Raw genomic sequence first — 141,680 nt, 5'->3', positions numbered from 1 at the left:
GCTCTAACCTGCTACAACTACTCATAATATTGTTTTGATGTAATAACATCTACCTCCTCCTCTTGCCAAAGCTGCATGAAGCCATAATGCGTGAGGATTCCTCGGAATATGAAGAAGATGTTATCATTGAAGAATACAGGAAGGGTTTCCAACTTGGTGAGAGACTCCTGCGACCGTCGATGGTAAAGGTGTCAGCTGGTCCTGGTCCTGCAAGACCGGAAACTGAAAGGGAAGACAAAGTAACTGGTGAAAATGGTAACATTGAAACCACGGTTGCTGAGGAATAATTGTCCAATTCTAAATCAATTTTGTACCAAAACTACTTCTTTCAAGAAATCGCTCTGTAGGAATTGATTGTGTGAATTGATTGTGTGGTCGTCTTTGGTAATTTATTGGGAGGATAAATTGATACAGATCAAGAGAGAGCAACATTTGCCTTCATGTACCATAACATGGCAATTATTAGAGAGAATTCTAATTTGAGGTTGTATTCGGTTTGAAAAATCATTTGATCTGAGAAATGAACTTATCCTGCTGCATTAGCAGTACGTTCATGCAGTCGAGTTTTACTACCTTTTGCATAAATAAAGTTGGAACTCAAAGACAGTACTTATTTCTAAGTAAACTTCGACAAGCTAGAATATATATAAGTAACTTGGTTAGTCGGCTTTCTGCAACGCTGAAAAGAGCGGCTGGAAATCGAGCACAACCTTTGCTAACATAATCAGCAATGGGATCGAAAATAGTGGAGCAGTGCATCCGACTCCACGATCCAACTTGTCCATCCAAAGTTAATAGCATGTGAGACTCCTTCCTTAATAATCGTCAATTAAGCAAGACGAGGTGATGATAAACACCCAGAGAAACATTTAGCACTGGCAAATGAGATATGACCGAGATGGCCCCTTCCAATCACTCTGATTTGTTCATTTCACATGCAATTGCATCCACATTGATTTTGAAATTCCTAGGAGAAGGAAGATCATGCTCTCTGAATGTTGTGATTCTTCCAGCACAGGCATCCACATTGTTCTTTCTTTCCCCGTGGATCCGTGGGATGTATCAAAATCTGCAATAACACAGCAAAAAACATAAGTCATTTTTGTTGTTGTCACGTTTTAAACGAACTTTTATGTATAAATGAGTCGATCTAATAGATTTTTATATGTCAAAATTTGTGATTGAATTAATTTTTTTAGATATATGTTACTGACAAAATTATGAGACACACACACACACATATATATATATATTTATTTATTTTGTGTAGGACCGAGTGCTTACCGCTTTACCAAAAGCTATAGCTGGTTGTAATGGTGCAACTCAAATCTTTTAAACGGCACAGCAGCTCAAGCACCACGGTTCGATCGTTTTACCAAGCATAGACAATTACTACGCCCAACATTTTGCCTAAAAATTTATAATATATGTAAAAATAATATCACAACTATACGCAATTCACGTTCTCTAACTGTCCACTGCATATAATAAAGTTGGAGAGTATGAATGGTACATGTTTGAATTTGAATTAAATAAATTATTCACAAATGTTTAATGAAAAATGCATGTGGCTCTTAAACTAGATAGATGTGCCAAGATTTGACTCTAAATATAAAATAATAGATGCAACATATTTTATTTAAATGAAATTTTTAAAAAATACCCCACATTTTTATGAGTAAGACATGAAGTAGGTTAATAATTAAAACACGCATTGATCATTTTGAAAATGACGCTAATTTTAATTTTTTTTTTTTGCTTTTCATAGCAAATCAAAGATAGTTTTCATTTAGTTAATAAGCAGTTTTCATTTAATTAATAAGCAGCTGAAATTATTGAAACTTGAAAACTAGTTGATTTTAATTATTTGTTTGATATGGATAGGTTTGAAACATAATTTAGATTGTTTTTGAAAAGACGTATATGAAATCTATAGATTTCGATCATAATTTACAATGCAATATTAAATCTACCTATTGCTTATTTACACGTTACTAAAAATATGATAAATTTTTAATGACATTAATTATTGGATGAACTTGAAATTTATCGTAATTTACAAGAAATATTATATAAACATGTAAGGAGTCGATTTAAAGTTTATGATCTTATATATTTAACAAAAAAAATACATACATTTGAATTGTTGAATATAAATAAATTAATAATACTAAATGAAGAATTAAAACTATTTACGAATCTTCCGACTGCCCAATAAAATAAGTATCAAATGTAGAAAAAAAATACGTCTTCTAGTTCATATATTAAAATAAGAGTCCGATTCCTTTTAAGTTGCCACTTTCCATTATTCTATGTGAGTCGATCAGGACAAGTGAACATGCACCTACCCTGCACGACTTTACATCTAATTATTAACATTATGCAATTTGGATGGAAAATAATGTCGGGACCCAATAATTTAATTTACATTCAGCGTGTTTTTTGCTTGATATATATATTTAAAACATTGTTCGAGTCGGTGGAGTATATATGTGTTTGATTGAGAGTATGTTTCTTGTAAGACGGTCTCACGGATAAACCCTACCGATATTCACAATAAAAAGTAATATTTTTTTATGCATGACCCAAATAAGAGATCTGTTTTACAAATACGACCCGTGAGACCATCTCACGCAAGTTTTTATCTTTGATTAATACTCAATAGTTTGATTTTTCTTGCCAGTATTTTTTTGGATAAGGTAGTTACATAGAGTTTGTCTAATATTATTTACTTGACAGACATGATTTGCATGATATTACGTTAATTCGGAAATTTATTCAATTAAGTTATCATATATATTCAATATCTTTAAAATAAAAAAAAATATAATATATATTAATATTTCAAAAATCTGTATCTTTCATATTTTACTCGATAATATTTTATATATACGGTCGAGAAAAATAAAATTAAATGCAGTTGATTAGGTGCACAGCACGTGCCGTGGAGGTTGGTAAGGGGTTGTCCACAGATATCTATGTTTTAAATAATTAATTAATTAATACCGAATATATAAATCTGAACCGAATAATTAATATTAATAGCTTGATTGGAAATAAACTATGCAGTAAACTAAATTTTTTAGTAATATTTTAATAGTTATAAACAAATTATAACATACTTTACACATTCTGATAAAAACCAATTTTGAAGTATCGCAGGACTCGTCCTAGTGCAATTAAATAAAATATGAGTATGTTTGTTGTGAGACGGTCTCACGAATCTTTGTCTGTGAGACGTGTCAACCATACCGATATTCACAATAACAAGTAATACTCTTAGTATAAAAAGTAATAATTTTTCATGTATGCTCCAAATAAAAGATCTGTCTCACAAAATACGACCCGTAAGACCGTCTTACACAAATTTTTGCCATAAAATATTTGTTGAAATATTTATATATTTTATTTTAATGGTAGTGCATGATAAATAATTTAGTCCCCACAAAACTAATTTGTTTTTTTATTATTATGATTTATTGTGAAGCCGCCTACCTTCTCTTAGCAGCCCAACTTTATCATCTCTTCTCTGTGAGAGGTAGTTTAGTCATTTGTGGCCATTAAATTCAGCTATGCATTTATCTTTGACAACTTCTTATTCTGCATAGTTGAAGCCCGGGTTTAATAATTTATGTTTCTTTGAACCCTGAATTCTTTTGTTGAGTAAGTTTTTATTCAGCATTTTTTTCATGTGTATTTCTTGTGCTCATGTTTTTGGATTTTCTTAGTACAAGTTTCAGATTTCTTTCCCTTCAAATATTTAAGTGTGTGTCTGTGAGTTTTTAGCTCGATCCTTTGTAGTTATGCTATTTTCTTTCGGATTTCTTCCCCTTCAAAAATTTAAGTGTTTGTCTGTGAGTTTTTACTATTTAGCTCGATCCTTTGTAGTTATACTATTTTCTTGATGTTTGCATACTTTTGTTCTTTTAGCATCATTCTTTGCTGAAAATGTTTACTACAATCACGTGGTGTTTTTTTTTAGTAAAATATGTGAAGATGGGTGGGTTTTGGGCCGGGGGTGGTGGCGTTTTTAACAAAAAGAATTGAAAATTTACATCTAATTTTGATTAAAATCGAAGCTTTTTGTTTGATCCCTTCGTGTACTAAGATGTTTGTTTTCCCTTTACAAGGTTTGGCCAAGAATCTGGCTGTCAGATTATATTCCTGAGTTGTTATATTTTCCGATCTTAATTGGCTTCTAAGTTTTCTTAGTAATCAACGAATTCCACAATATTAACATATCGAAATGGTTTAAAAATAGAACAACACTTGCTTGTATCGATGTTTTAACAAGGAAAAAAAGGCAGATCTAAGATTTGTTTAGTTCACAGGAAAGTAACATATTTTCTAGAAACAAATCGAGAAAAAAAATTCAATCTTTGTCACCCACTGGTGCATGTCATTTTATTCACATGCCGCTATTGTGGACCAGCCGTCGCCGTGTACGATGGGCTATTCTGAAGTTTCAATGATGTTATTTTCTAACACAGACCGAGATCAAATGATAAGCCAGCGTGGAAGCCTAACATTATGTACATATTGAACAATACACCTCCAGTACTGATTATTTCACCTGGTGCAGTATCACCTAGTGTAGAAATTATAGTTTCATGTAATATTATCTGCTGCTCATTTTGTTAATTATCTTAACTTGCAGAAACATGGATAATGGTATGCATGAGAGACTCCTAGTTTCTTCGGAAGGAAAGGAGGTGGTTGATTTTAAAAGAAAAGTTTGGGATGAATCCCATAAGATTTGGAGGGTTGCATTGCCTGGTATTTTAGCAAGAGTGGCTTCGTTTGGAACCATAATAGTGACACAGTCGTTTATCGGACATCAAAGTTCCATTGATCTCGCCGGTTACGCTCTCGTTCAGACTTTAACCGTTCGTTTCGTGAATGGAATATTGGTATGAACCTTGATTCTTTTGGTACTAGATTATGTTATTTATTCAGAATTTTAGTTCTAATGCAGCTTGAATATCATTAAATAATATTGTATTTGGAGCTTCATTTTCGTTTGTGTTGTTTTAGATTGGAATGTCGAGTGCAACTGAAACGCTTTGCGGGCAATCCTATGGTGCAAGACAATACCACATGATGGGAATTTATCTGCAACGATCGTGGGTCGTGGATTTTGTAACGTGCACCCTCCTACTTCCACTCTTCATCTTTGGTGCTCCCATGTTTAAACTATTCGGTCAAGAAGAAAACATCTCGAATGCTGCAGGATACGTCTCATTGTGGTTTATTCCTATGGTCTACAGTTTTGTGTTCACATTGACAATGCAAATGTATCTGCAAGCACAGCAAAAGAACAGCATTGTTGCATGGATATCGATCGTTCAGCTCATATTACACTTGCCCTTGTCATGGTTATTTGTCTATGTTTGGCATTGGGGGGTGGATGGTGCAATGGCGGCGTTGTGCATATCTTCTTGGTTCGTTGTGTTTTCAGAACTTGCTTATATCGTCGGGGGTTGGTGCCCTCATACGTGGACTGGATTCAGCACAGCAGCGTTTAAAGATATTTGGCCTGTCATAAAGCTCTCGGTATCATCCGGAATTATGGTTTGGTAAAAAAATCTCTATAGAAGTATTGTATATGTCGTTACCCCTTCCACATTCAATTTTAGGATATTTAGGACAAAAATTATGAGGCTGATGATTTTTTCTTGCAACATGGGCTGGTCAATTTCCTAAATCAAGAACTGATATTTGATCGTTTCTGGCAGAACCAAGTATGCAATTTCTTGTTTGTGTAGGTTCCTGAGCTTGGTAGTGACATATACTTTTTTTTATTGTTTGACTAAATAAAATGCTTATGGATCATTGCCCTCCTTCGGACTGCTTTTTTTTTTTTGCCCATATTTAAACTTTGTTAGTCATTTCCATTACTTGTTTTCGATACTGAATTTTCTAGAATTGTCCCCGATCAAAATCGATTTGCTCCCACTATTCAAATTTACATGCATTTTTTTCAATCTTGTAGCTTGGAGTTGTGGTACAGTTCTGTACTAGTCTTATTAGCAGGTTACATGAGCAATGCAGAGGTTGCCATTTCTGCCTTCTCCATATGGTGAGTTTGTTACAAGTAAACTTTGTATTTCATTTTACTTCTCCAAATATGAAACATCAGAATCTTGATGTTGCAGTCTTAATATCAATGGATGGGAATTCATGATTTGCCTTGGATTTCTTGGCGCCGCATGGTATGTGTTTGCTAAATAATTCAACTCTCTCTCGTTTTTCAACGTTAGATTATACATCCGTCTTATTCGTGTCCATGTAGTGTGCGGATTGCAAATGAGCTCGGAAGAGGAGATGCTAAAGCTACTAAATTTTCTATCAAAGTCCTTGTAACTACCTCATTGGTGATTGGGGTGATATTTACAGTCATTTGCTTGGTATTTGGAAATAGTATTGGATATTCCTTTACCGACGATTCAGAAGTTGCCAACGCTGTGTCGCGTCTCTCTCTTTTGCTGGCCATTTCAGTATTGCTCAACAGCATTTATCCTGTACTTTCTGGTTAGTACCACATTCTTTACTTGATTCTACCTATGTATTTTAATAAATTCTTCTGTCTAAACCGAGTTGTGGTGGGCGAGGGCACCAAAATGCATTCCCTGATTCTTTGGATTTGTCCATACGTTTAATAGATGGGGATGATTCTTGATTACAGGGGTGGCAGTAGGTGCGGGTTTGCAAGGAACTGTTGCAGTAATCAATCTGTGCTGCTATTATTTGATTGGAATACCGCTTGGAGCTATACTCGGATATGTTGCCAATCTTCAAGTTGAGGTAACATGCGAGTTATTTTTACAGTCAAGTAGTTTGTAACAGTCGTATCGATAAACATCAGTTGTTTGAATGATGTTATGCATGTCTTGGCAGGGTATATGGATTGGAATGAACTTGGGAGTTCTAACCCAATCACTTGCACTGACCTACATGGCTTGGAGAACAGACTGGGATTTACAGGTGAAGCTGGCTGCGGATCGCCTCGAAAGATGGAACCTTAAATCTTCCGAAGAGCCAAATCATGATAATGGGTATGCATAATATACAACAATGTTCAAAATGATGAGATTGCGCATACCAGATACCCACAAATTTTTTGGACAATTTTTTGTGTTGAGAGGCATTTGGCATAATTTGAAGCATTTGGTTACCCACTTTTAATTTTGTTACTGCTGAATTGGAAATTTGGGTAATTTGTTCAAATATACTTACGGCTTAAAGTCTGAAATAGAAGAAGCAAACATGTATGGTTTTTTCATTAGATTTGAAATTTGACTTGATACACCCCCAATCTTTATGATCTCAAACATAGTCCGCATCTCGTTGATACAAAGATAAATGATTCAACTCTATGCAACAGATATCGACCTCGTATGTGCAAATGTTTTCTTGGTGTCCTGACAAGAACCACCTGAATGAATATTTTACGTTCGAAACATGCTTATATTATTCAAGAAATGAAAGGGTTGTGTTAGATTAGATGTATCATCGATCTTTTCAATAGATTATATGCCGGCAAGTCTCTTACACCAACCACGTCTTCTAGCGCGAGCTCCCGCTCTAGTTGTGCCCTGGTAGACCTTAGAACATCCTACAACACAGAAGATTGAGATTAGTATTTTAGAAAAAAGATCGATGTTAGTTATACCAGATTCAAAGTAAGAGTGGAAGAACTTTTATTTTGTGAGAAAGTGGGTGTAAATAATTCCATGAGGAGAGAGAAAGTAAATTAACTTGACGTGAACATGTCAAGCTTTGATTTAAATGGGATCGCGAGACTTTGGTTTCAAACTAAACACAGACTAATAACTTATTCATGAACTTAGTTGACACTGAAAATGATGGGAATAAAGGCAGGTACTTTGACTCTGATACAGAAAGAATAAGATAAATAGGGTGGATAAATATGCACTGTGCGTCCAGCATTTTGAAGGCAACACAGAAAAGGTTGTCAAAGGCCATTTCATCTTCACTCAGTAATTCAAGGAAATGGTGTCCGGTCGAGCTGCTTCGACTGAACAGTTTTCCCAAGCCAATGTGCCAATTCGTCGACAAATGCGGTTATCATAGAGGGCCTAACCATATAGGATAGAGATATTAGAAACATGCATGTAGGTGCTTGGCTTCCCTGAAGGAATATCCCATACTTGTAAAGATTTAAGCTTGAACACAAATTGTTAAAATGACAATTTAAAACTTTTTTTTTTTACTGAAGAACAGTAAAACTCTCTTTTGAACTTATGAACCACTCGCATAGATCTGAAATCTTATTTGAGAAAATGCTTTTTCCTTGGCATTTAATAAACTGAAATAGACTTCAACTAAATTGTAGTTAGATACATGCCAAAAGCATTTCTGATTAAATATATTCCAATGAACCGACCCTATTTATTGCAAAATTAACAGTAGGAATAAAATAATATATGACTGATCATATCATACAAAAAAGTTAAATAAAAATGTTTTAATTTTTAAAACAAAAAATTATCTTTTTTTTTTTTAAAAAAAAAAAGCATTAATTATTGTAGAGCAAATATTAAAATAGAAAGTTAAAACTTAGAAATGATAAATAAATTTTTTTTTTCAATTTACATGTTTATTACATTTAGACATTTTATGTTCGCTCGACTTTTTTTTTATATAGTTTCAGAATAATATGTGATTAAATTAATACTGAAATTCTAAACTAAATCTTTATCATTATATATATTAACGACTAACTATCAAAATTTTTATTTATTTTTATTATGTTATCTTGTATTTACAATTTTAAGAGCTAAAAATGAATGTTCTATTGTTATAATGAACATTGAAATAGTGAAATTAGTCTAATTAATATATCATAGTTTACTAATTTATTCTGTTAAAGATTACAAATCGTCGATATATATATATATATATATATATTAAAAAGTTAGCAAATGTAATTAATGTAGTATTATTTTCTGTATAAAATTGGCCTTTAAATAGTTAATGAGAAGCATGCATGGATCTCACTGATTGTTTTTAAATAAAATTTAAAGGATTTATAAATTTATAAAATTCGAGGGGGACGAAATTGAACCGCCCCACTTAGCTCTGCTTCTGTTAACTTGGAATCCTTTGGCTTGCCATTCTTTAATTCTTTCATTAAGCTCAATCTCAGTTCTCGAGCATGTGTGCACTTTGACACCAAATCCTGCCAATTGCTCCACTATGGCATGCCTAATACAAACAATATTGAACTCAACTCTAGAACAATGATAATTATCCAAATAGAACCGTCAAAACGAGCCAAGAGGACGGGTGATAAATTATCAACTCAGCTCATCTATTTTATTTGACGGACGTGCTGATCCGATGAGCCAAAGCTGTTTCGACAGTTGGTAGATTCCAATTCATCTGGGGTCATGTGGTACACATAACACATTTAAGGTATGGGTTCCATAATTCCAAGTACATTGAAAATGTTGGATCCAATGTAAGGCCCTTATATACTTAGATTGAGATTTTATCCTTCAATATATGACTTTTTTTTTAATGACATCAACAATAACGATAACAAGAAAATTAAAGCTCGATAAAAAGTATCATTTTGTAAGATTCAAATAAAATTTACATATCCAGAACTAGAACAAATTTATAAGTATTTTAATCGAGATTGATTTTGGTGGATAGATACAATTAAAGCTAAGGTCTGTCGACTGTTGCGCCTTGTTTAATAGTGGGTTGTGGAAGGTTACGGATAGATCAGCCGGCTATCCCATTTGATATGCCCGTTTGATGGAGCAAAACTATTTGTTAGACGACTCAACCCTACCTTAGTTTGTGTGTTTGGGGCGTGGATCAATTACAAAAACCCTTTTACGGCTCACAAGTGTGTCTCGTTGTCCACGTTACCAGTCCTGGACATCAATCTCTTCAAAATGGATTAGGTTTGTCGACCGCTCCGTCCTGCTTAATAGTGAGTTGTAGTAGGTTACGGATCGACCCATCCACCATCCCATTTGATATGCCCGGTTGATGGCGCAAAACTCTTTGTTTCATAGGTTGATTTGCAACATAAACAACTTGGATTGTAATATCTGTTTAAATGTTCGATGGGATATTTGTGACTGGTGCTTCTCAATTAGCTTAACATGATTGTGGTGGTTTTTCTTCATCCCCCGGATCATGTTCTCCCTTGAAAAAAAGCAAAAATTTGTGTGAGACGGTCTCATGAGTCGTATTTTGTGAGACAGATATCTTATTTGGGTCATCCATGAAAAGTATTACTTTTTATGCTAAGGTACCGTTTAGTTCATGGCATGAGATATATAGTATGGAGATAAGTAATATTTTGTAATAATAAAATAAATAGAAAATGATAGTTAATATAGTGTTTGATTTAATTGATTTGATTGATTAAATTTGAGATAATATGATATTACCATTTTGTCATTGTTGAAAATATTAATAGAATATTAATAATATTATTTATTAAGGATAATATCGTAATTTTATATTATTGATTTGATTGATGTGAGATAAATTATTACGAATTTGATTGATGTGAAATAAATAATTAATAATTTGATTGATCGAGATAAATAATACTTATACAAAACAAGTGATATGATATGACTATTTATATTAGTACTTACAAGTACTTGAACCAAACAGTACTTAAGAGTATTACTTTATTGTGAATATCGGTAGAGTTGATCCGTCTCACAGATAAAGATTCGTTAGACCGTCTCACAAGAGACCTACTCAAAAAAAATAACTCAAGATATGCCAAAGTCTTCATTTGCATGAAAGCCAATGTTTATTAGATATCTCGGTTTTACAGGCATACTTTATTATAGTAAAGTTTTAATCACTAATCACAAGAAAACCTACCCTCCAATTTATTTGCAGGAAATGGAATCCATAATTACACACCTAATGTTAAAACCAAACGGAAGAGAATCAAAGAAAATGGTAGTTAAATTGACTTTTATGTCATAACGCACCATCAACCCATTTAATTTCAAAGAAAAAATAGATGGGAGGATTTGTCAATTTTAGTTGGTGATGAAAATAGACCAAGTCTAAACCCAACCTTATGTTAAACATGTCTTGTAGTGGGGCGGGTCTAAACTGAGGTGAGACGGATCCGAGTTTTGCCAAACCAGCCCCAGACCGCTCTTTTGTCATCCCTAATTTTAGTCGACTTGGAATTTTTGTCGCAATTATTGGTTCAAATTTTTTATGCATGCTCAGCTTTTCCCAAGAAAATGTTGATCATAGGGGTTTAAACGAACTGAATCAAGTCAAATATGGTAAAAAATTAAGTTTTGAATTCTGCTCTGAATAGATATATTCGAGTTCGATTCGAAGCTCGAAAAATGTATATTTTTTTATTCGAGTTCAGTTCAAATCAAGGCTCGGGTTCAAGTTCGGCTTGAGATATTCGAATATGTTCGATAGCTAGTCGAACTATTGATTAAAAATAAATATTAAAAAGGCTAGAAATAAATTTATTTAATATATATTTATATTATCTTATTAAGATAACATGGTTCGCGAACTATTGAGCAATATAATTTCGACTCGCGTTTGGTTCGAAAAAAGTTTGAATATATTCGAATTCGGTTCGAATTCGAAGAATTTGTGTGCGAATCAAATATTTTTCGAGTCTAACTCAAAATGTTAACGAACCAGCTCGATTCGTTTATACCCTCGTAGTCTGACCGGAAAGATCAATTATTATTTGATTAATCCTTGTATATATACAAATATGGTATATATTTACATGAAAATCATATCATTAAGGGTAAAAATAGTAAGAGTATTTGGCAAGTTACACCCTCTATTATACTTATTTTGGCACACTCCGCCATTAAATTATATTTTTAGCAAATTGCACTCTCAAATCAAATTAAAACAATCACTTTGTACCCTTTCATATTTTCGATATAAATATTTCCCCCAAATATTGAAATCAATTAGGAAATTTTGCCAATTAAAATAAATTATTACAAAAATTATTTAATAAAATGTGTGTTCATTGTCTAAATTTTGAAGTAATAGATTTAAAATTGAAGAATGTAAATTTAAAATTTAAGGATGCTTTTTTTATTATTAAATTAATACTAAAATAATTTTAAAATATAATTAAAAACATATAATAATATTAAATTTATTTTCGAACATTAAATCTATAAGAAAAATAAAAAAGGAGAATTACTTTGAATATAATATGAAAACAATATAGAAAAAATATTTCAGAGTATATCTTTCAAATGATGCGAAAATTTTAAATTTATAGTCATTGACCAATGATGAGGCGGCTTTTCCGAAAATTCGAAAAAATCAAATATCAAAATTTAAATTTTTTTCTCGATGTTTCATCTAATATATAAATGAAATTTATGTACTACCAGTCTAACACACATTTGAGTAGGCCTCTTGTGAGACAGTCTCACGAATATTTATACTTCTTGAAGCATTATTCCAGATTGAAATCAGAATCAGTAAAAGAAAAATGATTCAGAACGAAGACTATTCCGTTTGTGAACGTTCAATGAAATCGTTATGATACTGAAGAAACTATTTGAAAAACAAAATCCGAGATGAGATAAAGATTCTAAAATTGTTTTATTGAGGTGAGTTTTCTGTTAGCATTTGTATATATCTCCTTTTTGTATCTGATTTGGTATCTGATATCATTACCTGTGATATACGAGTTGATTACCTGTGATATGATCTGATTGCCTATGATTTCGAGGACAAAATCGAATCTTAGGGGGAGGGGAAATGTAAGGCCCGAGAAATTTATCATGTTAATCTGAAATGATTTAGTGAATAATTGATATGATTATAGATGGAATTGATTAGATCGAAAAGACGGAAGAAAACACGGAATATGTGCGAGGACAGAACACCTCGCGCATATGCGCGACAAGGAGCCGCGCATATGCGCGTGGGTGGCAGAAGACCTCGCGCATATGCGCGAGAAGTGGTCGCGCATATGCGCGAGCTGTGCACAAGATGAAATTCGAGTCCAGAGAAGTTGGCGCATATGCGCCGGATGGAGGCTCGCATATGCGCGAGTTGCATTGCACGAGACAGTAGGTCTCGCGCATATGCGCGACGATGGGGCGCGCATATGCGCGAGCTACCGTGTGAACGACGCGCCGAGACCTATGGTCTCGCGCATATGCGCCGAGACAAGTCGCGCATATGCGCGAGACGTGCAGGCTTAAGAAATGGGCCACGTTTCTTCATCATGCAACGTGTGTTTATATATATATATATACAGGCAATTCTTCTCTCATAAGGAAGAAAGGAAGAGACAAGGGAAGCTTCATATGAGATTTAAGTTACGAGCGATCCGTCCGTCCGAACTTCAATCCGACTTCAGTACCGAGTTCCTAGCGACGACAGCTACAACGGGACGTAAGTTTTATTGAATTCTGATATCGTTTGAAATTATGATATTGGGGGAATTGTGATTTGACTGATATTATGTGTTCTGGATATACTGATCAGTATATAATTGAAGTCAGATCGAAGAACATATTGTTTATGTAATTGTTATGATTTTCTGAAATGATATGACTGAGATTGTACAGATTTGAGATTATAATCTGTTATTGCTGGAATTATGAGTTGTATCGATATCGATTCTGTCTCATGATATTTTATCTGTGATATTGAAATTGACGGGATTATCGAGACTGTATTACTATGCCGTTGAAAAATCAGTAGATTGGTATCGATCAGATTCAATATTGATTATGATTGTATCGTTCGATCGTGACATTGATCAGAATATGTTTTGAGTTGAGTATCGATCAGAACATGTTTTGATTTGAGTTATACATTGATACAGTATATTGATATGTTATTGCCAGATTGATATTGACAGGCAGTGGGTTCGAGACTTCGACAGAGTCAGAGCAACAGAACAAAAGGTATAAATTGATGTTGATGCGGGATTGCACAACTCGAGTTGGATTCGACTTGAGTTTCCCAAAATCACATACTTTATGTTATTGCATTGTTATTTGCAATTGAATATGATTGATATCTTTGGTCTATGGATTTATAGACAATGTATGTGTTGAGTCATAGGCGGATGTGCCTAGTCATACACATTTGATCTCGTGACAGAGGTGCCTGATTGTGATGGAATCGTCACTGGCCCATTGCACATTGTCACCGAGGTTTGGCTATATCGAAGTGGATAGAATTGGAGTTTCTTCTATTACTGATGTTCGATATGGACGCCAGGGTCGATAGGCCCAGTCTGTGGCTGATTTGCCAAGACGCCGGACGTTTGGCTATATCGGAGTGGATAGAATTGGAGTTTCTTCTATTACTGGTGTTCGATATGGAAAGAGCCAAAGTCCGTGAATAAGAACATGCCACCACCCCGATCGGGAGTGTAGGTGGGGGTATGTTCTTATTCCGATCGGGATCCCTAGATTAGGATGGGTCGAGTCAGAGTCCAGGAGTCACTGAGTGTGATTCAGAGTTTGTGTTGATTCATGTGTCGGATTTGATACATGTTATATTCAGAGTTTATATTGATTCATGTTTCTGATTTTGATACATGTTATGAATGTTTATTTCATGCCTTTGTATTGTTTATATGAAATGCATGTATACATGATTTATACTGGGAATATAATTCTCACCGGAGTTATCCGGCTGTTGTCTTGTTTGTATGTGTGCATGACAACAGGTGGGACAGGATCAGGGTCAAGACAAGAAGAGAGAGAGATCATGATTAGAGTGGAGACTATGGACTTGGATTAACGATAGGGTTTGAATACTTGATACTTAAGTTGTTAAACCTTAGTTTTTATTGAATATAGATTGTACAGGACTTGTACTTTATTTTATACGAATATGTATATTAGTTATGTTCCATTACGTTCCGCATTTAAAGAAATTTTTTTTATGACCCAAATTACTTGATTAGTAAATTGATCCTAATGATGATTAAGAATTGGATTAGCGTCCGAGTCCCCACAACAGGTGCTCAAGTAATATTCTAAGCATAAAAAGTAACATTTTTTCATAGATGACCCAAATAAGAGATCTGTCTCACAAAATACGACTCATGAGACTGTCTCACATGAGTTTTTGCCAAAGATAGAAAGGGTGAAAAATGATTGTTTTAATTTGATTTGAGGATACAATCTCTCAAAATTATAATTTAAAGTTGAAGCACTGCAAAAAAGATCAGATACATTGTGCAAGTTGCCGAATATCCAATTAGTAAAGTTCAAAATTTGTGTATATCTAGAAATATAATTGAATTATTCGTAACGGCATATTCACAATACAAACGTGGTGATCAGTTCGACATTTGATTTATTAACGTTTCTTTTTGTTGATTGACCACTTTATTTCTTTAATTCACAGGAGGTCAAATTTGAATTAATGTGTAAGTGATTGAATCGATTTCAGTCTAATTCGATATACGAAGAAACTGAACTGTCAGCATCTACGAATACTCACCTTATGTCGTAATCGACGATTTTGGCCTAGATGACCAGACTTCGTTGTAGGATAAGCCGATGTTTTGAAAATCTTGGGTGACAATTTTTGGGCCCAAGCAGTGACCCAAGTTTTATTGGATCAAGTTATTATTTAAGCTGGGCCTGAAACTAAGAAAAGTGCGAATATTTCGAAATGGGTTCCAGCGTGTATATTTTGTTTTATAAATTTCTGTTGAGTTTACTCCTATAATTTAAGCTTCATATAATTTATTTTCCAAACATAAAGTAAATAAGATTTCGATCTTATTGTATCAGCACAACTCAGGTAACGAAAAAAATTTGATCATTTAATATTTGATTTTTTTTATTTTTATTTCGTCTCTTTACGATTTTTTGTCGTGTATGGTGTCTAAATTTGAATTTTAATCTTGTATCTTCCATTTGTATTTCAATTTTGATAATTTTTTATGACAATGCTGAAATGACATTGGATATGTAAGTTACACATTAATTTCACAAGTAAAATAAGACCGACCCCAAAAAAATTAATTAAAAATATCGAATTAAGACTAAAATTTGACAATATTGATGATCAAAATCATAATTTTTTTAAATAAATATATGTATGAATATTCAATTAAATTCTAAAATTATTTCAAAATAATATTATTTGCACCAAAAATTAATTTGAGCCCAATTAATTGTCTAAGCCCAAAAGTTTAATTTAATAGAGAAAAACAAGAGGCATATTAATGTATTTAAATAAGCAGATAACGTCCAAGCAAGGAGATCGTGGAAAAAGAAGGAGATCGTGGGAGAAAATGAGAGAAAATCGTGAGTCATGAGGGAGTGGAAGAAACCGCACCGCACAGTGAAGAAAAGAGAGGAATCGGCCAACACAGACACACACAAATCTACGCACAAAAATATGCAAAAAAGATATCCGCTAATTTTCAGTCTTCAAGCATTAGTTTTCAAGCTTTCCAGCAATTGTTCTAACATTTTAGGTCTTCTCTTTTTAGGCTTCAACAACAATTTATTATATTTTTTATGTTTTGATGAATTCCTAAAATTCTTGTAAATTCAAAATTTGTGTCAAGGATTTATTTTCATCAATTTCCCATAGTTTTCTTTATTTTGGCATTGTATTTGTTTTAGGAGACTAGAACTAACGGTCGAATTTAAAATTCACGTCGCTCGAATAGTTAGAAGTTAGATTTTATCATTTTCACACAAATCGATGCAACTTCACACCTGGCACGCCCGCAAATATCAATATTGTGCAAACAAATACATATGTTAAGATATATATATCTTATATCGATCGACATGCAATTGACGTGTGTAACTGATGCATAAAATTTATGATTCAATTCGTAAAACTACACACAGAAACACGTACTTGGTTTGAAAGCCTAGTGTTTGGATTCATCACAAAACAAAGTGCGTAGAGAATGGAGCCCAGCGAGAAGCAACTAGGAAATGTGACGTCGTATTCAAGCTATAGTTTCATGCATTATTAATTATGTCCTTTTATAATTCCTCACACTTTATTATAATGCAGTTTAATCACATGAAACCATCCAATTTCTTGGAAATACATGAAATTCATAATTATGCATCTAATGTTAGAATCAAATAGAAGAGAAACAAATAAAAGGGTGGTTAAAATTACTTTTATGTTATCAAGAACCATCAACCAATTTAATTTCAAAGAAAAAGAGATCGAATTTGTCAATTTTAGTCTACTGGATGTTCTTTATATTTTTTTTAGTTTTAGGAAGAGATGATTATTATAATTGAGTTTCGAACTCGAGACCTCATCTCAAACTTGAGACTTTGATGTCAGATGATATACAAGCGATCGACATATTATTTTATAATATAACCTAGAATTCGTTGTGGCAATTATTGCATCAAAATTTTTATGCGTGCTTGGCTTTTGTGTTACAAGCGTTCCCAACCTATATTGCATAAAACTTGAGTAGTCAGAGTCATTATAATCATCCAAATAGCAAATAAACACAATGATCGATCAACCTCTGCTAGTAGTACGTATTTATTTGCCAAGTTTAATATATATATATATATATATATATATATATATAGACACACACACAGAAATATGGTCAGTTTTTTTTTTTTTTTTTTTTAAATAGACATCCGTAGCTACGTGATATTTCTTGCATCGAAAAAGAAGTATATATTTCGACTTAAAAAAGAAGTATATATTTAATTAGAATAAGGCCGGGACTTTATTTTAAAAAAATAAAATAATAGAGTAAGGCCGGGACTTTATTTTAAAAAAATAAAATAATAGAGGAAGGCCGAGATAAAGAAGTCCATATATACCATCCGTGAATGAATAGAAAAACAGGAATTTTGTCCTGAGTACGAGGCACATCATGTTAGCTCTGAGCTAACACACTCCCACCAGCACTTTGGCACAATTCCCAAATCTTGATCAACTTGGAGCCACAAGAACAACACTCATGAAAACCCATGAATAAATAAGTTTTTTAAAAAAACAACAATAAAAAATAAGTCATGATGATACCCGGGAAGACCACTATAGGTCATCATCGGACTCGAACAGGAGGATAGATCGTGACGGTAAGAGAAGTCGAGATAAGAATCAGTGCAAGAAAATGAAATACTTCATAGATCATCTTTGGGTTTACAAAAATCAGGAATCTGACCACGAACAAGCCCGAGCTCTCAGCTTAGACTGAACATTATAAGAAGACTTAGTGAATCGGGAATTCTGTTTGTGTCCTCACATTGAGATCGTTGGTTAAGCACTTCGGAACAGACGTCAATCCTGGGTTCACAGGTATGAAGGACCATACTTCGAACTCGTTGGTATGTCATTTAGTCCACGTAAGGATGATATGACAAACCTCATAACAGAATGTGTTGTCATTAGTAATATTATCAGGAGGACATGTCATGTGCAACCACTTGATCATAAGGAATAATCAGACACTTAAAACAAGATCATGATTATCTTTTCTCCTATAAATACTCAGGTTTATCTTATCATAAAAAAATCAATTCACTCAATATACATTCTCAACATTGAACTTTCTTTTGCAAAAACATTGACTTACTCGATAGTCGGAGTGTACACGTCGTAAAATCTTCTGGCGCCCGTCTAATGTTCTTTGCTCTTAGAGTGTACATGCATGTCATTCAGCCTGGGTATCAGTTGTGTAAAACCCGGGATTTTGTTCAATCGTGATCTTATCAGATTAATAATTTGATTATACAAGGATGATGTAATCTTGGATGTTGATATTATTATTCTGAATATAAGATTTCTTTTGAGGTTATCTAAGCCGTGTAGATAATTTTATCGTGTGCAGAATTTTGAAGCTCAAAATTTAGATGGTATTATTTATCGTGCAACTTTAAATTTTGGGAGGAATAAATCTATCTCCATCCAAGAATTTAATCAAGGAATTTCGAAAATTAGCAGATAAAAGATCTAAGATTTGAGTTGAGATGGAGATACCGGGATAAAAGATCAAGCATGAGATAATAAAATCACTAGAATTCTAATTAATCAATGTACATATATACTATGCAAATTTCGAAATCTTAAGGGATGGAAGATTTGGAATTCGGTTATCACCCAAATCACGGATAGATAGATCACGATTCGAGATAAAAGATTTGAGTCAGATTTCAACGCGATATCACTCGATCCCGATAGCAACCAACTCCTATAAATAGGAGGGTCCTATAGCTCGAAAATTACACCATAATTCTCTCTCAAATTTCGAGATTCTCCTCTAGTGTCCCTAGGATTTTCGAGTACAGCGAAGCGCTGCCGCCGTCCAGCCACCGGAACAGGAATTTCGAAAATTCCAGTGCAGTAAACCCTAGCTGTTCACGTTTATTTTCATCAAGAACTTAAGGTAAGTGGGCTTATTTTAAATTATTGAATTTCGATGCATGTATGTTCGGTTTTTGTAAAAATTCGGGCGAGTACAATTCTTCTTCTACACCCTTCTGGTTACGATGTTTTTGGCATGATGTAAATGTTTTGGCACTGTGAGAATTCAACTCGATATGGGTGGGAATCCCAACCATACGTACCCTTACGCGGTGGGGGAGATAACCGTTATACAGCCTCGTCCCCTTAGAGAAGTAAAAATTAGGGACTGATATCAGTAAACCATTGAAAGTAGATGAATCTCAGTGTCGGGTTAATGATGCGTACGTGGTATGAATTATGTTGCATGGTATGTATATTTTCGAAAATTGCATGTTGTTTTTTGTACTCGAACGGCCCCCACTTGCTGAGTGACGACCATATCACTCACCCCTTACAACCTTTCCCCAGATAAATCCGAAGAACAGGTGGAGGAAGAGGAATCCGAATAATTTTGGGGCTGGTGATTTTATTAATTTCGAGATTGGCTAGTATAGAGATTCTCGAATTTTTAGTAATTTAAATTTCATGTAAGAAGTTTCCGCAGTTTTAATTTATTTCAGTTGTAAAGACTTTGTTTTGAGAAATTATGATTAATAAACTGGCTTTCGGTTTATAGTATGCTACGAGGCTGGTTGTTTTCAATTGTGTGATTGTTAAACGATGTCGGTGTCAAATCCCGAGTATCGGGGCGTAACATTTAAGTTGTATCAGAGCCGCCAAGTTCATAATCCGAGTGGGAGAAACCGATTTTCGAAAAAAAAAACCTAAAAATTTTCGGACGAATTTTTACTCGAGGCCGACGTTGTCCCCTTCGAAACAGCCCAACGAACTAAACCCTAAACCCTAAAGTCGTGAGGTAGGGGTCAAAATCGCGAAATTCCTTCGTTTAGGCCTCCGAAACCCTGTTTTTGCCGTTTTAGGAAAGTTTCGTAACCCCTATAACTTTTCGTAGGAAACTCCGAATTCGATTCCGTCAACTGTCCTGAAATCCTATCGACATATGCTTCAAATCCATATGTCTATCTCAAAACTTTTCATTTTTGGAAATTTTCGAAAATTTTTAATTTTCAGTACCCTACTTTATCCTGATATTTTGTTTTGTCATATTTATGATGTTCTAAACATTTTCTTTTTTTTTAATTTCAGGAAATGGCCCCATCAAGTCCCCCGAGATTCCGTACCCTGCCCAAGCTGTCATCCGTATGAAGCAGCTTGCCATTGACAATCAGTCGCGCTTGATTAAGCGACTTCGAGCCCGATTAGGCGAGAATAGACAAGAAATTCAGACTCTAACCACGGAAAAGGAGGACATAAGGGTCCAACTCAATAAGACGATCTATCAAGGAGAGTTGGTAAGAGGAGATAACATGGATTTGAGAGATGGCATAGAGCATGGCCTGTCTCGAGAGAAAAAGCTGCAAGAAGATATCGACCGGTACCGAAAAGAGTTGGAGGAAGAAAAGCAGCAGAATGCCAGGAGCAAAAAGAGATTGGAAAATTTAAGAGAAGCTGGAAGCTGCATTGCTAAGTTGAACCATCAACTGACTCAACAAGGTGAAACGCTGAAGAACAAGATCAAGCAGAATAAGAGGGAGTACGAACAGCGCCACCAAATGACCATAGATCTGTTGGACGAGGCAGAGGCAGATGTTCAGGGGTGGAAGACACAGGTGGCCCAGCTTAACAGAGAATGCCCAGCTCACTCATATGGTAGACCTACTGCAGGAAGGAGAGCCGGATGAGGAGCTGGAAGCGGAAGAACCTATAGAGATTTAGGAGCCTATCGCAGTCGTCGAAGATGGAGAGATAGATGATTAGATTAGGATGTTTTAGTGATTTTGTTCTAGGAGTTTATCTTTCCATTATTGCTATTTTATTCAGTACGAGTTTTATTTCATTTAGATTGGTCATGTTCATTTATTTTTCTGCTTGAGAAATCAATAAAATATTTTATTTGTTCCACTGATTTCAATTTACTTCTGCACGATCTATTGCATGAATCCTACTCGTACAACAAATTCTTAGAATTTGAAATTGTAGGAAATGGCCGGCAGACCCCTAAGACAGAACCGCAACCCGCGTTATCCTAATACCGACCGTGAAGGCGGACAGGAGAATGGGCAGAGAAATGGACCCCCGCCTGCAGTCAACTTAAGCCGAGCTGATCTTATGGCCATAGCCACCATTGTGGCGACAACACTGCAAGGGTTGGGAAACCCGAACGCCAATCAGCCACCACCACCTCCACCACCGAACGGAGTCAAATTTCATTACGAGTCTCTCCGCAAGAACATGTGTCCGACATTCAGAGGGGACGCCGATCCTGAAGTTGGCCAGAGTTGGCTAAAGAGTGTCGAGACTCAGTTGAGGCTATTGGAAGTTCCCGATGCACTCAAAGTGGATGTGATCCTGCCTTTTCTGAAAGACAGAGCATCTAAATGGTGGGAAGCAGTCTCGCCAGCCATGACCACTGCTGGACCAATTACATGGCGAATCTTCCGAGAGACATTTCTGAAACAGTACTACCCGGCAGAAGTCAGACTACAAAAGTTAAGTGAGTTTGAGAATCTTACTCAGGCTCCAGATATATCAGTCGTGGAGTACACTTCTCAGTTCAATGCCCTTGGGTCGTATGCTCCGGCAATCATGGGGGATGAAGTTTTGAAGCTGCACCGTTTCAAGAAGGGGTTGAACAGCCGAATCCAGTCGGCCTTAGCAGTTTATCAGCCCGCCAATTTTTCAGATCTTATGGGCGCAACTATCCGAGCTGAAACTGATATCCGTCAAAGAGAGGGAGAGAATAAGAACAAGCGTCCTCATATCGGTCAGTCTTCGCAGGGAGGTCAGAAGTTCAGGAAACCCAATCAATCAAGCGGACCTTCTTCAGGGCAACCCTCAGCGGCCAACTACCAAGGACCCAAGCCGTGCCCGACATGCCATTTCAGACACACAGGAGAGTGCCGAAGAAATAGTGGTGTATGCTTCGGATGTGGGAAAGCGGTACACCGAATTGCCGAATGTCTTACTGCTGCCAACCAAGCAGCCGAGCCCAACAAGGGAACTGGGCAAATTACTGGAGCTAACCCCAACAAGCGAAAGGAAGGCAAGCCTAATGCCAGGGTATTTGCTATGACTCAAGAAGAGGCCGACGACGCCAATGAAGTCGTGTCAGGTACCATATTTATTCAGCAAGTGCCTGCTTATGCGTTATTTGATTGTGGTGCTACGCATTCCTTTATGTCTAAGAGACTTGCTAGGAAACTAGGACTTAAGCCCGAGCTACTAGCTGAACCTTTTTGAATAGCCACACCTACATGTAAGGCCATCGAAACTCACGAGATTCACAGGGACTGTTTAATCAGTATCGGTAATCAGACATTCAATGCAGACTTGATACAATTAGTTATGGCCGACTTTGAAATCATTCTAGGAATGGATTGGTTAGCCAGAAACAATGCATTAGTGGACTGTAAAGGGAAAAGAGTGAAGCTCCGAACCCCAAATCAGGAAGAGATCGTGTATCATGGTGAATCCAAGGAACGGAAATCACTTATTTCCGCTTCCCAAGCATGGAAGGCCATGAAGTCCAGAGAAAATATCTACCTAGCAATGGTTAGTGAAGTGGCAAGGAGAAGTTGAACTGAAGATAGAAGACATCCCAGTAGTATGTGAGTTCCCGGATGTTTTTCCAGAAGAACTCCCAGGGATAGTCCCGGACCGTGAGTTGAGTTCGAAATTAATCTGGCTCCTGGTGTAGCACCGATTTCGAAAGCACCTTACAGGATGGCGCCAGCTGAACTCAAAGAGTTAAAGGAACAACTCCAAGAATTGCTGGACAAAAAGCAAGTTCGACCAAGTGTGTCCCCATGGGGAGCACCAGTACTCTTTGTAAAGAAGAAAGATGGGAGTATGAGATTGTGCATCGACTATAGAGAACTGAACAAGATCACTATCAAGAACAAGTACCCTCTCCCGAGAATAGACGACCTGTTCGATCAGCTTAAGGGAGCTGCGGTCTTTTCTAAACTGGATTTGAGGACTGGATACCACCAACTGAATGTCAGGGCTGAAGATATACCCAAAACAGCTTTTCGAACAAGATATGGGCATTATGAGTTCACAGTGATGCCTTTTGGGCTGACCAATGCGCCTGCTGCCTTCATGGACCTTATGAACAGAGTATTCAAACCATTCCTGGACCGATTCATAGTAGTGCTTATTGACGACATCCTCGTCTATTCTTCCAACGAGAAAGAGCATGAAGAACACCTCCGCCTTACACTTCAAACTCTGAGAGAGAAGGAACTCTATGCTAAGTTTAAGAAATGTGAGTTCTGGCTAAAGAGTGTATCCTTTTTAGGACATGTGATCTCTGAAGCAGGAGTATCAGTGGACCCCAAGAAAGTTGAGGCAATTACAGAATGGTCAAAGCCTAAAAACATCACAGATATCAGGAGCTTTCTTGGATTGGCAGGTTATTACAGGAAGTTAGTCGAAGGTTTTTCTTCAATTGTCATACCAATGACAAAACTCACTCAGAAGAATTCTAAGTTCGTCTGGGACGAAGGTTGCGAGAAAAGTTTTCAGACACTAAAAGAAAAGCTCGCATCCGCGCCAGTACTAATCATACCCACTGAGGATAAGGAATTCACCATCTACAGTGACGTTTCTAAGAAAGGTCTGGGATGCGTACTCATGCAAGAGGGAAGATTGATCGCCTACGCATCAAGGCAGTTGAAACCGCATGAGCAGAACTACCCTACGCATGATCAGGAGTTAGCAGCAGTTGTCTTTGCTTTGAAAATTTGGAGGCACTATCTCTATGGTGCCAAGTGTGAGATTTTCACAGATCACCAGAGCCTCAAGTACTTGTTCACCCAAAAAAAACTAAACATGAGGCAAAGGCGGTGGATCGAACTACTGAAGGACTACGACTTGACTATAAGTTACCATCCAGATAAAGCGAACAAAGTGGCCGATGCCCTGAGTAGGAAAAATGGAGGCAAGATCACTCTAGCTTCACTCTCCGCTCGGCCATGTCTGCAGGAGACCGTCAAGTTAAATCAGGATCGGGACCCCAAGATAAAGAAACTTAAGGGACAAGTCGAAAGCGGGAAGTCTCAAGATCTACAAATTGATGACAAGGGAGTCATATGGATGAAAGGACGACTGTGTGTACCAGACAGTGATAACCTTAGCCAAGAAATGCTGTTAGAAGCACACAAATCCAAATTTTCAGTCCATCCAGGGAGTACAAAAATGTACAGAGACTTTAAGAAGAATTTTTGGTGGAATGGAATGAAAAGAGACGTGGCATAATTTGTTGCCAAATGCCATGTGTGTCAACAGGTCAAAGCAGAGCACCAGCGACCTGGAGGATTATTGCAACGTTTGGAGATACCAGAGTGGAAATGGGAACATATCTCCATGGACTTTGTGGTAGGGTTACCAAAGTCGAGGCAAGGTCAAGACGGAATATGGTAATTGTAGATAGACTTACAAAATCTCCACACTTCCTACCCGTCCGTATGAACTACAATCTGGACAAGTTAGCTACATTGTATATGGACAACATTGTACGACTTCATGGAGTACCAGTGAGCATCCTGTCTGACAGAGACCCAAGGTTTGTCTCACGTTTTTGGAAAAGCTTTCAGGGGGCCATGGGAACAAAAGTTACTCTTAGTATGGCCTATCACCCTCAAACCGATGGCCAAACCGAAAGAACAATTCAAACCCTGGAAGACATGTTGCGAGCATGCGCCCTAGAATTCAGTAGCAATTGGAGCAATCTCATCTACCGTTGATCGAGTTTGCTTATAATAACAGCTATCACAGCAGTATTGGGATGACTCCATACGAAGCTCTCTATGGAAGGAAATGCCGATCACCCTTGTATTGGGATGAAGTGGGAGAAAAAGCAATAGTAGGACCCGAGCTCGTACAGATAACAATAGACAAGGTTACAGTAGTCCGAGAGAAACTCAAGGCAGCTCAAGATCGACAAAAGAGTTGGGCAGACCTGAAAAGGAGGCCAGTAGAATTCAACGTTGGCGAGAAGGCCTACGTAAAAGTATCGCCTATGAAGGGAGTTGTCCGATTCAGTAAAGCTGGGAAGCTAAACCCTCGTTATGTGGGACCCTTTGAGATTTTGGAGAAAGTGGGCACGCTAGCATACAGATTGGCACTGCCACCAAGCATGTCTAGAATTCACAACGTATTCCACGTGTCCCAACTAGGGAAATATATCCCGGACCCAAGCCACGTGTTGGAAGCAGAACCGCTCATGATCGAAAGCAACTTGGGAGAAGAGCTAAAATACGAAGAAGTTCCCATTAGAATCGTGGACACCAAGGACCAGGTACTAAGACGACGAATCATTCCCTACGTCAAGGTGCAATGGTCTAACCACACGGAAAGAGAAACCACGTGGAAGCTAGAAGAAAAGATGAGGGACCAATACCCGTACCTCTTCTTAGATCAAGCCAACCCAAGTTTAGAGGACGAAACTTCTCTTAAGGAGGGAGGGATGTAAAACCCGGGATTTTGTTCAATCGTGATCTTATCAGATTAATAATTTGATTATATTAGGATGATGTAATCTTGGATGTTGATATTATTATTCAGAATATAAGATTTCTTTTGAGGTTATCTAAGCCGTGTAGATAATTTTATCGTGTGCAGAATTTTGAAGCTCGAAATTTAGATGGTATTATTTATCGTGCAACTTTAAATTTTGGGAGGAATAAATCTATCTCCATCCAAGAATTTAATCAAGGAATTTCGAAAATTAGCAGATAAAACATCTAAGATTTGAGTTGAGATGGAGATACCGGGATAAAAGATCAAGAATGAGATAATAAAATCACTAGAATTCTAATTAATCAGTGTACATATATACTATGCAAATTTTCAAAATCTTAAGGGATGGAAGATTTGGAATTCGGTTATCACCCAAATCACGGATAGATAGATCACGATTCGAGATAAAAGATTTGAGTCAGATTTCAACGCGATATCACTCGATCCCGATAGCAACCAACTCCTATAAATAGGAGGGTCCTATAGCTCGAAAATTACACCATAATTCTCTCTCAAATTTCGAGATTCTCCTCTAGTGTCCCTAGGATTTTCGAGTACAGCGAAGCGCTGCCGCCGTCCAACCACCGGAACAGGAATTTCGAAAATTCCAGTGCAGTAAACCCTAGCCGTTCACGTATATTTTCATCAAGAATTTAAGATAAGTGGGCTTGTTTTAAATTATTGAATTTCGATGCATGTATGTTCGGTTTTTGTAAAAATTCGGGCGAGTACAATTCTTCTTCTACACCCTTCTGGTTACGATGTTTTTGGCATGATGTAAATATTTTGGCACTGTGAGAATTCAACTCGATATGGGTGGGAATCCCAACCATACGTACCCTTACGCGGTGGGGGAGATAACCGTTATACGGCCTCGTCCCCTTAGATGAGTAAAAATTAGGGACTGATATCAGTAAACCATTGAAAGTAGATGAATCTCAGTGTCGGGTTAATGATGCGTACGTGGTATGAATTATGTTGCATGGTATGTATATTTTCGAAAATTGCATGTTGTTTTTTGTACTCGAACGGCCCCCACTTGCTGAGTGACGACCATATCACTCACCCCTTACAACCTTTCCCCAGATAAATCCGAAGAACAGGTGGAGGAAGAGGAATCCGAATAATTTTGGGGCTGGTGATTTTATTAATTTCGAGATTGGCTAGTATAGAGATTCTCGAATTTTTAGTAATTTAAATTTCATGTAAGACGTTTCCGCAGTTTTAATTTATTTCAGTTGTAAAGACTTTGTTTTGAGAAATTATGATTAATAAACGGGCTTTCGGTTTATACTATGCTACGAGGCTGGTTGTTTTCAATTGTGTGATTGTTAAACGACGCTGGTGTCAAATCTAGAGTTTCGGGGCGTGACAAGTTGCCCGGCCTATAGCATTCTCGAGAAGAAACGCATTTTCGGCCCAAGTAAATAGCCTAATCTACTCGCTCGATTTGCCTGCCATCATCAAATGATTTTTAAAAAACCATTCTTTTCTATATATTGTATCAACATGAAATAAAAAATATGATATACGTATTAATATGTAAGCGCGCGCGCACAGACGCACATATGATTATATCATATGTGAAAATTTATATATATGTCCATATATATATAGAGTATGAAAGGAGCTAGGGGTTGGACCCCCTAGCCTCCAAGTTGAGAATCAGAGTTGAAGAAGCGGAAATGGTAACAGTGGAGAAGCATGGTGGATAGTAGAGAAACCACATGGAATGAGGGGTGGCCATTTGAGTTGGAGACAAAACCAAAATAAAGAAGTATGTCCATTTCGATCGGATGATTTTTATTTATTTTAATAAAGGGAGAAGATAACTTTGGAAAATATTGCAATGATGAATGAAATCATTATCTTTTCTTATTGGCCAACACTTCGTTATGCTGTCCAATAAACAAACAGAAAGTGTCCAAGATTTATATTCATTAATATTATTCAAATTTGTGAGTTCTACTATTTTCAATTACATACAAATTAGCTAGGGATTGGTATCTTTTATCTTTTCCCAAAAAGAATACCACCAAATTATTATAAAATCACAATGGTGTGCTGAATCATGAAGTTTATACATATAAAATGTTGATTTTAAGTCTATTTGAGTTACGAATCGGATGAATTTTTCTTAATTCTATTTGAGTTTAATTAGACTGATGCATGCATGCCAATACACACATCGCCGTATCAAATTAAAATCACCAAATGAAATATATAGAGTAGGTCTCTTGTGAGACGTTCTCACAAATCTTTATCTGTGAGACGGTCAACCCTACCGATACTCTTAGCATAAAAAGTAATATTTTTTCATGAATTATCCAAATAAGAGATCGTCTCACAAAATACGACATGTGAGACTGTTTCACACGAGTTTTTGTTATATATATGTTTTTATATATATGTATGGTTGGTGAAAGAGAACAAAGAGGATTGCTGATATGTCAAAATGTTGACCACAAAAGTTTAATAAAATAACGAACAATTATGTCCCACATATTACTGGCAGAGATTTCTTCATCTGAGCCATTCTACTTAATGCCAGAGTCACCAATTTCACAGAGCATCAGTTTCCTCTCAACTTTTACTATTTATATACTGTGCATTAATTCCCTTTCTAAAAGGTGTGCGTGTGTGTGTGGAATGGAGTCACAAAATTTAGTAAAGAGTTTCAAGTACAATTCACCACAGCAACCAATCTTTAGCGTCATAGAATCTCCTCTCCGGTACAGATCCTTACCCCAAACCAATCCTACACCCTTTAAGGAGATTTTCTTTCCTTCATATATCCAACCCAAAGATCCGAAAAAAGTTTCCCAAGGAAATGAAACAGGTTGCAACATTGATGACTCAGAAATAAGCATTTTCGATGCACAGAAGTATTTCAGCGAAAACAATGAAGCCGAAGACATTAAAAAACCACCACAACAGCAAATCACAGCTCACAATATGCTATCGGTTCCAAGATTGTCATCGGTTTCTTCCGCAGATGGATATGGCAGGAATTATCGGACAAGATCATTTCATACCACGCCCACGGCCTCGTCCGAGGCTAGCTGGAACAGCCAAACAGGCTTGTTGGCAAATCCTCCAGGTTCAATGGCTGTTTCTTTAAGGAATTTGCCTTCTGATATGCGTAGCAAAAAAAGGAATCCCGCTGCCAAGAAATGGAGTTTTTGTCGAAAGTGCTGCTGCAGTGGCAAGAATTCCGTTAAGGTTAAGGAAGCAACCTCGGACTCAGACATCAGGGGACCTGCTGTGATCCACATCGATATGGGTAACTTGGAGAAAACGAGTCACTCGTATGCTAAAAGAGGACAGAGCCGTGACGAGAAAGCGCCAGAAAACATGCCGCAGAAGATTTCAGTTCCTAACGTCGAAATGGCGTTCCAGCAGAAAGCAACGGCTCCGAATTACCCTTTACAGCTCTCTCCGGAGAAAAAATTTTCCCCCACTGATCCGCCCCGCCAGCAACGTGTATCTCCATCAGGAAGGCCGTTTGGTGACGCCAACGCTGCTGCTTTCACCTTCCCTATCCTCAATTCATCAATCCAGACGACCAAGCCAGCAGGTTTCAAGGCCATGATTACAAAATCAGTCATCAATCCCCTGGAAGATCCACCTCGCGACTCGTTGGAAGTTTTCCAACCGGTGCACGATCCCATGTCTATTTCTAGAACACCCGATTTCAATCCAGGAAGCCCCATGGCGCGCCTCTCGAACATGGATGACGATATGTACAGTGACGCGAGCTCTGATTTGTTCGAGATCGAAAGCTTCTCGACACAATCCAATTCTTACCAAATGTATCGTGGGAGGGATTCTCTGGAAGACGAAGCTCCAGCGTTTAGGTTTGCATCCGCCAGATGTATGATCAGCAGCAACAATAATAATCTGCATGGAAGAAGAAGCATGGATGAGCCACCAACGCCGAGTGTTGCGGGAACAGAATGCTACACACCGAGTGAAGTCAGCATCGATTGGAGCGTGACCACCGCAGAAGGCTTTGACAGAGCAAGTGTCACCAATTTCTCCATCTCCGCTTCGGAAATAGGCAAAGTGGCGTTTCTCCACAAGAGGCTGCAAGAGGAAGCTTCTGGAGGCGACGGCGGGAAGAGGAAGGGAAATGGCCTTCTGCTAATGAGCTGTCGGCAAGAGAAGTCGGTCAGCGTGGGGCCGCAGCCGGTGAAATGCTCAGTGCCGGAAGGCCCGCCATTGTTCCCATTGGGTATATCCGGTGGTGCGGGGCATGTGGGTGGTAGGCCACCGAGAGCGAATAAGCTGCCATTGGGGAGCTCTCATTCGGCACGGCTGTCCCTTGCTTTTGCGGCATGATAGCTTTCCGAAAATAATAAAATTTGAAAAATGATAGGCCAATTGTGCAATACAAGTTAAAAAAGGTGGCGGTTAAGATCATGGCTGGTTTTCTTGAATTAGCATCTACGAGTCATCCGTCTATTCTGTTGATGCATTTTCGTTCGTCTTTATTCGTGATTTCTGCAAACAAAGTTCCTAGGATTACTTTTACCTTTTCGAGATTTGTTATGTGTGCTCATTTGTGAATTCATTTGCTTGCAAAATAAAGATTTTGTTTCTTTAATAAACTTTCAAGTTCTGAGTACTATTTATGCCATGTTTTTTCCTGCATGAAGTCTAATCTACTGAGAATTGCACAGAAATACCTTTTTAGGCAACAATCTTTCGTATAAAACAAAGAATCATATCATATCGAACATCTTTTTCCAACGCCAAGTTTTGTTAATCTGTTCCATATAACATAAATCTTCTCCATGAAGAACTTGATCTTTCAATGGATCAAAAGGGATCATACAAACTAGAATACGGATGGACATTCTAACTCTAACATCTACATATATAAAATAGAAAACCAAGCATGATGTAACTTAGAACATAAACATTAAGATTGTTTGCATGAGATTGTATTTAAAGTATAAAGAAAAAGTTAATTTTTTGTTAAATCACAACCGGTATCTAATCCACACATGCAGGCAACGAGATAAGTGATATAACAAAAGAATCTCAGACATCCTTAATGGTAAGCTATATGATCACTCATGTGGATAAGAAACAAAATTCCAGCAGTGGAAAACAAAAGCAACAGTTTATAGAACATGCAATAATGGGCCATAAATTTTTCTTGAACGGACGTAACTAAAAAAGATATGGTAGGTCGGCCCACCACTGTCTAGCCCAAGTGCTATAAAATTAAATATGTTATGTCACGCCGCAAGCCCAGGCCTGCGTGACTGCACATCTATAGCAACTACTTCGTATTCGTCCTCGCTTTACGAAAATGATTAACCCAAGTTGCTATAGAAGATCATTGTAGCCTCTTATAAACTCATTTTTAATTTTTAAGATGTGAGATAAGAGTATCACAATCACCCCTCCTTCAGAACACGACGTCCTCGTGGCGGCCTGACCACTCGATCCACCAGCGTCGTGAATCTAGAGGTGACTTCTATAGGTTCAAGAGATGGCTCCTGTCATGTAGCACTTTGCCCCGCAGGTTCAAGAGGTGGCTTATCATGCACGTAGCAGTTTGCCCCGCATAGCAGTTATTTCCCGATGTTCCTTGCTGGTGACCGACTCTGATACCATCCTGTCACGCCCTGAGCCTGAGCCCGCGTCTGCGTGATTGCACAATGGGCCTCTATAGCAACTAGTTCATATTCGTCATCACTTTACGAAAATGATTAACTCAAGTTGCTATAGAAGTCCATTGTAGCCCATTATAAACTCATTTTAAATCTTTAAATTTTAAGATGTGGGATAAGGATATCACATGTTATATTCTTATTTATAAAAAAATATATATTAATAAAACTAGTATTTGTAAAAAATCGCTAAAATGTAAAGAAAATCGAGGTCAAAATTATTAATCCAATAACCCCCAATTGTATATACATCTAATCATATTACCACAGTTTTTGTTTCTATATTTCTTATTAAAAGTCCAATTATGTGACTGTAAATTAAATAGTAAGGGCGTTGAGTATTTTGTTAACCCCTACTTCAATTCGTCACTATGTTTTGCCAGTATTAACTAATTTTGAAGACACAAAAGTTAAGAAGAAGTTGTAACACTTACATGGTGTAGTGACATAAGCCTCTTCCAATAAAAAGAACATGTGTTCGAATCGACGTTGAAACAAAATCCGCAATATTAATGGTAGCAAATGCACCAAGCTATTGTAGCCCACAAGGAAATGCAAGAAGAAATGCGATGAGAACAACAAGAATTGAAACCGCACATGTTAGCTTTTGCTTAAATCTTTTCTCCAAATGATCCCATGTCCTACAGTTTTCCAGCCCAAATTTAATAACACTCGAGAGAATTTAATGGATAGATTTTTCCTACGTGGGAAAAATATTTGTTTTTTAGGGTTTAACAAACTCTACAGATTTGTTCCACTTGTACAAATTAATATGAAATGTTCATTTATGTTTATTTTGCTGGAAAACACTGACCAAATTCAGCGATGAGGGGAAAGGAAATGTCCAAGAAGAAAGTTCGGCAAATCGACGCCGACGCAGCAAGGGTGGCAAGGGCGTACCTGAAAAGAAAACAAAGCTCGTTCCTCCGGATGTGGAGTCAGGTCCAGCGCCGCCGCTCAAACTTGCGTATGTGATATTCTTTCTTCTGACAGCAACTCTCCTATCTTGGACCATTTCCGTGTTTTTTCTCTTTAAAAGAAGAGAGTCCAAGTGATGTGAGGTTACATACTTTCTTGATAATGGTGACATTCATAGTGTTCGTCTTTCTATCGGCCATGCAAGAACTGAGCCAAAATGCGATCCCCTCATTTACGCGAAAGTAGACGTATTTGATAGGCGAGTTTTGTCAGGCCCCGAGACCGGGGTTAGTCGACACCGGCGTTGTCTCACAATCACATAATTGCAAAACAAGCCTCGTAGTAATTCGCAATAACCAGTCTTTTTCATAACAAGTAATCGTCTTTACAATGCGATGGAAATAAAATGCGGAAGCGAAATACATGATGATAAAATTAAAAGACGGAATAAATTCGACTGGTCTCAAATGGATTTGCTTTATCACCACCCCAAAAAGTAATCTTGCTCTTCATCCTCGATTTGTTCCTCGTTCTTATCTAGGTGGGAATGTAAGGGGTGAGTATTTTGGGAAATACTCAGTAAATGGGGGCCGATCGTGCATAACAAATATCGAGGATATACATACGAATAAATTATCGTAATTTCAATGTTAAGAATGTTGAATCAAATACTAACAAAAATAGGAATATAGCACTGAAAATCCTCTCATTTTCTATGGTTTTACTGATCAGTCCCCTATATGTTACTACTCTAAGGGGCGAGGCCAAAGGAACGGTTATTATAACCCACCGCATCAGGGCCTAAACAAAGCATTTCAAAGTTCGGAATTTCCTTTACCATTTCTAAATCAAATCATTTCAGTGCATTTCAAATAATTCAAACATGCTTTCAAATATTATAACTGATATCGAACAACGAATAATTAAGGGGATTTCATACCAAATGGAAACGAATATATCATGCCGATCGAATTTGCAAAGTCATATTTAATTTATTTTTGATATATATCATGCTCACTTAAAAAGAAAATAAGTGTGCCAAATCTTTTATATAATAATATATATATTCAAAAGTCAACTATAAAAATAATTAAATAAGTGAATCATATTTATTAAAAAGATATAAATATCAAGAGCCACTTAAAATAAACATAAGTGTGCAATTTTATATAATAAATCAAAAACCCACTTACAGATTTTGTTTGGCTTAAAACGCGATATGGGGTATAGGAATTCGAGCGATACTTGGACAACTACCAGTCTCACTCTCGGGTGGCTCCTGGATAAACAATACGCGAGGGAAAAAAAACTTGAAAACTAAGCTTCAAATATTCTTCGGGTGTCAATTAACTACATGCGGGTATTTGAGAAATAAGGAACAAGGCACGGCTTACCACTCCAAGGAAGATAACCGAGAATTGATGAGTTTGTGGGGAGGATTTGGGGCTTCGAATGGCTACTGGTCCAGGGACAGCAACTTGCTGCTGCACAGTTCAAAGATGACAAAGGAAGCTTTGTGAATTTGTTGCAAGAGGGCTCCTATGGAAGCTTCAAATTACAAATGGACAGAGATTGGCTTACTGGAAGGCTTCGGAAGTGGTGGAATCTAGACTTCAAACCGCTGCGGCAAAGCTTCGAACTTGGGGCTGAAATATGGCTTGAGGATTGACGGGAAATGCTAACGGAACAATGGACAACAGCTTGTTCGAACCGCCGCGGAAATCTCGAGATTCTGGATGAAGCTTTGGTCGCTGGAAAACTTTCGAGAAAGGGAAATGAGGTGCTCGGAAATTGCAGGCTCTATATGGTGTGATCTCCTTTCTAGTTGGACACCATATTGAAAGTTCCGTTTCCACAGAGTGAATGTGACGAGGGTGAGTGTTGTGTGTATCAGAATATAAGTGTTGTGCGTAGGTGTTGTAACACCCACGACAACTTGCAGCGAAAATTATAGTTTAACACACTAACACGCAACTTGAATGATAACAATACGAGATACGAGAGATAAATTATGCACAAGTATAAAATACTTGTGCGGTGCCTCAGGGCAAAATAATTCATTAGAAAAACTTGTAAGTTTACAAAAACCAATATTAGTAAAAGAATAAAACAACTCCCTTATTAAGGCGAGTAACAAATTGCATCCTAAACCTCTAACAAACCGTATAACCAAAATACATAGGATGCATCAACTGAGAAGTGAAAAAGTCTTCAAAAATCAACGCACTAATCAAAACAGTGATTAGGTGTTGTCTTCAGATGTTGTCAGCACTTTACAGCAACACTTTATCAACGATTAGCACTGGCGTGGATGCAAGTTTTTCTTTCAATGTCTGAAAACTTTTCTCGCACCCTTCGTCCAGATGAACTTGGAATTCTTCTGCGTGAGCTTAGTCAGTGGTATAGCTATGGAAGAAAAACTTTCGACGAACTTCCTGTAATAACCTGCCAGTCCAAGAAAGCTCCTGATGTCTGTGGCGTTCTTAGGTTTTGGCCACTCTGTAATTGCCTCAACTTTCTTCGGATCCACTGATACTCCTGCTTCCGAGATCACATGTCCTAAAAAGGATACACTCTTAAGCCAGAACTCACATTTCTTAAACTTAGCATATAGCTCTTTCTCCCTCAGTGTCTGTAGTGCAAGGCGGAGGTGCTCTTCATGTTCTTCCTCGTTGGGAGAATAAATGAGGATGTCATCAATAAATACCACTACGAACCGGTCCAGAAATGGTTTGAACACTCTGTTCATTAGGTCCATAAAGGCTGCAGGCGCATTAGTCAACCCAAAAGGCATCACTGTGAACTCATAATGCCCATATCTTGTCCGAAAAGCTGTTTTGGAGATATCTTCAGCCTTGACCTTCAGTTGGTGGTATCCAGTCCTCAGATCCAATTTAGAAAAGATGGCGGCTCCTTTAAGCTGATCAAACAGATCGTTTATCCGAGGTAGAGGGTACCTGTTCTTGATTGTGATCTTGTTCAATTCTCTGTAATCGATGCACAATCTCATACTACCGTCTTTCTTCTTTACGAAGAGTACTGGAGCTCCCCTGTAAGGTGCTTTAGAGATTGGTGCTGCACCAGGAACCAGATTAATTTCGAACTCAACTTCGCGGTCCGGAACTGTCCTTGGGAGTTCTTCTGGGAAAACATCCGGGAACTCACATACTATTGGGATGTCTTCTATCCTCATTTCGACTTCTCCTTGCACTTCGTTGATCATTGCTAGGTAGATGTCTTCTCCGGATTTCATGGCCTTCCATGCCTGGGAAGCGAAAAGGAGTGATTTTCGTTCCTTGGATTTACCATGATACACGATTTCTGCCTGATTTGGGGTTCGGAGCTTAACTCTTTTCCCTTTACAGTCCACTATTGCATGGTTTTTGGCTAACCAGTCCATCCCTAGAATGATGTCAAAATCGACCATAACCAATTGTATCAAGTCGGCACTGAAAGTCTGATTAGCGATACCGATCTTACAATCCTTGTGAATTTCATGAGTTTCTATGGTCTTACTCGTAGGTGTGGCTATCCGAAAAGGTTCAGTTAGAGATTCGGGCTTAAGTCCTACTTTCTTAGCAAACCTTTTAGACACAAGAGAGTGTGTAGCACCACAGTCAAACAATGCATAAGCAGGTACTTTTTGAAGTAAGATGGTACCTGATACGACTTCATTGGCGTCGTCTGCCTCTTCTTGATTCATACCGAACACCCTGGCATTAGGCTTATTCTCAGATAACTGCATGATCACATTCCAGGATTCTTCAATTTTTTTCTTATCCCTCAGCCGGGCTTGACGGGCTTCAGACAGTCTTATGGTGCATCTATCCACTTCCTCCTTAGCTTGCTTGGCTCGACTCATCGTTATTTGTAATGACTCTCTCAGTTCGCAGTTATGTTCTTTAACGAGCTCGAACATTTGGAAGACCTCGTCAATTCTTTTCTCTGCTGTCTCCAGTTTGGTAGTCAGATTTTCCACTTGTTGCCTACTCTCAAGATTACTAGCTCTCAGCCTCCTGATAGTCCTATCCTGGTGTCCTATAGCCAATTCCTTTAAATGTATAACAGCCTGAGCGCGTGTGCGATGCTGGTGGTAATCCAACTGAATAGTCTCCCCATGGGTAATCGGGGTTACTTTCTTACGAGCGGTGACACGGAAACGAGCCATTTCCTGAAAAAATAAAGAAATTAAATGCTCAGAATATCAAAAATAAATATCAAGAACTAATAGAGCAAGGTATCGAAATTTATATGTATTTTTCGAAAATTTCCGAAAATAGGAGGTTAAAGCTGGCGGGTTGACTCGATGATTCGGCCGAGTTGACTCGCTGGGTTGACTCGCCGGAGTACGGTCGGAGCAGAGGCGTATGTCGGCGACGGGGTAGGAGTTACGGAACCGGTGACGGCATGGCCAGAATCGGTCGGAAACTGCCTAATTTGGCCGGAACTCGCTCAAAATCGGTCAACTCCCTTGAAATTGGGCGTTTTTGATTTCTTGATCCGATCCCAAAATTGATTGTTGAAAAACGTTACCCATGGATTGTGTATCGTTTGTGTAAAATTAATTTAAAATCGGAGTAGGATTGGTAGGGTAATTGGACAAAACAATATTCGGCGTTTAGGGTTTACACGCCCTATTTCTTAGATCTGAAATTACGGCTTCACCCTAACACTAAATCAGAAATTGGTCGAGGGCTATTGTTCGTTTCGTCGAGACGATTTCGGAACTGGTCTCTGATCGAACACACGTTACCGGAATCGGTGGAAGAGCTCGGCGGCGCACGTAAGGTGCTGTTTGGCCGAAATCCGAATTTTTTTTTTTTTTTTGAAACTCGATTCTTCCACTCGGATTTTGAAGCTGGCGGCTCTGATACCACTTAAATGTCATGCCCCGAAACTCGGGATTTGACACCGGCGTTGTTCATCAATCACACAATCGAAAAACAACCAGCCTCGTAGCACAGTATAAACCGAAACCAGTTTATTTCATAAATTCGCAAAAACAACCATTGTCTTTACAACTGAATAAATTGAATAAATTGCGGAAGCGTTTACAATTAAAATAAACCTACTAAAATTCTTAAATCCTTGCAGCAAAATTCTCAAAATTTAAATAATTTCACCAGCCCCAAAATTGATCCGACTCTTCTTCCTCGACCTGTTCCTCTGTTTTATCTTCTGATTTATCTGGGAAGGTTGTAAGGGGTGAGTATTTTGGGAAATACTCAGCAAGTGGGGGCCGTTCGAGTACACAACAACATGCATATAAAATTCGAAATACGTACACACACACACACCATGCATAAATTGACTCATACCACATTCGTATCCTTGACCTGACACTGAGATTCCTCTACTTTCAATGGTTTACTGACGTCAGTCCCTAATTTTTATTCCTCTAAGGGGGCGAGGCCGGATCGGTTATATCCCCACCGTATGAGGGTCATATCATAGTTGGGATTCCCTCCCATATCAAGTTGAATCCTCACAGTGTCAACATAAAACTCATGCACAAATCGTAGCCAGAAGGGGTAGAAGAAGAATTGTACTCGACCGAAATTTCGAAAATACGAAAATGCATACACCGAAATTACACATTTAAAACAAGCTCACTTACCTTAGATATCGTAGAAAAAGTGAATAGAGGGAATTCTTGCACTGGAATTTCGAACCCTAGCTTCGTGGTTGGACTGCAGCAGCACTTCGCTTCTTCGCACACTGAGAGAGCAAGCTCTCGAAATCCTAAGAAAACTAGGAGAGAAACTCGAAAAACTGGAGTAGAAAATGGTGTGAATTTTCGAGTTATAGACCCTCCTATTTATAGGGGTTGGCTGCAATCTCGATAGATGTCATCCGTGCGTTTAAACTTGAATCAAATCTCCATCCAAAATCGTGATCAAATCTAAATTTTATTCTTTATCCTAGACCTAAATTTCGAAATTCATGTATGTATCCCAAGGATAAATTTCAAAATTTATGCTTTGCCCAGCCTGCAAAATTTCAACTTTTGTGTCTAATTCCCAATATTCGGTAGACTTTTTATTTCTTAAAATAATAAAAAATTATATTTTTTAAATCCCACAAATTTGCTGACTTAAACCCGAAATTTAGTAGTATTTTTTCCAAATAAGATTTTGATTATTTTCCTAAAATCCTGGTAGTTAAATCTTTCCCAAGCTGCATTTATCGTGTAAACTTTTCCTTTTATCTATGATTTTCGAAAATTCCCTAATATTCTTTCAATATTATTTTCGAAAATCCCATGATAAAATCCTCAAGATTTTTAGTTCCAAGATTGGGTTATCTTCTTGCTTAAATCTTTATCCAGGTATATCAAATCTTAGATCTATATCCGGTAAAATTCTGCATATCTCAAATTCCGAAAAAATATACACGATATTATTTAAATTCTTGAGTTCCAAAAAATGCCACATCACAAATTCCGAAAATCTCGCAAATCTTGGTACAAAATATTATCATGATAAAATCTAAAATCCTGGATTTTACACCTCATCTCCAACACTGCCCAGGAGATTGCAGTAGAATTCTAACACTACACGGCGACAGTAGGGCATAACAGTAGTGACTGTGGATAGCAACCTTCGGTTCTTGAGAAACTCAATCAAATTGTATTTCCCATATGCATTAACATCAATATTTTTCTCCTCAATCAGCTCTCTCTGAACAAACAGCGGCCATAATGCCAAGACATCCTCATAATAAAATTTGGGGGAAAAAGACTTACTTAAATCATAGTCAGCCGAGTCAATGTGGCGCTCGGTGTTGTCAACATCCACCTCAACACCGGCAGCAGTAGCAGCAACATCATCAGAAGACTCACTAGCTTCAGAGCCAATATCCTCAGATTCAGCATCACCATGTTCCTCAGATTCAAAATCAGATGCAGACGATGAAGAGGAAGAAGCTCCAGGTCGGTTTTGCTCAAACTCCTTCATCATTTCTGAATCAGGTTCATCATCCTTAGAAATTTGTTTCTTGGCAGCCTTTTCTTCCTTAAGGTGAGCAAGAAACTCGGCCAGAGATTGTTCATCTTCTACAGGCTCATCAGGAACTCTTTCTTCTGCAACATTTTGAGTATCTGTGATGGGGTTTTGTTTTTGAATACCAGAAGTAGAACCAGGTTCCTTTGCAGCAACAGTTGGTTTGGGGCGAGCCACCAACTCAAAATCATCATCATTGGAGTCGTCTCCAGATGAGAAATCAGGGTCCAGAAGATTTGAGGAGGTAGATGCCCGTGGTTTCTTGGTTGGAACAAAGTCAGGATCGAACCCTGCTTGTCTCTTTGACCTTCGGCGCATACGAGCAGTGGGAAAAGCTTTATTCAAGCCTTCAAAGTCCGGTGGATTCTCGACATTGATCTCGTTCCCAGGTTCACCAGGAGCGATCATTTCCAGCGGAGTTGGTTCTTCTGACACGCCCACAATTTCCATACCCTCAACATTGGTTTCGGCTGTGGGTGTTGTGTCAGGTGATTTTCCACCCATGCTCGCAGCCATTTCACTCCTAATGTCGTGAGGATCGAAGCCAGCCATCTGCGAAATCAAGAACAAAAGAAGTAGATCGGTTCGAAGGACACAGAAAATCGCGAAGAACAGAGATATTTTAAGCAAAAACAATGAATAGTGAGGGCAGGAGAAATTTTAGAATGTGAGGGAAAATACTAAACAGTAAAGTTATTCTTCGTCCATTCCTAATTATTTAAGCACAACTCTCCAACGGTAACATTCTGTTGAGCCGCAACTTCAGCACCTTTTCAACTCAATTTTTACTCTCACCCAACGGTAACTTTCTGAAACAGTGCCATCATTATTTCAAGAAATCAGGCAGGATAAAACACCACGTCGAATTAACCCCACAAACAGTTAGAAATCAAGAAATTTCAAAATTAAGTCGGCTAGGGTTTTCTTCGTATTTCATGAATTAAAAACTGATAGCCCACTGGTCATGATGAATTCACATAACAGCAGTATGAATGACTTAAATTTATGCCTAAAATATGATCAAAAATGAAATGCACACGCATGTGATCAAACTGTGATCAGTCTGTACTTAGGTGTTGGCAACACCTCTTGGCAACACTCACAAGTTGGACTCAAACTTTCTTGAACATTTTTAATTCAGACATGGTAGCTCCCACTCTAGAAGAACGGTCTTCATAGGACTCCTCTAGGTAGCTTTTTCCATCTGTATTTTGAATTAGAAGTGGTAGCTCCCACACTAGAAGAACGGTCTTCATTGGACTCCTCTAGGTAGCTTTTTCCATTTTCTTCTAAACAACAATTTTTTTTTATTTTCTATTTTTCACCTTATTGCTCAAGAATTTTCTAAGTCATTTTCTACATTGGACAAGATCATGTGGTACACGAACATCCTCACAGCTTAATGACTTAGATTGAGCACACTCCATACTTTAGAAAATTTTGATAGAAAGTTTGATTCACAACTGAGAGCACACCATTCAGTACCCTTCACTTGTACAGGCTTCACACAAAACAGGATGTATGCAATACGTCTAGCATCCTAAAAATAAAATGCACATGCATGCCGAGTGTTGTCCACAGGTGTTGTAACACCGAGGACAACATCCGTGAGTTATCATTGTGCACACAAGCTGAGAGACTTCCTAAGATTGGAAAATCTCTCAAAATCCAATGGTTTTGTAAAAATATCAGCCAGTTGGTTCTCAGTTCTAACAAATTCCATTCGAATTGTAACCTTATCAACCAAATCTCGAATAAAATGATGTCTAATGTCTATGTGTTTCGTTCGAGAGTGTTGTACTGGATTTTTTGAAATATCAATTGCACTTGAGTTGTCACAGTATACAATTAACGTGTCACTGTTGAAACCATAGTCTTTAATCATTTGATTCATCCACAAAGTTGTGAACAACAGCTAGCAGCTGCAACATATTCAAATTCAGCAGTGGACAGAGATACACAATTTTGCTTTTTACTATACCATGACACCAAATTATTACCTAGATAAAAACATCCTCCAGTGGTACTCTTCCTATCATCTAGATTTTCAGCCCAGTCAGCATCACTAAACCCCACTAGATTTGTGTTTGTTTCTTTGGTGTACCACAAACCTAAGTTAACTGTCCCGGCTATATATCTCAAAATTCTTTTGACAGCTTTTAAATGAGTGACTTTAGGATCAGCCTGGTACCTAGCGCACAAACATACACTAAACATGATGTCGGGACGACTTGCACTTAAGTAAAGAAGACTGCCTATGATGCTGCGATACTGGGTGTTGTCAACACCTGCAGCAACATCGTCTTTGGACAATTTTTCAGTCGACCCCATTGGTGTTTTCATGTGTTTAGTGTTCTCGGTAGAAAATTTCTTCACCAAATTCTTGGCATACTTGGATTGACACAGAAAGATACCATCATGCATTTGTTTAATTTGCAATCCAATAAAGAAACTTAATTCTCCTACCATGCTCATTTCAAATGTGGTAGACATGCATTTAACAAATTCATCAACATGCTTTTGAGAAGAAGCACCAAAAATGATGTCATCCACATAAATTTGACACACAAGAATATCATGCTTCGATTTTTGAATAAAAAGGGTTTTATCAACCTCACCTCGTTTGAAGCCTAAGTCAAGCAGATATTCAGTAAGCCTACCATACCATGCTCGTGGAGCTTGTTTAAGTCCATAAAGTGCCTTCTTCAACTTGTAGACATGGTTCGGGTGGTTTGGATCTTCGACCCCTTTAGGTTGGCTTACATAAGCTTCTTCATTCAAAATGCCGTTCAAAAAGGCACTTTTCACATCCATTTGATATAGTTTTATGTCTATGTGACAAGCGATAGCAAGTAAAAGTCGGACTGACTCAATCCGGGCAACAGGGGCAAATGTCTCATCAAAATCAATTCCTTCAATTTGAGTATACCCTTGAGCAACTAACCTAGCTTTGTTTCTCACAACAATCCCAGATTCATCAGTGTTGTTTTTAAAAATTCATTTGGTTTCAATAACATTCACATTATCAGGTCTGGGAACCAAATCCCACACATCATTCCTAACAAATTGTTCAAGTTCCTCATGCATCGCATCAACCCAAAATTCATCTTTTAAGGCTTCATTTATATTTTTGGGTTCAATGAGCGAAACAAAACAAGAATGGCTTACTTGAGAGTATACGGAAGTCATGCATACTAGACCCATCATTTTCCGATAATCTACATTCTCCTTTCTTCTAGTTTGCATTCCTCCAAATGCTTCTCCAATGATCTGAGATGATGGATGATTTTTCTGAATCTTACTGGGAATATCAATCCCTTCATTGATTACAACATCATCATTTTCAGTATACTCTCCTGGTTCATCATTTGATTCTGCCAGTGCAGGTGTTGTCTCAGGTGTTACAACACCGGGTGCAACATTTGTGTTAGGCAGTGTCTCACTTATGTTCAGTAGCCCATCAATATCATCCTCGATTGTTTTTCCCGTTAGATCTGCAAGATCGTCAAAAACAACGTTAATAGATTCCATAGTCGTTCTTGTTCTGAGATTATACACGCGATATGCACGACTATTGGATGAATAACCAAGAAATAAACACTTGTCACTTTTAGAGTCAAACTTTGCAAGATGGTCTCGGTCATTCAAAACATAACATACACACCCAAAAACATGAAAGTACTTCAGGTTTGGCCTCTTTCCCATGATGATTTCATAGGATGTCATAGTAGAACCACTCCTTAAGTACACACGATTTGAAATATGACATGCTGTGTTTAAGGCCTCGGCCCAAAATCGTTTTGAAATATTCTTTGAACTCAACATGACCCTAGCCATTTCTTGCAGTGTCCTATTCTTCCTTTCGGCTATTCCATTTTGTTGAGGAGTCTTAGGGGCCGAAAATTCATGAGTTATCTCTCTCTTTTCACAGAATGATATAAAGTGTGAGTTTTCAAATTCTTTACCATGGTCGGTCCTTATCTTACCAACCCTCAAATCATGTAGATTAGTAATCTTAGCATGTAATTTCTTAAAAACAGCAAATGTGTCGGATTTTTCTCTAAGAAAACTTACCCATGTAAAGCGAGAGAAATCATCCACACAAACACATGAATACTTCTTACCTCCAAGGCTTTCCACTTCCATTGGACCCATAAGATCCATGTGCAAGAGTTCAAGACACCGTGTTGTCCCAAAGTGTTGCAACACTTGATGGGGAACATGTGTTTGCTTACCCTTTTGACATGCACCACAAACATAAGGAATTCCAGAGGATAAATTAGGCATACCTCTCACAGCATCGTACTTACCAAGGTTCTTTAATGTCTTGAAGTTTGCATGACCCAATTTTTGATGTCACAAGTTTAGTTCACTCACTTTTGAATGATTGCACACAGGGTCCTCTCCAAGTTGATAACAATTGTCAGCCGACCTTGTACCTGTCCAAATATATGTATTAGTATTATCAAAAACTTCACAATTGTCTTTATCAAACTTAACATATAAACCATCATCACAAAGTTGACTTATGCTTATTAAGTTTGAGTTAAGTCCTTCGACATAAAGCACATTGTGTAGACTAGGCAGTCCATCAACATTCAAGGTCCCTTTGCCAGCTATTCTTCCTTTAGCACCTCCACCATACGTCACATGATCATTCCTTAGTTCAACATAGTCAGTCAAATAGTCTTTAGAACCTGTCATGTGGCGTGAACAGCCACTGTCAAAGTACCATATTCCTGCAATGTTAGTTTTTAACGAAGTATAAATAACAGAACATTGAATATTAGCCTTTGGCACCCAAACCCTTTTTACCGATGGTTTCCTATTGGCAGTGTTACGCCGGGTGTTGTACAACACCTGTGGCAACACCTGTTCAGATTCCCATCTTTTGTAGTCATCTCTCAGTTTAAAACAGTAGGGTTTGATGTGACCAGGTCTAAGGCAATAGTGGCAGATAAAGTGGCGTTTTTTGGACTTGAACTTCATTGTAGATAATTGCCTCTTTGATGAAACACCTTTTTCAGTGTATGTAGCATTCGAGATTTCAGCACTTCCTTTGACAAAGACAGTTGGTTTTCTTTCAGTGCAGGAAGACTCTCCTATTTCAAACTGGTGATTCGTATAACCAAGTCCAGCTTTGTCATTCTTTCCAATCATCAAGAGTGAATCAAGTTTGGATGAACTTGAATTAAGCTTCGCAAGAATTTGAGTTGCTTCTCCAAGCTCTTCCTTAACTTTGCATAATTCCAGATCTTTCTTGCTTAAGATTACTTCAAGTCGTGATACTTGTGACTTCAGCTCAGTGTTCTCTTTGGAGAGAATTGCATTCACTTTATTTCTTTTGATCCAGTCTTCATACAATCCTTCATACATTGTCTGCACACTTTCCAGAGTGACTTCATCATCATCTACTTCTTGGTTTTCAGACTGACTTGATTCACCAAGGGTTGTAGAATTAAGACACACTGAATTTGAAGATATGTTGCGACCAGGTATTGCAACACCTGTGGCAACACCCAAAGGATTGATTTGCATTGAACGCTTCTCCTTGATCACAGCAGACAACGATGTGTGATTTTCAGATTCATTTGATCCTTGATCACATCAGACTCTTCATCACTCAAAGTGACAGCCATGCCTTTGTTTCTCCGAAGTCGATTGGCACACTCATTGGCATAGTGTCCAAATCTAGAACACTCTCTGCATTGTACTGAGTCCAAATTTCTGACATTTGATTGGATTTGCAATTCAGTTTTTGGTCGAAATTGTCCTTTCATAGGAGTAAACTTTTGAGCTTTTGCAGAAGTGGTGATATTGGGCAACACAGATTTTTGTCCAATTTTCTTCTTCTATCTCATTTTCTTCAAGTAATCACCGAATTTTTTAGTAATTAGAGAGATAGAATCTTCACCTAAATCAGATTCATTCACTTCTTTAGATATTTGAAGGATTTCATCATAAGAGTCAGTTGAAACTTCAAGGGCTATTGTCTTCCCTTTATCCTTCTTTTGTAAATCAAGATTCATCTCAAAAGTTCTGAGGGAACTCATTAATTCATCCAGGTGGATTGTTGAAGTGTCTTTAGATTCTTCAATTGCACAAACTTTGACATTAAATTTCTCAGGTAGAGATCTTAAAACTTTGTTCACCAATCTTTCATTGGACATGGGATCTCCAAGACCGTGAGCTTCATTAGAAAGTTGTCTCAACCGGCTATCATACTCAAGAATAGACTCATTGTCCTCCATTCTCAGGCTTTCAAATTTTGATGCCACCATCCTTAGCCTAGTTTTACGCACACTCTCGGATCATTCACAATGTTTCTGACGTATATCCCAAGCTTCTTTGGCACAAACACAATTGGTGATTGAATTAAACATCCTTGTGTCAACAGACGAGAATATAGCATTGAGAGCCTTGGAATTAAAATTTGACGTTTGCACTTCATCGATTGTCCATGTACTTTCAGGTTTGAGCCTAGTGTCTCCATCAGCATCCTCAATCTTTGGTGGACTCCAACCATCAAGTACACGCTGCCAAGCTCTTTCTTCAATTGATTTAATAAAAACCCTCATCTTTACTTTCCATAATGCATAGTTTGATCCATCCAATACGGGAGGTCTAAAAACAGTGTTTGTTGATGCTTCCATGATCCTTTTCCACCTGGAAAACAAAACAAAACAGGATCTCACTTAGTAGCGTCAAGTGGAGGCTCTGATACCAATTGAAAGTTCCGTTTCCACAGAGTGAATGTGACGAGGGTGAGTGTTGTGTGTATCAGAATGTAAGTGTTGTGCGTAGGTGTTGTAACACCCACAAAAACTTGCAGCGAAAATTATAGTTTAACACACTAACACGCAACTTGAATGATAACAATACGAGATACGAGAGATAAATTATGCACAAGTATAAAATACTTGTGCGGTGCCTCAGGGCAAAATAATTCACTAGAAAAACTTGTAAGTTTACAAAAACCAATACTAGTAAAAGAATAAAACAACTCCCTTATTAAGCCGAGTAACAAATTGCATCCTAAACCTCTAACAAACCGTATAACCAAAATACATAGGATGCATCAACTGAGAAGTGAAAAAGTCTTCAAAAATCTGCGCACTAATCAAAACAGTGATTAGGTGTTGTCTTCAGATGTTGTCAGCACTTTACAGCAACACTTTATCAACGACGCGAGATTGCTTCAATCAGAAAATATTTTTTTCGTACAAATGCATCTCTGTCTCTCCGAAAGTTTTATGCTCTATATCGTCCCTCTCTATCGTTTCTTCTTCTTTGAGTCCCATTTAACATAGAAACCCAATTTCATTAGGAAACAAACTCTTTTTAAAACAAGGATAATATCTTAAAGATATTGTGATATCATATCTTAAAGATATTATGATATCATATCTTAAAAAATATTATGAGTCATATCAAATATAGTCTTATATCACATATTGAATTTATACGAGATCATATCATCAATTTCGAGATTATTCTTATGTCTAGAAAGGCAAAATATTAAAGATAAAAAAGGAAAATATATCAAGGAATAAAATTTCTTTCACATATAAATAGGGCTGTGTCACCCGGCTGAAGTGCCCATTCCATAATCCTCCTTCATTAGTTGTTGTGCTTCCTTCCAGCTGAACGTGGACTCTTTTTTGTTTAGGATACAAGTCCGAGAATCTTGGTGTAATGGTGAGTGATTTTGGCTTCTTTAAGTGCAAATGGAGAGTGATTTTTGGGTTGCAAGAATTTCCTCCAAGATTGGTGCCTTCCATATTGCACGGTCTTCACAGTTTATGTTATGAAAGATCTATTTTCAGTTTTTTATTTGTATACACTACAACAAAAACGGCATACGACAACGGATAAAATCCGTTGTCGTAGCCTTTTTAAAACTGTTGTAACTGAGGGTGTTGTTGAAAGTCCGCTCAACGACAACGATTTTTATCCGTTGTGGTAGGTGGAATTTGCGATGGTTTTGTTCCAACCGTCGCTACTTAGCGACGGTTTATTATACCGCCGCTAAAATGAGCTACGGTCAGCATAAAACAACCGTCGCTAACTTTAGCGACGGTTTTTATTCATGTTTTCCGTCGCTAAGTTGTTTCGAAAAATAAAATTTTTTTTTAATAATTTAATAAATATAAAAGAAACTAACAATCGAAACTAAAATCGTGTAAGAGAGAAAAATTTTAATTGTTGTGAAGTAGTAAAATCGTGAAAGAGAGATAAATTTTAAGTGTTATGAAGTAGTAGTGAGAAAAATTTTATGTGTTATGAAGTAGTGAGAAAAATTTTAAGTGTTGTGTAAAGTGATAAAATTATGTAGGAGAGAAAAATTTTAAGTGTTATGAATTAGTGACAAAAATTTTAAGTGTTGTGTGAAGTGAGAAAATTGTGGAAGAGAGAAAAAATTTTAAGTGTTGTGAAGGAAAATGGACCGAAAATGGAGATATTTATAGAAAGTTTGCGCGGTATTTTGTTAAACCGTCCCTAATTTGACATTAGCGACGGTTGTCATAAATGCCTCGCCAAAGGTTGCGACAGTTTTATAAAACCCGTCGCTAAATGTAGCGGCGGTTTTTAAAAACCGTCGCATATTTTGATTATGCGACGGTTTGGATAAAACCCGTCGCTCAATGTAGCGACGGTTAGTACCACACTGTCGCTAAGTGTAGCGACGGAGTTTTAAAAAAGTCGCTAATTTTGAACATGCAACAGTTTCTTTAAACTAAAATCGTCGCTAATTTGAATTTAGCGACGGTAATAAAGAATCCGTCGCTATATTTAGCGACGGATACAGAAAATTCGTCGCTAAATATGACAACAGTTTTGTTGTTTGTCCAAAAACCACGTTAATCGACAACGGTTTTTAAAAAATCGTTGTCGATTGTCTAAAAAAACACGCTAATAGACAATGGTTTTAAACCGTTGTCGTTTGTCAAAAAAACACGCTAATCGACAATGATTTTCAAAAATCGTTGTCGATTGTCCAAAAAAACACGCCAAAAGACAACAGTTCTTTGTCTTTTGCCCTAAAAAAACGCTGAAAGACAACGGTTGTCGTTGACACCCTAAAAGACAACGATTTTTAGAAAATCGTTGTATTTGACCCTTGTAAAAACCGTTGTCAAAACGCAGCTACGACAACGATTTTCACTAAAACCGTTGTTAAAAACTATACAACAACGGTTTTTCAAAAAAACCGTTGTCGTAGCTGCGTTGTCATTGGGCATTTTTCTTGTAGTGATAAAATGATCTACCGATCATTTCATTTGAAAAATTATTATATACAAACATATCAGAAGTAAAACTGTTGCTAGATATATTCCGTAAATGTATTATCCACATGTACTTTGATAGGATCTCAAGATCCATCTGGGAGACAGTAAAAGTGAATGAAAAGTTTGTCATAGACAATCCTCCGGTTTGTTTCAACCTACCCGTGCAAGCAGTACACGGGCAATGAACGGCCCGGATCACTCCACATGAGTGATCCGGGCTCACCTCCCTGTAAAAAAAAAAAAAAAAAAAAAAATTGGCTCGAAAAAATCCATACGTTGGATCGACCCCTGCGAGCAGTGCCCGCAGGGGTAGGGTCGACCGAACCCAATCCTCCTTATAAAACATAGGATCACATGATATCAAAACTCTGTCCAAAACCGGTCCGCCACTTCCTGAGCCCAAGTACTATAAAATTTAATGTTTTTTTTTCTGAAACAGTATAAAATTTAATCTTATGTTATATTCTTATTTATAAAATTAATATTTGTAAAACACCCCTAAAATTATAAAGAAAATCTACTCTATATGTAGTGGGGGCTTAAAAATTGAGGAAAATTTGAAAGTGCTAAAGAAATTTAGCTCAAAATTATTAATCCAACATCCCCCCTTTTAAATAGTCTAATCATATAACAGTTTTGGGGCTTATGTTACTTATTTAAAATTCAATTATGCGACTGTAAATTAAATAGTGAGGGCTTTACATATTTTGATAACCCCTACTTCGACACTATGTTTTGTCGGTATGATCTAATTTTGAAAACAGAAAAGGTACATACACAAAATCAAGGAGAATCGTCAACACCAATATTGTGCAGAAAAATAATATGAGCTCGAATTCGAATTAAAACAAACCCCCCTTATTAATGGCCGAGACAATTATGTTGATACCAAGACTTATTGTAGACGAAGTAATGGTACAAGAAGACGAGGCAGTTTTGATATTCGACCAGGCTGGTCCTTCTTCATCTAGTCAGGCCCTGGATCTCACTCTTTCTCTTACGCCTTCGCCGCCTGGATCTAAAGAGATTCCGAGAATAATGTAGTCTTCAAAGTTGTAAACCTCGACTGAATTAACTAGAGATGATATCTCAATGCAAGTTTGACTTTTATCACCTAAAATTTATCTGCTGTAGGGCATAGTCAGTTAGATTCATATAACATGTTTGATCAATTCAAAGGAAATATCTCTACTCTCCGGAGAGTCTTGGATGTATTCAATCAATAAAGAAAACACGGATTGCAGCAGCTTCCAATCTAGGAATACAAATTTAAAGTAGTAACTTTCAACTAACCTCCGTAATAATTGTTAGTTGTCCCACATCGGTTGGATAATATACACGGGAGTTGCATATATTGACTTGGACAATCTTTCTTTTTTGAGCTAGGTTTTGGGGTTGAGTTAAGTCTAAGTCTCAATCTTAACATGATATCAGAGCTCAGATTCCACCATTTTGTGTTGGACTACCCGTAGTTGTGCCACATGTTCTGCCCATAGTTGGGTCATTTGTAAACTTCACGCTCCAAATGTTCATTCATAGGCGTGTGGAGGTATGTTAGTTGTCCCAAATCGGTTAGATAATATACACGGGACTTACATATATGAATTTGGACAATCCTCTTATTTTTGGGGTTGAGTTGGGTACAAATCTCAATCTTAACAATAACGATGTTAACACTCAATTGACTGCGGTGCTTGATAAGATTGAATCAAGTCATAGGCCGCACTCGAGCATTCACAAATAGCATTAAAAAAGATATTTTTTCCATAATTACTTTACCGGAACTGTTAATTAGTATTTCTTTCGTCATTTCAGTTACATATAAATTCAGCCTTTCAGCTCTCCTCCAAGATTGACTCTACAATTCACGGGCTAAAATCTACTCTACAATAGTTGATAATTACCTAACCCGACTTTTAAAATTATACAAATGCATTAAAAAAAAACAAAAAACAAAATTCTATATATGAACTCGTTTCCCAGCAAAGAGCATGCAAATAAAACAAGGGAATCTTTAATAAATAAAGTAGAATAAATCAAACGTAAATAAAGCAAGGGCATTCTCCAAATTCATCGTGTTGCCCTATATTTTGAATTTGACAACCTCGGTACTTAAACTAACATTAAACAAATCAAAAACTTCGCACACATTTTCCAATTGTTAGAATGTATCTCATTTTAAAGTGGATAAAAATCAAATGTGTTTCTATATTTCATATTTGATTTGAGTGCCATCAAAAGAAATTATTTAATTTGAATGTGAAATAATATAAGATTTATATAATTTCAAAAATAAATTCGGAAGGTCGAATGGTGTCGTGTCGGGTTCGTAAATCATTCATTGAAATAGTCGGGAATAATATGCAACTTTTTCTTTTTTGAAAACGTTGAATTTTGGCATCATCGTCTCATTGAAAAATAACTATTTTTACGGAAAGAGACAAACAGAATCTGTTTTCTGGGTCTCGAAGACCGAGCTAACTTAAATCAAGTAAAGGGAAAGAAAATAATTAAGCAGTTACATTTATATTTAAACAAAAGATTATGTTATATTTATAAGATTATAGTGTATGTCTTTTTGAGACGATGTCACGAATTTTTATCTTTGAGACAAGTCAATCATACCGATATTCACAATAAAAAGTAATATTTTTTCATGAATAATCCAAGTAAGATATTTGTCTCAAAAAATACGACCTGTGAGATCGTCTCACACAAATTTTTGCCAAGATTATATTTTGTTTCTAAACTTATCTTCATATCAATATTTTTTTTAATATAATCATTGCAACTTATTTTCGATAAAATCTCTTAAAATTGCATTGTCAGTTCTCATTAATTTCTATCAATTATTATTAAATTAAACATAAAATTAAGCATGTAATAAAATTTAAAAAATCTTATAATTTTATTGTGTGTGAATAATTTACTAGTGTATGATTAACGTCACAAAACGGATTATAAAATGTATTTGAAAAATACAAAATTATCTTTATATTTTATTTTAAAAATTATTTGAAAAATATATTTAAGTGTGTAATACAAGTAGCATGACCCTTAAATAAATGAGTAGGTCTCTTGTGAGACGGTCTCAAAATCTTTATATGTGAAACGGGTTAACTCTACCGATATTCACAATAAAAATTAATACTCTTAGCATAAAAAGTAATACTTTTTCATGGATGACTCAAATAAGAGATCCGTCTCACAAAATACGATCCGTGAGACCGTCTCACACAAGTTTTTGTCTAAATTAATAAAATATTCCCACACGTACGTTTCTCGATTTCCAGTAACACACGTACGCACACCTCCTCGCAACAAACTAAATACATATTTTTGTGTATAATCATTATGTAGAATATGATAAATTTTTAGAAGTTAGTTATTGGTATATAAAAAAATATTAATAAAACATTCAAAAAATTATAAAGTTTGAAATAAGTACGAAAAATTTAATAACAATACCAACTGGAAAACATTTTCGCTTAGTTCTCTTCTGTTGAAGAATTAAGTTTTCCGGGTTTTCCACCGAGAATGGATCTGGAGAAGTTGATGAATAATGGTGGTACTAACAATGCACGCAATGGGTTTCAAGATTTGACCTTGCTACCCGCACCTGCCAGGGAGGCTCGAGGTGTTGCTGGATATTTGAATGCTCCATTAATGGAGGAAGTAGGGAAGAAAACTCTGCAACCAAAGGTATGTAGCAGAGGCCATTGGAGGCCACAAGAGGATGCTAAGCTCAAAGATCTCGTCGCTCAGTTTGGTCCTCAGAACTGGAATATCATTGCTGAAAAACTTGAAGGAAGATCAGGTCAAGATTAACATGCATTGATTTATTTTCGAATGGGAATTCATTTATTATGTTATTTTTATTCGTGATTTATAGGGAAAAGTTGCAGATTGAGATGGTTCAACCAGCTGGATCCAAGAATTAACAAAAGGGCATTTACAGACGAAGAAGAGGAAAAGCTTTTAGCAGCACACAAAATATATGGCAACAAATGGGCTTTGATTGCCAAATTATTCCCTGCAAGGACTGATAATGCTGTAAAAAATCATTGGCATGTGATCATGGCAAGAAAACAAAGAAGCTCTTCCAATTTACACAGAAGATTCTCTGTCAAAGTGGCACCAAATATTGCATGTAGTGGATCGACAGATTCTGGTGAGAAACATAATACAGATGAGTCCGCTGTTTCCACGCGTGCTCATCTTTCAGTTGCACCATTTTCTGATCTCAAAGCTACTGGCTTTCTTACAAGGTTTAGTCCACTTCATCACCAAAATTTCAACAATGGTACGGGTTTTTCCCCCCCACAAGATGTCTTTTCTCCCTTTTTATGTTTCATACAAAGATTTTTTATACAGAATAATTTATGTCGCACTCATCACTCATCAGTATTCACTAGTTCAAGTCAAGATCACTTCAAAGTTAAATCCTAAGTATAGTTCTCTGCATCACTTGAAGTTTTTTATTTATTTATTTAGGCATTACCACCGGTGCCGAAAAAATTTGGATAATTTCTCAAGTTTTGTCATCCTTGCGCACCCGCGTGCGCATGCTAATCTTCTCTGTGTCGTTCCAATTTATTGTTTATTTTGGTAAGAAGATCAGAAGGATAGCCAATAAATGAGTTTATTACCATAAAAGGAAAAAATAATTTATGGATTCACATGTATTGTTACTGATCAAATCTATCGTTTATTTCGGTAAAGCTTTTAGCTATCTATTTAAAACGTCATTACTTGACCTTCGTGCATTAATGAAGAACATGTAATGAAAAACCTCCAATAGATTTCGAAATGCTAGCTTTGGCCTGAAATCTTATTTCAAATAATACGTAGATCCTGCAATTGTCTGGATGCAGGGTCAGAAGCGGGAGAAAAAGGTTTGGATACACAAATAAGTGAGATCCGGTGTAAAAATGATCCGTGGCAGAGCAAAAAGCTCGTGGTATATTCAGAAAATGTAGATTCAAACTCTGAATCCTCTGCATCTTTAACATCAGTAGCCGACAGCAGGGCCAGTTTATGCATTAACTGCGGGGAAAATGAGAATAAAAACATGGAATTCATTGATTTCCTTGGAGTAGGAGCCATTTAAAATCTGGGAAAAGAATAGCTGAAGAAAACAAAAAAGTCCAAGGACTGTATGAACAGTAAAGAATGAGTAGCAATTATTGAGTATTTATGTGTGTTGTAGAGCATAGTTTACGCAGATAAAACAAATGAGTTCGGCGGAAAATGAGGTCCCTATATTCTACATGCATCAAATCTAAAGATTAAACGAACCAAACTGTTTGTGAGCTATGTGAAGCTCGATTCGATATATAAAAGCTCGTTTGAGTTCGTTTAATGAAGATCGTTAAGATAAACGAACCAAGTTCGAGCTCTACAATATTCGACTCGTTAGCTTGTGAATATGTTCGTTAGTAAATTCATAAGTAATATCTTAGATGAAAAATAATAATTTTGATATTTAATTTATTGATTTAACACATTAATTATGAAATATATAGAAAAATCTATTAAATTTATTTATTATAATAAATTGACAAATTTTAATAAGAATATTATATTTCTTTCTAAATGTATAATTTATTTTTTAATGAATATTTAAATGTACAATTCATATTTATTGAGCTAGTTTAGGTTCGATAAAAGCTTGAATAAATTCGTGAGCCATGAATATATTCATTAAATAAAGCTCGAGCTCGGCTCGATTATAAACAAGTCAAGCTCAAACATTCAAGAGTTCGGCTCGGTTCGACTCGATTACATCCCAAATCAAATCCCATGCGGTAAATTAGATTACTAATCAACCTTATGGATATTCATTGTCTATCTCGTATATTATAAATCACGTTAATCAGATAAATAATATTAAGTACGATTTAAATGTTGATAAGAAAAATCGAAATTGTTATTATATTTGAATTATAAAATAAATATAAGATCGAGATCTTTTACTACCATTTCACTTTCCTCGGTATAGGATTGAATTTCGCTTAGGTTATGTAACTTTGTTGACTGTGCGTGCACGGGAATTATGACTTTAATGCATCCTTTTTCTTTGTGATTAGACGCACATTATTGTCTTTTGTGTGGGTATTTCATAACTCAATTTTACTTTTAACTTAAATTGTTTTTAACTCATTTGATATTATTAAATTCAATCACGTATATAATTTTTTTGTTTTTAAAGTTATTTAATTTATTTTATTGATTAATTGTTTTTCTAAAAAGTTTATATTTATATAAAAATTATATTATGATAAATATATATACAACTAATTTTTTATTATTATATTGATAAAAATATAATAAATCAATATAGCCATTAGAGCTCGAATGTAATGTTTTCGAATGATCGAAGCAAAAGAATCATTAGAGAGTTGTAAATCGTGAATGAGTAAGATTTTTCATGCATTGTAGTATTTTGCTTCAGCAGCCACGCATTATAGTTTTTCCTAAAGATTTGTATTTTCATGAGCTATAACTTTCGCGTTGAACACTTTTTTCTGATTCCAACAAATCAATACCAGATTTTGAAAACCAAAATTGGGACTATTTTTGTTTTGGTCGCATGAAAACAATACTTTCGAGGTGTTGTAACATATATTTATTTATTTTATTTTTATCAATATTTTAAAAAAGTTAATTGTATATTTGAATTTATAATTATTCATAAAGTATAATTTTTAAATAAATTTTTTTTGAAAAAAATTAATCAATAAAATATGCTAAATAATTTCTAAAATAAAATAAAAGTGTGCATCTAATTGAATTTATTAATTATAATTACACTTAAAAAGCAATTTTGCAAGTTAAGAGAAAAATGAACAAACTTGCTGATTTATCAATAGTCTATCTGCTGAAATAGTTTTTCTCTTAAATAAATATCATTCCTCCTTTCAATATATCCAACTCGAAGATGGTAACTAAGCAAATCTATCTTCCAAACTACAAGTGGAAAAGGAAAATCAGACCTCAATTAATCAATGATCAAGCAGACGATGTTTTCTATGTTACTGTGGTCGTGGACATAATAATGCACGTAAAAAAAAGAAGAAACTCACGGAGCACGAAACTGACATTATGGCGTAGAAATCGAGTGCTCCCGTGCAACGAATCTAGCACGAAATCTTTTGTCTTAAAAGTCTACACATTCAGACTTGCTTTAAAACAACATTGTGTATAAAATATGAATATAAATTTTAAAATGAATGTAGCACGATATATTTTGCGAAAAAATATTCTTGGTTTTCGAAATATAATTTATTTATTGAAATAATCTTTTTTTAAAATATTTTTTTATTGATAAGATATCGTGAAATATTTAATTAAGGATTTTGTGGTTTTATATATATGATAATTATGATAAGAATTTTATTATATGATATCATAATTTTAAAATATCCCGTCAGATTTATTTGGAGATAAACACCGGGAGAGGATGATGTTAAAAATATCGCTTTTTGGGTGGCTTCGTATTTTTGCACTTTTACACGACGTGAATTTCAGAGAAAAAAATAATTCACAAGGACGTTGCTATATTGAATAGTGCTATTTTACGTGTTGGCGTGACTGTTTGAGATATCTGTATACAACACGCGTGGAAGAGTTGACTGAAGATCGTGTTTTTATTACTCCAGTTTTTGGCATTGTGTTTTGCTTTTTTGAATACGTTTTAGTTTGATTATTTGTTTTAGAAAATAATTTGTTTTCTCAACGTACTGAAAAATTAGTTTTCGTTAAAATCATTAGTGTTTGTTTTTGTAAACGTAAGTTGTTTTATAGTGATTATTCTGTTGTGAGGTACCGCACAAGTATACTTGCACACAATTATTTTCTGAGTTTTAGTTAAAATTATTTATTTGTGTGTTGTTTTATTTCGGTGCGTGTTGTCACATGTTACAATATCTGAGACTACATTTAAATGTGATACACACAAATTTTTTACAATTTATGTTAAACAGAATCCCCTTACGTGTCTTAAAACTCTAGTTTTTCTATCTTGAGCAATCTTACAAAAATATATTGTCCAATAATTTGTAAACTTTTATTAAAAACTAATAATACCGTTATTATTACATCATTTTCGTATTAAGATGCAATAATTTAGTCCATGGGGGAAGCAATAGAATTTTTTATTGTCTCTTCCTTCATTCAACTCTAGCTTGAAGGAGGAGTTGGATTCTTCGGATCATGGGCCGGATTCGGGCCTGGGTCAGTATAATCCATCATTCTTTTCTCAACATCGATGCTTCTCACATCCTGCAAATATTAAAAATAACACTTATTTAAACCATTTTTGGGTCTGCGAATTTCTCATAGTGAAGGAAAATTAATATTTACATGATCAGAAAGTTTGTCGAACAGAGACGACGTCGTCTTGTTTGATATAAATAGTTCTGAAACAGAAACAAATATAGCACAAATCCATTAAATGTACGTTCGAGCGAACTGAAAGGGAAAAAAGTAGGTAATAAATCAGCATACTTGATTTTGGAATCGATGAAACCGATAGGGCATGAGAAAAGATTAGAAGAGCAGTGAGAATAAGGAGACAAGTCTTTTGTCGGATCTCCATGAGTCAGAACATATGGAAACGAAGAAGGATGATGAATTGGTCCAAAATTACACACACGCAGATATATATTTTAGAAGGAAGTTGGATATATAAATATGGTGACAAAATCAACACACGTTTATATCATGGGATCATGCAGATTGCGTTCGATTTACTCTATTTTAAATTTGCTCACACGTTAATTATATATATATATATATATATATATATATATATAGACACATACGCACCCTAAGAAACTTCTGATCATCCATCAAGCATTGCTCGTCCTCACTCACACGCCCTAAGAAACTTATGGTCACTCATCCCAAAATTGCTCTGTGCTTCACTTTTGAGTTTTTATGTGATGAACTTCCGAAAAAAAGATGCATTTTTTTGATATGATTAGTACATATCAAATCTTTTAAGAACTTTTCACCTGCACAGTCTCATATCCGAACAGATGTGAAATTCCTCACTACAAAAAAGACAGAAGTTAGCGACGGTCAAAACCGTCGCTAAAACAGTCGCTACAAGGGTATGGGGACGGTTTTAACGACGGTTTACATGTCCGTCACGGGAAGTCGCGTCGCCTTGTATAGCGACGGTTTCTCAATAACCGTCGTTACTATGGCGACGATTTCTTTAAGAATACCGTCGCTTAGTGTTGCGACAGTTCACATAAACACCGTCGCTAACAAAAGCGACGGTTATAAACAAACCGTCGCTAAAATAAGCGACGATTTTGTCAAAAGCCGACGCTCTAATAAGCAACGGTTTTGTCAAAAACCGTCGCAAAAATAAGCGACGGTTGTGTTGAAAACCGTCGCTATAATAAGCGATGTTTTTTTTAAAAAAAACGATAGATTCATGAAGCGATGGTATTTAATCCAAATACTACGCAAAATTTCATAAATAAAATACTACGCAAAATAAAATATTAGATTTTCTGTAAAAAAAAAAAAAACGCTTTTAAAAACCTGACGTGCGCGAAGATATACAGATCTACGTAACGTTGAAAGATCACACCGACGAGCAAATCTACAAAGTTAATACGAAAAAATGTTATTACAAAAAAAAAAAGAAACTTGAAAAAAATTGATAGACCTTAAACTCCCAGAGAAAAAAGGCGCAAATCGCTGAAAAAATGTTCGCAAACCTCGGTATATATAGAACCATAGCAACGGTTTTTGCAAAAACCGTGGGTACTAGCGACGGTTAAGATTTAAACTGTCGCTATTGGCGATAATTTTTTGGGAACCGTCGCCGATCTAGATCGACGACGGTTTAAGGCAAAACCGTCGTTATTGGCGACGGTCAAACGAAACCGTCGCTATGAGCGACGGTTAACAAAAACCGTCGCCGAAAGCAGAATAAAACCGTCGCTTTTGTTTTTCTTAAAAAAAATTCCCTTAAATACGTAGTTATATAAAAATATATTTTGTTAAATATAATTGAACATGATGTTCACCGACTGTGGGATGGGACAACTTTGATTTTTTGTCATCGACTCAGCCATGTAGCGCTTCATCTCCACCTGTGATGTTGATAAAAAATAAATCATATCGATTTTTCTTAATGTAACATTAATGTTAATAACGAAATTTCATAAACTTACGTGGTGCAGGTGGGAGCGCCGGTAAGAAAAAATTCGTAGCGACGGTTGTTTGCAAAAAAACGTCGTTAAAAAGCGACGGTTTGTAGTCAAACCGTCGCTAATAGCGACAGTTTTAGACAAATGGTCGCTAACATGGATCGGCGACGGTTATGGTTTAACCGTCGCTATTGGCAACGGATAAAAAATATTGTCGCCTTCTATTGCGATGGTCTCGTTTTAAAAATACTCTCGCCTTATATTGCGACGGTCTCTATTTATACCGTCGCACATGGCAACGGATAAAAAACTCGTCGCCTAATATGGCGACGGACTTAATTACTAACGTCGACAAAAGCGACGGTCAAAAATCCCGTCGCACAAAATGGCGACGGGTTTATTCTAACTGTCGCAAATTAGCGACGGGTTTGCAAAAATTGTCGCTAGTTTAGCGACGGGTTTTGAATAACTGTCGCTATGTTAGCGACGGTTGTTAATAAACCATCGCTTAATTTATTAGACGACGGTTTTGTGTAAAACCGTCGCTAATAAGGCGACGGTTTATCAAAAACCGTCGCGATAGGAGCGGCGGTTTGTGAAAAACCGTCGCTATACCGACCGTTTTTTTGTAGTGCCTCTCGTTCCAGTGTGAGATCGGTTCATTCATGTTCCGTTTGCCTAGAAGCCTGTCACGAGCTGCATATAGTCTGTACAACCTCATGGTATCGACGATCACCACTGATCCTCTTCAAATCCAGGCGTCACAATCATGGAGCTGAATACGTTGGATTTTCTCCAGTTTTCATTATGCTCACACAATTTCATATATTCCTTCATTTGTTGAAAAAATTCAAATCATATCTCTTCCCAATTCATGTATCAATATATTTCTTGATTCATTTATAGGAATAAATACTCTTGATTATCATGGAATTTATTGTTTTACATAAGATCTCTGTAGTCTTCTTCATTCAACATTTTTTCTCACTAGTGGGGTGGGTATCGTCAGTTGGATCTTCATAATACGTTGAAACATGTGAAAACGAAGAAGAATAATGAATATGGTCCGAAGTTACATCCATCTAGGCTCCGTACGTGTGATGAGATAAGTAAATGATTAATAATTAGAGTTATTAAACAATGAGATATATGGATTAATAGTACGGTGGGATAAATAACATGGTGTTTGGTATGATTTTAAAATGATGGATTAATTTTGTAAATTTTATTGCAATGACCAAAATGCCCCAAGTGTTAATTAAATATATAGTCTTAAAATAATTGGATAGATAATTAAATATTTATAATTATAATTTACATTTATTAAAATTAATTTAAATATATTTATTAGAAATAAATTTGTAAATATGCATTTACTTTAATAATTAAAATAACAATAATATTTTGAATGTTAAATAAAATTTAGTAATAATTACAATATTATTGTTTTTTAAAATAATTATAAATATTTTTAAAATAATTTGATAGATAATTAAATATTTATAATTATAATTTATATTTATTAAAATTAATTTAAATATATTTATTAAAAATATATTTGAAAATATTATGGTAATCATTAAACAAAATAAATTAGAATTTAATAAATATTTATTTTCATGAAAGAATTAATTAACAAGATTAGAAATTTATAAAAATTTGTTTTAAGATAGATTTGTATTACAATTTATTTTTTTTAAAATGATTGAAAATAATAAAAATATATGAAATTAATTTATAAAAAAATATAATAAAAATATAAATATTATATTAATTTATCATTATCACTATTCAAGAATTATATATTATCACATCTTTGAGGAGAGATATTTAATCACACAAATAACATAAATAGTGAGGGCTTTCAATCATAATCAAGGGCCTCCATTCTAAATTAAAAATGAATCAAACATGAGATAAGTGATGATTATTTAATAATCATTCCCTTATCATAGCTACCAAACATAGCCCTAGAGTTTAGGAAAGGGATATGTGCTAAAAAAATCAATAATAATAATAACCACTAAAAAAACGGTAATTTTAGTAATAAATATTTGTTTTTCATGTATATTTCAATTTTTGACAATTTTATTCTTTTTCATCGGAAGTGCTGTGACAAACTCATGTAAGCACGGCATAAATGTTGATCAAAGTCACGTCGAAAAAATGATTAAATTTCAAATATAACAACAAATGAATATTAAAATTTGACATAAAAAATTATCAAAATCATATAAAGATAAATCATAATAAGTCAAATAAAGCAATGTTTCCTGAAAAGAATGAGATATATAAAAGCATATATGGCGACAAAATCAAACAAACATTTATTTCATGAGATTATGCAGATTGCGTTGAATTTACTCCATGTTTCAATTTTCCTCGCGTCATTTCATAAACCTTACCGATGTATGTATAAACATGTTTCTTGATTCATTCATAGGAATAAATTAATAATCTTTTTATAAAAAACTTGCATAATTTGTTTGTCTTGATGGAAAATAAACTATCTAACTTTATGAAACATATGTCAATTTAGTTTTAGCTATCGAGCAAACCCAAACCACCATGATGAGGAAAAAAAAAGATGGGTTAAGTTAATGTTTTAACAATTCATTTGAAAATTGTTCAAAATAATTTATCTAATCTAATTGAATTATGGTTTAAGACGAGTTGACCCGTCATTTATGTTATGAGTAGGTCTCTTGTGAGACGGTCTCACGAATCTTTATCTGTGAGACGGGTCAACCCTACTATATTCACAATAAAAAGTAATACTTATAGCATAAGAAAGTAATAATTTTTCATGGATGACCCAAATAAGAGATTCGTATCACAAAATACGACATGTGAGACCGTCTCACACAAGTTTCTGTCATATGTCATTTACTTAGTTCACATATTAGTTTATTGTGATTTTAATGTTTAATTATATTTGTCTTCAGGAATTTTATTGCAAATTCTTTAAATAATACTAATATAAAAACAACTATTTCCGGCCAAGTATCATATGTTCTAGAATTTAATAATGAACAAAAAGAGCAGAAAGATGGAGAATACATTATGAAATAATATAATGGTTGGTGAATCTTGAAGAATTTTATATTATTTATTTAAGTTTTTTAAGACTTTGTTATATTTTAGACGCTCTTAATTAATTTCTTATGTCTATGATATTAATTGTTAAATTACTTGCCTAAATGTAATAAATAATATTATAATATATATATATATATTATAATATATAGATATACTCATTTTTTTTTTAGTTTTTCTTTATTTTTTTGTGGGTTTACTCGCCTAACTCGCATTTCATTGCCCATTGTGGGTGGAGTTGGGGTTTTTCGACCCGCAAAATTGACAGCCCAATCCACCCCGCCCCGTTTGATATGTTGCAAAAGTGGGTTGGATTATTTGTGTCGTTAACCATTTTCAAATCTCTAAAAGAATACTGGAATAATATTAAGTAAATTTTGAGTAAATATATACCGTAAGCAAGTTCTTGAAAAATAATAAAAACTAAAATATTTATACACTTTTATGCAAATCCGGCTCTATTTTTATTATACAGACAAACATCGTTTAATTTTTTTTTAATTAAAGAGAATTAGTTTAATAGTTCTTATCCAAACTTTCATATATATATATATATATATATTATTTATTTATTTATTTATTTTTTCAAATCTTTTAATGATAAAATTTAATCATTTATTGTTAAGAATAATAAATTAATAATAAATAAATAAATATTAAAAATAGTAATATATTAATATTTATGATAATAAATATAATAATGATTAATAAGTATATTGATGATATAAAATAAATAGTAATGATAACATTTATCATTTAGTAATCGTCATAATAACGATAATAATAAATAAATAAAATTAATTATTATTAGACAATAAGAAAATTAATAAATAAATACGGACAACTAAAGTTAAAATAAATAATATAAAAAGTGTTGAAAAATAATATTTAAAATGTGTGTATTGAATATTTGAATGTTGAAAATAAGAGTTGTAAATATTGAAAATTAATGTGTGATGATATAGGTAATGATGTATTTTGTTTTTGAATTATTTGTAAAGAAATTCTATAAATAGCCTCACCATTTGTGAAGAAATTTACAATTGAGTTGAGAGAGAAAAATATTATAAAGTATGTAGTTTTGTAAATTTTGAGAGTTTGAGATTTTTACTTTTTACCGTAAATTTTTATTTTTTCACAACACGTTATCAGCACGAAGCTCTAAAGGTCCTCCATATTTTTTCAAGCTCCAAAACAGAAGAAAAAGATAACAAAAGTAATAATATTTATTTTACTGTTTATTTATTTATTGTAATGTTATTAATATATAATAAAAATAAATTTTTCAAAAACTTGTTATAAATCCTGGGAGGATGTTAAGACGACATCCCACACTCCCGGTAAGGGATACGACAGGTATAAAAGCCTATAAGGTTTTTAAACAAAATAACTTATGACACCGCATTATAATAATGTGATATGATATACATAATTATTTAAACATGACTAATATTATATACATCATATTATTACCATAAAATTATACAAATGCATACATTTATTTTTTGTACACTAACGGTCATAAACGGTAACAAAACGACTAGTTTTTGCCCTATAAATATGATCTCACAAACACATTCAATCACTCCAACTTTCACTTCTTCTCTAAAAATTATTCTTCATCAAATTTTCTAAGAAAAAAGAAGATGGCTTTCTCAAATATATTTTTAATTATTTTGGTTATCATACTCACAAGTCTTGTATTTATTGGAGAATATCCTCATCGTGTGTTTTCTTTATTTTTACGAATGCTTGTACTTGTTGTTTATCCATTACTTTGTATTGCAATAATCATTAACTAATAAAATGTATCGTAATTTTTTTAGTATCACCATGTCAAACTTGACAAAGCTCGAATTCATTGCTCTTGATATTACGGGGAAAAATTATATGCCATGGACTCTCGATGTAGAAATGCATCTTGAGTCATTGGGTCTAAGTGAGACCATAAAAAAAATAGCATATCGACATCACAAGAAAAGAAAAAAGCCATGATATTTTTGCGTCGACATCTCAACGATGGATTGAAATGTGAGTATCTAATTGAAAAAGATCTCATGGCTTTGTGGAAGGGATTAAAAGAAAGATTCGAACATATAAGGGAAGTTATACTTCAAACCGCCCGAGATGAATGGAATACGTTGAGATTCCAAGATTTTAAAAAAGTCAGTGATTACAACTCGGCGATGTATAGAATAATCTCGCAATTGAAATTTTGTGGACATGAGGTTACAGAATCGGAAATGCTTGAAAAAACATTTTCCACTTTTCACGCATCGAATATAACTCTACAACAACAATATAGAGTGCGTGGATTTTCGAAATATTCTGAACTTATCGCCTGTCTCTTGGTGGCGGAAAAGAATAATGAGCTGCTAATGAGAAATCATCAGGCACGACCCACTGGTTCAACGGCATTTCCTGAAGTAAATGTCGTAAACAAAAATGAATTTAAATCTGGAAACCAAAATAAAAGTTATAGACAAGATTTTGGTCGAGGACGAAATCGAGGTCGTGGACGTGGAAGTGGTCGTGGTCGTGGACGCGGTCGTGGTTTTGAAAATAATCGAGATAGTTACTGTTATAACTCATCTCAAAAGAACGTCCCAAACCATCAACAGAAAAGACATCATGAAAATATGAGTATTAATGAGAATCACTCAAAAAGATTTGAAAGTTCTTGTTTCAGATGTGGTACTCCAGGACATTGGTCCCGCATTTGTCGAGCCCCTGAGCACCTTTGTAAACTTTATAAAGAATCAATAAAGGGGAAAGAAAAGAAGACCAACTTCACTGAACAAAGTGAACCTTTGAGTGATTCAACTCATTTTGATGCTGGAGATTTTCTGATTGATTTTTCAGACAATGATCAATTTGCTGGTGGAATAAATATGTAAAATATTTTATGTACCCGTATGATAATATTTTATCGTGTGCTATATTGTTTACATATGTATTGTATTGTATTTTATTGTCAGTAATTATATTTCATTGCATATTTTTTTTGAAGTTCAAACATGGAAAATGCTATGAACAAAGATGAAGTTTGCATACCCGATAGTGGTACAACGCATATTATCCTCCAAAATAAAAGATATTTCTTGGAACTAAAACCAACAAAAACAATGGTGAATACAATATCAGGTCATGTAGACTTGATTAAAGGATGTGGTAAAGCACAATTTTTGTTACCTAATGGTACAAAATTTTTTATCAATGATGCTTTATATTCACCACAATCGAAAAGAAATTTGTTGAGTTTTAATGATATATATTCCCATGGTTATGATACTCAAATAATGAATAAAGGGAATGAGAAATATATGTGTCTTTCACATATAAATCAGGAAAGAAATATGTGATTGAAAAACTAATGAGAAATATATGTGTCTTATCACATATAAATCAGGAAAGAAATATGTGATTGAAAAACTACCAATGCTCCATACTGGATTGCATTATACACATATAAGTCTCATTGAATCAAACATGGTAGTTGATAAATCTTCAATATTAACCAATTGGCATGATCGATTAGGACATCATGGTTCAACAATGATGCGAAGAATTATGGAAAATACACATGGCCATCCGCTGAAAGACCAGAAGATCTTTCAGAATAATAAGTTTCAATGTAAAGCATGTTCTATTGGAAAACTTATTATAAGACGATCACAAGTCAAAATCCAAAATGAATCACCAATGTTTCTTGAACGTATTCAGGGTGATATTTGTGGACCAATTCATCCACCATGTGGACCATTCAGATACTTTATGGTATTGATTTATGCCTCCAGCAGATGGTCACATGTATGTTTATTGTCAACTCGAAATGTTGCATTTGCAAGATTACTTGCTCAAATAATAAAATTGAGGAATCGATTTTCCGTTATACAATCAAGAAAATTAGACTTGATAATGCCGGTGAATTTACTTCCCAGACTTTCAATGATTATTGTATGTCTATGGGAATCATTGTTGAGCATCATGTTGCTCATGTACATACACAGAATGGATTGGCTGAATCGTTGATTAAACGTCTGCAAATGATTGCTAGACCAATGATTATGAAAAAAAAGCTCCCTATTTCTATATGAGGACATGCAATTTTACATGCTGCTTTATTAATTCGCATCAGACCAAGTGCATATCATAAATACTCTCAATCGCAGCTTGCATTTGGTAAAGAACCAGACATTTCTCATCTGAGAATTTTTGGATGTATGGTGTATGTGCCTATTGCACCACCGCAACGAAAGAAAATGGGACCTCAAAGAAAGATTGAAATTTATATCGGTTACGATAGTCAATCAATCATTCGATATCTTGAATCTCAGACAGGCGACATGTTCACAACACGTTTTGTTGATTGTCATTTTAATGAGGAAATCTTCCCAATGTTAGGGGGAGATAAGAAACATAGCGAAAAGAAAATTACATGGTATGTATCATCATTGTTACATCTGGATCCAAGAACAAAACAATGTGAAAAAGATGTACAGCAAATTGTGCACTTGCAAAGAATAGCAAATCAAAATACCAGATGCATTTGCAGACACAAAAGGGGTAACTAAATCATATATACATGCTGCAAATGCCCCTGCTCGAATTGAAATTCCGAAGAAACAAATTGAAGACACTCATGATGTCATTAAACGCCTAAAACGTGGAAGGCCAGTCGGTTCCATTTCAAAGTTAATTTCATCGTTTTATTATATTCTAATGTATCAATCATGACCAAAGTTAAAAGTTATAGGTATGATTGATGAATGGCTTTTGACCGCATAATGATCACGCCTTAAGTGTGAGATTGTGGTCTTGAAACTATCATTGCATGATTTATTTGAATTTATTATAATAAATAATATAAAAAATAATTAATAGTAGCGATAATTATAATAAGTGCAAATAATAATAATAATAATAAACTTTTAAATAAAAAATATTTAATTTTTAATTAAAATGCGATTTGGTTCTTAAAAACATTTTAGTAAGATTGAACATTTGTCGTTTTACCAAAAAAACTATATCTAATGGTAACATTCGGAAGTGTTGGCCAATCCTCCAGGCTATTGAGATGTCACTGGTTTCTCAAATGGAGAATTTTTTAGTACATGACTCTATATCTAAAGCAGAAGATTCAAGTACTCATAACACAAGTGTTAAGTCATGATCACCTTTAGATGGGTCGGAAAAAGAAAAAATTGAATATCTAGATCATTTTATCGAGCCTTCTAGTCAATCTTTCACCTCGGGAATTGAAGAGAGAGAAGTCAATCTTAAACCTCAAACTGATAAGGGAAAATATAATGTGGATACTGATGAGCTTATAGTTTCTCCATTTCATTTATTTTAAAAGAACTGAGAGAAATTAAAGCAAGAACACATATCAACATAGCAAAAATCCGAGTTAATATAGTAGGAAGTATCATAAGATATAGATGAAATTAAATTCATATCCCAATGAGGTAAAAGTATGGTATGAACTTGATGCTCTTGCATCGGTTTATACATCACTTAGCTTCCCAGAAATCTCTGTATTACCAAAATAGATCTGGGAAGTTCTTCATAAAACATGCACACATAATGATTATTTATCGAAAGGAGATATTTCAGAGCTTTATTTTTTTATTGCAGTACTAGAACCAACAGGGAAAGGCTCACATGAAATATTTTATTTCATAAGTTGAGAAAATCAGACATGAACATTCAGAAGTTCATTAAGAGTCATCCAAAGAATGATACACTTTTTGTTTCATCACTCACTGAAGACGATGTATCTACCAGAAAAAAATAGAGATTATAGGTCTGTCTCATAGAGATGGACAAAGTCAAGTTTCCATTTAAGTTTTATCAAAATTCTGTAAATGGATTTTTTTCTGTTAAATATCATGACAAGAAAAACTAAAGGTTTGTAGAAGAAATATCTGAAAAACAAAATAATATTATGCGGAACAGAAAGCTGCCGTAGAGTGAAGAAACTCGTCGGAAATTCTGCAATATAGCTCATGCGGGAAGATGGTCAGAAGGAATCTGCCCAGAATCTCCAAACCAGAAAGAGTCATAATTCGAGAAAGGTTTTTGTCCCATATCTGACCGAACTCATAATATGGAGACAAATCTAAGTAGTGAAGGTTTACATAAATCACGTTTTCTTCGTCGACTATAAAAAAACAAAATATTCTCCAACAAAGGTAAAAAAAAAAGCATGTGATCCAACTACTCCATTAGTGAATGATATACCACTCAACCACCACAACATGAAAGACCACTAACTAGTGGTACACCAATTAAAAAATGTTGTTGGCTACAACGGGCAAAACAATTGACAAGTTTGAAGTCCATGTTTCAAATCTACCAAGACTTCTGTATATAGCAGGATCGAAGGAAGACGAAGACATCTTTCAATCTCTTCAAATTTCTTTCAGAATAAAATTTGTAATATTTTCAGTTTATGTGTGTTGTTAGTAGCTAAACATGTTTCTCCTCGTCTATAGGAGGTTAATATGTAGTAACATGTCGTATGTTTGAATAAAATAATCAAGGCCTACGGTCCTCTCATGTATATATTATTTTCAAAAATAAACTTATTTACTATACATCTTGAGTAGAAAAATGATACAGAGTTGTACTAAGTGCCATTAAAGGGATCTACGTCATGAACTATCTGTTGGACTGCGAGATTAGATTATGAGGAACAGTCCGTAAAATCCGATTAATACAACCCGATGACATTCCGGTCAAAAAGGTAAAATATTTTTTTAATTATACGTAGACATGTCAAAACGGGCTGGCGGGACGGGCCAGTCCGCTATTTTGGCGGGCCTCTAAATGACCAACCTAGTTCAACCCACCTTGGGCTGATAAAAAAAATGCTAATAAATTTAGTATATCATTACATTTAAAATATATAAAAGAAGTATCTTTTATGAGAAAAAACATGTAAGTTCTGTTGAAATATCCAGAACATCTTAATAAATTATTTTTTAAATATAAATTAACATTAATTATTATTATAACAATTAAATTATATTTCATGAAACAACTGATTTATGTTTTAAAAAATTAATGTGCAATCGCAATTTGCAAAAAATTACTTGAAAAATATATCATATTGGTTTAGTTATTATTATTATAGAAAAATAAATCGTGTGTAAAGATTGACAGATACACTTGAAACTAATAAATTAAGCAATATTCATGAGATTGATTATAAACATATTTAAATAACTTAATTCTTAAAAAAAATCTGGAATAGTGTACCGATGCATGTGTATAAAGGGAACATGACTGGTACTTAACTAGCATATAAATAATTTATAGACCGATTTAAATTCTTATAAAAAAACATAAAAAAACGAGCATATAAATAGCGGAATTTTAATATTAAAACTTAAAAATATAAAATCATATCTTAATTTGGCGGGCCCATTTAGGCCCGACCCGTCTTGGCCCGCAACCCAAACGGGCTCAGTCTATTTTATCAATCCAACCCGCTCAATTTTCATGGCGGGGCGGGCCAGCCCAACGGACCTGACCTAATTTGACAAATCTAATTATACGGAAGTACGTCAGAGTTATTAAAAAACTTTAATTCATGGTATATAGGTTAGAAACATTGCGTAGTCTTATGTCTCTGGGCAGACTTGAAGTACAACAACCCCACGTACCAAAACAGGGGGTTCGAGGATGATTTTGCAAAATTGTAAAATATAGTAGAGATCTTAAACTAATTTTCGATGAACGAGAGATTAAATTCTAAACGTAAATAGAGTTTGATGGACCGTTGAAATTCGCCCTATTAACATTTTATTGAATTTTTGGTAAGCTCCATTTTAATACGCCGACTTTGCAGGTCAGTCCTTCACACCGAAACCATGAATACTTGCACCAAAAAAAAAATAAAAATAGTAATATATAAATTGTGGAACTAATTGTGAACTTGAAAGAAAATACACATATCATACTAATAATTTGTATAAAGAAAAATTATTATACAATTTTCTATGTATATTATAGCTCTGCTTAAAGCAATGTAGAACAAACGGGCGACAAAAATGTGTGGAGCAGTAAACAATGTAACGTTCATATTTGCAGTGAAGATCTAGTTCTAAATTAAGAAGTTTCCGACCAACCAACCAACCAACTACATATAATTTGCAAAAGCCAAAAGAGCACAAGGCTATGTACATATCCAGCACGGGACCTACCCATACATTTTGTTCATTAGAGATATTCTATTTTATGACATCAACTGTCGGTTTATTATCAAATTTTTACAGTATATTTTTCGAACTAATTAATTAAATATTTTTAAATAACTATTTGAATAACTTGAAAAAGAAATAAAGAAAAAACAAAACCGAGAGCCCCATAAAAATTTTAAAAAGAAAAAGAAAAAAATGTCGATTGTGTTAAGATCGAGATTTTGACTTAACTCAACCCCGGCCCAAAAGTTAGCATAAGAGGAGAGGGTTGTCAAAGTCCATAATGCAACTCTCAAGAATTTTATACAATCGATGTGAGACAGCTAACACACCCATCATGCCCAAGAATAAATATTTGGAGCGTGAAGTTTTACAAATGACCCAATTATGAGGATAATAGATGGTCCCACTATGGACAATCCAACACATAACGGTGAAACCTGATATCTGATATCATGTTAAGATTGATACTTTGACCTAATTCAAGCTCAAAAGCTAGTTGGGAGAAGATTGTCCAATTTTATATATGCAACTTCTAAGAATTTTATTCAATCGACGTGAGATAACTAATCGACTCCCATGATTGATGAATGGTCTTGATAGCATGCATCACGTGTGAGATTATAGTTATGGGAAGTAATGTTGCATGATTCTCCAAAACCACCAGTGTGACTCATATTTAATTATAGCTTTATTTTTTTATTTTTTTGACAAAAGTTTATGATTTTAGTTTTATATAATAAGCTGAGAAAACAAAAAATAAAAATGTCAGAGAGAGCCGTTCACACACATCCCACGTGGTCTCTACTCAGACAATTACATATATTGTACTTAAATCTTGTTTTAAATAATTAGTTTCTATATTATATTGTTCCCATTTGTGCAAATTGCAGAGAATAATCAATTATCTTGTCCTAATAAATAAATGAATATTTGCCAAACCGTAAATTGATTAACAAGAAGAAAGTCTTTAAACAGCGGTCAAAGTGGTGTCTGAACTTAATCCCGCTCCTCCGTATGTTTTATATCCTCTCTTTTTTTATCTCCTATAAATTACACTAATTTCTCTAGCTACTGTATCTAACTCAGTTCAATTTAATCGCCTTCTCTCTTTCTCTGCTCCATTTCACCATTCGAAAAGAGACTATTTTTTTTTCATATAGAAATAGTCTTGGTTCCCATTTCAAGCAATTTGTAATCAGAGTCGCACTGATGTCCGAGAACAGAAAACTGAGTGTCGAAGTCCAAAATGCCAAGAACTTGATGCCCAAAGACGGACAGGGGACAGCCAGCGCTTATGTCATCGTGGATTTTGATGGCCAACGGCGCCGTACCAAGACCATTTGCAGAGATCTCAACCCATACTGGGATGAAAAGCTCGAATTTTCAGTTCACGATGTTGAGTTCATGGCGGAAAAGATGCTGGAGCTTAACGTTTACAATGATAAGAAGACTGGGAAGAGGAGCACTTTTCTTGGGAAAGTGAAGATCTCTGGGAGCACTTTCGTGAAAGGCGGCGGGGAAGCTTCTTTGGTTTACTATCCGTTGGAGAAAAGGAGTGTGTTTTCTCAGATCAAAGGTGAGATTGGTTTGAAAATTTGGTACGAGGAAGAGGCTCCTCCGACTCCCGAGAAGCCTGATGCTGCAGAAACGGCGGTGGAGGAGAAACCACCGGAGAAGGACAAGGAAGAGGAGAAAAAGGCGGCTGAAGTTAAGGAAGAGAAGAAAGAAGAGGGAAAGGGGGAAGAAGAGGCCAAAAAAGAAGATAAGCCACCGGAGAACACAACGCCACCTCCTGAAACGCCGCCCACTAAGGTAGATGCACCAGAATATCAACAGAAACAAACCCCGAACCCAGAAAATTCTGTACTTCGAGGAAACTTGAAAAATAGAGATACGGAATCGAAATTTTTTACGAAATTCTCTAGTAGAGGTACTGATCGGCGCGTTGCCTTTGATCTTGTCGATCAAATGCCATTTCTCTATGTTCGAGTGGTGAAAGTCAATATCTTGAATCCAGAATCAGAGTCTTCGTTCTGTGCGAAGCTCGTCATCGGGACTCACGCAGTCAAGACCGAATCACAGGCCCCAAACAAAGTGATTGATCAGGTCTTCGCTTTTGAAAAAGAAAGCTTGAATTCAACTTCACTCGACGTCTCCATCATGGCTCAGAAGAAAGGCCCAGAAAGCGAAAGCAAAGTGGAGAGCACCGCCGGCACGGTGTCTTTTGATCTTCTGGAGGTGCCGAGAAGGGTCCCTCCCGACAGCCCATTAGCCCCACAGTGGTACAGCTTGGAAGGAGAAGGGTCGTCGGGAAATGACATCATGTTATCTGTGTGGGTAGGTACTCAGGCGGACGAGGCTTTCCAGGAGGCCTGGCAGTCGGATTCCGGAGGGCTGATCCCCGAGACCCGGGCCAAAGTTTACTTGTCTCCAAAGTTATGGTATTTGAGGGTAACGGTCATCCAAACACAAGATTTGCAGCTTGATTCTGGGTCTGGTGGGACCGAGCCTAAGGTTCGGAATCCGGAGCTATATGTTAAGGCCCAGCTCGGCGCACAACTGTTCAAGACAAGCCGAACAAGCATTGGCTCTTCCAATCCCACGTGGAATGAAGACCTTATTTTTGTTGCAGCCGAACCATTTGAGCCATTTTTCACTATCACAGTTGAAGATTTAACAAATGGTAACACGGTAGGCTACGCTAAAGTGCAGGTAACTACGGTGGATAAGCGCACAGACGACAGATCAGAGCCAAGATCCAGGTGGTTTAACTTAATCCGTGATGATAACAATAAGCCGTACGGTGGGAGGATACACGTTCGTGTTTGTTTGGAAGGTGGATATCATGTGCTTGACGAGGCAGCTCATGTGACCAGCGATGTTCGGCGCACTGCCAAGCAATTGTCAAAGCAGCCAGTTGGTTTGCTAGAAGTAGGCATTAGAGGGGCTACCAATTTGCTCCCCGTGAAGACCAAAGATGGTACGCGTGGGACCACTGATGCCTACGTGGTGGCAAAGTATGGACCAAAGTGGGTTCGGACAAGAACCATTCTTGATCGGTTTAATCCACGATGGAACGAGCAGTATACGTGGGATGTGTACGATCCGTGCACCGTTCTGACCTTAGGGGTGTTTGACAATGGAAGGTATAAGTGCGATGATAAAGTGGAGGTGAAAAATGATGTACGACTTGGGAAGTTACGTGTACGTCTCTCGACACTAGACACAAATCGAGTGTATGTTGGGACTTACTCTTTGATGGTGTTGCTTCCTGGTGGAGCCAAGAGGATGGGGGAAATCGAGATAGCAGTGAGGTTTTCGTGCTCATCGTGGCTTAGCCTGATTCAAGCATACGCTAATCCTATGTTACCGAGGATGCATTATGTGAAACCTTTGGGACCAGCTCAACAAGACGTTTTGAGGCATAATGCTACGAGGATTGTCACGATGAGGTTAGCTCGATCTGAACCGGCACTGGGTCACGAAGTTGTCCAATTCATGTTGGACTCTGATATGCACATTTGGAGTATGAGGAAGAGCAAAGCCAATTGGTTCCGGGTCGTGGGATGCTTGTCGAAAGCAGCCGCATTTGCACGATGGCTCGATGGGATCCAAACATGGGTGAACCCTCCAACCACGATTTTGATCCATGTCCTATTGGTGGCTATCGTGTTATGTCCACAACTAATGTTGCCCACGATGTTCATGTACTCATTCTTGATAATTATGTTGAGGTTTCGGTATCGTCAGCAAGTCTCGGTCACAATGGATCCTAGGTTGTCCCACGTTGAAACAGTGGGTCCAGATGAGCTTGATGAAGAGTTTGATGGATTCCCAACCACACAATCCATGGACCAAGTACGTGTCCGATATGACCGGTTACGTGCCCTGGCAGGACGTGCCCAAACGCTTTTGGGGGATGTTGCAGCTCAAGGTGAAAGACTGGAGGCATTGTTCAACTGGAGGGACCCGAGGGCAACTGGTATATTCGTTGTGTTGTGCCTGTTTGCTTCGTTGCTGTTTTATGTAGTACCTTTTAAGGCATTCATCTTAGCGTTTGGGTTTTACTACCTCCGTCATCCTAGGTTCCGGGACGACATGCCCTCCGTGCTCATGAACTTTTTCCGTAGGTTGCCACCGTTGTCGGATCGAATTATTTAGGCTGATTTTTTTCAAATATAACTTCTTTTGGGCAGTGTGACCAGTTATTAATTGCTAGAGATTTGATGCACTTTCCTAGTGTACTTTTGGTTAATCGTATTTATTTATTTGTTTTCAAACGAGAATGGGACGACTTGAAATACTACTACTGATTTTGCTAAAAGTAGTGACCGTTTGGGGACCCCGATACATTGGATATGATGTGTGTGTATTAAATGTCCAATTTTTAAAAAAATTTGACCGTTGCTTAGGGGGAGGCTAAAGGCACAATTCCTTCATCGAACAAAATATTTGATAAAATGTAATAATATTCAAGTTGGAAGCATTTAGGAAGTTACATATGCCAAATTGAATATGAAAAATGTCTCCATGCATCGCTGTGATGAATTAATGAGCTTCTCATAAATCGCTATATATCATTACATCAAATTGGGACCTGATATAAACTATATTTTTTATATTTTCATATCATACAAACTAAAGATAAAAAAGGGTCGAGTCTAAACTCGTTCTGTATTAGTCCCGCGTGGGGCAGCTTCAGACCCATCATAACAGGTCTACAAGAATGTATGTGGACGGATATCAGGTTTCGTCGGTTCGGTCGACCCTACCCCTGCGGGCACTGCCTGCAGGGGTCGATCCAACGGCTCGGATTTTTTCGAGCCAATTTTTTTTTTTTTTTTACAGGGAGGTGGGCCCGGATCACTCATGTGGAGTGATCCGGGCCGTTCATTGCCCGTGCAGGCAGTGCCTGCACGGGTAGGTTGAAACAAACCGGTTTCGTCGAACCCAGTCCACCAAAATATACATGTATATTTAAAATATAAAATACATATGTATATATTATTAATTATATAATTATATTTTTTACAATAAATAATTTAACTATAATTTTAGTTTATGAATTTTTAGATTGAAATTATTTTATTATATATAATTTTTTTATTGAAGATTATCAATATAAATTTAGACATATAAATTTAATGATTTGTTAATTTTAAATTTTTTATCAAATAAATATAAAATTATATATTTTCGACAATCCAACTCGAATTGGACCCACTTGGCTCGTGGGGCGGGGCATATCTAATGTAAATCTCACACCAGTTTTTTCTTCTTTTCAAGTTTAACTTCAAAAGAAAACGTTTTTCTTCAAGGATTTGGAACAAGCAATGATTAAAATTTCAACAATACACACACACACACACACACACACACACACACACATATATATATATATACATATATGTATATATATATAATTGGAACCATAGTATTTGCTGAGCCGATTAAATTTCCCGATGAATCAATTTAGTATATAGATGTACTCAAAATAAGTAACGAGTAGTTACCAAGATTTATTTTATACAGTAATGATAAATTCAAGTTAATTAAATTATAATTCTAACAATTAATAAAGTATATGACACATTGTTTTAGCTGGTATGTAACATAATTTTAACAATCTTATTACATGTATATAAAATCTTATTTTCACTTTTAAAGTTTGAATATGTATAATTACCAACGTAAAGAAAATATATAATATTTCTCCCTCGAACGTAAAATTCATCATCTACATCTTCTGATCTTGTTCGAATTCCCACCTGAAACCAACCTTTTCAACAGAATCCTCAATCTTTCCGATCCCGCTCCATTCCTCAAAACCCCATAACCCTCAGCCATCAACTCTCTGCAACCATTAGTATCAGAGCACCACCCTCCAAAAGCAAACTGCTTCTTCCCTCTCTTCAACAGCTCACGATCAATCATGTCGAGAACCGGATCGTTTTTCTTGAACTTTCGAGCAAAGGGTCTGTTACTCTGGACCATTTTTCTGTAATCTTTGAGGCCGAGAGATCGAGGATGCTGCTTTGGGGGAGTGTCCCACGTAATGTAATGCAGATCGTGGTTTATGGTGGTGTTTTTGAAGTTGTGGGAGTTGCAGGATAGTGTCTGGAAATAGCCTTCCGGGGAGGAGACAAAGTTGGTGTAGTAGAGGAGTAGGGTTCTTGGAAGATTGTCCCATCCTATTATGCAGTACTCGGCCAAGGATCGTGATAGAATTGTCCATGCCGAACCTGTGTAAATACACCACGTTAACATTAAGATCGGGAAAGCTGCAAATTTTTTTTTTTAATGTATTTAAGAGTTTATTATTTTATGTTCTCAAATTTTAGTATTAATCATTTTTTAGCAGTTTTAATATTTTTTTATCTGGAATGTTGATATAACAATATATGCATCAGTGTGTCAACGTCACATCGTGTCAAGTCAGAAAAAATATTAAAATTACAAAAATACGAACTAAAACTGAAATTAGACAACAAATAATACCAAAATGTGAAGAAGAAAATATGTAAGACCAAAAATGCAACTCGTCCCTTACCATCGAGCAAGCAGAAACTGATAAACTAAAGTCTCTCCCCCTAAATCCCTATTGAGTTTCTCACCTCTTATTGTTTCATTCTCTATGTCTAAATTCTTGAAAGTAAGTTGAGAACGACATATATTAACGAATAAAAAAGCTAAAAATTTCGAGCAATACCATTTCAAAATCGATAATAAGAATTTCGAGAGGAGGGCAGTGGCGGAGCCACGAATCCGATTCTACCCGGGCTAGAATTTTAAACTCTAAAATATTTAATATTTTAAATTAATCTACCCGGACTAATATCAAATTTATCCAAAATTATACAAAAAATTACATATAAATTTATGTAAAATTTTTTGGACCACCCGGGCACACTAGCTCTGCCCTGATAGTTGTCAATAGTCCCCGTAGCACTCGCTATAGCGAATAGCGTGGCGAAGCGACACCACACCGCTACGCGCCATGGACTTTGCAATAGCGCTCGCTATCCTCGCTATTGGCACTATAGCGACAATCGTGATAGCTGAAATAGCGGCGCTATTGCAAAACGAAGCTACATGCTTATTTTTTCTGTCTTTTTTTTTTTTTTTTTTTTTTCTAATTTTGGCTTTTTTGGCATGTACTTACTTATGTTTTTGCTGGAAATTATATTTTTATGCATTTCTTGTTTTATTTTTGTGTCTTCTATGATATTTCAATGAAAAAACTTAAAATAATTTCAAGTTCTAGTATTTTACAATTAAAGTTGATGGAATATTATGTTGAAATTAAGATTTTTGAATTGATGTTACTATATGCTATATATTATAAATTTATATATTTATGGCGCTTTACTTTCAAATAACGCTCGCTACGCTATTCGTTATGCGTTATAGCCACGGGCAATCTTTGCGCTATGGGACGCTATGCGCGATTGACAACTATGGAGGAGGGTCAATATGAAAAATTAGGGACCATAATTTAATGAGTGAAGAAGCATGTGCACAAAATGCCCAACAACATCAAGCAGCCCAATTTCTAGTTTATTATGCTTTGACATCGACATTCAACCATAGAATAATTATTTCTTTAACCACTGAAAGAAGATTGAACGAGCTTTATCTCGAAACCAATCTTTAATTATCTCTGAATTTCATTCAAATCATTTTTATACATATATGTTTGGTGAATTTAATTGGACATTGATTATCTCCCTCTCGCGTGAGCGATCTATACTCGATATATATAAAATAATGTTATAGAAATCCCGAATGTTCATATATAATTAATTAGTACACTTCCATTTGTAAATTCATGAAAAATATATAATTGACAGATCATGCACTAACCAGACAACCTAAATAGAAGTGGAGCAACTTTTTTAAAGGTGCTGGTGTATAGATCAGAATTCCACATGAGCTGTCTATTTGGATGTCACTAAAATTCCACAAACAGAGAGAGCAAAAGAATATAGAATCAAGAAAATTGTAGAGATGAGAAAGTGAAACTAGCCTGTGTAAAGCTTGAAGGCAGTGGGCAAGCTTCTTTGCTTGATAACCCACCAAATCTCTGATTTATTTACACTGTGCAAACCAGGATCCATAATTATCGGCTTCCCTCTTTTATTCCTGCAAATGGTTTTTATTTTTTTTAAACAACAGCGTGTGTTGGTATTGATGCCAGTTGCCGAACTTTGAAGCAAAGCAAATTAAACCAGTAAAATGAGAAAAATTATTCTTACATTTTCCAGCCCAAGTGGCTGCTGTGTTGTATGAAGTTCAGATCTTTTGGCAGATTAGAGAAGGCGTGAATCAGATCTGCAAGCAATTATGGGATAATGAATATTCTCTAAAATAAAAGAGTAAATTAAAACACTGTATGTATGAAATCAAAGCCAAAAAAGTTTATCAGTTGACTACTTCAATATATTCATATTCAATTCTTTTTTAAAAAAAATTCGGAAGATGGTTCACTCACCGTACCATCTTGAGTAACCAATGGATAATCAGAGGCACTGAGATTAATGAACCAATCCCATTTGGCAGTCCTCAAAAGCATCGCCATTGCATGGAGAGTGGTAGCAAGCATGGTCGGGCCTCTGTAAGTCACAAGATTAGCCTTCTCCACGACCCAAACATTCCCAACTTCACCAAAAACACGATTGCTCGACACAAATCTCGCGATTTCTTGATGTTCTTCCTCCGGCGCGCTGGAATCCAAATGGATCAAGTAATGGTTCCCAGGGTGGTAGAGTGCCAGCATGAGACGCTTGAGCTTCATGGTGTCTCCTTCTGAGGCTGAGATCAAGTATGCGAATGAGACTGGATATGGGTTCTCGTGTTTCGGGACGATTAAGGTTTTAGCTGGTCTGAAAATAGTGATGGGGTGTGCTTGTTTGGTGGTCGTGTAGAGGAGGAAGAAGAGAAGGGACGTTAGGGTGAAGGAGACCATCAAGATTTTGGCATCCATCGGAACAGATTGGAGGATGGCTTGATTTCAGAATTAGTATTTAAAAGGTCTTTTAAAACATTTAATAAAATAATAGAAGACGAACCGATAAAAATAATAAAATATATAATTTTATTTCGAGCTAAATAATAATATATATAAGAAAAACTCGCATTTGCTACTCTTAGATGGTAAATCATATTACCCACATAATAACTTTTATCGTATTAATAGGATAAATCAATCTGAATGTGACGAGATCGTTCGAAAAAATATAATATAAAAAACACCAAGGGCTTTGGGCTAAAAAACACGAGTGTGGATGAATATTGGCGTTGCTTTCTTGGAAGGGAAAGTCTCCTCCAACTGCCGCTTTTTATGAGTGATGTGTTATTACGGCAATGGACAGTTGAACTTTCATTTTCAACCACACGATTAAACAACTCTAAGTTAGCCGTTAGATCGATAGGATGTAGTACCATTGACTTGTCGGTGGATTCTACGGATGCACATGAACCTCACCGCTTCAATCGATATTTATTACTTTACTGAAAAAATAAATCGTTTTCATTATAAAATAACAACGATAATAAATTGTGTAACCAGATCTTGTTTTTTAAGGCTTTTTACATGAATAGAACATGGCTACATGTGTCCCAATTAAACAAATTGTGTGAAACGATCTCACATGTCGTGTTTTATAAGACGAATATTACTTTTTATTGCGAATATCGGTAGAGTTGATCCGTCTCACAGATAAAGATTCGTAAGACCATCTCACAATCTATTGAATGTACACGATGAAACTTTATTGATACTCACGGTAGTGGATACTCACCAAAACAAAGCTCATATATATAATATATAATTTTGATATTTTATTACTTTTAAGAATAAAAATGGACACAAAGACCCTCAGATTCGATTCCAAATGGTCTGGAGGGAACTGTTCGAGGGTAAAATGTATGTGGAAGGTGATTCTCTTCGGCCAAAAACACATACTAGCAGAGTATTATAGAAAATACACAGAGTTTGGACAGAAATGGAAATTACACTTGATGGGAAATGAAATACAAAAATACAAACAGGAAGATGAAGGGCCAGCCTTTCCATAGATCAACTCTGTCTATCTCGAACAACTGGGATTTTTTTGTAGCTGCCACATCCCCGATCACAGCTAATAAAAGTGCAAAACAAGAAGCAAACCTTATGCATCAAGCATGTCAAAGATGACCACGACCACCACAATCTGAACACATTGTATTCCCAGTTCCACCACAACCTGCGTCCATAATCGGGTAAAATCAGAGTTTTCAACAATCGCTCACATTCTAAACCACAAATCATACACAAACTTGGAAGTTTTAACCAAATAGAAGAAAAATGGAATATTACTAGTTCAAAGATGTAACAAAGCTACATAACTTCAAAAAATTGCTACAAAATTTCACCTGTTTAAAGCAAATAGACACTCAGAGAAAGATGCTAATTGGCACTGTACTGTAGAAAAAGATCTCTACATCAGACTTTGATCAAAGCATTTTCAATTCTGTGCTCTATCTAAGCTGATGCCCAGGCCAGTGAGAGAAAATCGATTTTTATGCTCAATTTCGCAATAGGTTCATCATATCAGATGCAAAGTTCTAAAATTCGTCTAGGAGGAGACTAGGCGCAGTTAGGCAGATTCCAATGTATCAACATAATAAATCACATAACTCAAACACAATATAATCAAATTTAAAATGCCTTCAAAATTACACAACTAATAGAATATCACAAATTTACTTCACTTCATCTTCTCCATAATTTTCAACAACTTATTCATTATCGTACACAAACTCAATATCATCGTTGTGATCCCCCTCTTCTTCGAATGAAAAATCATCCTCACAAAGTTCTGTCACTTTAGATCACAAACGCAGAAGAAGTTAGGGGTGTTAAGACATACCAACAAATCGTATTTTTTGTTGGACTTTGATTTAGGACCTATAAAAAAATTACCTTTCATTTTTTAAATTAAGCTTTTAAATTAAAAGCACAAAAATTAAAAAAAACAAAACAAAAAAAAAAAAACTAAAAGCCGCCTAAGGCTGCCTAGGCTGGCTGACTGACACTTTTTCGGTGCAATCGACCAACGCCTAGGCCAACTTTTAGAACATTGATCCGATGATAAAATAGAAAAATCCATGGTTTAACAATCCCATCTATATACAATGATTAATTCCCTAAACAAAAAATAGAATGTGTTGTTCAAGGAAACTCGAGGTTTCTTAAGCAAAGAAAGACGTCCTTGTTGAACATAGTTCAACTGCAACAACGCCAGAGAAATAAGAAAGCCAGCGCACAAGTGAAATTGATGAGTTAAGTTTGAGTATTGTAACTTTCTTTTACCAATCTGACAAATCTGAATAATTAGTTCCTGCCTCAATTTCACATGCATCACTAGCTCTGAAAATTAAGTGTATAAGATAATTCTAGCTAAAAATTTTAATGTTATTAACTACTCTAGCATAGCACAAAAAAAAATATGAAAGCCAACTTCAATTTTTCAAAACAGACTTCAACAATCATCAATGTCAACCTTGCATGACAATACAAATCTAAATTAGTCCTATATAAACATTCATAACTACAATCTATACATTGCGAAAAGACCCTCATTTTTTGCATAAGTTTCCATTCCTGGCCAATATTTAAATACATAATCTGCAGATGCAAGTATTTCTTGCTTCATTAAAATTAAAATATCCCAATCCAGAATGTTGAGAAAATAAGGTCGATTGTTACCTAAACAACGAACTTTTACGATGATTCCTTGACTTTCCAAGATAGAGTCCACGTATAAGCCCGATCCCAGACAAGTGGTGCAAAGAACAGCTCCTTTAGCCTCACAAATTGCGCAACGGGGATTATCTCCGATATTTTTCTCAACAATGGATAATCCAATCGGCGTTTCAATTATTTCCTCCGGGATAGGCTTATCATAACAAAAAAGTGACTCAAGATTGCTTCTTTGCCGGTGCACATTCCCAATCGCCCTTGGCACTGTCTGCAAAATCATAATTTTCCAGTTCCAAACAAATATAAGCATAAACATAGAAAAGAGTTTCTCAGCTCCAGGACTCATTAAGTTACAGGTACAGCGATCAAGGTTGAATTTTTTGGTAATAGAACCCATCCAAATGCGTGTATTTGGGAGGTAATTGCTCAGAAAACCAACCATTCGAGTACATAATAATGTCTACAAATATTCCTAGACATCTCATACCTGAATCCGACTAGAAGCAGAGAAAGAGCGCGAAGCGGGGTCGTTCTTGTGTTTTTCGCACACTATTTTTTGAATTAACCTCGAACTCCTTCGATTACCCTGATAATTTGATGAGGAAGCCAATGAACAAATGGAAGAAGGCGCTATATTCAGAGCACAATCCATTTTTCCCAATTTTTCTTTCCTTACAATTACTGTGTATGTATAATTAAAAAGTAGCTTCCTCCGGAATTGAATTTTTCAACGATTTTTCTAGGAGAGGTCCTCGATTTCTCCGAGCTCCTTTTTACCTGTTACCTACGAATGTCTCCGGTTCGTCTTGTTGTCACACCCTAAAGTTTTTACAATGCGAACCATACTCGCGTTCTACCTCCGCAAAGTCGTTTATGCGATTTTTTTTTTTTGAAAAAGATAATTTAAGTTTTTATATATATAAAAAAAAACTTCAATTATATTTTGTATGTTTGGTTAAAACGCATGCAAGAAAATGTAAAAATCATGAAATAGTCTACACATTTATTTAGATAGAAAATGGGGTCTAAACGGATGATTACGTGATCATCTCGTTTAATCTGAAAACTTTTTAAATTTATCTTATATGATGTGATGTCCACAAGCTGATTAAGTGATCATCACGTGTGAAAAATGCACAGCACCAAATGGTGTCTTTTCAACACAGTAGATGAACCAAATCCGTTTAAACGAGGGATAGTTGGTAAAATAGTATTGATCAAATTTTTTAGAAAAAAACCAACATTCTCGAATGTATTTGAATATACTCAAATATACTTAAAAGAGCTGGTGTTGTTTGTGCAAGAAATGAGAAACATATATGGATCTCATTTGTTCATGAATACAGGTAGAATCAGATATTGTCTAGCTGTTGGTATGATTCTACTTTACATTTGAAAATAAATTATTCAATTGAAGGACACTGCAACATGCATAAAATCAGACTGAAATCCTGATTTCCACGACCTGTTTGATGGCAATTCACGAGCCACGACTCAATGCATGCTATCCTCTTCCTCTTGATTTACGTATAGAACCAATGGAACTTAGCGTTTCGATTCTTCTTTTGTACAAACAAACCATGGCCGAATTAGGCAATGACAGGTGTATATACTTGTCATGTTCCGATCCTGTGAATTTGTAATTCCACGACAATCATTTTTTCAGTGATAGAAGAGCTCTCAACCAACGTCAATCTAAACACCTCCACCAAACAATCCTAACCCGCAAAATACCAAAATTCCTCGACTTTATAACGTTGAAATCCTAGTGTATTTGCCTCAGAATTGTAAGTATTCTCCTGTCATACTTGCATTCGAATGGAGTATTTCAAATTAACACCCAAACACAGGAATCCAGCAATTTCTCTCTTCCTCGGCCTGTCTTTCCTCTTTTTGATCTCATTCTTTGTCGTATCAAATTATTCTGATCAATCCAAGAATCCCATTTCTATAGCTTTTCATCACCTTCAGAATCACCAAAAAACGGGTGAAAGCAGTGACAGTTGCACCGGTTTTCAGAGTTTTGCAGATTACAGATCAAAGTGTGCATACGTGAGGACGCACGGTTCTTGTTCTGGTGAAGGGTACTTTAACTACCTTGAAATATTTTACTGTACGTGCAGCGATACGCCTGTTCTTGGATATGCAATTCTTTGCCTGTCTCTCGTCGTTCTGTTCTGTGTTTTGGGGAACACGACAGCTGAATACTTCTGCCCTTCTGTTGAAAACCTTTCAAGATTGCTGAAACTTCCCCCTACCATAGCTGGAACAACTCTTCTCCCACTCGGGAATGGAGCTAATGATGTCTTCTCGAGTATAATTTCTTTTATGCATTCGGGAGCGGGGGAGGTTGGACTGAACGGTGTGTTGGGAGGTGCTTTGTTCGTGTCGTGTTTTGTCGTGGGTGTCCTGAGTATTTTGATTTCTTCACGCCATGTTAAGGTGGACGAAACGAGTTTCGTGAGGGATATTCTCTTCTTTCTTTTTACTCTATGTTGTTTGTTAATGCTCACCATATTTGGAAGGGTTACCTTGTGGTCTGCAGTGTGTTTTGTGTGTATTTATATACTATACATTGCTGTGGTTTCTGCCATGCATTACTTTTATAGTAAGAATACAAGGGTAGTGATCAATCCCCCGGTTCTTGATGAATTTGGTGCAACAGCGACTTCACCCTTACTTGGCTATGTTGATGAAGAAAAGGGCTGCCACGTATCAAAAAAACAAGGTGTTCAATCCGGTGTTCATGTACCAATATTAACAGGAATCTTGAGTAGCAATTCATCACCAACATGTTCTAATTTCTGGAAGTGGGCAGTTTACATCTTGGAACTGCCACTTTTCTTGCCAATGAGGCTGACAATTCCTGTTGTTAGCGAAGAAAAATGGTCTAAACCGTTTGCTGTGTGTTCTGTGACACTAGCACCAATTCTATTAGCAACCATTTGGAACACAACAGAAGTAGCTGCGAGTGCTGAGGCCTGCTTGCCAGTTTGCGTATCAGCGAGTTTGATAGGGATCCTTCTTGGGAATCTTACTTTATTTTTCACAAACAAGTCAGGGCCACCAAAGAGATTCCTATTCCTTTGGCTGGCAGGGGGGTTCTTGATGAGCATCACTTGGGCGTATGTCCTTGCAGAGGAATTAGTTTCTCTGTTGATTTCATTAGCAAGTATCATTGGAATAAGCCCTTCAATCTTGGGGCTCACAGTTCTAGCATGGGGGAACTCAATAGGGGATCTAATAGCAAATCTAACCCTGGCACTGAAAGGCGGGCCGGATGGGGCTCAAATCGCCATCTCCGGTTGCTACGCAGGCCCATTGTTCAACACATTGATCGGTTTGGGATTGTCCCTCGTGTTCGCAGCATGGAGCGAATTCCCGTCTGGTTATGTCATCCCTAAGAGTAGTGATTTGTATGAAACTTTGGGGTTCTTAATGGCAGGATTGCTTTGGGCACTTGTGATACTATCAAAGAACAACATGGAGTTGGAGAAATGTTTGGGTATTGGTCTGTTGGCCATATACTTTTGCTTTCTTTTCCTAAAGTTGGTAATGGGTGTTTGATTTGTTCAAGATTGGTGACTCCTTCTAAGCCCCAATAATTAAGGAAGTCGGCATCTTACCAAACATCATTTTGCTTTTTATCATCTGTGTTTATTACAGTCATTCACATGTGACAATGATGTTTACTACATTGTATATAATTTTAGTATTTAGTACCAAGAGTCTTGATTTACAGGGTCATGTATGATGGATCTAAGGCTAGTGATGCAAACTTTTGGACCCCAAAAAGATATTTAATCAAGCTTATAACCCAATCTTGCAGAGGCTCGTACTCTTTTTAAAAACAAAAAATGAAAATATAATTATATTGTTATAAATCAAAATAGGAAGGTACAAAATACATCTTTTCAGAAATTATTTTCTGTCTATCGCTTTCATAATAACATGTAAGGAAGAACACTGCATGTTTGTGAAAATTGTACAGAAACTGCGAATGGGTGGGTTTGGTCACGGGTTCACTAAAAATGAGAATTTTGCAAAACCAAATATAAATATTCGAAAATATTTTATATAAAAATAATGTAATTTTTTTTAGAATTAATGCCTTGAGATTTCAATTTTTTGTCAAAATTATAAATTTTCTTTTTAAAAACTTTATTATTTGTTCGTATGGATTGATAGTTGTTGTTTTTTTTTTTGGAGTTTAGTAATCTTAATGTCCTAAAGAGCACTAATTCCACACGAGGTTAATTCCTTACCTATTGGTGGGAGAGTCCATCGGATTTTGTTATCTTATATAATCCAAAGCTCTGTAGCTGTCTTCTTTTGAGAGTATCGTGACTTGTCGAAACAGAATTGAAATAAATCAAATGTTTCTGTAGCTTTCATTATTATTATGGAATTTCATTTTCATAATTTTCAATGTGACAAGCCAAGCTTTTATTTTTCAATGTTGGTGAGTTAATTATAATTATTGAATTCATAAATGCAAGTTTATGATGGAGTGAAGTTTTACAACAAAATACCATTTTCTTATCCACGTAGTTTCATTTTTTCAGTATCTTTTTGGGAAGAAGTGGTAAAAAAACAAAGCCATGTCAAATTCTGAAAATGGATCACTTCTACTCTGTAAGTTCTTGCACAATATTCTGCAAGTTTCCACATTGCAGCAAATATCCAGTTTCAATTTGCTGTAACTTCCATGGTACACGGATTCGATTCCATTAGCATTTTCTTGAGTAGCCGAAATCGAATTCAGGAAACGCAAGAGAAAATATCAAAACCTGCTTATACAAGATTAGCTATTTCGAAAAAAATTTGGCACATGAAAAGACATAAGCCCTTCTGCAGGCAAAGTGGTTCTTGTAAACCGCCTGGACTTGTGAATTTCCCTTTTTACAGCGGGAACCTTCCGCAAAAACGCCTGCCATATCATCTGAACAGCATCTTGATCTTGAGATGGGTACCGAAACTCGAAAAACCTTTCAACTTCCTTTAGCCTTTTCCACATTCTAGTCCACTCCTCCCTGCTGATGTTCTTGATGAGGTTTAAGAGGAAGTTTTCTTTGAGGGCATCTGATGTACGTACAAACACACAGAATTCAGAATAGTTAAGAACATCTTCATAAGGAAGCTCAATTTCATCACTTATAACCACTGGGACACAGTGGCTAGCTATGGCATCAAAAAGCCGGTTTGACGAGGGAGTATCGCCTGCTATGTTGAGGCAGAATTTGGAGGAGTGCATGCCCTGGGACGCCTCGTCAACTCCATTCTTTTGGGCACTGCCAAATGAGAAATGCACGTCTTTCTCGTTTTGTAACATATAGAACAACTCCTGCCGGATCATTCCTCCCTGAGAATGACAAAATTGTGAGAACGTCACACATAAATAGATAACAATACTCCTATCCCGCATCAAATCTAAAGAAATGTTCTATAGGCTTTAGCTAAGGAACACAAGTGTAACATAGCTTTCAATTTGATCAAAACAGACAATTTTCATGCTACGCTCAGTGCATTTTCACGTGACTCTCAAAGTTCTGCTGGATCAGCGGCACAGAGTCTTGATCTTGCCAATCAAAGAATTTTATTTGCTAAGAAAAGAAAGCCTCCTTTTCATACATATGTTCACAACTTTCAACAAGAACCCGGTGAACTAAAATGCACAGAATTGTAATGGCTCATAGATTCTATGAACTCCGAAACACCTCAAAAAAGCATACTAGAAATAAATTTAGAATCAAACTTAAGTTGGCGTAGAACGATTAATTATAAAAGTCTAATAAACTTTTCAGAGTTGATTCTCTAATATAAAAAAAAAACTTTCGAATGAAATAACCACGTATGATCAATACTTACTAATTTTTTTTTTTTGAAAAAAGAAGCTAATCACAATCAGAATCACCAAGAACATGCATATACATTTTTAAAGGGACAGAGGTACCTTACATCTTTTCGGTATATAGCTCCCTGGAAATATAGCAAAGTTGGACGACTATCGAAACCAGATGAGTCGTTCACATAGCTTCTGATCATATGTCTGTAAGGTGCAATCACATCCTTCTCAACGTTAGCAACAGTTGAAGGGTACCTTCCGAAATCCGCAAGAATGAACATTGCAGGCCACAGCTTCGTTCTTGCACCCAAAAGACTATTCGGATGGTGGGCAACAATTATGTGATCCTTTCCCCCATACCTCTTCCACTCCTCCTGCTCCGTCAAAAACTGAACCAATTTCTGCTGTAAAAAGTTATTTATACTTTTCTGGCCAGGCTTCAGCTTCGAGTATCGGTTATAGCTTATGGATGAAAAAAAGGGAACAAACACCACATCAGCTTGGCTAGAATTGTGTACTCTTATTGCACTACGGCATCCCAGATTGTCGGCAAATTCTGAGTTCAAGAGATCTAAAGTCAGCCAATACTCTATGCTATGCTGCAAATTTAATCCACCGGGGTACTCAGGGACCCCTGCCCGGATATTCGGCCAGACACTCTTCCGCTTCCTTTTCCAACCCAAGAGGCTAAAATGAAATTCTGAGGGCAAGTCATACATAAAAACCTTGAGAACTTGCCTATTAGAATCACTTTTTCTTGAAATATCATTTTTTGTCTCTTTTTTTTCACCCTTTGAAGCACTAATTAGCGGGGATTTATTATGATGCTCATTCTCCGCCATTGCAAGAAGCTTTGAGTTTGGTAATATACTAAGATCAAAAGAGAGAGGGCGTCCATTCGATCTAAGCACTAAAAGCCTAGATAATACGAGCAATGCGGATGTCATCAAGAACAAAACGAACAGTGATTTATGAGTCAGAACCATTTTTAACTTCATGACAGCCCTCAAAACTACCGGTGTTCAAGATTTTTATTGAACAAAAAATATGATTAGGACAAAATACATAAAGCAATCAATACCCTTTTAGTTTGCAGGATAAAGTAAAGGAATTTAACATGAGGATGTAAAAGGATGAAAGTAAAAGCAAGAAATTGAATCCCAGATTCAAGAATAATGACTTTTTCACCCAACTTCTGCATCAGCCTTGCATGCGTGAGTTAACCCAACACCAATGCACAATCTGATACCGCCAAACCGATCCAGGATTGAAACACAGATTCCGAAAAGAACGGATCCAGCATATATTTGGGAAAAATCGGTTCCTTTGAAACAAATATTAGGAAAATAATTATATCCATATATCAGCTCAACTACGAAATTACAAGTTCTAAGAGAGTGGTGAAGAAACAATGACCATGCAAAGGAAGAACTTACGCAACCCTCTCTTTTGTTTTCTTGAATATAAATAAATTGTTTGTTTTTATGATATTATTTTCTGCCATGTGAAGAGGATGAATCTGAAGAAGCGGACTCCCATTAATTGGTGTCGAAATTTATTCGGCTCGGTTGTTTCCTACAATAAATATGAATTGAATACATGCACATATATCAATATCAAATTATATTTTTTTTAAGTGTCTTGTGATACGATCTCACGAACATTTATCTGTGAGACGGATCAATTTTACCGATATTCACAATAAAAAATAATATTCTTATCATAAAAAATAATATTTTTTCATGGATGACCCAAATAAGATATTCATCCAACCAAAAACATCCCGTGAGACATTCTCAAACAAATTTTTATCATTTTTTTATTATCCATATTTACCTCTCTGTCATTCTAATTTACTTATCTTATACATTTCAGTTTTTGTCTTTAACACCTGAAATATTGACACCTCGTTATAAATGTCTACAAATGTCATATCAATGTCATGTCGTATAATAAATTAAATTTTTTTAAAAATAAAAATAATTAATTAAAACTAAAATTTAACACAGAAATATCCAAATCGTAAAAATATAATTATCAAAGACTAAAATGTACATATTTTCCCAAAGTTAATTAAGAAAAAAGTTAAAACTAGTGTAGGGATAACTAAATAATTTAGATGAAATTGAAATGGGTTCAGTATTTTTTTAAGCAAGAATTGATTTTTCGAAATTTACCAGTGGGAAATATTGCAATAATAGGAGTTGGAGGGGGCAATTCATAATTATTAATTAATGGAGTATTTCTGAAAAACTGGAAGAAGATATGCTTCTACAGATGCTTACAAAACCCCGAAAATCTTCTTCTCGACTTGTTACCAGAAAATATCTCCTCTCATTTTCACGATTTATCTAAAAAATTAAGCAGATATATGGACTGTATAGTAGCCAACTGAAGGCACCGTGATTGAAAATGGTTGCTTTGACCAGTTTTAGCTTCCGTTTAACCCCTCTATACGGCTGCAATTTCCGGCAGAAACTTCAGAACAATGGTGCCGAATGTTATCTTTGCGGGAAATTTGTTTCAGAAAGGCGAAGATTATCTTGGAAGGGGAAAGTTGGGAGGTGGGATTTCGTTATTAGGTCGTGTTATAATAGTAAAAACAAAAGGAACGATGATATTGGTGTCAATAGTGATAGAGAAAATAAAGATAATACGAATTTGGCTACGATGACGTCATCTGAGAAGAAGTCTGATGATGATTCCGATGATTCGGCGGCTTCTATGTCTTCGCGGGTGAGCTTAAATGTCTCACTTTGTTTGCCGTAATGATTTTTCATTTCTCTATTGAAATTTGTTAGTCTTGGAGATTTGTTTTTCAACTGGTTGTTTTTATTGGCACAATCTGGTTGCATGAAGTGATATGTGATACCATCTTTCTTTCACGCGGAATCTTAGAATGGGAATTGCTGCTGGATGGTATGAACATGAGTTCAAATGATTTAATAGAAGTAATAATTTAAATTCGGTATTAGAGTTTCTATTTTGATTATTTGCATCGGTAGTACAGCGTATGTACCAGGGAGGTGGAGATGACGGAAAAATATTGTTTGGCTTGGCAAAAAATTACTTTTGAGCATGTGACCATTTTGAAAAAAGTGAGATCAGTTGATCCTACGAAAATTTTATAACCTATACTCCAAAATGAGATGTTATATAGTAACTTCGAACTAGTAATGGTAGTGGTTTTAAAATGTGATACTTGTTTCACGATTGGCATCATTAAGCTGAAGATATGTTGGAGAAAATTATGCTAGTTTTTGGAGGAAGTAGCAAAAAAACCTGGCAATTTGCTTGAGGTAGTAATGTGGGGTATTTAGTAATTTAGTGACAAGAACATGGGGATAGAAGTGGAAGATTACAAAACGTGGAGTCGTGGAGTTAGAAGGAACATGATCTGATCTAGAGCAGATAAACAAAGAAACATACAAGTTGAAAAAGAAAACAGAGGATGATCCATATGGAGAATTAAACTCATCCCACATACATGGTGTTCAAAGGGAACCATTACAAATATAGAGCAAAACTTGAACTAGAAAGCATTAATTTTGCAGAGCAAGCCAAATTGGAGGTTAAGTTTAGGCACTGGACTTTATTCTTTCTGGATCAAACTATTAAATAGAGCCAGTATGATATTAGGATGGATAACTCTCTAGCAAAGTCAGATATTACAAGATCTACGATAACTTCATGAATATTAAATAAGTGAGCTCAACAATACAAGGTGATTCATCGTGTGCTCGTCACTTTGTCTTGAGATAAGTTTTTGTAGTGGCTGTGATGTTGGCATAGGAATTATTTAGGGAGCTATTTGCTATAATAAAGTGGCCTGGAGAATGAACAGGATGGAGACAATATGATGTGAGTAAATTATTTCTAAATGAAAAAATAAAGTCTTAAATTTTATCATAAGTGTAGTCAAGTTCAATTCGCCTTTAATTGAAAGAAAATCATGGTTTTATAATTTAATATTTTTCTCTTCCGCAGCCGCCAACTCTATCACCTGTTGGACAATCATACAGCAATTTCCAGGTTGACTCTTTTAAATTAATGGAACTTCTGGGGCCAGAAAAGGTTGATCCCGCTGATGTTAAGATTATTAAGGAGAAGCTTTTCGGCTATTCAACCTTTTGGGTAACTAGAGAAGAGTCTTTTGGCGATCTTGAAGAAGGCATTCTTTTTCTTGGCAACCTTAGGGGAAAGAGAGAGGATGTTTTTGCAAAACTTCAGAAGCAGCTAGCTGAGGTAATGGGAGATAAATACAACCTCTTCATGGTCGAGGAACCAAATTCTGAAGGACCAGATCCACGTGGTGGACCCCGCGTCAGCTTTGGCATGCTGCGGAAAGAGGTTTCGGATCCCGGCCAAACAACTCTTTGGCAATATGTGATTGCTCTTCTGTTGTTTCTTCTTGCCATTGGTTCCTCAGTGGAGTTAGGAATAGCATCTCAGGTATGATAATCAACACGTAACACCTATTTCGAATATTTTATTCCATATCTTGGTTACTGATTATCAACAGTTTCTGGTTCAAAACAGATAAGTAGACTTCCACCAGAGGTAGTTAAATACTTCACAGATCCAAATGCCGTTGAACCACCAGATATGCAACTCTTATTTCCGTTTGTTGACTCTGCTTTGCCTTTGGCTTACGGTGTGCTAGGGGTTCAGCTGTTTCATGTGAGTATCATTGTTGTCTCTAGATTATGGAGCTCCTGAAGATAAAACTTGGACAAGAAATGTCATCATCTTTTGATTACCTTCACCTGTTGATCAAAAGTGGTGTGGTTTGTTTTCAATTCTTGGTTGTGACACAAATTCATTTTTTCAAGCCTGGTTATTTTACCTAAAAGTCTACATTTCTTTTTCTATTGCATCTGTTTAGAGTGTAACTACATTTTTTCAATAAGCCCTTTAATATTTAAAACTCGCCAACGAAATTAAAAATGTAATCCATCACATGAATTTCTAATCTTTCTTCTGTGCTGCAAATAGATTTTATAATGACTAATTACTTCCTGATGTAGTTTCAGTAGCCATGTGTAAAGGTCAGTCTGTATATGATATGTTTTTTTGGTTTTAAAGATGAGCTTGATTTTCTGCAGGAAGTTGGACATTTTCTTGCAGCATTTCCTAGGAAAGTAAAACTGAGTATTCCTTTCTTTATTCCAAATATTACTCTTGGGAGCTTTGGAGCTATCACTCAGGTGAGCATGCAGCTGCAAACATTTGATTTTGGAACTGTATGGTATGATCGTCTTGGTTATACATGGTTTGTGCTGCAAACCTTTTGGTCTTTAGTTTCTGAATTTGTAAACCTATTTAATTTTTATTGCTTTGGTTGTAGTTCAAGTCCATTCTTCCTGATCGAAAGGCAAAAGTAGATATTTCATTGGCTGGGCCATTTGCAGGAGCTGCATTGTCTTTCTCTATGTTCACTGTTGGCCTGATGCTTTCATCAAATCCAGCCATGGCAGGAGATTTGGTGCAGGTTCCCAGCATGCTTTTTCAAGGCTCTTTGCTTCTTGGGCTTATCAGCAGGGCCTTTCTTGGTTATTCGTGAGTTACTGTTTTACCTTTCTACCCTCGCTGTTTGAGTCTTCCTTGTCATGTTCAATGGAAAATATCCAGCTTGTAATGTCTTGTCTCTGATACCAGGAGCATGCATGCCGCAACAGTCTCAATCCATCCTCTAGTGATTGCTGGCTGGTGATGTATCTATGAGGAACTTTGAAATTGTTATGCTTTGATTTATATGTATAATGTTGTGTTCTTGGTTCGTAGGTGCGGGCTGACAACGTCTGCATTTAATTTGCTCCCAGTTGGATGTCTTGATGGTGGAAGGGCTATGCAGGTATATGTTCCTTTATTTCCCTTTGTTTTAGCAGTCAAGGAGTAGTGTGAAGATCAGACTGATGGTTAATAGCATTTAACCAGACACTCGCTTACACTGGCTAGAAGTAGTTGATTGTGGTTTTGTTGGATAAAATATTGTGGGAGTAAGTTAGCAGCTCGATATTACCTTGAGCGCTACAGATTTTGTATTATACCGTCCATGCTTGATACACGTTACTTTGCAATTGTTCTATGATTTCATAACACTAATTTTTTTGCATAAAACCTATTTCTTCCAGAGTGAATTCCAGGTGAAATGGTTTTTATTTTTTGGCTTGGATTTGATACTATTGCAATCTACTTATTTAAAGTACGTAATGCGTCATCAGGACAAGTTAGAAACTTAATGATTAGATATTTTTCTGCTGTTGAATTTTTTTCTTCATATCTGTTATCAACTTGTTGCATTTGCCTGTGAACATACACGTTTTTTCATCTTAACCAGGATCTCAACTGGTAGAATTCATTTCATATTATTTTCAGGGAGCTTTTGGAAAAAGTGCCCTTGTTGCTTCTGGATTAGCAACTTACACTATGCTCGGGTTGGGAGTGGTATGTTCGCTTTTGCTTGCACAAGTATTTATGAAGTTCATTGTCTTAAAATCTGTAGTTTCAAATATGTATTCATCACATAAAAGATCTCGTTTTCCTGAAAGTAATAGTTTCCATTCTCCACAAGCGTCATCTACAAAGGGAAAAACCACCAAAAAGCAAACAAATATTTAGTCAGATATGTACAATATGTAGATTTGTCCTTTTTTCTTGTCAAATTATCTTGTAAACCCCTCTGTGGTATCGATTTTTGCAGTAACATTCTTAAATTTAAATTTGATTTTTCTTCGACTTACAGCTCGGTGGACCCTTGTCGCTTCCTTGGGGATTATACGTCCTAATATGTCAGGTATGCAACTGTTTAGATGCAGTATAATTGAACAAGACAGAGGATAGTGAGCGGAAGTTTGTCTCTTTACTGTTATTCGCTTACGCTATGAAATATGCAGAGGGCTCCAGAGAAACCGTGCTTAAATGACGTAACAGAGGTAGGAACTTGGCGAAAAACGATTTTTATCATGGGTATTGTACTTTTAGTCATGACACTCCTGCCCGTGTGGGACGAGCTGGCGGAAGAGCTGGGCATAGGTCTTGTAACCACCCTTTGATCGGTGTCTGTTTTGTACTCAAAATCCAATTTTGTTTTTGCACAAGGCTAAATATTATCGCTATTTTCGTTCCAGTGGCTTGGTAGTCATGCATATCCTTCTGTCTGTTACTTTCTAACCAGGTTCCTCGTCCTCTGTACATAACGAGTTGTACACTCATATAAATATTTTCTGAACTGTTGATTATTATTGCAAACATCTTTCTTCGACTTTTGTTTTAGAAAATTTGAGACCTTTGGAAATGTGTCAAATTTGTCATTTTTCAAATCTCCCACAATGCAAGAAACGAGACGAATTGTGTTCAAATTCATCGAGTGAACGGGAACGATGAGCTCCTCATGCCAACCCCACAAATAACTCACTTTTTTTTTCCCGATGATGGAAAAAGCTCTGTAACTCATCGCACGATTGGAATAGATTGTACCAAGAATAGGGTTTTTTTTATATTTGTTCGAAGTTGCGTTGAAGGTTTTTTATAACTGAATATCGAATCAGATACTTTATCTTCAATTTGAGATTATGGTGTCATGAGTTACAATTCTACTTAGTTCTTAGAGATGATGTACGTGCAAGTAAGCAAAAACTTGTGTGAGACGGTCTCACGGGTCGTATTTTGTGAGACAAATATCTTATTTGGGTCATCCATGAAAAAATATTACTTTTGATGCTAAGAGTATTACTTTTTATTATGAATATCGATAGGGTTGATCCGTCTCAAAGATAAAGATTCGTGAAATCGTCTCACAAAAGACCTACTCATGTAAGTAATATCTAGTTGGGTCATAGATTGGACGAGTTCGAAATTATTAAATATATGTTGAATATCTTACTCAGACAACTCAATAATAGGTGCAAATTATTTTAGTCAAGGCATGATCTTGATCAGTATGATATGATGGTAAATCTTGATGAAAAAAAAAAAAGACTAATTGTGGATAGTACTTGCTAACTATTATTACTCCTATGGATCCAAATTGGTGGCATTAACTCCTAGTATTATGTGAACATTTAATTGATATGAAATGTACTATGGGTGCATTATCCTTCGAACCTGCAAGATCGTAGGTCAAAATGTCCACATGGATTCTATCCATGTGCCACTTATTGATCATCATTTAGTACGAGTTAATGACTTGTCTAAACTTTCAAATATCATCAATTTTTGTGTATATTTTGGCTTATATATCCATCATTAATGGATTACATGCATGTGTATATATGAAATTAGTGTGATCAATTCTAAGAGTTAGGCAAAAACTTGTGTTAGACGGTTTTCACGGGTCTATTTTGTGAGACGAATCTCTTATTTGAGTCATCCATGAAAAAGTATTGTTTTTTATTGTGAATATCGGTAAGATTGACCCGTCTCACTGATAAAGATTCGTGATACCGTCTCACAAAAGATTTACTCTCTAAATTATTATTGACTTGTAAAATGGAAATTTAGTATATAAGTAACAAGAAAACACAAATTTTAATTCTAATTCACTACCTAATAAAGTTCATTTTCAATTCAATTCTTCAAGATTTGACGAAATATTATCTAGGACTCCAATAATTAAGATATAGGTAGTGATGAAGGAGCCAAAGGTTAATAAAAAAATCACATGGCAGAAATTAAATAACTAGGGGTCTGGTTTTAATTAAAGCATTATGATTTTGTATATAATTAAATAACCTTTTTGCTAGAATTTAATTGAAATAATATATAGCCGGGGGGCACACTTTGTTATTTATTGGCCTCTTCGTCGTGTGCCACATGTCAACCAAATTAATATTATTTTTTATATATAATAATTAATAATGATTTTAATATTGTTAAATTTTTAATTATACTACATTGAAACAAGCAATATATAATATATAAGCTCTCGATAATTTATACAAATTATAGCATGAACTAATACTTAGAACAAAGAATTAAACCTATTTTCGAATTTAGACACTAAATTTATTATGATTTTGTGTCATTCAATTTGGCAAGGAATGGTACACCAGTTTTCATTATATTTTGTGGCGACATTGAATATATGTTTTATTGTGCAGCACATGTAACTGTGTGTTATAAAGTGTGAAATTTTTTGGCACGATGTAAAACTTAATTCCTCTCGACGGCCAAGTAACTAAAATTTTGTTTTATCGTTAGCATGAATTAATTTTCCGAACGTTGAACTGAAACAAAGATATGTAATCAACTGATAAATCATTATTCGTATCAATTTGTTGAAACTGAAAGAAGTACAATAAAATAAGGAAAAGGTACAGAAAAACACAATTTTCTTGAAAAGAACCCTGACAAAATGAATCATTGAAGATAATAGAGCAACTTTAGGTACATTCTTCTAGTTCAAATGTATTTCATCCTTTGTTCTATTTAATCACATGAATAACACACGTGTGTTATTAGTAACGTGTGTTATTCATATGATTAAAAAGAACAGAAGATTATACCTTATTTAGCTAGAAACGAGAAATCTGAACAGATTAAGATACTGTTGTTTGCATATTAATTAATACACAAACATGAGAAACTGAAATAAGAAACAACCATTTATTTTCTTGTCCTCTCTCGCCATTTCAGTTAGAACATAATTGGGATTTGATCCATCACTTCTTCAACTGAACTTACACCTTCATCGAATAGCCAGTTGTCAAGAAATGACAATGGAGGATGATCGTGTAGATTTCGAATTTCGGAGCCTTTTGATTATCAAGAAATTCAATGTTCTCATAACCCTTTTGGCTAGAATCACGATATAGATGATGAGATGACAAATTATGTTCCAATTCATCACTTGGAATACTATCGCCATTCTTGTGCTGATCATGATGTTCGATCTGCGGGGGAATGAAACCTTCAAATGAAGCTTCAGTTTGAAATTTGTCTGAACTCGAACAGTTTTGGAATTTGTCAATGTGGGAAGTGTTGTTAGGCTGAGGGGACGATCTCATCCATCCTTGTAGAAGTCTTGATATGTTATCTGCGCTAGAAGCGTATAGCGAAGAAATTTTTTCGCTTGAGCTGGAGTGTTGATTGCTAAAGATATGGCTATCCGTTTTGCGTTGATCACCACATCTTTCCGACATGAGTTGAGGATAATTAGCTGCTGAATCGGATAACATTTGGGAATGATTCATACCAGTCTGAAATTTCGTCAACTTTTTCTTCAAGTGAGTGTTCCAGTAGTTCTTGATGTCATTATCTGTTCTTAGTGGCAAGTATGTCGCAATAGCAGCCCATCTATACATCATTAAAGATAAAGTGTGACACGAATTTCTCTTTTACACTGATTTGACTATCCAAGATTCAATCAGTATATGTATTAGATAATAGAGAAACATCAATAAGTAAATTTCACTCTTGTAAAGGAATGTATAATTAATATAATTAGGAACATTACTTGTTACCCAATAAAGCTTGAAGATGAATGATCATCCCTTCTTCATGTGAGGTGAAATTTCCTCTCTTGATCCCTGGCCTTAGGTAATTAGTCCACCTGAGCCTGCAACTCTTGCTGCACCTTGACAAACCTTGGTTAAAAGAAAAGATGGAAACAATCATTCAAGATTTTCTTTCAAATACTAGTCGATGTGCCTTGAAAACAAGAACCAAACGTAAAACCGGATAGAGTTTGTTCCAGAAATCTATACTGAAGACGAAATTGGGATAATGTATACACATATATACATACCGGTATTAGTGGGCACAGCTCTCCAATTCCCTGGACCGTGTTCTTGAATGTAAGAGACTAAGATGATGTCTTCTTCAGGAGTCCATGGACCTTTCTTGATCCCAACTTTATCACAACATGGAGGCCTCCCCATTTTTCCCTTTTTTCTATGTTTGTATTGTTGATTGTGGGGATTATAGAGACATGGGAGTATGTGCAGTGTTGGTTGTTGGGGTCCTATCTATAGCTTATATACATGACGAGGAAAAATGGGCTCACCTCTCCACCTTTTCACTTTAGCTGTTATAATGATCCTACATTCAATATAATAGTAATAATAATAATAATGGACGACCGTAGGTTGTATTAACATTATTCTCTGTTCACTAATATAGACATGTAGTTAACTGGAGACAACATTGTTGTATTTTGTTACTGTGATAACTGTTAGCTCGGAAATGAATCAAACTATGCTCGATGCCGAATGGTTTCGGCGTCATTTTTTAGACTTTATGCTTATTTTGTTATATTGTCAAATATTTTACAAAGCCTATTGGGATTAAATGCGAATTTCCAACCACGGGCGGAGCCACATGCTCATTTACCCGAGCTTTAGCCAGGGTTGTCCAATTTTTTTTAAAAAAAAATGTATATGTAAATTTTGTATAATTTTGAAATAATATGATATTAGTCCGAGCAGATCAATTTAAAATATTAAAAGATTCTAGAATTTAAAATTTCAGTCCGGCCAGAGCCATATTTCTGGCTCCGCTACTGTTTCCAACTATATATATATATATATATATAAAAGTTAGAACTGTGTCAAATAAAGTTGGAACTGGAAGTTTTGAAAATGAGTGAATATTTTTCACCCTCTATAAAGATCATTCACATGCAACGTAACAGGGCAGCTATTTATTTGATGTTGGATGGAATAAACTAATCCATCCCCGTAGTTCATAATTGAGGGTAAGACTATAATACGCTCAGATACTTGGATTTCTGCCAGGGCCCCCACCACTTCCAAGTATGCTCTATTTAACCAACCCGGCCATCATTTGGGGCCAGCACTAGTTGGCAATCTTCTGTGGTTTTACAGGCCCAGCACTGGACTGGACTGAAATGTGGATTCTTCAATTAAAATGGATCTGAATTCTAGAAATATAAGTGTCTTCAACAAAATTCAAGGCTATATATTTTTTTCCACACGGTGGACAGTGTACAAACTACAAACAGGACACAACTTACAACTTCAAAGTTGTGGAAAGTTTCAACTTTTTATTCGTAATTCTACGCTCGCCTGATCTGAGACTAGAAGCTTCAACATCCTGTAATGGGTGATATTTTAGGGAAGCCAACTTTTCCTCGGCTTCACATAGCCTTCTCTTTTCAATGATCTGCAAAAAAGTATGAGAAGATAGCGGTAATAAGGCGTGAACAATTAGAGTCAGTGTGTAACACTATATCAGTAGAAAAGCCAAGGCTCACGAGGCTCTTCCGAAGACATGCAATCTGATGTTTGCAAGAGTTAAGCTCCATATCAAGTATCTTGATTCGAGATTTAACAGGTACAGTGCATTGCCGAATCATCTGCTCTTGCCTGGCTCGAATAAGCTCCGGCTGCCAAACATTCAATGCAACAGAAGCATGCCTAATTGTGCCGAATGCAATGAGTCAGTTATTAGGAAGCCACAAAATTAGGAAGGATGATTTAACTTTTTGTCACTGATTTGAAAGGACGCATAAGAAAAATTAAATGTGAAAGTGAATCAAACTGAATGGAGGACACAAATTATAAGGCTAAAAATAACCAAATCAAATCCAAGACTCCAAATTTCATAGTTACACACCCACATAATTGATAATTCTCAATCAAATTTAAACACAACCAACCGATTTAAAAATTAGAAAAGCTAAAAAGTCAAATATTCATCAATATTTAATCAAATAACCATATGTTTCAATTAAAACTAATCTACATATATTTAAACAAACAAAAGATTTAATAAAATTTTTAGCCATGATTTATGAATCAAGTTCACTAACACTAAACTAATTTCATCTACATTTACAATTATAAACAGCATGAACAGTACATTATCAAATTAATAATTAACAATAACTTGTTTTGAATCAATTATAAATCTTGAATTATGATCAATAGCAATAAATTATGTTTCTCGCACATTAGTGATGAACATGTATCCCAAAAATTAAAAAAATAAATTTCAGTGACTAGAACTATCATAAAATCAAATATAAGAGCAAAAATCAGCCTAATACGGCAAAGAACTAAGAACTACAATCACCATCCGCCACGGCCATCATGGAATTTTTTTTTGATACAACGGGGGGTGACATAGTACCTATCTAAACTACCTACACCAGCTACACAAGCAGGATTTGAATACAATATTTCATGAGTCTTGGGGCTTTACCTTCACCACCAGGGCAAGGGATCCGTGGCGCCATCATAGATTTTTCTTGTGGCCTGTAGGCCTGTAGGTTGAGCTACTGTGGTAACTTGACTATGAAACTACCTCTATTATATAAAATAAAATAAAAACCATAGAAAAAGGAAGACACCAAGCCCTGACCCAGGCGCACCTGAGCCTCGTCTTAAGGCCTGTGCAATGCAAGTGCACCTAGGATGTGCCTGGAAGCAATGACCAGCACCTGGTGCGTCTTTGACAACTGTGCCAAATTCAAAATTTGACAACAAAATTGCAGCCTTCGCGAGGACATAGGTATTAAAATCAATTTTGAGATACAATTAACATAACCTCCATTATTGAAACTTCTCTAAATAAAAAATCCGAGACTAACTTATAGATAGGCTACAAAACAATTACCTAATTTTCTGAGTTCTAAACATTAACCCCTGAACAATCATCCCACTAATGGTATCATTCAGTTTTTACAACAAATGAATACTAATGCCTCATCCAATTTCTGGCTGAAAATGGAACCTAGCTTCACCTCCAAATATTAACATAAACATCACCAATCAAGCCCAAGTGAAAGGCCAGTCGAGGATTGTTAAATAACAACATCCAAAAAAATTACAAAGAAAATAACAACACTTGCACGATAGCTTCATGAGTCTCCAAGATTAAAATAGTTTGTCACCTGACTTGGCATAAATATTTTAGTTCAGCGTCTGCTTTATTCAATTTATCTTTCTCCTCTAAAATATGAAGTTCAATCCTCCGAATTTTACCCAAATGCTCCGCTACTTTGCCCTCTAATTTCAAAACAGCACAAATCTGCTGTTGGCGCTTCCGGTTTCTGTCGGACTCATATCTAACAAATTACTTTAAACCAGTCAGTCAATGCCACACACCCTCCACATATTACAATTTAAAGGCATAATATTATCGAAAAATAAAATCAAACAGAAAACAGGCAAGTAGCTAGTTGCATCTTCATAAACTCTTCCATATGAATATACAGTTAAATTAAACAAAAAATTCGAGTTAATATCTATCACGTTGGAATGATAATAGCCACAAAAAGGATTAAACTTGCACCCTACAAAATAACAAGGATCATCGATTAGCCTTTTTTTAACGGTAAATGTATTTTTTAACTCAATTTCATCTCTCAAGAGTCAATTTCTGTAAAGCGATAACAACGCCTATATGATTGGTGAAACAATTCAATAATTTCAAAATCAAGTAAAAAGTAACAAAAATACCTCACTCTGTAGAGTCTCTTGAGCTTGGCATCGGCATCGGCATCGGAAGATGAGACTTCGGTAATAATCAAATTAAGATCGTTTCGAGAGGAAGGGAAGTCGGAAAAGAGAAGATGCAACCAGAGAGAATCGTCGGCGGCTAACAAGCGGAAGCTGCGACAGACAATGGAAAGGCGACAGAGGTCAGCACAAACAAGGGTTCCCGATTGGATTCCGATTTCCATTATTCTTCTCAACAGCTCGTCTGGAAGCGTCGACATACTGTTCTAATCTCCCACCTCACCTCGTCCGGCGGTACAGGTAAATATATTATAGACGTGACTTTTGGGGATTTTTAATCATTTAAGACAAAAATAAAATGAATTTGTTTTTTAATAATTTTATAATCTATTCTATCTATTCTATTTTATTAAAATTAAGATCATAATAATAATTATTTAGGAAAGATACCAGTTTTTTTTTTCAACTTTACCTGTATATGATAATAATATTACATTTTTTTTTGTTTTTTTTTAAATTTCAAAACACACTTTTATTTTTTATTTTTATCAACAATTTAAATATCAATGTAGTCCTTCTATAATTTGTCAAATTTCACTTTAGTTTATCGATAATTATAAATAATATTGTACACACACGCATCGCGTGTGCAGTGTAACGAGTTGGAAGAACCCCTGCCCCTGCCTTTTATTTTATTTTTTTTTAAGAAATATTATTTATTTTTCATTATTTAAATAAAAAAAACCTAATAGTATTGGTAAACACGAATAATAATAGTAACAATGTTAAAGAATTTAAAATTAAAAAGAACAATAATAAATAATAATACAAATTAGAGATGAACAAAACTTCAGTTAAAATCAAAATGACTGGCAAAATATAGTTAACTAAAATAAAAAATTGAACCGAATTAAAATTGATTGTTTTTTTCTTTTTTGGTTCAAATTTAACCAAATTTTTGGGGAAAAGAGAAAAAAAAAACTAATATTTTTTGTTTAGAAAATCAAACAAAAGTTAATATATAAATAAATAAAAATTGAAGCTTATATTTACTCTATTTAACCGATCAAGTTGAGATTTTTTATTTACCCAAAATTGATAGTCATTTTCTTTTTTAAAAATATAAATTGATTTATTGTGCAGTGGAGTAAATCCAAAATGCGGTTAATTGAGACTCAGGAAAGTGTAGCGACGAATAAACAAATTTTTATTCGATATGATTCATAAAAAAATATTATTTTTAATTTTATATATGAAAAAAATATATTTGTAATCCTTATTCATATTTTAAATATGTGTGATTATTATTAGTATTTAATTTTTATGTCTACCAGATTATAATATGTTATTTTTATCTAATGATATCTTTTCATTATGTAAATCAGTATTTAGTTTTTTTATGTCTATCCACATTATAATATGCTATTTTTAATCCGTTTATTTAGATTTTTTATTTATATTTTCATAATATAAATTAAATTAATTAAAGTTTAGAAATAACTTTGATTTTTTATTTATCTTTTCATAATATAAATTAAATTAATTAAAGTTTAGAAATAACTCATTATCGAATTGTGAATTTTTTTTTGGTGTCTTATTAATTTTTTTTTCATGTTTTCATGTGACAGTTTGATAGAATTTATGTGTTTAAATTAAAGTTTTTTCCAACCAAAATTTTTTGCGGTTTATATTTATAAATTATTTAAATAAAACACGATAAAAAATCGTTGTGATTTGAGCCGTCTAATTGGGTTGGGTTTGTCGGTTTGGCTTGCACCGCCAAACATTTTAAGTGAGTTGGGTTGAAATTTTGTCGACTCATTTAAAGGTGAGCCTGAATGAGCTTGCACCAGTTTATATTAAATATTTATATATCTGTTGGGTGCAATAATTGTCTCTGCTTGGTAGAACGATCGAACCGTAGTGCTTGAGCTGTTGTGCGGTTTAAAAGATTTGAGTTGCACCATTACCACCAGCTATAGCTTTTGGTAAAGCGGTAAGCGCTCAGTACCTACAATTTGTATCAGAGCCAAGGATCACGGGTTTGATCTCATTGATTGCAAGGAGTGCAATTATTGGGAGGGAGATTGTTGGATGCAATAATTGTCTCTGCTTGGTAGAGCGATCGAACTGTGGTGCTTGAGCTGCCTTGCGGTTTAAAAGATTTGAGTTGCACCATTACTACCAGCTATAGTTTTTGGTAAAGCGGTAAGCGCTCGATCTTACAATATCTAATATTATCGATTTTCAATCATAAATTCTTGATATAAAATGAGAAATATCAGTTTGATTTCAAAATTGTGATGTTACTATCTTGTCCAGAAATTGTGGGTTGTTGAGATATTTTGGCAGTCATTCGAAATTGAATGTCAAAGTTGGATTCCTGACAATATGTTCGTCAACATATTATTTTTAAGTTAATTTTATCAGTATCGTGAGGAGTAAATATGTTTATTACAATATATAAATATTTTCATCTCTTTAAATTAATATTCACTTTCATGTAATTAATATATAAATTTTTAGTGAATTTATCGATGTAAGATGTATAACAAATCTTTTATCATAATATATAAAATTTCAACCTTACAAATGAAATAAATCAAACATATATGAAATATACAAAATTTTATTACATATACAATCAAGTAATTTATTATAATTATATTTTATTCTATAATAATTCTTGTCAAACTCATGATTGTGGGTTTAAAATCTATTAAATCAGCAAACTAAAGAGTGTATCAATTAAACTAATTGAGTAATCACATATTCTTGAATTTCCTAGCTAATTAATTTTTTATCTTGATAATTTGTTTCATTTAATATTATAAATTATAATACATTGTTACTATAACTAAAGACACATTTTTTTAAATGTTCATAATGACTCAATCACTAACCCATATGAAAAAACATTTATCGACATAATATATTGAAAACATTCTAATTAATTCAGCGTATTTGCTGAAATTTTCTAATTAATTAAGAAAAATTCATTTACAATAATCATATTTAATCTTTTTGGGCTAACACCTATTTTATAAGATATCCATCGCAATTCTTTACTTGTATGTTAATCTTTAAATCTGAATTATGATGTATATTGTTTTTCTGAAAGTTCTTAAATAATGATTTAATACATTTATTCGACACTTCAATATTAACATTTTAAAATATATTAATTTTAAATTGTATGTGTGCAACACTTTTAATCATGATTATAAAAATTCTAAAAATGAATTAGGTAAAACATAAAAAAATTACACAATTAATCAAAAGACAGAAAATAAAAACTAAATAATTGTCTATTACTTGTAAACTACTAATACCGATTTCTAAATATTGAAGTCGGTGAGAGTGGACGCCACTATGTATAAAAAAATTAAAAAGTTAATGGCTTGAATGAGTCACAATACAAAGTTAGTGAAGTAAAAACGAAGGACAAAGTGAGTTAATAAAAATATTATAATGGACTAAGTTGAATAAGACTCATATATATAATTATCTTACTTTGTCTCACCTTATATTTTATCACTGTACAAAGCGAAAGTTTATGCATTGTAGTGTTCTACAATTTTCTTAATTTTTCTCTTGATTTCAAATTTAATTTAACCATCTATTGTCTTTGAAGATATATTAGAATTTTTTCTAAACATCTAATATCAATTAATCAAATTATTATACTTTGTATACAATAATAAATAGATTAATATATTTGAAGATAGAAAAAGTAATGCATTGAGAAGAATAAAAAAAGAATGTTATAATTAATACTATAATTATCCAATGTCAATATTAAATTTAACATCTTACATTCGAAAATGTGTTTATTGAGGTAAAGACTATGATGATAAAATAAAAATAATAATTTATTTATCATTGTAACGTGATAATAATGTGATCATTATTCGGAATCAGAAAATGATGTATTTTGACTTTTTTTTATTAAATTGTATAAACAATTCTTTCAATATTTTTAGTGGATAAAAATGTTAAATCTATTAAAATTAAATAGTAAATTTTAATGATGAATATGAATGTATTATAAATTCATATGATATAGTAAAATGTTATTTGCATAAACTTATTTGTTGGGTACAATAATTGATCATGTTGGGTAGAGTAATTGAAATGTTGTGCTTGAGCTGTTGTACTATTTAAAATATTTGATTTGCACTGTTACCATAATCTATAGTTTTTGATAAAACAGTAAACACTTGAGCCTACAATTGGTATCAGAGCCGAAGATCGCGACTTTGATTATCATTTATTGCAATTGGTGCAATTATTAGGAGATAGATTGTTTGGTACAATAATTATCCACGATGGGTAGGCGCTTGAGTTGTTGTATGATGTAAAGATTTGATTTGCACAGTTACCATCAGTTATAGTTTTTGGTAAAGCGACAAACGCTCGATCTTATATTATTCGATTGTAAATCTAGAAGAAACAGGTTGCATCAGCTTTAGTTTTGAATTGATCCCTTACATGTTACTCGATTTTTAAATTTAGAAGCATTCTACAGTTTTCAAATATTATTATATATTGAATTATAATTTATCTCTTTCAAATTAGATAAATACACAATAAAACTCATGTAAATATTATTAACAAAATATTTAAATGAAATATTTGATCTGTCGATAATCGAATTAAGAAATAAACAAATTTTGATCCTTGAGTGAGAAATAAGATATTTAAATAAAGTTATAACTGTCACAATGAAATAGTTCACATACATGCATTTATCACTGTATTTTGTAACTAAAATGTCAAAAAAAATTCCACGTATTATTTTTATATCATATTTAAAATAATTATGAATCCTAATTTTTATTATTTTGAGTTGGAATTTGTTATGAAAAATTATTGTGAATAAATTGAATTTGAAAATCTTATATATATGTATATCACAATTAATATATCAACCTAAGTACATGTAATAAAAAATTACAAAATGAACTTATTCATCTTCAATGTACACAAATTATATAGTAAAGATATATGACAATTAAGACAGTGAAGTAAAATATGTGTTCACATATAACAAAATATATATACAAGAAAAACAATAAATAAAAATATTTTTTTATATATAAATATTTTTTTATGACTTTTTATAGTGAGTTGGAGAAGATAAAAGAGAAAAAATATTAACTTTTTTGGATTATACAAAAAAAAAATGGAAGAAGTGTTTGTTGTACAATGAATTCAGTTTCCTAATTAAATGTATACTAATATACTATAAAGTTATATTTACCGTTCAAACTTTATAAATGCAATGAATTTTTCTCAAGATAAGTGTACACAAATGTTCCCGTTAAGATATTTAAACAATTAGAAAAATTAAATATATTATTTTTCTGGATGTAATACCAATATGACACTAGTAATTTGATTGTGCTAATTATACTTATGAGTTAATATGAAATATTAAAATAAGTGTCATAAGAGTCAATAAAAAGATGATTTATTGTTAAAAATATTATTATTATAAATTGAAAATAAATGACAACATTTAATCAATATTTTTTAAATCAATCCATCAGTACTTTTTATGTGATGATAGATTGTTATAATAATTAGGGATGAGCATTGAGTCGTTCTGTTACCGACCGAACCAAATTAGTCATAACCGGATCGAACCGAAATATTAAACAATAATCGAACCAACCAAATTAATTTTCATAGCCGATGAAAATCGAACCGAATTAAAATCGGTTAATTCGCTTGGTGACCAAATTAAGCGATTAGTTTTTAAAAAATATTTGTGATTTAACTTTAATTATATATGTAATTTTTTTAAACACTACAGTCTACATAAATGCATAAAAATATAAAATCACATACATCACAAATTTTTCTTTATAACTAGGGCTGCTTTTAAAATTAAAAATTAAAAAATCTATTAAAATTGATAAATAATAAAAAATTATTACATAATAGTTTTTATTATATCGGTTAATTCGGTTAGCCGATTTCAAAATTTTGAAAACCGTAACCGATCCGAATTAACTGATATAACCGAATTTTTTAAATTTGAAAACTGAATTTCCGAAATAACCGAACTGAATTTCCGAATTGACTCGGTTCGGTCAGTTAATTCGGTTTAACCGAAATTTTTCTCACTCCTAACAATAATGTGTAGTTTATATGTTGTGAAGTATAAGTGTCTAATAAATTAAAGGTGACTAGGAAAGTAAAAGTATCCAGTAGAAATTGTTGTCAATTTATATGAAAGAGAATAATAATCGAACAACATTGTAAATAAAAAATTGCATATCATTGATTTTAAAAAAAAATTGTAATAATTGAATATTATATCATAATAAAATATATGCATTATCGAGAAACTATGACAAATAACAAAATAAAACAATATGATAATAAAGATATGAGAAAAATTTTAGTAGGCCAAAGTTTTTAAAAAAATTAAAAAAATATGTTTTTTTCCAAATTAGTTATATATGCTAATTAACACGAATTATCAAAATTTACAATATTATTATCATTATTTTTTGTTAAATTAATTAATTTTATTTTAAATTTTAATTACTTCAGTATATGTTTCCCACGTAACATGTATATTATTTCTAATATATATATGTATATATGTTTCTTTCTTTCTTGTGTTTTGTGTCTCTTTAACAATTTTGGTGTCTGAAGATTTGCAGACCTGCTTACAATTTACTGTCCCATTGAAGATCTGTACTTTGCCTCAACATAATGGCCATTCCCGAATTCGGCTTTGGGAATTGTGTTTTTATTTTATATATATGCAACTTGAGCGATCAATTTTACTATAACCGGGTCTCACGTGTTTATTATGAGACGATCTTACGAATCTTTATCTGTAAGACGTGTCAATCATATCGATATTAAAAATAAAAAATAATATTGTTAACATAAAAAAATATATTTTTTCATAGATGAATCAAATAAGAGATTCATATTACAAAATACGATCCGTAAGACCAGTCTCACAGCGAGTTTTTGTCATTTTCTTACTATGTAATCTAAACTAAACAATGTATATGATTTGAATCATTGTAAGTAAAACATTATCATTAGGTCAAATTATGTCTATTTCCACACGAACACAGATGGAAATCGTAAAATTAAATCTCATGGATCCTAAATCAGCGGTAATAATATAGATTGCTTCATCATAACACAGAGCAATTAATATATATTTAATGCCAAACGACAACAGCGGAAGAAGAAGAAGACGAGGATTGTACAGCTGGCTTCTGATGCTTGTACTGTGGGGATTGTGAAATCCAAGCCAACCACCTCATTACAACCCCTTCTCTAACTTCTTGTCTCTCTCTCTCATTACTCCTATACCTACCAACTCCTGTGATTTCAGACACGCTTCTCCCCGTAATTACACCTCTGCCACTCTCCTCTTCTTCCCTTCTCTCGCTCATTATCATCTCTGACTTCAGATACAGTAACTCCGACGGTTGCACGTCGCTCCAACGCTGGTGTTGATCCGACGCACCTGTTTCTTCCGTGGAGATTATGATCCGATGTTCCAGGCGATGTTTCTCTCCATTCTGCGCAACCAACAGCTGTCCGTCTTTCCGGGTCTCGTGCCCCGATTTCATGCAAAATGACCTCCAGCTGTCCAGGGATTTTCTGCCCGTGTTTTCCGCTACTACCGGCGCCTTCCCGGGTTTTCCGACCTCGCTTACACTTCTCCTCATCGAGTGTTCTGGTTCGTTGATCTTGGGTTTCCTCCTGGATTTCCAACTATCCAACGAAACTCTTCCTCTCGAAGCCTCCCCGGGATCCTCCACTATGATTTCCATCGATCTTCCTCTCTCCGCCGCGGATGAATGCCGCCCGGAGATCCTCGGGTTCACGATAATGCCGGGGGACAGCATTGCGCTGGGGCATGGTGTTTCTTGATTGTTAAACAAGGATCTGCTGTCGTGGAAATCCACCACGAGGAGCACGTCTTCCGGGTCGACCCGGTACCTGCAGAGTGGGCATGTGGAGTGCGCGTCGAGCCATGTATCCACACACTCGACGTGGAACGCGTGTTTGCATTTAGGCAGCAGCCTCAGCACCTCGTCGGCCTCGAATTTGTTGAGACAAACCGCGCATTCCAAGCCGTCTTTTTGCCCTCTCAGCGATGAGAATCGAAACATGGGAAGAGATTCGATTACTTTTCTATTGATTCCTGAATGATTCCTGGATGGTAGATGACCCCTGGAACTGCTGACGTTAGTACCCCTCTTGCAATGCTTCACGTACAAAAGTAACAAAAAAGTGATTGAAAATATAGCCGTGAGCACTCCGACAATTATGGTGATTCCCGGCTTGAACGGGGTGACTCGAGAACTTCCCGAAGACTCCGAAATCGCCTGCTGCGGCGTCGCGGGAGGAGGCGGAGGAGCGTAACGGGTGCTGGCAATATCACCGTCATCTAATGCTGTTGTAAAGGAGAAATTACTCATGAAAATCATGAACAAGAATAGCCAGAGGAAGGGCAAAAGATTGAGATTGCCCATCCCTGGAGCTTTGCCCTGTATCACGATTCGGCCCAGAACCAGGAGAATGGTTCTCTATTTTCAGGAGAGATTCCGTCAAAAAGGGGCTTCAAGAAAATCCAACAAGGAAGAGACAAAAAAGTTCTAACGGAATTGAACCGATCCATGTTCCTTGATACCATTAAAATCAATTGGAAATGACATGGAGCATATAGACGAAAACTTACAAAAATGGCTGGGACAGGGAAACAAACACTAATTAAATAACCATATATATACCATTCAAATCGATCTTTGATCTTGATTTCGAGCTTACAGATGTACTGTAATAACACGCAAGTGGTGGGCTTGGGGAGCGAGCATTTTATACCAACGAGAGCTTGGGAACTACAAGAATGAGGCTTACATGAATGTATGTATAGCCGCCGCCTTGGAATTCGAAACTGTAATTATGTCTGTCTGTATTCAATTGGGGAAGGGGTGATTGTCCCATGAGAATGGATCTTGGCCCCAGCCATTGCTGGAACTTTGCACAGTTTTTAGTTCTTGAAAACTTGTGACAGATGGTTGGTGTAGCTGTTTGCAATTGCTCACCACGAATCACTTCTCCCATGTATAGTAACTATATCATTTTATTTAAATTATATTGTTTTCTAGCTGGAATTTTGAAATAAATTTCGCTTCATTTTTTAGTTAAAACATCCTTAAACCAAAATCTAAAGTTTCCCTCAATTGAAAAGATGGTTAATGAGATAGATTCACTTTATACATACGCAAGTCTTTCTAATAAATAATCATCTCATTTTGCACTATTTCAAGAATGAATGACACTTCAACCGAAAAAGGTTCTGATTCTGACTCTTGAATTTAAGTAAGACACAGCATGTTCAATAAAATAGTACCACCACCCAAAATGTATTATTTATGACCTCACAAGATTAGTTTTTTTTTTAAATTGAACAGCTCATTTATATTTTAAACATGTCAAAGGAGACAAAGGTATGTTCTAAGACCTGCGTGATGATATCTTATCCATATCAATGCTCTGAAGCCAATCATACCTTACCATTTTTACATTTGGAAAATAATGATTGTGTATGACTTTGCTAGAATGAAGAGATTTGACATATCATAAAAAAATATTTATGAACAATTATTTAAACAAATTTAAAATTGACAGAACATGTAAATGAGATGGTACAACTGGCATCTTTCCTCTAGTGAAGCAGACCTATCATTTGCCAATGGTCACTGTTGCGGCGTTTAGCTTCCAATTTGAGGTATCGAATCTATCTTATCAACAAAGATATAATAACATCATGATCATAATAATCACACAAAATATGACCCAAACAAAAATTTGAAATGAAGAAATGTGAACTTTTCTATTCATGCTTTCATGTTTATTTTAACAAATAAAAAACCCCTCTGCAATCATACAAACACTTTTACTTTAAAAAAATTTGGAAAACCATTCATACTCGACCATAAAAAAATATATTTTCATGAAAAAAATTGATTAATGTAGTGTTTTCGTCGGCATAATCATGGATTTTTCATCCACAAGACACTTAAAGTTTAAGTATTTAGATTGACCCATGATTACTGAGCTTGTGATTATGAACAAGAAACTGTGACTTATTAAAAAGATTCAACTTTTGGTTTATCTGAAGATTGACTGATATTGAGTGTTGTCAACAAGTGGACCATCCGAATTTGGATTCGAATTTTCCAATGGACCTTTCCCTAGCCGGCTAGCCCGGTAACGCCTGTGTGGAAATTTTCGGGTTTTCTGGACATTTGCTCGTCGATTTGCTATAGAACTTGGAAATTGATATGGAAGAGCAGAAGCAGCTGAAGAAAATGGAGATTATTAGCAGAAAAGGAAGAATTACCAAGAAGAAGAGGCGAAAACAGCTACATAATCCGCAGTCCCATACGCTTTTTCCTTTACTTTTGGTAGCCATTCTCTCAAATCCGCAGTCCCATAAGCTTTTTTTTTTTTTTTTTGGTTTTACAGTTGTGTGCAAAAGCGCTGAGACTGTTGGTGCTGCCTCCCTATTATCGTTTGAGATGAATGAAAAAGTTGCTGGGGATGATGAAATTATAAAGAGCTTGATCTCACTGTTAGGAAGTGCAATGAAGGAAATCTCGATGGTTGCTTGCAATGCTATTTTGGATTTGGCTACAGCATCAGTTGGATGTCAAAGGCTGCTTCAGTTCTTTGCCATTGAGAAGCTTATATGAGGAACTGCTATATCAGTGGAAAATGTGAAGCCTGCATTGCTAATTCTTAGTTGTTGGTTGATCCAATGTTTCGGAAGTCTTGTTTGGTCGGTGCATCATCATTTTCATCATTAACAGCAGATAGGTTCAACAATAACTGGACAATTTTCGGCTTCTTGGTCAGTAGGAATCTTGGCTGAATCAAAGTTTTCGGGCATCTTAAAACATACAGAAGCAGCTTTAAAGGAAAATGAAGATCCTCTCGAACACCTGCGATGATGAATGAGACATCTTGCAGTGGAAGAAGAAATAGAAAACTGAAGCAGTTCGAGTATTTTTTATCAGTGGATAGCCAGTACCTGTTGGATTTGTCTAGTCAGCACTGGGGGTGTATCAGAAGAAGTTTTCGTGCAAGTCATGTCGAAGTTTTGCAAGGAAGTCGAGTTTAACGACATTGAAGTACGGTACAAGACGCTGCTTGAGAAGTACAGAGAGGTGAGATAGCGATACACAAATGAATATGCTTTCTTTACATTGTAGTATCAATGTTGATGAAATCGTGCCTTCCTAAAACGATGTAAGACGAGGTTTTGGTTTTCTTGCCTAGATATTTCCCTTGAAAATGTCGTGGACTTCAGTTCGTGTAGATTTTATGCAAACTTGACCTGTAATTCAATGCAGATTTCACGACGGATTACGTGCATGTTCTTTAATCATTTACAAATTATGCGAAATATGGTTTCATTTCAATTCCCTCAAGGTGCACCAAAATAAAATGAAATATAATGTGCAGTTTACTGCTTTCTAACTTGGGACTTTATAGTGAAGGCCAAACAATTCGATACCGAAGGTTGGATTAACATTGAAATAAATCATATAATAAAGGCATGAAAACATAGCAGTTGGTTGATACATTCTGTATGAAGGTTGAAACTCTAAAACTTAAATAATAGTAGTGCACAAGAAGGAAAAAAAAACCCATCCCCATCCAATCCCCATCTCTGACAGCGAGACAGCGATTTCCTGTTCAAGATGTTGAAAAAGATTATCCAAATAGAGTTTGCTCATGCATTGTCCTCCATTCATCTGAACCTGACGAGTTTATCGTGTAAAAGTTCTGCTCAAATTCCAAAAAGGCGAATGACAAGATAAACAGACGAGCTGAACTATCTTACCCGCTCACAGGCATTTTATACATTCTCTAATTTTCCAGGTTTAGTCCGTGTCTTCGCCTCTGTTTGATTCTGCAATCAAGACATTCACATACGTTAGATCAATCAAGCAAGTGGATTATCAGGTCGTAAATGATCATTTTCCCACGCAGAAATATCAGCTCACAGTGATGTTTAAATCTAAAGTCAAAATTCTGTATTACAACCAAGACTTCACGTTAAACCTTGAAAAGAATCCCTGATTGAACATAAACTCCGACCAAACTTAACCTCAAATACAGGCCACAAATCTGGAACTTATGCTTCTTCTTATGTCTAGAACATTTCAATAGAAAAATAAAAAGATCTTAGTGGACTCAACATGCTCCGTTCAGTTCATTTAAAAAATCGCCTGACATTAAAAAGGCATTTCTTACAAAGAAAAGAAACTACAAATACGATTGCAAATATAAATTGCTGCATCTCTAGGCTATGAGGAGCAACCAGTCCCTACTTGTACAAACAGGGACCACCAAGAAATCTGAGAAGTTTTATTTTGGAAAAAGCAATGCAATGATTGTGTCCAATAGTCCACTCTACTAAGATACTGCAATCATCACCAAGCACAACAGTGTATACAAGATTCAACTGAGATCACCCTAATGCAACTTTTACCACACAATCTCAACTCTAAATTAGCAGCATGAGATATCACCACTTCCCCTCCTAAAATGTTCAGCTGAAATCCTCGACTGCACATTTATATTAATTGTAGGTCTGATCCGGAATCTCGACTTGGTACCATCCTCAAAACAAGAAAAAACATGCCAGTTTATTAACTTCCATTTGGAGGACGAAAGAGAATGTCTGTGTCACGACCTCCACATCAGGCCAGGGACAGCAAGGGAATCCGAATGTACATGTCTACAAGAGGCACACGCATGGCAGATTCAAGGGCAAAGATTAGGATTATGTTCTTATCGGTTTATTTTTAAGTTATTAGGATTGGGTAGATAGGATCTGGTTTGTTAGGATTTGGAATATGGTTATCATCTCTAGGATGAGATAAACTAGGACTCCTTTGTATTTATTTGCATCTTACGTTTAATGAAAGGCATTCAGAAAATTTCCAAACAAGGTGTTAAGAGATCGTGAGGTTCTCTCTATCGAGCCTCATACTCATCATCTTTACAATAGGTCGTCAAGGCCGGAAGTCTAACAAAACTAAGTGGAATCTGGACTCCAAGTTTTCCTTTCCCAATAGACCCGTTACTCGATCATTAACGCGGGAACGCGACAGTCTGACCATGTTTATTTTAGACATCTTATCTGCTCTATGTTCTACATATTTTTTTCAAACATAAAAGATGAAGTCAGAACAAGAATTCATTAAAAAATTTCAGCTTGTTATCAAGGGCGGTATTGAATTTACTGCATACAAAGGCAAACTAAAGGATTTCCGTAGATCACTACAAAATACAAGGTCTCTTTTTCCTTCTTTACAGAACTTGTTAACTCACAAGATCTTATCTTTAGAACTTAAAACTTTCCATCGCAGAATTTTTGCCAACATTGTAGAGCATCAAATGAGATGAATAGAGTATTTAGATAAATAAGTAGCCAAGCCCAAAACCTCATTAAAATTTTCTCATCCGACCCGCTTCCGTCCAAATTTCAGCTGGAAACAGGAGGCATTATGATACAATCTAATTTCAGTTTGAAAGAATTTTAGTATACAGTAGTCAGTTCAAGGACGATCATAGAAGGCAGACAAACAAAAACATAAAGCTTTACTTCCCTTGAATGTTAAATTAATACAAGATTTCGACAAACTGCAACAAAACAATGACACGTTCAATTCTTTATCTACCACTTCTATTATTTAGTTAAAAAAATCGAAATTAGTGGGCACTTTTTGAAAAGACAAAATTGTGCGTTTAACATGACCAAAATCGTGAGCACAACGGTGCAAATTTATAGCTAAAATACTGCTGAAAATCTCACCTTTCCATTGGTTTCATAGTAATCATCTAGTGCCCATTGATATTTCGACTGGTTCAAGCCAAACCAATGCGCCACTTGCTCGTCTATACTCGCATGGGCTGAACAAGAATTACACAAAGACAAATTAGAAAACCAATCTTTTCCCACAACTGCCAACTCTTTACAAATACAGAGCACCGCGAAAAAATTCTATCTGCAAACTCCTGACTTCGCCCCCCACAGTGTTAATAATAAAATTTTCCAGAATCAAAAAAGAAAAAGAACCATGGAGCTCAATACAGTACCACTTTGAACTTTCGCAACGGCATCCCAGATGAAAGAAAAAGAAGAGGGCTTTTCTTTGTAGAACTGTGCTGGCGGAGCCATAACTGGGGGAGTCGTTGGGGCCTGAACCGGCTTCTGAATCGGGTCCTCCACCGGGTCGACTTTTCTAGGAGAAATCGGTTTTGGGGTGGCATTGGGTGTAGCTGGAGGAGTCACAAACACGGTGTATGGCCCGATCTTGCCGATTCTCGGCGGCGGAGTCGACGATTCGCTCTTGATTGGCATTTTTTATTTTTTTTAAAAAATAAATCACCAGAAAATAAGGGGGGAAAAAAAACTTAAATGGGTTCTTTAATGACGCACTTGGAAGGAAAACAAGTAAAAAAATCTGGGAAAAAAAGTGGTGTCAATCGTAGACTTGAAGCAGATGGTTTGCTCTGGGAGTATGCCTCCGCTGGACCAAGTGAAGCGAAGAGAGATAATAATGGGGTTGTTTTCGGGAATTCACATCCAAGGAGCATTCGATGCGTTTAGGATCTTTGTCTGCAAGAAAATTGAATATTTTTATTCTTGAAATTTCTTAAGTTGCTCGGTCAATTGGTAAAATTATATTTGTCAACGTCACTACTATTATATTAAGTGTGAGGATCTTAAAATAACTAACTTTGAGGATCTTAGAATAACTAACTTTGAGGACACTAAAATATTTAATTTCATAATTGCCCTTCTAACCATACTAAAAACCTTTTCAAGTCACTCCATATTTTAAATAGAAAAAAATCAAAATAAAACTTCCCTTTTAAATCGAATAACTTTTCTAAATCGAAAATAATTTCGTGTTAATTATTTAATATTATTTGATCAAATTAAAAATAATAATAGCACATGCAATGCATGTGCATATTTTACTAGTTTTTATTAAGATTCAGTATCCATAAGTTTTTTTTACTGCTTTCTTTTTTTATTTCATCCTTTGACGCTAATTTATGTAGTGTTTTAACTCCTTACAAATGGTCATTTTATTATTTTAGTCTTAAATACTTAACTGTTTTGTTTTTTCAAATAATCCAACTAAAGTTAATAGTAAAAGAATTTGCTTAAGACAAAAACTTGTGTGAGACGGTATCAAGGATCGTATTTTATGAGACAAATCTTTATTTTGGTCATCCATTAAAAATTATTACTTTTTATACTAAGATTATTATTTTTTATTGTGAATATCAGTAGGGTTGACCCGTCTCACAGATAAAGATTCGTGATACCGTCTCGCAAAAGACCTACTCTTTGCTTAATGGTATTGAATGCTGAAATTTTGTGTTTTATCTTGATGACTGTTGGGAAAATATATTTAGAAAATATAAGTATGTAGTTGATTGAATGATACCAGCATAGTATGATTACTTAATTGTTTTGACATTTATATGTTAGTATAATTAATGTGTTATTTATGTAACATTAATATGATTCATGGTATTAATAATTTGTTATTTTATATAATTGACTCGATGCTAATATAATCAATTTTTTTTAACAACGATGATATCATTTATTTGAATTTGTTATCGATGATATGTTACTTGGTATGGTTAAAATATTTTGACTCATATTTATTACACAATATAGTTTTTTTTATATAATGGAATAACAATATTTAAGAGACCGAATCAAGTACTCATTGACTCGATTTAGGTATCTCAGAGGCTAAATATATTACCATTGACTCGAATTATATTCTTTAAGTATCAATTTAGGTATTATATTTTGAATTCACGATATCACTAATAAAAGTCACGCAACATCAACTGTGTAGTATATTTTTTACATCCCCAAATAATGGAGTAATGATATTTACGAGGCCAAATCAAGTACATACTGACTAGAATTAGGTACTTTTGAGGCTAAATCAAGTACCCACTGATTTGAAATAAGTACTCTAAGTATCAATTTAGTAGGTATCTTATTTCAAATTCACGATGATATCAATAAAAGTCACTCAACATCAACTCCGTAATATATTTATTTACATCCCAAAATAATAGAATAAATGTATTTACGAGACCAAATCAAGTATCTATTGACTTGAATTAGGTACTTATGAGACCAAATCTAGTACCCACTTACTCAAATTAAGTACTTTAATACTAATTGACGTATCATATTTTGACTTTACGGATGCCATCAACAAAGTCACTCAATATTAACTATGCAATATATTTTTTAGATATCCAAATAATGGAATAGAGTATTTACGATGCCAAATCAAGTATCTTTTGGAACGAATTAGGTACTTTTGAGGCCAAATTGAGTACCCGCTAACTCAATTTAGGTACTTTAACTATCAATTTAAATATCTGCTTTTGATTTCACGATGCTACCGACAAAAGCCACTCAATTTGTTTTCCAAATCCTCAAATAATGGAATAAATGTATTTAAAAGACCAAATAAAATATCTATTAACTCGAATTAGGTATGTTAAGTACCAATTCAGGTATAATATTTTGGCTTCTCATAGTCACCAACGCAAATCACTCAATAACAAGTATGATATCAAATTAAGAATTCATTTTTTATTTAATGAATACCAATAAGTATTGTGAATGAATATTAATGATTATTATACATGAATAGTCCTTAGTATAATGAATGATCACTGATAGGTATTGTGGAAGTATACTAAAAAGGACGATATCAAAAAGTATTCACATGTTATTTAATGAATACCAACAAGTATTGTGAATTAATATTAATGAGTATTATAAATGAATAACCATAAGTATAATGACATAATACTGATAAATATAATGAATGATTACCAACAAGTATTGTTGATAAATACTACTGAGAATGATATCAAACGAAGTATTCATTTATTATTTAATGAATATCAATAAGTATTTTGAATGAATATTAGTTATTACTATAAATGAATAGTCATTAATATAATGAAAGAATATTGGTAAAAATTTAATATTTAAGGGGTAACATCAAATAGCATTTGACAAAAATTAGGTATTTTCTTTACCAATTTATGTATCATAACGTTATTTTATGAATTCTAAATAAGTCATTCAAAATTATATTTCAAATTTAATTTTTGACCATACAAATAATTTTTTTTAATATTTATGAGATCACACCCATATCATGTGACAAAAATTATATACTTTTATACCTATATATATAGATATATCGTATTGTTATTTATTGAACGCCAAATAATTCATTCAATATTAAATTCAATTTGTATTTTTGAAAGTAAATATAAACAAATTTTAGTATTTAGGAGGCCACATCAAGTATCTCGTGACAAAAATTGTGTATTTTTTATATCAACAGTATTGTGAATGAGTACTAACAAGTATGATATCAAATTAAGTATATTATTGGTATTTTATGAATACCAATAAATATTTTGGATGAATAAATAGTATGAGTGAATGCTAGTAAGGTATTGATTACAAACATTACCTAATGTATTTTCCAAAAAAATACCAACAATAATTGAATTTATGGTGATCGCTCGATATCCAGTATTTTCTTACACATTTGGATTATTAAAAAATCCAAATCAAGTATTTGGATCTCAAAATAGGTATTATGTAAGTCAAAATAAGTAGTTACTCTTATTTCATGATGATTGATGAAATATGTTTTTTTTAAAATTAAATGATATGTCTAAGTATCCTAATGTATTTTCTATGAAAAAACCAACAATGACCGAATTTATGGTGATCGCTCGAAGAGCCAGTATTTTTTAGATATTTGGAGTATTCAAATAGTCAAATCAAATATTTGAAACCCTATAGCTCCAAGTAAGTACTCACTCTTATTTCATTATAAGTAAGGAACTATACTTTTTAAAAAAATTAAACGACATGAAAAAGTCATCCTAATATTTTTTTTTATGAAAAGACCAACAATGATTGAATTTATGGTGAACATTCGAAAATCGATTATTTTCTTAAACATCTGAACATTCAGACGCAATCTTACAAGATTCGAAGGAGAAGATAATAAAATAAAATAGAGTAGGTCTCTCTCGTGAGACGCTCGCAAATCTTTATCTGTGAGATGGGTCAACTCTACCGATATTCACAATAAAAAGTAATATTTTTAGCATAAAAAGTAATACTTTTTTATGAATGACTCAAATAAGAGATTCGTTTCACAAAATACGACACGTGAAACCGTTTCAAATAAGTTTTTGCCAATAAAATAAACTGAAAATCAACCTAACTAATTTCCCAAAGTCAAAACAATATCTAAGTACCTTATCTACCGTCCGTTGATATTTGCCCAACAAAAGGAGATTTTTTGTTCGCGCTTTCTTCTCATACTTGAGGCGGTGCCAAATCGTATACCATTGCAACAAGCTTTTGGTGAACCCAAATCATAAAACCATACAACACACTCGAACTGAACCCATTAATTTTTCTGTATTTTTGCTTCAATTTTTGTTCAATTTAATCCCCATTATATTGGAATAAGTGTATTGTTGGGTATTGAATTGTGCGGTAAGCTACGATGGAGTGGGACAGCAACTCGGAATCCGATCTGAGCAGCGTGGATGAGGAGGAGGAGGAGGAGGAGGACGAGGTTGGAGAAGGATTAGGGTTTCTGTTGCGGAAGAGCGGTGGCGGGGAATTGCCGTTCCCTGTCGACGCGCTTTTGCAACCTGCGAATTGTGGATTTGTCGTCACGGATGCTTTGGAGCCAGATAATCCTATAATTTACGTTAATTCTGCGTTCGAGATGGTTACTGGGTATCGGGCGGAGGAAGTTCTTGGTCGTAACTGGTAAGCGCTCTCTTCTTTTTCCCATCTTTGCTTGTTTGACAATACAAGGAATTTGTGGTCAGTAGTTTTTAGACTGCAGCTTTGATTATATAATAGATTGATGTTTTGGACTTGCGGGTTCCGATGAAGGTGGATTGAAGTTTTTCCAAGACGGGATGAATAAAAAAAGTTTGATTTTTTCAAAGAAGTACAAGGTCGTGCCTTAGATAAGTAAATATATTATTTGTGTAGAGCATTGGATAGTTTGTTTCTGTGAAGCTGAAAAAAGATATGGTTGAAGTACGGGGTTGGAAGGGAAGGATTACAGAATTTCATAGCATTTGTTCCTAGTATTTTAAAGTTCCCGTTGATGAAAATTTTAATTCTTGGTGATACTAATTACCCGTCCAGCATTGGCTCTGCATAGGGGAAAGCCACACACTTCCTAGTCTTTACCTCCTGACAACTTGTTTGAGCTCTCTATTTGGGCTTAATCTAAGCCCCAACATTTACCAAACAGAAGCACATTCAGGTAAGTGTTGATGACATGGCCGACTTTTTTTTTTATCGCATGACCACTTTTTAGGTTGGACTAAGGTGTATGACCTATTATTACTAGATGAACGAAGGCCATCGGTACTAGGTCCCGTGGGTGTTGGGCTCTCAGGGGTTGAACTAGCCAACCGAAGACCAGGATGAGAGTAGCCTAACAGCACTTATAGTGGCTCATATTCTCTAGTTTTTTGTTGGAAATATGTCGAAACTGGTACATTTAGTGCATTTTTTTGAATTACCTCCAATCAAGTTCAATATGCTAATAACCTCTTCAAATTTCCATAATGTTAATGTTTATTCATTTCTTGAGTCGCATGTTGTCTTGAAATGTTTCCTTTTTCTTTTTGGTTTCAATATATTGTTATGTCTGCCACCAATTTTTGATCATCTAATTTATGTGCCATCGATATAGCTGTGTGTTGGATTTTTTGTAATCTATGCTGGTCTCGTGGTATGATTGCTCGCATATTTATGGCTATATCTGATTTTCTGCAGTCGTTTTTTGCAATGTCGAGGCCCATATGCTAAGAGAAGGCATCCTCTTGTGGATCCCACTGTAGTTGCTGAGATACGAAGATGCCTTGAAGTAGGGATTGAATTTCGAGGAGAGTTGTTAAATTTTAGAAAAGATGGATGGCCAATGATGAATAAATTGCATATGACCCCTATATATGGCGAAGACGAAACGTTAACTCATATAATTGCCATACAGGTCTTTTTAGAAACAAATCTTGATTTGGGTTCACTTCCAGGATCATCAGCCAAGGAATCTGCTGGAGCATCTGAACGGTTAAGATTTAAATTTTCTCCTCATGGAGCAGTTTCAGATGGGATCAGAAATATTAACCGTGGTGTTTGTGGAATTATGGAGTTAAGTGATGAAGTTCTTGCACTGAAGATTCTTTCGCGGCTGACACCGAGGGACATTTCATCTGTGGGCTCTGTATGTCGGCAATTTTATGAGCTGACAAAGAATGAAGATCTATGGCGATTGGTGTGTCAAAATGCATGGGGCAGTGAAACAACTCAAGTGTTAGAAACTGTTTCTGGTGCTAAACAACTAGGGTGGGGCAGATTGGCAAGGGAACTTACCACTCTTGAAGCGCTAGCTTGGAGAAAGCTGACTGTTGGAGGCATTGTTGAACCCTCACGTTGCAACTTCAGTGCATGCGCGGTCGGGAGTCGTGTGGTTCTTTTTGGTGGAGAGGGTGTGAACATGCAACCCATGAATGATACTTTCGTGCTGGACCTGAACTCTTGCAAGCCAGAGTGGCAACATTTCAAAGTTAGCTCTCCACCTCCTGGGCGATGGGGTCACACCCTTTCTTGTGTTAATGGTTCTCATCTTGTCCTGTTTGGTGGTTGTGGGAGAGAAGGTTTACTTAATGATGTTTTTATTTTAGATTTGGATGCTAAACATCCCACATGGCGTGAAATATCCAGCTTGGCTCCTCCACTTCCTAGATCTTGGCATAGTTCCTGCACCCTTGATGGGACCAAACTGATTGTTTCTGGTGGCTGTGCAGATTCTGGGGTGCTTCTCAGCGACACCTTCTTACTCGATCTTTCATTGGAAAGACCTGTATGGCGAGAGATACCCGTCACTTGGGCTCCACCTTCAAGATTGGGCCACACATTGTCTGTTTATGGTGGCAGGAAAATATTGATGTTTGGTGGTCTTGCCAAGAGCGGCCCTCTTCGTTTCCGGTCAAGTGATGTGTTCACCATGGATTTGAGCGAGGAAGAACCGTGTTGGAGAAGTGTGACTGGGAGTGGCATGCCTGGTTCTGGGAATCCTGGAGGAATCGCTCCTCCTCCTCGACTAGATCACGTGGCTCTGAATCTTCCTGGTGGTAGGATTGTTGTTTTTGGTGGCTCGGTGGCTGGCCTTCACTCTGCATCCCAGCTCTATATACTTGATCCAATGGAAGAGAAGCCAACATGGAGGATTCTAAATGTACCGGGGAGACCCCCAAGATTTGCGTGGGGACATAGCACGTGTGTTGTTGGGGGGACGAGAGTTATAGTCCTTGGAGGTCAAACTGGGGAAGAGTGGATGCTAGGTGAGCTTCACGAACTCTCTCTTGCAAGCTCTGTCGTCTGATGAGGAGGAAGCGACTAAAATGAGGAAGTTTCTGCACTGTTGACACATTCTTTTTGGGCTGCATTCTGGAAATTCTTGACCTGCCATAGCCAACTTCAATTTCTCTTTGTTTCATGTAAGGTTCGTGGGAACGCTTGAGCTAATGGCCTGATCAGAGGTTCAATTTAGTTTTTTTTATGAAATTGTTACAAGAGACGCTTTCTGTGATTTAGTCTCTCAAGGTTGCTAATATTTGGGAGAATGTAGAGGAATTATATAAGTAGGATTAGTTTTACATCATGTTTGTATTGTGTTCAAGGCTGTATGTCAGAACTTGGAAGAGACGCACACCAAAGGCAAAGGCTGAGAAAGAAAATAAATAAATAAATCTAAGTACAGTCGTACAGGTATATGTTGTACTAGTATTTTTTTATTCTTGGCCAGTGGTTAATGCAATAGAACACATTTCATTAGCGCAAGCATATCAGTGATTACAAAATTACCAATATCTATTGGGGCGAAAATCTTCAAATTCCAGATTATGCTATCTATTGAGTCCTTAGGAGGCGAGATAGAGTGCTACTTTGTTGCATTTCGGGAGCAATAATGAGAACCCCTGGCCGCTGCAAACAAAAAGGTCTGATGAAATTTGTCAGTGATGCTTCCAAAGCTAGTGGTGAGACTGGATAGATTGCTTTCACTGCATTTATTGCATCAGAGTTCTATTTGACCAACAATGGTGATTAATCTTAAGCCGACCACAGAATATGCAGGCAGAGCTCTAAACAAAAGTTGACGCACATCTAACCTTTCCGACACGGAATTATGGTCGCATCTGCCTTAATAATTGTATGTGTAGACTTTCATAATTTTCTACCTTTACATTTCTCAAAATCACTACATTTCGGGCTTATACCAACCATCCACCATGTTCTTTACATCACAAAAATGTGGAACAATATAAGGTCTCCATGTGGCAATATTCACAAGTGAAATCTGCAACAAACGAACAGGATATTTTGTTTCCAAAATTTATATATTATCTTGTTCTTCGGAAACCGTAGCAAGACGCATGCAATCCAAGTAACGATAAATGGATGAGAGTTATACCTCTCGTATATATAATATACACATTATTTGCTCAACTAGTTAATAATGCGCTTTTAATAATGTAGTTAAGTACACTTGCGTGGGCATCCATGTTATATAAATATTATTTATATGAGCTTATATATGAATAATTATGCAATATCAGAAAATAATAATAGACATTATCTATATATGAATCATTGGTCTTCAGATCACGCGGCATCACGTTCCATATTCTTTTATCCATTAAGAAAATAGTTCAGAATAGAAAACTAAAGAATTTTATCAAAGAAAGAGCGCATAGATCTGGAAGATCAAGACAAGTTCAAAAGAATTCAAAAATTATGGCTTCAGATACGCTTCCACTCAAATTTTCGATCAAATTCTTAATGATTTAGCATGATAGATTCTGCGGTTTACGAGTTTCTCCGATATACATACCTTCACATTTCCAAGACTCCAATACACACACACACAACACTATTGATCAGATAGATATTTTAATAAATTGTGGTTAGTTTAATACTCCACAAGACTTCCATAAGCAATCTTAAATTAATTATGTATATATAAAAGAGACTTTTCTTACCATCAGGAGACTTTTCTTACCATCAGCCTAAATTTCTAGGTTCTATGTATAATGTTAATATATAGTTCGCCTAGCTAGTGTGGCAGCTTTCTTCTTCATCATACAGTATAATTCAGACACACAAAATATATGTGTATCGATCGAGTACAGTTTGTGACAAAAAAAAAAAAAAAAACCCAATAAATTATGTAATAAATTAGTGAATTATGAGCCAAGCGAATAGACAAATTCCAAGTTGTATTGGTATTACCTGAACCAAAGGGCCATTGGATAGATGCATATAGTACTAGCCAGCACCTATTTAGTCTAACTCACAATTTAAAAATAAAAAAAAAATTTATAACAAATTTTTCATATTCAAAGATTTGACCCAAATATATTTATTTATGTAGCTTAATTAATTACCATAATTGAACACGCTGACTAATTTTCAGATTAAGAGAAGATGTGTTTACAAATTATACGTTAACTATTATAATTAATTTTAACCGAATGATCGATCTATCGATCAACTTGGTAAAACCCCTAGTGTTCTAGGCGGCTTTCGATTTGATTTTCAAATTACAAGATAGGAGTAAAAGATTATAATGTTAATCAAATTATAATGTCAACTAAAAGCATAAAAAAATTGATTTTTATTTTATTTTTTAGATGCAAGTACAGTAGTACATAGGAATATAATTTTGTGTTAATATAATGAAAAACAAACTCTCAAAAGTTTTTTTTCTTTTTCTTTTTTTTTAAAAAAAAATAGAAAAGAGTTAGGTTTCGGGTAGGAGCATTCGGGCATTCAATGAAACTGATTCGTTCAAAACCAATTTATGTACGTAGACATCTTACGTTAGTGTCTAATTTCATATTTATTAGAAAACATTCGAATTTAAATAAAATGAAATATGACCTTTCTAGTTAATAAAATATATATTATAAAAAAATTTCCTTGAATCCCAATTAATAGAGAACCACATATGTTTTTCTTAAAGTTCTTATTATATATGCAACTCTATGGTATATATATATTCACTTTGGAAATTAGTAATTTTACTAAAATAATTATTTTTTTAAAAAAAGCTACACGTAAATTTTATTTTATTTTTTGCAGTTGGGGAAATGTTTGTTACAATTAAATCTTGTATATGAGACGGCCTTCTCTCATATTTGTGATCTCGACGCTAGATTAGCTATAACTTATCGGCATTTAGTTGGCGATTTGAGATTTCATGTCCACTGTTTAAATTGCAATCAATATATTTTGCTACATGTTCAACTTATCTCATTTTCCATTCATACATAGACATGTTTAATGATGTTGATTAGAGTAAAAATTTAAGAATCGAATTATGTACGCATTTTACAACATGTTGGGGTCCATTTTATTACCATGAATAATTCACATAATTTTTTGTTTATTTTTTACATTTTTTTGTTTACTTTTAATGGTGTTAATTATCATTTTTAATTAATACATGCCGTGTACTATGTATTTAGCATTCTTAACTAAAAGAATAGTAAATATATCTATATTTATATATATATAATTCAAATTAAAATACAAATTTATTTTCGTCGAAATAATTAGCAAGTTATAAAGTTGAATTACGAGTGAAAGAAGGCGTCGATTGAATTTAATAATTGTTAACGACTATTCGTGTGTGTGTGCGCGCGTGCGTGTATATATATATATATATATATATATATATATATATCAACATAAAAATGATAAGCATGCATGCATGAGTATTGAAGGTAGGTAGGTTTGAAACATAGGGAGGGTAATATATTCGTAGAGTGGTACTAATTATATATAAATACCAAGCATGCCTTTACCCCTTGCTTCACATTTTTCTGGGATTGAAACATATATTCATCCCACCCCATTCAACAACCCAATATGAATTAAGCATTTTATATATATATTTTCATCTTTGTTTTCTCGTCTCTCTTTCTCTCTCTTTGTTTCATTCAAGCTCGATATATAACCGAGGAGGAGGTGATCTCCGGCCGCCCCGCGGTGGTGAAACATGGGAGGCCTTAGTCTTGAAGAGATAAAAAATGAGACTGTTGATCTGGTAATATTTACACACACACACACACACACACATGTATATATGTATATATGTATATATGCATTGGTTTTAGCTAGCTCGATTTTAATCCATCTTTTGTGTGCATGTAACATTTGTATTTACTCGATTTCATGGGAGTCTACAAAGATTACAGCCATGTTTTAAAATTCGTAACATTCGACGTAGGAAATCATGCCTTGGTAATTTGCTTCGAAACATGCATACTACAATAGATTGATTATTTTCACAAGACATAAATCATATAAAATACTTTGGATGCAATAATTGTCTTTTTAGGTAGAACAATCGAAACGTAATTTTTAAACTACTATACTGTTTAAAAAGATTTGAGTTGTACCGTTACCACCAGCTATAACTTTTAGTAAAGCGGCAAGCGTTCGGTCCTACAATTGATGTTTGAGCGAAGGTCACGGCTTTGATTCTCATTGATTGCAAGAAGTACAATTATTGGGTGATAGATTGTTGAGTACAAAAATTGTCCATGCTGAGTACTGTTGGGTGCAATAATTTTTCCTGCTGAGTAAAATAATCGAAACCTGGTGCTTGAGCTGCTATACGATTCAAAAAGATTTGAGTTACACCGTTACTATCAGCTATAGCTTTTGGTAAAACGGCAAACGCTCGATCATACAATTAGAATACGAGAGAAGGTCACGAGTTCAATTCTCATTGATCGCAAAGAGTACAATTATGGGGAGAGAGATTGTTGGGTGTAATAATCATTCCAGTTCGGTAAAACAATCTAAACATGTTGCTTGAGTTGCTATACAGTTAAAAAAGATTTGAGTTGCGCCGTTATCACCAACTATAACTTTTGGTTATAAAATGACAAGCGTTTGTTCCTAAATTTAGGACGCACACAAACACACACATATAAAATACATGCGTAATTTCTAGCTAGCATGTGTAGTGTAAAATTGAGAAGTCCTAGATTATAATTTTAAGTATTTACAAAACTTGACTAACATCAATTTTTTTAAAAAAAAAATCGATATTAGTCGGGATTATAATCTTAAATAATATGTGATGGTCTAATAAGCGTCTAATTGTAATGATAATAAAGTGTGATTATTATCGCTCTTCATAAATTAAAAAAAAAAATTATGATTATTGTTGTTATTAATGGGGGTTGGCTCATTAACTGAATATTTACCAAACCCTAATGTTTGACTGCATAGAGCTCGTAGTTATATTAGTATATAAAGTCTTCCAAATGGGATTTTTTTTAATTATTATTAAAGTTTATTTTTCTAAAAGATTTTACGAATTTATTATAACTTGTGATGTTTATTATATGACAAAAACTTGTGTGAGACGGTCTCACGGATCGTATTTTGCGAGACAAATATATATCTTATTTGGGTCATCCATGAAAAAATATTATTTTTTATGCTAAGAGTATTAATTTTTATTGTGAATATCGGTATAGTTGACCCGTCTCATAGATAAAAATTCGTGAAACCGTCTCACAAAAGACCAACTCTTATTATATTATACAAAATATATATCAGGGGTAGTGATATAGTAAAACAATAAGTACTATATGTTTTTATTAAAAATTTATTTTATTACCTTGTTTATTGAAAAACGTTATATAAATAATATTTTAACACAAGAAACAAATCTACCTCATATATTAAAAGTGTGATTATTAAAATAAAAATAAAATTATAAAAGGGAAACTTAATTTTAATAAGAATAACAAGCACTAATTTTAAAAAAGTGGGCCTAAATTGCCATGATATTAAATTAATGCACATATACTTACAAAAAAAGGCTTATAACAGGAAAAAGTTCCGATTGAAGAAGTGTTTCAGCAGCTGAAATGCAGCCGTGAGGGATTGAGTTCCGATGAAGGAGCCAACAGGATTCAAATATTTGGACCCAACAAGTTGGAAGAAAAGAAGGTCAATTACCTCTTAATTTTGATCATATATATTTACACCAAGAACATGCAAAAGTAGTTAAAAAATTTAGAGAGCTTAATTAGTAATATCTGGTTGATTTTGGTTCGCACAGGAAAACAAAATACTCAAGTTTCTTGGGTTCATGTGGAATCCCTTATCATGGGTCATGGAAGCCGCAGCTCTGATGGCTATCGTGCTCGCCAATGGCAACGGACAGCCCCCCGACTGGCAAGACTTCGTTGGGATCATTTGTTTGCTGGTTATCAACTCAACCATAAGTTTCATCGAAGAAAACAATGCCGGAAACGCTGCTGCAGCTCTCATGGCTGGTCTTGCTCCCAAAACTAAGGTATAATTCACAGAATAAACAGCTTCAAATAATGTTACAGCTAAAAGGTCTGAGGTTCAAAAATCTTCGATGGTTGGTTGATGTCATGATTATAGGTCCTCAGAGATGGCAGATGGAGTGAGCAAGAAGCAGCCATTCTAGTTCCTGGGGACATTATAAGCATTAAACTAGGAGATATTATCCCTGCTGACGCCCGTCTTCTAGAAGGCGACCCCTTGAAAGTTGACCAATCAGCCCTCACTGGCGAATCCCTCCCGGTCACCAAGAATCCATATGATGAAATCTTCTCCGGTTCGACTTGCAAACAAGGCGAGATTGAGGCAGTTGTCATCGCCACCGGAGTGCACACATTCTTTGGGAAGGCGGCACATCTTGTGGACAGCACTCATCAAGTTGGGCACTTCCAGAAAGTACTCACTGCGATAGGGAACTTCTGTATCTGCTCCATAGCTGTTGGCATGCTTGCTGAGATAATCGTCATGTACCCAATTCAGCACAGGGCGTACAGGCAGGGGATCGATAATCTGCTCGTTCTTTTGATTGGAGGGATTCCAATTGCTATGCCTACGGTTTTGTCTGTAACGATGGCTATTGGATCCCACAAGCTGTCACAACAAGGTGCTATTACGAAGAGAATGACTGCCATTGAAGAATTGGCCGGAATGGATGTCCTGTGTAGTGATAAAACCGGGACTCTAACCCTCAATAAGCTGACTGTTGACAAAAGCTTGATTGAGGTATTTGCAAAGGGAGTCGATTCGGATCATGTGTTGCTTCTTGCTGCAAGGGCATCGAGAACCGAAAATCAAGACGCTATCGATTGTGCCATAGTTGGTACACTTTCTGATCCCAAGGAGGTATCTGCTATTTCAAATGTAGCCATGTAATAAATCAGGCTCCTGCATAACGAGTGTACTGATATGACTTGCATTTGATTTTAGGCAAGAGCTGGCATCAGAGAGGTGCATTTCTTTCCCTTCAACCCTGTGGACAAGAGGACGGCTTTGACTTACATTGATTCCAATGGGAATTGGCATCGAGCTAGCAAAGGCGCCCCTGAACAAGTATTCTCTCATTTTCTCAGCCTTCTTGACCCACTGCTTCTCAGTCTACAAACACTGATTACATTATGTACTTTCCTCTTGATTTGACTCAGATTTTGACTCTGTGCAACTGCAAGGAAGACTTCAAGAAAAAGGTTCACTCTGTTATTAATAAATTTGCTGAACGCGGACTTCGGTCATTGGCTGTTGCTAGTCAGGTTTATGTCGAAACATTTGACAGATTTTAATATATTATAATCAAAATATTTGTTCTTGAGGTAAACGTTTTATGTTTTTAGGAAGTTCCAGAGAAATCGAAGGAAAGCCCTGGTTCTCCATGGCAATTTGTTGGACTTCTGTCCCTATTCGATCCTCCGAGGCACGACAGTGCAGAGACGATCCGTAGAGCTTTGCATCTTGGCGTGAATGTGAAAATGATTACAGGTAAGTAAATGTTTCACCGCCTTTGATGATTTGGTGCAACCTCAGATGTACGACTTCAGATATGTGTTATTGAATTCTAGGTGATCAACTTGCCATTGCGAAGGAGACTGGGCGTAGGCTTGGAATGGGAGTTAACATGTATCCATCAGCTTCTTTACTCGGCCAACACAAAGATGAATCTATAGCTGGTCTTCCCGTGGAAGAACTTATAGAGAAAGCTGACGGCTTTGCTGGTGTTTTCCCTGGTATGTTGGTATTCTGTTTTTGAGACACGTTCTTTAAACTGAAACATGAAATCCATACGTTTCTTATTGGCAACCAGAACACAAATACGAAATTGTGAAGAAGTTGCAAGAGAGTAAGCACATTGTTGGAATGACTGGAGATGGAGTTAATGACGCCCCCGCTCTAAAGAAAGCAGACATTGGAATTGCTGTTGCTGATGCCACCGATGCAGCCAGAGGTGCTTCTGATATCGTGTTGACTGAACCTGGTCTTAGTGTTATCATCAGTGCCGTGCTGACAAGTAGAGCTATTTTTCAGAGAATGAAGAATTACACTGTTAGTTATCTTTTAAGACTAGACTTGTTGATCCACGAAATTGCAAATGCTTATATCTTTGTTCTTTTTTCTCCCACAGATTTATGCAGTTTCTATCACAATCCGCATCGTGGTAAGTTAACTGTGGTACTTGCAAAAACATATAGACAGTAGCCACTTTCCATATGGCATTTGATGGCTCCATGTCTTGTGCATTTTTTCATGTTCTGTCGGTTTTTCACAGTTTGGCTTCATGCTTATTGCTTTGATCTGGAAGTTCGATTTCTCTCCATTCATGGTTTTGATCATTGCCATTCTCAATGATGGTGAGATTCAAGCTTTTCGAGTTTGGTTCTCATTATTTATCTGCAACCACCTTTCTGGAAATGTCTTCTGATCGATCAATAAATGAATGTCCATTTTTTAAGGTACAATTATGACAATTTCGAAGGATAGAGTGAAGCCATCTCCATTGCCAGATAGCTGGAAACTCAAAGAAATCTTTTCCACAGGAGTAGTAATCGGAGGCTACCTTGCAATGATGACTGTTATATTCTTCTGGCTGATGCACACAACGAGCTTCTTCCCGGTAAAATTTGCACTGTCTATTTGTTATAGGTATGCAGAAGTAACCGATTGAATAATATTCCTGAGACCATGATACCAAATGCAGGACAAGTTTGGAGTAAAAGACATTAGAGACAGTGATCATGAAATGATGGCTGCTCTTTACTTGCAAGTGAGTATCGTTAGCCAGGCCCTCATATTCGTTACCAGATCACGAAGCTGGTCCTATTCTGAACGCCCTGGTCTCCTGCTGATGACTGCTTTTGTGATCGCCCAGACGGTATCATAAATTTTCTCTTCACCCTTAAACTCGAAACCGATTCAACAATAGGTGCTATTGAGTCACTTGTGTTGTGTAGGTTGCAACTCTACTAGCTGTATATGCTAACTGGGGTTTTGCGAGAATAAAAGGCTGCGGCTGGGGATGGGCAGGTGTGATCTGGATTTATAGTGTGGTCTTCTACATTCCACTAGACTTCATCAAATTCGCTATCCGTTATATCTTAAGTGGGAATGCTTGGAAGAACTTGTATGAAAACAAGGTATGCTAAAATTCTCTGTTCAACAGCAAACGCGTAGCGAATTTTCCTAACCTTATTTGATCAAACAGACTGCTTTTACGACTAAAAAAGATTATGGGAAAGAGGAGAGAGAAGCTCAATGGGCTCTGGCTCAGAGAACTTTACATGGACTACAACCACAAGAAGCCACTAATGTATCCAATGAGAAGAACAATTACAGAGAACTGTCCGAGATCGCAGAACAAGCGAAAAGGAGAGCCGAGATTGCAAGGTAAATTCAAATTTTGCTTCTGACCGATCTTAAGTTAAATTTTTCTTGATAAAAAATGAAGAGTGTGACTTGAGACAAAACATGTTGTCGTCCTCGTTTAGGCTTCGGGAGCTGCATACTTTGAAGGGCCATGTCGACTCAGTCGTGAAGCTTAAGGGGCTCGACATCGAAACCATCCAACAGCACTATACCGTCTAAAAAGAAGGAATTTGATTCAGATCGTGAACATGGCTGGAAAAACAAGGATACTATGATTTTGAGAACATAAAAAGAGCCTTTCACTTGAAATATGTTGTCTACTCATCTATAGATATGATTTCTGATGTATTTGAGAATGACTGTTTAGAGCCTTTATGAATGCACACATGTATAATAAGATACATCATGTGTCAGGTTCATATTATAAACGATGAATGTATCTAGTCGATATTCATTTATCTTTAAAAATATAATAAGTTTTTCAAATTTTTATCAAAAATAAATTTTCTTGAAAAAAAATTTATGAGATGTACTTTTTTTTTTACAAAAAATTTATTTCTGGGCTTTTTGATGAAAAAAAATTTGTGAAAAACTATAGGAACAGTTAAGAATTGAAAATATAAGTCTATCAGATAGAAGATGATAGAGGGCCAACTATCGTTGTCTTGCACAAGAGGGTGCTCTTTCACTTCGAGTTCCTTCCTTTGTAGCAAAATCTGATGATATGCTTTGGCGATCTTACCTACCAAATAAAAAGGTGCGCTCCGATCTGAGGAGAAAAAGTCTCGGGCTTAGATGTATGGATGGTCCCCACTGAGGCTTGCCTACTGCTTTGTAGCTGGATCGTATGGACTGGTAATCATTGCTCACACGTTATATGTGAATCACATTTTATAATTTTATATAACTTTTTTAGTAAATTATTTTTTAAAAAAATATTATAAGTTTATATAAATTAAAAAACAAATGGACCATGCAATTAAAATAAACTAGTATACATCCCTCAATAAGGATTTCGAAAAGATGGGCTCTCTATCTAATAATTCGAGATTATTTAATTTATGAATTTTGGAATAATGAATTAGATTCCACGGTTTTTGTAATTAATTATGATTGAAATGGAATTAAAAAGAGTTATTGAGGGCTGAATTGCAAATAGTAAAAAATTCAGGGGCTAAAGTGCTAATATTGGAATTTGAGTGGGACACATGTCTTGCCATGCATTTGAACGTATAACCCCTCCATCAAATTCAGATTTTGAGCATCAAGAACGAGACAAACTCCATGGCTAGCATCTTCAAGCTTCCTTGTATCTTAGAAATTTGATTTTGCAAGATCCGGCCATCCGTTTTTCGATCCGAGCATAGTTCCGAGCTCCCCTCGTCAAGAGCTACACAAGGATGTAAGTTTCATTGATTTCTAACAAGGTTTGAAATTTATGTATTGGAGGAATTGTGATTTGATTATCATTATGTGTTATGGTGATATCAGTAATCGTATATTCGAAGTCAGATCGAAGAACATATTGTTTATGAAATTGATATGATTGAGATATACAGATTTGAGATTATGATCTGTTATTGTTGAGATTGTGAGTTATATGGATATCGTTTATGAGTTGTGGTATTATATCTATGATGTTGAAATTGACGGGGTTATCGAGATTGTATTGTTATGCCGTCAAAACATCAGTAGATTGATATTGATCAGATTGAGTATTGAATTGAGTGGAATATTGATTTTTTTATTCTCGATATGACATTTCAGATTGTATTGACTGCCTTGAATTCAGAACTTCTATTTCTTCAGACTGAGACTACAAAAAGAAAGGTATAAGTCAATGGGGTATTGGGAGATCGACTCAAGTAGGATATACTTGAGTTTCCCTAAATCACATACTTATTGTTGTTATATGCATTGATTTGATTTTATATGATGTTCTATTGATTTATAGGAAGCATGTATTAGACGAGTATTAGACGAGTGATCTTGTGACAGAAGTGCCTGATAGTGGTGGGATCGCCACGGGCACATTGCACGATGTCACAAGATAAAGTATTGGCGATAGTGCCACAGTCTGTGACGGATAGGTCAAGACACCGGATGTTTGGTTATATCGAAGTGGATAGAATTGGATTTTCTTCTATTCCTGATGTTCGATATAGGAATACCAACATCTGAAAATCGGGATCCCTAGACTAGGATTGAGTCTAGTCTGAGTCGTGGAGTCACGAGTATGATTGATAGTTTGACATTAATTATGTTTCAGATTTTGATATATATCTGATATCTGCTTCATGCTTTATATTGATTATATGATTGCATGTCCGTTGATTTATACTGGAATTATATTCTCACCGGAATTATCCGACTGTTGTCGTGATTGTATGTGTGCATAACAACAGGTGGGATAGGATCGGGGTCGAGGAGATAAAGAGAGATCGTGATTAGAGTGGAGACCACGGACTTGATTAGAGATAGGGTTTGGACACTTGATATTTAGTTGTTAAACCTTAGTTTGAATGATTGTATATAGTACAAGACTTGTACTTTAATACTGACATGTATATTAAAATGTATTCCATTACGTTCCGCATTAAAAAAAAAATTTAGACCCTGTTTATTATAATGAACTAAATTGTCCCAATGATGATTAAGAACTTGATTAGCGTCCAGGTCTCGTGGCTAACTCAAAAAAACAATATCAAAACAAATGAAATAGTAATATTGATAGTAAAATATAACTCCTAATATTTAATTTAACCTCTAATGGAAATTTTTTTACTTTTTATTTTTAGAATTCTATATCATAAATAATAAATTATATATATCGATATTTCGTAGACTAACATTGATGACTATTAATTTCTTGTTAAATACAGTTTTAAAATAATAAATAAATCAACATATGTAATAGAATACACATTCAAATAAGATTATAAGGTAAAATATCAAATAAACTTATATAATAATTATTATATATAGATTTTAAACTATTGATATGATTTTCAATGTTAAAATTTGAAATATAACAAAGAAATAAATCATAAAAAATGTTTTTTTTTGTATTTATTGAATTAATTAGTTTGATTTCAAAATAATTAAATAAAGATATTAAATATCATATGTAAAAATTCTGATATTTTGACAGATGCTAATCAATGATAATTATATTTATTATAAATATTATGTCATATATTGTTTTTACAGTATAAAACAATTTAATGCATTTTTATTGCTCATTAAATCTTTTTTTATGAATTAAATATTAAGGATTTTGATTGATGATTGATTTTACGAGCAAATACATATAATTTTTTAGTTATACAATTTAATGAAATAATCATGCTTATAACATATATATTTGTTATAGATATTTTTAAAAAAAATTCATATTTTTTGGAATTGTATTATTTTTTAAAATCAAAATAAAAATTATATATGTATTATATTAAAAATTTTCATATGGATATTTATTAGCTCATTTGAAAACAAAAGATGCGAATATGTAATTTTTTTACAATAAAGTAATTTTCATATATATTAGGTAATGAAGAATTTTGAAAAAAATATAATTTATATTTGTCATCAACCTTTAAATACGATATTAGCATGTACAGTTAGTTTTTAGTTAGTTGGTTAGATTAGTTAGTCGGTTAATTACTTCTTTAGTTGTAAAGCCTTGTTTTACACGTGTATATATAGTTTGTACAGACCCATGAGAAAAGTCATAAATGAGAATACAGAAGCTCATCCCTACGGGAAGCTTTTCTCCCAAATCCAATATGGTATCAGAGCAATTCTCGCTCCGCTCACTCAATAATTGACGCTCCGATTCAGAGATTCACCACCAGGTCTTCCGGGGATCTATATGCAGTAACTCTTTGCTGATTCGATTGGATCTCACGGATTGAAGGTTAGCTGGATCTCGCTGATTGAAGGTAATAATCTGCTCGATTTCTTCATATTCAGCAATGGCACCAGTGACAAATGTATCTGAGGATTCCATGAGTCCCTACTACATACATCACTCCGACAGCCCAGGGCTCGTTCTCGTTTCTCAACCGCTGACCGGAGATAATTTTACATCCTGGCATTGTGCTATGATCATAGCTCTATCGGTGAAGAACAAATTAGGTTTTGTTGATGGATCAATTCCGAAACCAGATGATTCCGTGCTGTTAAACTCGTGGAAACGCAACAATGGCATTGTGACATCGTGGATACTCAATTCAGTCTCCAAGGAGATATCGGCAAGTATAATTTTCACAGACTCTGCTCTGGACATTTGGCAAGATCTCAAGGAACGATTTCAACATAGCAATGGACCGAGGATCTTCCAGTTGAGACGTGAATTGATCAATCACCGACAGGGACTAATGACGATGAGCACATACTTTACAAAACTCAAAACTATCTGGGAAGAACTCAATAATTTCAGACCTCAATGTATCTGTGGAAGCTGTTGCGAGGGAATTAAGAAACTTGAATCACACCATCAATGATAGAGGATCGATTAAGGTGCCCTTTAGCGCAACGGAAGTTTTAAAAATTGTTTTTCAGCAAGAAAACCGAGCACCTCAACCACTATAGTGTGTAGCAAATACGAAAAACATGAAATATGTCATACATAAGGTGTTTTATGAAAATATACCTATCAATCTTAAAAGATTGATGTTGGCTCCAACTTAGTTGATATACAACTAAGCTCTTGATAGCAAGATTATCTTCAAGCTTCCTTCCTTCAAAAATTAGGCCCACCATCAACTAGCTAGAACCCCTCTTATTTTGCACTAGAAAAATAAAAGGATTTTTCAAAGAGAAGTGTTTTCTTTCCTCAACAATTGAAGAAGAAAAATGAGAGAAAAATTGAAGGAGAATGATGTGCCATTTCCTCACTTTATAAATTGATAATTATTACAATCATTCAACACAAAATATCCTAGCATACACCTAGCAAATTGAACTTGGGCTTTTGATCATCCTTCATGCATAATATCACATATCATACACCATCAATTAATTATCACAATAATTAATTGATCCAATATTATATATCTTGATCCAATCACTAACCACCACGATTATAAACTAAATTAACAAAATATACAAACTCCTTTGTCTACTTTCTAATTAATTTATTTATAACCGAATTTCTTATAAATCACAATTTACTATAAATAATTAAAGTCCAACATCAATTATTTATTTAATGAGAAAATATGTACAACTTTTGTGGATTTAAACTTAAGGGCCCAAAAATTCATTTTTAACCAAAAATATTTTGGCCCATTTAAATTCACAAATTGTATTAGTCATCTAATGGCCCAACAACTTCAAGGCCAATGACACTTTGATATTCCAAAATACTTTTGGAAACCCTAGTCGTCATTACCGTCGCCGGAGCTCCGTAACCGGATTCCGGTCAACAATTTTTTTTTTAATTTTTAATAGAGGGGCTGCCCTTGCTACCCGAAATGGGCAGCAACAAGCTGCCCGAAATCCCTTTTTCATAGCCTTGTTTTTTTTGTTGCAAAAAATCATCTCATGCGGTTAGAAATCGACCTCAATATAATATCTAGTATAAGCTACACAAAATAGTATCCTTAGCTCGTAGACCACTTGAAAGGGGATCGATTAAGGTGCCCTTTAGCGCAACGAAAGTTTTAAAAATTGTTTTTCAACAAGAAAACCGAGCACCTCAACCACTATAGTGTGTAGCAAATACGAAAAACACGAAATATGTCATACATAGGGTGTTTTAAGAAAATATACCTATCAACCAAGCTCTTGATGGCAAGACTATCTTCAAGCTTCCTTCCTTCAAAAATTAGGCCCACCACCAACTAACTAGAACCCCTCTTATTTTGCACTAGAAAAATAAAAGGATTTTTCAAAGAGAAGTGTTTTCTTTCCTCAACAATTGAAGAAGAAAAATGAGAGAAAAATTGAAGGAGAATGATGTGCAATTTTTGGCCATGTGAGATGGGAGGGAAGGAGTGAATGAGTTGTCTTGATGTGTGAAAAAGTAAAAGTTTGCATGTCATGCAATTTTTTAATGAAAAGTATTCCCCAACTCTTCACCTCCCAAGCATGCTTTTAACTTGGGCTTGTAACAATTACAAGGCCCATGGACTTTTATTTAAATGTCCCAAACATATTTGAGTCCATTTAAAGTTTACTTGGTTTTACTCAAGCCCACTAGTTTAATAATTATTTCTAATTGGGCTCTACAAGGCCCAATGTTATTTAATTAATCCAACACTTGAATCAATTTAATTATTTGGACTCTACTAGGTCCACTAGTGTTTAATTAATTCAACACTTGAATTAATTTAATTTAGTTCATAATAATGTTTATGAAAATACAATTTTCAAATACATTAATCGTTTGGCCAACTTTAATTTAGGAACATTTCCTCAAATTAAAAGTTACATTCTCCTTATAGAAGTCATACTTCTATTTTATTTACGCTTATAAACCCCTTTATAAGTCGTTCAACACATTGAACTATTTTACTTCTCAACGGGATCTAGAAAGCTAGCACTTGTGTGGCCATCAATGGTTCGTTGATACAACTAGTCGTGAGTTCACATCTCCATGTGATTCGGACTAAACATGTCCTTATACGAGCATACCCCAATTGCTCCATTCTTAATTATCAACTCATTGATAACAAGAACGTCAGAACTCAAGTCTGATAGTACCCAACCAATCATGTTAAACGCCTAGCAGCATCGCTTACATGATTCCCTAGGTATCAAATGATAGTGCCGGCAAGAACCATTCAATTATGGTTAGCGTACAGTACGGTCCCTTCAACTCATATATCCCGACCGATTCGACAACCATTGGTATATCGAGAGTTGTCAATGAATCGATACTATGTGTCATGTCGTAGTTGCATCGATGGTGTAATCTATGAAACCCCTTTCATAATTACCACCATACTCTGATCAGAGATTTCCTATTACATACACATGAGTTCACATAGGATATCCATACTCGAAGGTAAGCGGTGAATCCCCGACTACAATGCATTGACTCCTATATGTTTCGACAAAACACCCAACCTTGCCACCAGGTGACCCGATGAGAGTCGGTAAACAAGTCAAAGTGCAATGCTAGCATATAGAGTCTCAATGTTGTCCCGAGTCATAAGGACTAATGGTGTACAACCATAAACTAGGACGTTTCCACTCGATAAGTGAGAACCACTTGGAAAGTCCTTTATGGAGGGTTGTTCAGTGCACTCTACCAGAGCACCTATCTGCATGCTCGGACATCACAATGTCCCCTACCAATGAAACATGGTACTCACATCGCAGATACTAGTCTCGAACTCGAGCGGCCTATATCCTTCTTCGCGGCGGCTGAATCTTCTAGGAACGGTTTAGAATATACAGTATTACAAATATGAGTTTCATGATACTCATCATATGAGCATCTCATATTCTTTCTACTATTTGTATATTCAAGGACTTTATCTATGCAACTAGCATGGGTATACAGATAAAGATGTGCCAAAACAATAATTTCAAATATTATTAAAATAAAGATTGTTTATACATAGAGTCTCATTGTGAACACTCGTCCAACACTTGGCTCGACGGGCACCTACTCTAACAATCTCCCACTTGCACTAGAGCCAACTACCCATATGCTTCAAACCCATCGATTCGCGATGCTTCTCGAATAATGGTTCAGGTAAAGGCTTAGTTAGTGGATCAGCAACATTATCTGCGGAGCCGACTTTGTCAATCGGGACTTCTCCTCTTTCCACAATCTCTCGGAGGATGTGCTACTTTCTCAATACATGTTTGGACTTCTGATGAGACCTTGGCTCCTTTGCTTGAGCAATGGCTCCCGTTTTGTCGCAAAACACCAGGATAGGAGCAACTCCATTAGGAATGACGCCCAACTCTTGGACGAAATTTCTTATCCAAACAGCCTCCTTTGCTGCAGCTGATGCAGCAATGTATTCTGCCTCAGTGGTGGAATCCGCTGTACTGTCTTGCTTGGAACTCTTCAAGAGACAGCAGCACCATTGAGCATGAATATGAATCCAGAGGTTGACTTAGAGTCATCGATATCGCTTTGGAAGCTAGAGTCTATATAGCCTTCCAATTTCAGTTCTCCATCCCCATAGATCAAGAACAATTTATTGGTCCTTCTCAAATACTTGAGGATGTCTTTCACAGCTTTCCAATGTGGAAGACCAGGGTTCGATTGATATCTACTCACTACACTTAGTGCGAAAGCCACGTCAGGACATGTAGATATCATCTCATACATGATGCTACCAATTGCAGATGCATACGGAATGCGTGTCATCGCCTCTATCTCTGCA

At 35.2% G+C, this 141,680-nt stretch overlaps 19 protein-coding genes, 3 long non-coding RNA genes and 1 other non-coding gene across 26 annotated transcripts in view; 12 read left to right on the top strand and 11 right to left on the bottom strand.

The window, feature by feature from the left end:
- LOC142549507 (uncharacterized) overlaps window positions 1-558 on the top strand; it is a 3,007-nt gene extending 2,449 nt beyond the window's left edge. Inside the window, exon 3 of the mRNA XM_075658476.1 lies at window positions 72-558. Within this exon, the coding sequence (XP_075514591.1) occupies window positions 72-287 (216 nt within the window). The 3' untranslated portion in view covers window positions 288-558. The remainder of the gene's footprint in view (window positions 1-71) is intronic.
- Window positions 559-3,515: 2,957 nt separating this feature from the next.
- Window positions 3,516-7,285, top strand: LOC142549505 (protein DETOXIFICATION 24). Its single transcript, XM_075658475.1, has 8 exons — window positions 3,516-3,663; window positions 4,658-4,910; window positions 5,035-5,576; window positions 5,993-6,079; window positions 6,156-6,212; window positions 6,293-6,531; window positions 6,686-6,804; window positions 6,898-7,285. Exons 2-8 carry the CDS (start codon window positions 4,662-4,664, stop codon window positions 7,063-7,065), a joined length of 1,461 nt encoding a protein of 486 aa, XP_075514590.1. The 5' UTR covers window positions 3,516-3,663; window positions 4,658-4,661; the 3' UTR covers window positions 7,066-7,285.
- On the bottom strand, window positions 7,243-8,270 carry LOC142549506 (uncharacterized). Its single transcript, XR_012821214.1, has 2 exons — window positions 8,130-8,270; window positions 7,243-8,099 (listed from the first exon to the last, which is right to left on the bottom strand). It is a non-coding gene; the product is annotated as an uncharacterized LOC142549506 (long non-coding RNA).
- A 13,192-nt stretch (window positions 8,271-21,462) lies between these two features.
- On the top strand, window positions 21,463-22,719 carry LOC142550273 (uncharacterized). Its single transcript, XM_075659504.1, has one exon. It carries the CDS (start codon window positions 21,463-21,465, stop codon window positions 22,717-22,719), a length of 1,257 nt encoding a protein of 418 aa, XP_075515619.1.
- A 105-nt stretch (window positions 22,720-22,824) lies between these two features.
- Window positions 22,825-25,954, top strand: LOC142550272 (uncharacterized). Its single transcript, XM_075659503.1, has 6 exons — window positions 22,825-23,031; window positions 23,419-23,746; window positions 23,798-24,097; window positions 24,377-24,657; window positions 24,769-24,899; window positions 25,249-25,954. The coding sequence occupies exons 1-6, from the start codon at window positions 22,825-22,827 to the stop codon at window positions 25,952-25,954; spliced, it is 1,953 nt and encodes a 650-aa protein (XP_075515618.1).
- Window positions 25,955-28,550: 2,596 nt separating this feature from the next.
- Window positions 28,551-30,628, top strand: LOC142549504 (protein PHYTOCHROME KINASE SUBSTRATE 4-like). Its single transcript, XM_075658474.1, has one exon. It carries the CDS (start codon window positions 28,651-28,653, stop codon window positions 30,340-30,342), a length of 1,692 nt encoding a protein of 563 aa, XP_075514589.1. The 5' UTR covers window positions 28,551-28,650; the 3' UTR covers window positions 30,343-30,628.
- A 10,866-nt stretch (window positions 30,629-41,494) lies between these two features.
- LOC142550271 (secreted RxLR effector protein 161-like) lies at window positions 41,495-42,418 on the bottom strand. Its single transcript, XM_075659502.1, has 2 exons — window positions 42,218-42,418; window positions 41,495-41,995 (listed from the first exon to the last, which is right to left on the bottom strand). The coding sequence occupies exons 1-2, from the start codon at window positions 42,416-42,418 to the stop codon at window positions 41,495-41,497; spliced, it is 702 nt and encodes a 233-aa protein (XP_075515617.1).
- Window positions 42,419-52,373: 9,955 nt separating this feature from the next.
- Window positions 52,374-54,085, top strand: LOC142548213 (transcription factor MYB54-like). The gene is made up of 3 exons (XM_075656531.1): window positions 52,374-52,711; window positions 52,787-53,197; window positions 53,769-54,085. Exons 1-3 carry the CDS (start codon window positions 52,432-52,434, stop codon window positions 54,002-54,004), a joined length of 927 nt encoding a protein of 308 aa, XP_075512646.1. The 5' UTR covers window positions 52,374-52,431; the 3' UTR covers window positions 54,005-54,085.
- LOC142550354 (U6 spliceosomal RNA) lies at window positions 53,408-53,512 on the bottom strand. The gene has a single exon (XR_012821318.1). It is a non-coding gene; the product is annotated as a U6 spliceosomal RNA (small nuclear RNA).
- A 2,868-nt stretch (window positions 54,086-56,953) lies between the features above and the next one.
- On the bottom strand, window positions 56,954-57,523 carry LOC142548212 (uncharacterized). The gene is made up of 3 exons (XR_012820943.1): window positions 57,403-57,523; window positions 57,259-57,314; window positions 56,954-57,177 (listed from the first exon to the last, which is right to left on the bottom strand). It is a non-coding gene; the product is annotated as an uncharacterized LOC142548212 (long non-coding RNA).
- Window positions 57,524-71,439: 13,916 nt separating this feature from the next.
- Window positions 71,440-74,673, top strand: LOC142549503 (multiple C2 domain and transmembrane region protein 14). Its single transcript, XM_075658473.1, has one exon. The coding sequence runs from the start codon at window positions 71,582-71,584 to the stop codon at window positions 74,531-74,533; it is 2,952 nt and encodes a 983-aa protein (XP_075514588.1). The 5' UTR covers window positions 71,440-71,581; the 3' UTR covers window positions 74,534-74,673.
- Window positions 74,674-75,943: 1,270 nt separating this feature from the next.
- LOC142549502 (beta-glucuronosyltransferase GlcAT14A) lies at window positions 75,944-79,443 on the bottom strand. Its single transcript, XM_075658471.1, has 4 exons — window positions 78,869-79,443; window positions 78,628-78,703; window positions 78,399-78,514; window positions 75,944-76,614 (listed from the first exon to the last, which is right to left on the bottom strand). Exons 1-4 carry the CDS (start codon window positions 79,353-79,355, stop codon window positions 76,106-76,108), a joined length of 1,188 nt encoding a protein of 395 aa, XP_075514586.1. The 5' UTR covers window positions 79,356-79,443; the 3' UTR covers window positions 75,944-76,105.
- A 749-nt stretch (window positions 79,444-80,192) lies between these two features.
- On the bottom strand, window positions 80,193-82,937 carry LOC142549501 (uncharacterized). Its single transcript, XM_075658470.1, has 3 exons — window positions 82,603-82,937; window positions 82,122-82,383; window positions 80,193-80,616 (listed from the first exon to the last, which is right to left on the bottom strand). Exons 1-3 carry the CDS (start codon window positions 82,765-82,767, stop codon window positions 80,558-80,560), a joined length of 486 nt encoding a protein of 161 aa, XP_075514585.1. The 5' UTR covers window positions 82,768-82,937; the 3' UTR covers window positions 80,193-80,557.
- Window positions 82,938-83,614: 677 nt separating this feature from the next.
- On the top strand, window positions 83,615-85,862 carry LOC142549500 (cation/calcium exchanger 1-like). Its single transcript, XM_075658469.1, has one exon. It carries the CDS (start codon window positions 83,934-83,936, stop codon window positions 85,680-85,682), a length of 1,749 nt encoding a protein of 582 aa, XP_075514584.1. The 5' UTR covers window positions 83,615-83,933; the 3' UTR covers window positions 85,683-85,862.
- Window positions 85,863-86,768: 906 nt separating this feature from the next.
- On the bottom strand, window positions 86,769-89,506 carry LOC142549499 (putative arabinosyltransferase ARAD1). Its single transcript, XM_075658468.1, has 2 exons — window positions 88,074-89,506; window positions 86,769-87,477 (listed from the first exon to the last, which is right to left on the bottom strand). Exons 1-2 carry the CDS (start codon window positions 88,956-88,958, stop codon window positions 86,920-86,922), a joined length of 1,443 nt encoding a protein of 480 aa, XP_075514583.1. The 5' UTR covers window positions 88,959-89,506; the 3' UTR covers window positions 86,769-86,919.
- Window positions 89,507-90,220: 714 nt separating this feature from the next.
- LOC142549498 (putative zinc metalloprotease EGY1, chloroplastic) lies at window positions 90,221-95,224 on the top strand. Its single transcript, XM_075658467.1, has 10 exons — window positions 90,221-90,696; window positions 91,948-92,412; window positions 92,500-92,640; window positions 93,066-93,167; window positions 93,308-93,519; window positions 93,619-93,669; window positions 93,745-93,814; window positions 94,339-94,407; window positions 94,706-94,756; window positions 94,857-95,224. The coding sequence occupies exons 1-10, from the start codon at window positions 90,373-90,375 to the stop codon at window positions 95,013-95,015; spliced, it is 1,644 nt and encodes a 547-aa protein (XP_075514582.1). The 5' UTR covers window positions 90,221-90,372; the 3' UTR covers window positions 95,016-95,224.
- A 2,099-nt stretch (window positions 95,225-97,323) lies between these two features.
- LOC142548211 (uncharacterized) lies at window positions 97,324-99,200 on the bottom strand. The gene is made up of 3 exons (XM_075656530.1): window positions 98,708-99,200; window positions 98,417-98,546; window positions 97,324-98,256 (listed from the first exon to the last, which is right to left on the bottom strand). The coding sequence occupies exons 1-3, from the start codon at window positions 98,838-98,840 to the stop codon at window positions 97,641-97,643; spliced, it is 879 nt and encodes a 292-aa protein (XP_075512645.1). The 5' UTR covers window positions 98,841-99,200; the 3' UTR covers window positions 97,324-97,640.
- A 623-nt stretch (window positions 99,201-99,823) lies between these two features.
- Window positions 99,824-102,708, bottom strand: LOC142549497 (F-box protein SKIP24). Its single transcript, XM_075658466.1, has 4 exons — window positions 102,384-102,708; window positions 101,816-101,989; window positions 100,175-100,337; window positions 99,824-100,083 (listed from the first exon to the last, which is right to left on the bottom strand). The coding sequence occupies exons 1-4, from the start codon at window positions 102,641-102,643 to the stop codon at window positions 99,931-99,933; spliced, it is 750 nt and encodes a 249-aa protein (XP_075514581.1). The 5' UTR covers window positions 102,644-102,708; the 3' UTR covers window positions 99,824-99,930.
- A 6,713-nt stretch (window positions 102,709-109,421) lies between these two features.
- Window positions 109,422-111,525, bottom strand: LOC142549496 (RING-H2 finger protein ATL43). The gene has a single exon (XM_075658464.1). The coding sequence runs from the start codon at window positions 110,903-110,905 to the stop codon at window positions 109,580-109,582; it is 1,326 nt and encodes a 441-aa protein (XP_075514579.1). The 5' UTR covers window positions 110,906-111,525; the 3' UTR covers window positions 109,422-109,579.
- A 108-nt stretch (window positions 111,526-111,633) lies between these two features.
- On the top strand, window positions 111,634-113,716 carry LOC142549495 (uncharacterized). Its single transcript, XR_012821213.1, has 2 exons — window positions 111,634-112,164; window positions 112,558-113,716. It is a non-coding gene; the product is annotated as an uncharacterized LOC142549495 (long non-coding RNA).
- A 250-nt stretch (window positions 113,717-113,966) lies between these two features.
- On the bottom strand, window positions 113,967-117,043 carry LOC142549493 (uncharacterized). Of its 4 annotated transcripts, none has more exons than XM_075658462.1 (4): window positions 116,550-117,043; window positions 116,266-116,363; window positions 114,286-114,344; window positions 113,967-114,202 (listed from the first exon to the last, which is right to left on the bottom strand). In XM_075658462.1, exons 1-3 carry the CDS (start codon window positions 116,812-116,814, stop codon window positions 114,312-114,314), a joined length of 396 nt encoding a protein of 131 aa, XP_075514577.1. In that variant the 5' UTR covers window positions 116,815-117,043; the 3' UTR covers window positions 113,967-114,202; window positions 114,286-114,311. The 4 variants fall into 4 exon arrangements, with proteins under 4 accessions (XP_075514577.1, XP_075514578.1, XP_075514576.1 ...); XM_075658463.1 differs by having other exon boundaries at window positions 113,967-114,196; XM_075658461.1 differs by having other exon boundaries at window positions 113,967-114,196; window positions 114,286-114,354; window positions 116,550-117,040.
- Window positions 117,044-120,790: 3,747 nt separating this feature from the next.
- Window positions 120,791-124,347, top strand: LOC142549492 (adagio protein 1-like). The gene is made up of 2 exons (XM_075658459.1): window positions 120,791-121,326; window positions 122,356-124,347. The coding sequence occupies exons 1-2, from the start codon at window positions 121,055-121,057 to the stop codon at window positions 123,962-123,964; spliced, it is 1,881 nt and encodes a 626-aa protein (XP_075514574.1). The 5' UTR covers window positions 120,791-121,054; the 3' UTR covers window positions 123,965-124,347.
- Window positions 124,348-127,450: 3,103 nt separating this feature from the next.
- On the top strand, window positions 127,451-133,777 carry LOC142549491 (plasma membrane ATPase 4-like). The gene is made up of 16 exons (XM_075658458.1): window positions 127,451-127,690; window positions 129,496-129,615; window positions 129,728-129,964; window positions 130,060-130,821; window positions 130,906-131,028; window positions 131,121-131,225; window positions 131,307-131,451; window positions 131,532-131,696; window positions 131,774-132,012; window positions 132,092-132,124; window positions 132,236-132,317; window positions 132,420-132,580; window positions 132,665-132,838; window positions 132,918-133,100; window positions 133,169-133,350; window positions 133,452-133,777. Exons 1-16 carry the CDS (start codon window positions 127,643-127,645, stop codon window positions 133,546-133,548), a joined length of 2,856 nt encoding a protein of 951 aa, XP_075514573.1. The 5' UTR covers window positions 127,451-127,642; the 3' UTR covers window positions 133,549-133,777.
- The last annotated feature ends 7,903 nt before the right edge of the window (window positions 133,778-141,680 follow it).

Source organism: Primulina tabacum, chromosome 6 (assembly GCF_025594145.1).
Source record: "Primulina tabacum isolate GXHZ01 chromosome 6, ASM2559414v2, whole genome shotgun sequence".
In the NCBI taxonomy this organism is placed as follows: Eukaryota; Viridiplantae; Streptophyta; class Magnoliopsida; order Lamiales; family Gesneriaceae; genus Primulina; species Primulina tabacum.
Note: the sequence above shows the minus strand (reverse complement) of the source record. Positions and strands in the feature narration are given on the sequence as shown.

Bases quoted from the DNA above. Each gene is read 5' to 3' on its own strand.
- LOC142549505 (XM_075658475.1), top strand. From the start codon at position 4,662: ATGGATAATGGTATGCATGAGAGACTCCTAGTTTCTTCGGAAGGAAAG. The intron at 6,080-6,155 runs GTGAGTTTGTTA...TTGATGTTGCAG, and splicing joins ATTTCTGCCTTCTCCATATG to TCTTAATATCAATGGATGGG. The intron at 6,805-6,897 runs GTAACATGCGAG...ATGTCTTGGCAG, and splicing joins TTGCCAATCTTCAAGTTGAG to GGTATATGGATTGGAATGAA.
- LOC142550273 (XM_075659504.1), top strand. From the start codon at position 21,463: ATGGCCGGCAGACCCCTAAGACAGAACCGCAACCCGCGTTATCCTAAT.
- LOC142550272 (XM_075659503.1), top strand. From the start codon at position 22,825: ATGGCCGACTTTGAAATCATTCTAGGAATGGATTGGTTAGCCAGAAAC. The intron at 23,032-23,418 runs GTTAGTGAAGTG...CTGTTCGATCAG, and splicing joins AAAATATCTACCTAGCAATG to CTTAAGGGAGCTGCGGTCTT. The intron at 24,900-25,248 runs GTAATTGTAGAT...TTATAATAACAG, and splicing joins CAAGGTCAAGACGGAATATG to CTATCACAGCAGTATTGGGA.
- LOC142549504 (XM_075658474.1), top strand. From the start codon at position 28,651: ATGGAGTCACAAAATTTAGTAAAGAGTTTCAAGTACAATTCACCACAG.
- LOC142550271 (XM_075659502.1), bottom strand. From the start codon at position 42,418: ATGGATGTGAAAAGTGCCTTTTTGAACGGCATTTTGAATGAAGAAGCT. The intron at 41,996-42,217 runs GTTGATAAAACC...TGTCAATCCAAG, and splicing joins TAGGCTTCAAACGAGGTGAG to TATGCCAAGAATTTGGTGAA.
- LOC142548213 (XM_075656531.1), top strand. From the start codon at position 52,432: ATGGATCTGGAGAAGTTGATGAATAATGGTGGTACTAACAATGCACGC. The intron at 52,712-52,786 runs GTCAAGATTAAC...CGTGATTTATAG, and splicing joins AAAACTTGAAGGAAGATCAG to GGAAAAGTTGCAGATTGAGA. The intron at 53,198-53,768 runs GTACGGGTTTTT...GTCTGGATGCAG, and splicing joins TCACCAAAATTTCAACAATG to GGTCAGAAGCGGGAGAAAAA.
- LOC142549503 (XM_075658473.1), top strand. From the start codon at position 71,582: ATGTCCGAGAACAGAAAACTGAGTGTCGAAGTCCAAAATGCCAAGAAC.
- LOC142549502 (XM_075658471.1), bottom strand. From the start codon at position 79,355: ATGGATGCCAAAATCTTGATGGTCTCCTTCACCCTAACGTCCCTTCTC. The intron at 78,515-78,627 runs GTAAGAATAATT...AACCATTTGCAG, and splicing joins AGCCACTTGGGCTGGAAAAT to GAATAAAAGAGGGAAGCCGA. The intron at 76,615-78,398 runs GCTAGTTTCACT...GTATTTACACAG, and splicing joins TGCCTTCAAGCTTTACACAG to GTTCGGCATGGACAATTCTA.
- LOC142549501 (XM_075658470.1), bottom strand. From the start codon at position 82,767: ATGGATTGTGCTCTGAATATAGCGCCTTCTTCCATTTGTTCATTGGCT. The intron at 82,384-82,602 runs GTATGAGATGTC...ATGATTTTGCAG, and splicing joins CTGCTTCTAGTCGGATTCAG to ACAGTGCCAAGGGCGATTGG. The intron at 80,617-82,121 runs GTAACAATCGAC...TTATGGACGCAG, and splicing joins CGTAAAAGTTCGTTGTTTAG to GTTGTGGTGGAACTGGGAAT.
- LOC142549500 (XM_075658469.1), top strand. From the start codon at position 83,934: ATGGAGTATTTCAAATTAACACCCAAACACAGGAATCCAGCAATTTCT.
- LOC142549499 (XM_075658468.1), bottom strand. From the start codon at position 88,958: ATGAAGTTAAAAATGGTTCTGACTCATAAATCACTGTTCGTTTTGTTC. The intron at 87,478-88,073 runs GTAAGGTACCTC...TGTCATTCTCAG, and splicing joins GAGCTATATACCGAAAAGAT to GGAGGAATGATCCGGCAGGA.
- LOC142549498 (XM_075658467.1), top strand. From the start codon at position 90,373: ATGGTTGCTTTGACCAGTTTTAGCTTCCGTTTAACCCCTCTATACGGC. The intron at 92,641-93,065 runs GTGAGTATCATT...GATTTTCTGCAG, and splicing joins TAGGGGTTCAGCTGTTTCAT to GAAGTTGGACATTTTCTTGC. The intron at 93,815-94,338 runs GTATATGTTCCT...TATTATTTTCAG, and splicing joins ATGGTGGAAGGGCTATGCAG to GGAGCTTTTGGAAAAAGTGC.
- LOC142548211 (XM_075656530.1), bottom strand. From the start codon at position 98,840: ATGGGGAGGCCTCCATGTTGTGATAAAGTTGGGATCAAGAAAGGTCCA. The intron at 98,547-98,707 runs GTATGTATATAT...CTTTTAACCAAG, and splicing joins AGCTGTGCCCACTAATACCG to GTTTGTCAAGGTGCAGCAAG. The intron at 98,257-98,416 runs GTAATGTTCCTA...AATGATGTATAG, and splicing joins CAAGCTTTATTGGGTAACAA to ATGGGCTGCTATTGCGACAT.
- LOC142549497 (XM_075658466.1), bottom strand. From the start codon at position 102,643: ATGTCGACGCTTCCAGACGAGCTGTTGAGAAGAATAATGGAAATCGGA. The intron at 101,990-102,383 runs GTATTTTTGTTA...GTAATTTGTTAG, and splicing joins AAGAGACTCTACAGAGTGAG to ATATGAGTCCGACAGAAACC. The intron at 100,338-101,815 runs GTGACAAACTAT...CGGCACAATTAG, and splicing joins AAATATTTATGCCAAGTCAG to GCATGCTTCTGTTGCATTGA.
- LOC142549496 (XM_075658464.1), bottom strand. From the start codon at position 110,905: ATGGGCAATCTCAATCTTTTGCCCTTCCTCTGGCTATTCTTGTTCATG.
- LOC142549493 (XM_075658461.1), bottom strand. From the start codon at position 116,814: ATGCCAATCAAGAGCGAATCGTCGACTCCGCCGCCGAGAATCGGCAAG. The intron at 116,364-116,549 runs GTACTGTATTGA...ATTCTTGTTCAG, and splicing joins CGTTGCGAAAGTTCAAAGTG to CCCATGCGAGTATAGACGAG. The intron at 114,355-116,265 runs GTGAGATTTTCA...TCTTGATTGCAG, and splicing joins ACTATGAAACCAATGGAAAG to AATCAAACAGAGGCGAAGAC.
- LOC142549492 (XM_075658459.1), top strand. From the start codon at position 121,055: ATGGAGTGGGACAGCAACTCGGAATCCGATCTGAGCAGCGTGGATGAG. The intron at 121,327-122,355 runs GTAAGCGCTCTC...GATTTTCTGCAG, and splicing joins GAAGTTCTTGGTCGTAACTG to TCGTTTTTTGCAATGTCGAG.
- LOC142549491 (XM_075658458.1), top strand. From the start codon at position 127,643: ATGGGAGGCCTTAGTCTTGAAGAGATAAAAAATGAGACTGTTGATCTG. The intron at 132,581-132,664 runs GTAAAATTTGCA...TACCAAATGCAG, and splicing joins ACACAACGAGCTTCTTCCCG to GACAAGTTTGGAGTAAAAGA. The intron at 133,101-133,168 runs GTATGCTAAAAT...TTGATCAAACAG, and splicing joins AGAACTTGTATGAAAACAAG to ACTGCTTTTACGACTAAAAA.